The sequence below is a fragment of the Lissotriton vulgaris genome, chromosome 5, assembly GCF_964263255.1.
Source record: "Lissotriton vulgaris chromosome 5, aLisVul1.2, whole genome shotgun sequence".
In the NCBI taxonomy this organism is placed as follows: Eukaryota; Metazoa; Chordata; class Amphibia; order Caudata; family Salamandridae; genus Lissotriton; species Lissotriton vulgaris.
In genome coordinates, this window is record NC_141693.1 from 1,643,904,545 (window position 1) to 1,644,048,723 (window position 144,179).

The following is a 144,179-nucleotide window of genomic DNA, read 5'->3' on the forward strand; positions in this document are numbered from 1 at the left end:
GAAGTGGCACTGATAGACCCAGGCTTTCTTGAATTAATTGTATCTTATGAATAAAGAATACTGACAGCTCCTCACACCATCCTGAGGAGGCTGGAGTGGCCCTATGCTCCGCACAGGGTGACATAAAGCTTTTAACAATAGAGAAAATCTCTTTACCGTTGTTGTTGGCTATCATTATTCTATCAGTATAAAAATCACTTTTAGCTTTCCTGACAGCTGTATAATAAAATCTCTGTGCTGAACGCAAATTGGACTTAGCTACTGGGCAAGAGGCAACCCTCCACTGACGTTCCAACTTCTTGCGGCCCAGTTTCATCTCCTTTAAAATAAGGGAGTACCAGGGCTGAGAGGGAGAAGGCCGGTGAGCCTTGGTAGATAGAGGTTTGCCTGAGGATTCGACCCCCCGGCTAACCCAGGTGTTAAACCAGTCAACCGCCCCCTCCAGGTCAGCAGCAGGGTCAACCTGAGAGTGACTAAGGGCCTCTATTAACCCCGAAATATTAATCTTACGGGTAGGGGGGCCAGATGGCAAAGAAGGCCTGCGAGAAGATATCCCCATATCCCAAGAGAAGATAATCAGGGAACGGTAAGACCAGGAAACAGGCAATGGATCTTCCGTATGCAATTCGAAATTAGAACATACCGGATCAATCAGATGACCCCTAGAATGGGTAGGCTTGGAGACCCACTGGGTCAGCTGTGTCATGGACAGAAGGTCCAGTAAAGCCGTGGTGTCAGGGGCCTCCGGGTTATCTAAGTGGATGTTGAAATATGTAAATATGTAAATGGTATTGTGGTGTTCCATGTGAAAGATTTAAAAGTCCTTCCAGAAGAAAGAGTTGCTCAAAATAGGGTAAATAAATAACCCAATCACTGAAAGAAAATAGTGTGGTTATTGTAAAAACAATGTATAACTAATTAGGATACCAGGTTTTTTCCTTCTTCCAAGTATAATAAGGCCCTACCTGGATCCTGTTCATTGGGCCTACCCCCCCTTTTTCAATCACTTTTAGAAAGTAGGCATTTTCTTTTTTAACCATTCTGTGTGTCTCTGCCTGTTTTAGTGTTGACTGTCTGGTTTTGGAGTGTCAGGGTGTTGGACCTGGGGTTACCAGACCACAAAGGTAGCTTGACACCGAGTAGAAAGGTCCTTCCAAAAGCCAAAGTGTTAGGCTTGCGTCACACTCTCACAGAAACCCAGCGTCTATCCACTCAAAAATGACACTACACCGTAATTTTATAAAAGTAGGAAAAGCTTTATCTTTCCTTAAATTAGTTTAGTTGTTGCACGCAATTTATTAAATTAACATCTAGACTGTTTTACTGTTATATTTGTATTGGTAAACACATGTTGTAGCGTAGGAACACAATTCAAGAACACTTCTACCTTTGCATTTAGATTATCATGACGTAGATTACTCATAAATTCATTACATTTCCTAACAGGAAGGAAATACGCTCTGGTGCTATTCTGCACACTGGCACCATGTTAAAGGAATTAATCAGCTGACTGCTTAGTATGCTAACTGTAGGTGAAAACAGTACATCATTGTCCTTACATTACATTCATTTCACATTTGTTTAAGAACACAGTTCAGATTTTCTTTACATACAGGCTTTGGAATTTCTGGAAGGAATTACCCGCCTAATGTAGGCCACTCCTGAATTAAATCAATCACTGGGGGGCTTATTTCCTCAATGAATTCTGGCATCTCCTTTATCTCAACATAAACTTGTGTTCCCCTTGATTGTCTTTTTCAGTACCAGACTCAGATTTGCCCAGGTTTAATTGGTGTGACTCCTGAGCTCTTAGTTCGATCAGTTGCTCTCCCTGGCCTTCCTGTCACTCCTCCTATTTAAGTCAAAGGGACTGATCCCCTCACGTTCCAACCGGGGACCTAGGAGCACTGCCTGGCCTCCCACAAGCCCAATTCCCCACCTTACTTGTCGTGGTGAGCGTTAACCGAGGACCTCGTGAACTCTAGCAATCAGAGGTACAAGGTCCCCACATCCGATGTTTTCTTTAGTTGGGAGGGCCCTTAGCGGCTGGCGCACGGAGGGGAATTTCCGCTGACTCCGACTGCCAGAAGCCGTCTCCTGGTGTCTCCTGCCTTCCGCTCTCCGAGAAGAGAGGAACCTCCCGGGGTCTGGCTTCCTACGAGACCATCCCGCCTCCCTGCGCTCTTCTCTGTCAGCGCTGGGCGGGACTCCACTCGCTCCCGATCTCCTCACCGAAAACAGGGCACCTCTCCTTGCCGCAACGATCCACCCTGATTACCGAAGCTCCGGGGCTCACCAGACCGGAAACCCGGGCATCAGTGGGTCCGAATCCCAGACAGCACCAACTCCACAACCGTGGCTCCAAGCGGCCTGCAGCAGCCCATTCAGGTACGCTCCGACACAGTCAGGGTCTGCGACAAACTTGGAACCCGCACCGAGGTGGGGGGCAGATTCCGAGAAGTTCTGACAGTTTATTACAGAGTCTGTAAACCGGAAACCTCCAGGCAATTCAGCGAGGGCAGGAGGGGGATTAATTAAAGCAAATCCAGTCCCCTATAGGAGGAGGCTGATCTCTCCTTCCGGCTTGTATGCCCACTCACCCCAGAATGAGTCCAGGACTTCTCTCACAGGAGCGTTAAAAGAAAAGGGGTAGATGTGATTTTCCGATCTAAAAACAGCAGGGCCAGGTCCACACGCAGGGGAAGTGTCAACAGTGAGGGGTAGCAGCCCCGGGGGACAATCAACCCTCCTTCAGTGCACTAGCCTCCCTGCCCAGCAGCCTAGACTCCTAACTGGATTCTCCATTTCCACACTTCTAAAATGGCCGCCCTGGTACTGACCCTTTTATAGGCTAACCTCAGGCTTCCAGAACCAGCTGGAAGGTTCTGGAGTTTTCCTATATTGTCCTATGGGTCCATTCCCTGAGGTAAACATTTATAGCAGTTACTAGCCACCATTTTGTGTGACTGGGTTTCCACCATTTTAGGAGTCACCTAGGCCTAAAAAAACTAGGAGTACCTAACCCCTAGGACAACACCTAAAAATTACAGTGGACATAAAAAAACAAAGGTTAGGAGGCAGAAAGGGAACAAAAATAAATAACTAATAGGAGGGACCACCCAAAGGGCTGACAGGTCTAACACGCGTCTCCCCCAGCTGAAAGTGGGGAGAGCTACCCAACCCCTTGGGAGTTCTCATCACTAAGGCGGAAATACCTGGAGAGACCGTCTGCATTGGCGTGGTCCACTCCAGGTCGATGTTCCACCCGGAAGTCCATTCCCTGTAGGGAGATGGACCATATCAACAGCTTGGGATTCTCCCCCTTCTTTTGCATCAGCCAATGAAGGGGTTGATGGTCGGTCTGAACCAGGAAGCGCGAGCCAAACAGGTATGGCCGCAACTTCTTCAGAGCCCATACCACTGCAAAGGCTTCCCGCTCAATTGCACTCCACTTCTGTTCCCGGGGAAGCAGTCTCCTAGACAGGAAGACAGCAGGTTGATCCAGACCCTCTTCATTGAGTTGCGATAACACTGCCCCAATGCCATGCTCTGATGCGTCTGTCTGGACAATGAATTCCTTGGAAAAATCCGGGGCCCTGAGGACTGGAGTTGCACACATTGCTTGTTTCGACTTTTCAAAGGCTTGCTGGCAAGCCTCCGTCCAGACTACCCGTCGAGGTTGCTTCTTGGATGTGAGCTCAGTCAGGGGTGCCACAATAGTGCCATACCCCTTCACAAAGCGACGGTAGTAACCTGTGAGGCCCATGAAGCTCGAACCTCAGTTTGGGTCTTGGGGGGCTCCTAGGCCATGATAGCCTCAATCTTTGCCTGGAGGGGCTGCACCGTTCACCTGCCCACCAAGTGGCCTAGGTACACAACCGACCCCTGCCCGATCTGACATTTACTGGCCTTGATTGTCAAGCCAGCCTGTTTCAGGGCCTGGAGAACAGCTTGTAAGTGACACAAATGGTCCTCCCAACTGCTGCTGAAGACGGCAATGTCATCCAGGTAAGCAGCGGAGAAAGCCTCCATCCCAGAGAGGACCTGGTTCACCGGTCGCTGAAAGGTGGCAGGGGCGTTCTTGAGCCCAAAGGGCATTACGCAGAACTGGTAGTGGCCATCAGGCGTGGAGAAGGCTGACTTTTCCTTTGCTCCATCTGTAAGGGAGATCTGCCAGTACCCTGAAGTGAGGTCAAAGGTACTCAAGTATTGGGCAGCTCCCAGCCGGTCAATAAGTTCATCCGCCCTAGGGATCGGATGTGCATCAGTTTTGGTCACTGAATTCAGTCCCGGGTAATCCACACAGAACCTTAGTTCTGGAGTGGTGCCCGGTGGGGCAGCTTTTGGTACCAGAACCACCGGGCTGGACCCGGGGCTACTAGAAGGTTCAATTACTCCTAGCTCCAGCATCTTTGTAACTTCACTGTGGATGCTGGCCTTTACCTTGTCGGACAGCTGGTAGGTCTTAGACTTCACAGGTGGGCTGTCTCCTGTGTCCACGTCATGGGTGAACAGGTGGGTCCTTCCCGGGACAAGGGAGAACAGCGAGGAATATTGCTCCAGGACCTGGTGGCAGTCCCTCCGCTGTTCAGGAGTAAGGGATGGTGAGAGGATCACTCCCTCCACCGACCCATTCTTTTCCTGAGATAAAAAGAGATCCGGGAGAGGCTCGCTTTCCGCTTCCTCTGCTCCATCAGTCACCATCATTAAGATGACCTCGGGCCTCTCATGGTGGGGTTTGAGACGATTGGCATGTAGCACCCGTAGGGGCTGTCTGGGGGTTTTCAGATCCACTAAGTAAGTGGCCTTACCCTTTTTCTCCATCACCTCAAAGGGGCCTGTCCAGCGATCCTGGAGGGCACTAAGCTCTCCAGGTTCCATCACCCACACTTTCTGGCCAGGCTCCAATTCCACCGGGTGAGTATTGTGGTCATACCACTCCTTCATCACTGCTTGGCTGGCTTCCAAGTTGTCAGAAGCTTGCTTCCACAACTTAGCCATTTGGCTCCGGAAGGCCAGCATATAGCTCACCACATCCTGGGGAAGTTTCCTGGGAGTCTTTTCCCATCCGTCTTTCACCAGGCTGAGAGGTCCGCGCACAGTGTGCCCATACAAAAGATCGAAGGGACTGAAGTCCACTCCCTTCTGTGGAACTTCCCTGTAGGAAAATAACAAACAGGGTAGGAGGACGTCCCATTTCCTCTGCAGGCTCTCAGGCAGACTTCTTATCCTGCCTTTCAAGGTCTTGTTGAACCTTTCCACCAGACCATTGGTCTGTGGGTGGTAAGGAGTGGTGAACCGGTAGGTAACCCCACACTCCTTCCACATAGCCCGCATGTAAGCTGCCATGAAGTTGGTCCCCCTGTCGGACACAACCTCTTTGGGGAAACCCACTCGGGTAAAGATCCCCATCAGGGCCCTAGCTACTGCAGGTGCAGTAATGGTCCTCAGAAGAATTTCCTCTGGGTACCGTGTGGCGTGATCGACCAGAACCAGGATAAACCTGTGACCAGCTTTTGTTGGTGGATCCAATGGCCCCACAATGTCGATGCCCACCCTTTCAAAGAGGTGCTAACGACAGGAAGTGGTTCCAGGGGAGCTTTCAGCTTCACCCCTGTTTTCCCAATGGCTTGGCAAGACACACATGTCCGACAGTACGTGTCGGATGCCACCCTCATCTGAGGCCAATAAAAGTGGGGGACAAGCCGGGCAAAGATCTTGTCATGCCCTAAGTGTCCTGCCAAGGGTATCTCATGAGCCAACTCTAAAAGAAAGGCTTGATAATGTTGAGGGACAACCAAGGCCCATGATGAACCGTTCACAGGTGCCTTAGGTTCACTGTAGAGGAGTCCATCCTCCCAGTAAATATGGTAATTCCCAATAACGTTCCCTGCTGCCTGGGCTTCAGCCTGTCGCCTCAGTCCCTCAAGGGTAGGGCACTCCTTCTGGCCCTTACAAAACTCCTCCATGGTAGGCCCTCCCTCCACATGCCACTCGGCAGGGATAGGTAGGTTCTCCAAGGAGATAACATCCCCCTCCACGGACTCCTGGTCCACCACCACAGGTGGCCTATCCGTCTCATGGGGTGTGGATGCCGAGGCAGGCTTCTCCTGTCCCCGAATCTTTCCCTTGCTGGCAGCTGGCTGGGCCTTTGTTCCAGGCTCCAACCCAAGCGAACTCCCCCTCCGGGTAGTCGCGGACCTTGTGCTAGCACAGGCCCAGTCAGGTGTACCCAGCATCTCAGTATTCCACCTCCTTCCAAGCATTGTGCTCCATATCATTTCCCAACAGACAATCAACTGGCACGACAGGGCTTACGGCAACTCGAAGTGAACCTGCAACCCCTTCCCACTCAAATGGAACCTCGGCCACAGGGTAGTGGCCCAATCTGCCGTCAGCCATCGCGGCGGGTGGAGTACATGTGGAATCACCTGCTCTGGAGACGCCAGTTGACTCCTTACCATAGTCATACTGGCTCCTGTGTCTCTCAGAGCCTCACCTCTTTGGCCATTGATGGTGATCCATTGCCCATACTTAGTAGTATTTGAGGGCACCTGGATCTTAGGAACCATCTCCCGATCTCCCAGGGACACTAAGGTGACACCCGCCCACTCCCCCCATATCTAAGGGCAACTCCTCCCCAAGCACTACACTAGCTACTCCCGGGGCTTTTCCTCCAGTGGGAGGGGATGGTCTCTTTGGGCACTTGACATCTCCCTTATAGTGTCTAACGCCACCACACTCAAAGCAATGGACAACCCTTGGCTGCTGACTTTGGCCAGGATGAGGGTTTCTGGGCGGGTTAGCCTTAGGGGTGAATCCTGTTCCCTTTCCCTGGAAACTGTTTTGGGGGCCTCTTGAAAACTCCCTCTTTTTATCTGCCCCCTCTTTCTTCTAGGGGGAGCCCTGTCCGGTCCTTTGGGAATCCCCTCCAGTCCCCTTTGAGGACACCCGGGTACTAGCTCAGATATCCGCCTCCTCAGCAAGCTTCCGGGGGCTGGTCAGCTTGCTGTCCACCAGGTGTTGTCGCAGCTCGGGAAAACATTTCTCGAGTAGGTGCTCCTTGAGGATAAGGTCATACAACCCCTCGTAGTCCCCCACCTCACTGCCCTGTACCCAACCCTCTAATGCCTTCTTTGCGTAGTCCAAGAAATCCACCCAATTCTGTGTGCCTAGTTTGTGACTACCCCTGAACTTCTGTCTGTATTTTTCTGGAGTCAGCCCAAACTTTCTTATCAGCGCCACTTTCATGATGGGGTAGTGGGTCTGCTCTCCCTGCTCTTGGGCCAATAGTGTATCCTTTCCTGCAGGAGGCATGTATTTATGCAAGCCACCCCCGAGTGTTTCTCCAGTATCCCATGGGCTCTTAAGGAGACCTCATAGGCAGCCAGCCACTTGGCAATGTCATCCCCGGCGCTGTAGCTAGCGACTACGTCCTTTGGCAAATAAGGTCTGGGTTCCCTGGTTATCTCTTTGGATTCGCTGCCACCATTAGGAGTGCTGGAAGTCCCTACTTGTAGGGCCTTGAGGTCTAGCTCCCTGAGACACAGTTCATGGGCTAACCTCTTCTCCTCCCTCTCCTTCTCCAATCTCGCTAACTCCCACTTTAGTTGTCTTTCCTCTCTCCGGTCTGTTAGTTCAGCTTCAGTTAAGCTCCTCACAGAGACACTGCTGCCCTCCCTTGAGAGTGTTCTGGGACCTGTCAGTAGGTTCTCCCCCTCAGGTCGGTACAATACATCTACCCCGATGACAGTGTCCCGGTCGGCCTCTTCCTCCTCCTTCCCATCTGGCTGAGCTGCCACCCACGCTCTAAACCTGGTCTGGAGTTCCCCCTTTTTAGCACCATGCTTGTAAAACACTCTCTTACTCTGACAAAATTCCCCAAGTTGGGCCGCAGTGTAGGTCTCCAACTCCTCCAAATCAAATTCCATCTTGTCAGTAGGGACTCAAACAACCACTTGGAAATTAAAAGGAAGGGCGTTAAGTAAGGGCTACCTCCACCCACCACCAGGAGTAAATTTGGAAATTCAAAAGTTTAATTTGGGAGTCCTCTTGGAGAAAACTCCAGGTGTAGGTCTGTGGAGTACACTAGGCTACTGCTAAGTGGACGCAAGCACAAGCTCTATCCCACCGCTAGACACCAATTATGTTGGACCTGGGGTTACCAGACCACTAAGGTAGCTTGACACCGAGTAGAAAGGTCCTTCCAAAGGCCAAAGTGTTAGGCTTGCGTCACACTCTCACAGAAACCCAGCGTCCATCCACTCAAAAATGACACTACACCGTAATTTTATAAAAGTAGGAAAAGCTTTATCTTTCCTTAAATTAGTTTAGTAGTCGCACGCAATATATTAAATCAACATCTAGACTGTTTTCCTGTTATATTTGTATTGGTAAACACATGTTGTAGCATAGGAACACAATTCAAGAACACTTCTACCTTTGCATTTAGATTATCATGACGTAGATTACTCATAAATTCATTACGTTTCCTAACAGGAAGGAAATAAGCTCTGGTGTTAATTCTGCACACTGGTACCATGTTAAAGGAATTAATCAGCAGACTGCTTAGTATGCTAACTGTAGGTGAAAACAGTACATCATTGTCCTTACATTACATTCATTTCACATTCGTTTAAGAACACAGTTCAGATTTTCTTTACATACAGGCTTTGGAATTTCTGGAAGGAATTACCCACTTAATGAAGGCCACTCCTGAATTAAATCAATCACTGGGGGGCTTATTTCCTCAATGAATTCTGGTATCTCCTTTATCTCAACATACAATTTTGTTCCCCTTGATTGTCTTATACAGTACCAGACTCAGATTTGCCCAGGTCTAATTGGTGTGGCTCCTGAGCTCTTAGTTCGATCAGGTACTCTCCCTGGCCTTCCTGTCACTCCTCCTATTTAGGTCAAAGGGACCGATCCCCTCACGTTCCAACCGGGGACCTAGGAGCACTGCCTGCCCCTCCCACAAGCCCAATTCCCCACCTTACTTGTCTTGGTGAGCGGTAACCGAGGAACTCGTGAACTCTAGCAATCAGAGGTACAAGGTCCCCACATCCGACGTTTTCTTTAGTTGGGAGGGCCCTTAGCGGCTGGCGCACGGAGGGGAATTTCCGCTGACTCTGACTGCCAGAAGCCGGCTCCTGGTGTCTCTGCCTTTCCGCTCTCTGAGAAGAGAGGAACCTCCCGGGGTCTGGCTTCCTACGAGACCGTCCCGCCTCCCTGCGCTCTTCTCTGTCAGCGCTGGGCGGGACACCACTCGCTCCCGATCTCCTCACAGAAAACAGGGCACCTCTCCTTGCCGCACCGATCCACCCTAATGACAGAAGCTCCGGCGCTCACCAGACCGGAAACCCAGGCATCAGTGGGTCCGAATCCCAGACAGCACCAACTCCACAACTGGGGCTCCAAGCGGCCTGCAGCTGCCCATTCAGGTACGCTCCGACACAGTCAGTGTCTGCGACAAACTTGGAACCCGCACCGGGCGGGGGGGGGGGCAGATTCCGAGAAGTTCTGACAGTTTATTACAGAGTCTGTAAACTGGAAACCTCCAGGCAATTCAGCGAGGGCAGAAGGGGAAGTAATTAAAGCAAATCCAGTCCCCTATAGGAGGAGGCTGATCTCTCCTTATCTCCTACCGGCTTGTATGCCCACTCACCCCAGAATGAGTCCAGGACTTCTCTCACAGGGGCGTTAAAAGAAAAGGGGTAGATGTGATTTTCCGATCTAAAAACAGCAGGGCCAGGTCCACACGCAGGGGAAGTGTCAACAGTGAGGGGTAGCAGCCCCGGGGGACAATCAACCCTCCTTCAGTGCACTAGCCTCCCTGCCCAGCAGCCTAGACTCCTAACTGGACTCTCCGTTTCCACACTTCTAAAATGGCCGCCCTGGTACTGACCCTTTTATAGGCTAACCTCAGGCTTCCAGAACCAGCTGGAAGGTTCTGGAGTTTTCCTATATTGTCCTATGGGTCCATTCCCTGAGGTAAACAGTTATGGCAGTTACTAGCTACCATTTTGTGTGACTGGGTTTCCACCATTTTAGGAGTCACCTAGGCCTAAAAAAACGATAGGGTCAAGGAGTGCCTAACCCCTAGGACAACACCTAAAAATTCCAGTGGACATAAAAAAAACAAAGGTTAGGAGGCAGAAAGGGAACAAAAATAAATAACTAATAGGAGGGACCACCCAAAGGGCTGACAGGTCTAACACAGGGGCTGGGGATTTGCATTCACTGTAGACAGCCACTGGGGGGTGAGGTGTGCCTGGCCCTTCCTGGATGACTCAGAGCTAGGCTGAATAGATCTTCGCTGAATTTAGAGTAGTGGGAAGAGATTTCCTTGTACCTGAATAGGGCCTGCCTCCATTGCACAATGCTGTCTCAACCCCCTGTGGTCATACTGCACCAGTGAGGACAGAACTGGTTCAGACTGAGCTCTGAGACACTTGCACAATGAGAACAAAGACATTTTGGGGTATAAGTATTACTCCTGAAACCCCAGAACTTTAGATTACTTCTGCACTCAAGAAGAACCTTTGCAAAGGAGAAGAGCTGAAGAACTGTGAGGAGGAGTACTGCCCCTTTGCTGTGTGCTGTGTAGGGTTGGCCTGATTCTGCCAAGGAAAGGATAAGGACTGGAACTTTGCTTTGAACCTGCTTGAAGAAGATTTCCAAGGGCCTGTGTGTGCTGGCCTCATGTTCTAAAGTCTCAGGGACACAAAGACTTCACCTCCAGCTCCCCTGAACTCTGCTGCTAAGAGTTCTGAGCTTCCAGGAGGTACCTGTTCTAGTTCTGGGTCTCTGAAGGTCGTGCTTGCTGCTGGGAGCTGGAAGGAACCCAAGAACTGAAGAAAGCAATGCATTATTGTTCCTGCGGCAGTTTTTCTCATGCAGCACTGCTGTGCAAGTAGAATCTCCATGCATCGCCGCGTCGCTGCCAAAGCCAACACAGAGTCTGTCACTGCTGCAAGAACCGACGCATCGAGGGATCGCAGCTGAACAAACTGATGCAGCACTGCTCGAAGCTGCCGGATCGATTGCCGACACATTCTGGATTTCAATGCATCATACCTGTACTGCAAGTTATCACTGCGCATCACACGCATACCAGAACCGTTTTGGAGTCGATACATCACTTCCTCCTACAGACCGGATTCGGCACATCACTCCTCCCCTGTGCAGCAGAACTGCTGCATCGCCTCCCTATGGTTCCCATCTCTGAGGCTGCTTGGCCTTGTGAATTTTGATGCACCGAAAGTAAGTTTGTGAGAAATCACGTAGCCATAGTTTTCTATGGACCCAGTTGTTTGAAACCTTTGAAAAGTCATATTCTTATTACATGTATGTTCGATTTTTGTCATTTTGGTCTTAATGAGTTTAGATAAAGATAAGTTATTTTTCCTCAACTGGTGTGGTGTCCATTTGTTGTGTTATCACTGTATTACTGTGTGTTTTGAGTATAAATACTATACACATTGCCTTTGGGATAAGTCTGCCTGCTTGTGCCAAATTACCTAGGGAATGAGCAGGGGTTATCTAAAGTGTGTATCCCCCTTACCCTGACTAGAACCAAGGGTCCCTATTTGGACAACGGTACCTACCTCTGCCAACTAGAGACCCCCATTCCTAACACCAGTTTTCGGACTTCAATTAATATTCTGGAAAACTGTGATCTTGGGAGGTGGTTGGCTTTATGTTGCATTTGTTGATTTGCACTCTGCATTTGACCTCGTTCCGCCGCTACACTTTGGCAGGTCTTTGCAGACATGGGTGTTCCAAATTCTCTCCTGGACATCATAATAAAGCTCCATATCCATAACTACGTCCAAGTCCTTTGTTGACAACTGGGAGAGATAATGGATCCATTCCCTGTGAATATAGGGGTAAGGCAGGGCTGTGTCTTCGCCCCTAATCTCTTCATGCTCTATGTAAATTACCTGATTCAATACTTGCACCACTTAAATGGTGATCCCCAAGTTTGGCAAGCATCAGGGCTCCGGCCCCAATGTTTGCCGATAATACACTTTTAATGTCAAAATCACCAATGGGCTTCAAAAAAGATTACAGCATTTTGGAAATTTTTACAGATAGAGGGGTCTAGAAATTAATGTGGGGAAAAACAAATATATGGTTTTAAATCCCTGCCATTCACAAGACCCAACCTGAAACTCATATGGTGTCACCTGGATTGTGTACATACGTTTGAATACCTAGGGCTGACACTTACAGAACAGCTAGATTGGCAGCTTCAGATTGAAAGTGCAGGTTCAAATTAGTGAAATGCATTGGGGGGCTGGCTAGAGCACAACAAGGATCCCACTTCCGCCCAATTTCACCAGCAATCCAAATATACCCTGACTGACTCTTTTCTTTTGACAAAGGATGAATTCAATTTTGATCCGTTTCTTGGTGGAATTGAGCCCCCATTATCCAGGAAGTTGTACCTCCAGTTTAGGTATGGTACATTACCACTTGCCACTTTTACTGTAAAATGGGTCAACGTGTTAGAACCAGCTAGGTCAGTTTGTCACCACTGCGGAAATACCAGGGAAACAGAAGAGTACGTTTTTTTTTCTGTCCAGTCTACCTGGTTGGAACGAGTAAATGGATAGTACCTGTCTATTGGAATTTAGGCATCAGGCATCATACTGATGTCCTTCGAATTCTAAAAATTGATGGAAAGCAAAGCCTGTTTTTTTGCTGTTTCTGTCAATTTGTTATCTATGTGGCAGTTGCGTAACACAGGCCCCTGCGGTTTTTGGGGGCCCTGAGCTGTAGGGTGGCCCCTCAGCCCAGTAGTCTGGCCTAAGTGATCCGGATTAAATCTGGAGCAAGGGCCCCTCCATGTACCTTGCAGGGGACCCCCTCAAGTTTCGTTATGCATGTGCTATGTGGAGGATTAGGCAAAAGGTAACCCTGCACTCAAACTCCCCAGCCGTATAAGGCTTTTCCTGCTCCATGCTGTACGTTAAGGACAAATGTATATGGTGCATACTTATTTTTCAGATGTGATGAATTTTGTAATATTAAGAAAGTTATGAATTTTAGCTAATTTAATGAATTGTGTATTTGTCTATTGAGTACTGTTTTAACAATACATTTGGACTTTTATTTTAAATGTACTTTTATGACAGATTGACGATTTTTTTTTATTCAAATCATTTTTATTGAGAATTTTGGAAAAAAGAAAGAAAAGACAATACAATAAATCTTCCATTACATAGATTGATTCAACCGTAAAAGTAAGTGACGTTTACACAAAATCAAAGAAAAATAAGGACAAGTGTGCCGATACATCAAGTCTAAGCAGTCAGCGTGAACATTAATCACAGTGCTTACAGAGGGTAGAATATACAATCAGTGGAGCATACGGAGGTAGAGTATACAGTCAGTGGAGCACACATAGATAACAAACATTTGCAAGTCTACATCATGGGGGATCAAAGTGGGAGGACGATGCGTCTAGAGAGGACCATAACTTTTTGTTGGAAGGTTTCCATGTAGCCGATTGCAGCGCTGGGTTATCTGCCCCTCTCAAGAAAGAGAGCCACTCCAGCCAGATTTTAAAGTTGACCTCTGCAAAATTTTTCCACTTACAGAGGATGACCTTGCATGCCAACGTTAACATTACATCTAAAAGTTGTTGGTCATGTATGTCTGGCAATTGTGTGTCAAGTGCACCTAGTATGATATAGATAAATTCCTTCACAGGTTCAATTCCAAATATCTGGTGGATATAAGCAAAGATCTTCTCCCAAAATGTTTGTAATAAGGGGCAGTCGAAAAGCATGTGCGCTAGATCCCCGGTTGTTGACTGGCAATTCCAGCAATTGGGCGTGCCTTTCAGGTGGCATTTATGCAGCCTCTGAGGAGTCCAGAATGCTCTGTTCAGCAGCATGTATTTCGTCTGGCAGAGGATTGGGGAAACCTTATTGGACAATGCAGTATTATGTATTACATCCCAGTCTATCGCTATTCCTGTCGAGTTAGGTTCCGATTCCCATTTACCTTCCATTAGCCTATGAGATTTCTTGGGCATGGGAAGGAGTAGCTTATAGACTCTGGACACAAAATGGCTTGCATGGGTCAGAATTGGCAAGCGCGTCATAAGCCAAGGTGATTCGGTAGTAAGGGCACGTTTAGAGATGGTGGATTTCAGTTTCAGGAACTGGTAAAATTCTATGGGTGGCGAGTTATAAGTCGTCTGCAATTTCGAGAAAGGGATGGGTTGTGTACCATCGTAGAGGTCTTTAACCATGTTAATGCCTTTTTCGGCCCACAGATCCCAATATAGGGTTATGCCATCTATCTTAAACATATGGTTCCTCCACAATGACACCAAGGTAGGTTTTTTGACTACGGAGTTAGTTTTATGGGATTGGTCAAGCCTTAGTAGGGCTCATCTAGTATTTAACAGGATGTATTTGGAGTGAGGTAAGTGTGTTAAATCCATGGTAAGGAGGGCTGGAAGGGGTGCATGTGATATGATGGAGTTTTCAATAGTTAGCCACACTGGAACATAGGATGGGGAGTCTACCAGCCAAAGAGCACCCTGTTTGCAGAGGAAAGCCGCCTGGTAGTTCCTGAACGAGGGGAGGCACAGACAGCTTTTCTCTTTTGCTAGTTGCAACTTTTTTAATGATATCCTGCCTCTTTTCCCTCGCCACAGAAACTCCCCAAACAGCTTATCCACTTTCCTGATAAAGTCGTCCGTAAAAGTAATTGGGAGCATGCTAGCTAAGTAATTAACCAGTGGTGTGCACATCATTTTAACAGTGGCGGTGCGTCCATTGGGGGCGTTGGGGCGTTGCCCCACTAGCCATGGACGCACCTGCCAACAAGAACATGCCATGCATAATTTATTTTAAAAAAAGTCAGACCGGTACGGCCGGGATTCGAACTGAGCAGCGCGCTATCGTCCCCGGCCGGGAGAAGCCCGACAGAATCGGGCAGCTCATAAGGCAGTGGGCCAGTGGGCCGTACGGGGGCGGTGCAAGGAGAATAGCTTGGCCAGTGACTGCGCGCGGCGCGGGCCTGTCAAAATATTGAGGACTCGTGGGTTTCACATGCGCAGTGTGTACTACAGTAACTGTACAGTGTACACATTGCGCAAGTGAAATCCAGGAGGCCTCGATATTTTGACTGGCCTGCGCATGCGTACTGAGGTCCGTCCACCCCCCCCCCCCCCCCCCCACTTAGCAAGACAGAGACTAACCAGGCAAGGGATCCGGCCCCGGTCTCATTAGGGGCAAATAGCAGTCTGCTCGTAAGCCAATCCTGGCGCAGTGGCGCTGTTAACGCTGCGCCAGGATTGGCTGCTGCAGCAGGATGGTGCCACGCGTGGGTGTTGGCTGCTCTGCTGCGGCCCGCACTGCTTGGCCAATCACCTGTGGCTATTATCAAGCAACTTCGAGGTGATTGGCCATTAGCACGCGTGGCGCTGGTGGCTCACCAAAATAACTGGTAATAGTGAAACTAACAACAAGTTGTTGTTAGTTTCAGTCTACTAAGTGAAAGTATAAGTAGTAGACTCATATAGACTGGTCACTGCAGTACCAGAGAGTCACTCACAACTCGGTCGTCGTCGTGACTCGTCGTCGTCCTGCTGCTGGCTGCTGCCCTGGGCCTGGCTTGGTTAACTTAAAGTGTGTGTGTGCGCACAGTGCGTGCCCCTACGGTCCGGACCTCACCACCACCGCAACACGGTCGGCACCGCGTCCACCGTCCACCGGTCCACGTAAGTTACTGTGCATACTGTTTTAGAGGCTTCCTTCCCCCACCCAAGCAGTAGTACTGCATGTTACAGCCGCCCCCTGGCCTGCGCTTGCCTACAGTTAGCTGCATTAGCATCAGCAGCATGTGTTGTTGTGTTGTGCATGTTACAGCCGCCCCCTGGCCTGCGCTTGCCTACAGTTAGCTGCATTAGCATCAGCAGCATGTGTTGTTGTGTTGTGCATGTTACAGCCGCCCCCTGGCCTGCGCTTGCCTACAGTTAGCTGCATTAGCATCAGCAGCATGTGTTGTTGTGTTGTGCAATCACATCGGTGACCTTACTACTGCCGGCCCGTCGGTTTCATCATCTCTGGTTTTACACATATTGTTTAGTGTATGTGTTACTTACACTAAACAGTATGTGTAAACCAGAGATGAAACCGACGGGCCGGCAGTAGTAAGGTCACCGTCTGGGTCGGGATCTGTCGAGAGAGTCAGTGCGCCGTGACTGGTGGCCGCCGGTCTTAAGTTCTGGAATCTGTTCACAATTTCGATACTGCCTTTGCCCGCTTTCCCAATTTCTACTCCCGTTTCTTCCAACTTCTTTCTGCCCCCGCCTACTTACTACTCCCTCTGTAACTACGTGACACGTGAAGCACTGAAACCATTCCCGAATCCCGCAATACGGATGTGTGGCCTACCCGCTAGAGCGCTCGACCTCAAGGCTGGTAACTCCGGGTTCGAGTCCCGGTGATACCTTTTTTATAACTACCGTGCTTTATTTAGACTGTCCTTGCACTTACATCCTGCTGTATTGTTTTTCTTACACGTGGTAAAAGAGCAGTACTATGATACTTCGCAATTTTTTTTTATGTAAAAAAGTTGCCGAAAACGACTACATTTATTTTTTTGCGGACAATGTACACAGATGTAAAATGTATAAATTTCATTTCTTTGCCTGAACTACACATTTGAGCCTTCTTCAGCAAAGTAATTCCACTTATTCTGAGAACTATACCTGTGTGAGAGAAAGTCAGTTTTCCAAATATGCTTATATTTCAAACAGAAACTGAGTCTGGGGGAATCGGATGCACGTTCCTTGCGACGGCACTGATTTCATTTTTACTGTAAGTCCCACAGTTGCCGGGACTAACAAGTTTCAGAATTTGCAGCATGGTTCGAGGACAAAAAAATATCGTTTTTTACAACTTTCCCTGGTATTCAATACTTTCAGATCACGCACATCTATATACTTGTTTTATAACTACATGCTCTGTGAATTAAAAAGGGAATTTCGCTTTCGGCAATGCACTAAATCATGGATAACCACACAAGTCTTGTTGATATCTAGCAGGGCTGGGCTATGCATAGTTAAACTTAAAAGTGCTGTTCTCTGACAAACCAGCTTGAGATATTCAGAGTAAAATATGTTCCCATCATCCATGATCTATCTGAATGGTGTTGCTTAGTGAGGCTTTGCTCTATTTCATTCTGGGCTTTTGTATTTCGACGGTGTGTACTGTGTACTGTTGTCATCTGCTGTGTACACACTTATAAGCAAGCTTGGTACTGATGTAGGCAACAAATGGTCCTGGGTTGAGCCCAGCATTAGTGACATGCATTGTACAGGGCCAGTTCTTGGTCAAGATGGGGTTCTTTCGCGGTGGACTTTTTTTGTGTCCCTCGGTGTGTTTTTGTGGAATGTGTTTGGAATGTATAACATTGTTTGCAAGTGTATCGTTTCCTTATATGTGACAGTGGATGGTCTTATGAAAAATACTATTTCTAAACACTTTCATTTCTCTGCTCAGTTTTCCATTAAGAAGTTTAAAAAGCCACATTTGATCACTGTGAGCAGAGTCACATTCAGACAAGCTAGTTCAGCCGACTAATGTAGTCACCCACTCTTCTATGGGTGATATAATGGGAAAACTGAGAATATCAAGTTTGTAAAATGAATTATTTTAGCGTGCTGAAACTGATAGGTGGCAACTTTTGAATATCCCTGGGGAGCAAGGTTACTGAGCTGTAAGGCACAGCATTCGACCAATGTGACATCAGACCTGAAGTGAAGCCTAGGGTGTCCTCTGAAGGAGATGAGGGGTGAGGAAACTGTGAGAGAGAAGGGTTAGTAGAGGCACTGCCAGGACAGGATGGCTAGAGAAAGAAGTTCATGTTGGAGAGGCCGGGGGTTAGTGCTTTGAGGGAGTTTGCCATCACACGTGTATGCTCTGGACTGGAGTATTCAGACTGTGCTGCAGCTGAGACATGTCTCAGTCATTGCTACCTACTTCATGCACAATTGGGTTGTTGTCTTTACTAATACTTCCCAGATGCTCGAGAACTGTTCATGTTACGGGTGAAAAACAGGGTTTATTTAGCTCTAACGAATAAAGGATATTACTCGGCGCTCAGTCATTTCCTTCTTAATTTGACCCACGATGATTCATTTACTGCAGAGATAATGTAATGGCGCCTCCGTTCTTTGGTAACCAATGACTTTCCCTACAGGAGCGTGATCTGCCTGTGCTCTGCAAGTAACGCGTCTTAGCCCGAGTGCAGTTGTAACTCAACCCCTGCAATGTGTTCGCCCACATCAGCACTGCCTGCCTCTTGTGTGCAGCTGTCTCGTATTTGTACTTGGACTTGCAGCCTGAGCTCTTCCGGGCAATAACAATGGGGCCTTTCTGTCAGGCTTACCAGATAGTTACTGCGCACCGCATTCCGCTACAGACCACAATTGTTATGTACAAATTTAAAATTCAGTTTAGCGCAACTATCTCAAGCGGAAGTCGAGTTAAATCTGCATTGTTCAGATGCCATCCACGTTGAGAAACTACGGAAGCTCATTTGTACATGGCGAATCCTAATGAGGCTGTTCAAGCTGACACCCTCGCCCTGCCATCAGTTATCACTTCTCTCTGCCTTCTGAGCAAACATACGTAGAGCACATGCACTGGCCATTGAAATATCAAATGCACATTATTGTCTGTCTGAGAGTGAGAGCTGAATTTGCTTTTAAGACAGTCGTGCTCAGTTCTGTATTTTGAATAGTCAGATGTGTAAATAGGGCTAGGTGTGTGTAGTTAACAGTGTGTAAGTGTTCCCCAGTGCACAGAGTAATGGAGATGTGGGCATGATCTGACGATTAGCTAAAGCCCACATTGTCTAATAGGGGGGGGGGGGGGGAGTCGAAGTCAGTCTTATATCCTGGGTCTTCTCCACCAGTCATGGGCAGCTCTAGGCTCATGGTGGCCCTGGGCAGGGAGCGTAGGTAGGGGGGCCCCGGAGGAACAGGTAGGGGGCCCCCCAGAGGAACACAGGCGCGGAGACCAGTGAAGAGGGGGGTCAGGGTGTTTGAAAGTGGAACAGAGCGGGAGGCCGCCAAATCCCTGCCGGGGACCACCACGCTAATATGTATCCATCCTCAGAGGATTATTATATTAAGGATATATATCGGCGTGGTGACCCCTGGGGATTGGTGGCCCTGTGCAGGTGCACAGCTTGCACATGCCTAAGGCCGCCCCTGCACCAGACGAGATTTGGGTTGTAAAGTCTGATGAGCCCTACAGAATTTTTAATTGTTTGACTTGGTTGCACTAGTCCTAATAGGAATCATATGTCAAAAGCATTACTGCCTTTGAATAGCCCATTCTCTAAAGTAGGTAAATCCTGTAAAAAAATATGCATTTCGTTTTGGGACATCAAGGAATAAACAAATTGTTTGTGTACTTTATTTTTGTAGACAAATGCATTCTGAATTAAGGGAACCAGCTCTAGCCTCTTACAAGCCAATTTCAAATCCTTGCCCTTTCCCCAGTCCTTAAGGCATTCTCATACTCAGAACAAGCAACCAGTCTACGTATGTGGCAAACGTATATCGCTCATAAAATCCCCAATAGGAGGATTGGTATACTTTTATTTTCCCACTATTATTTCTTGAAATACGATTTACAAATTCTCCTGACAGTGTATTTACTATAGCGCCAAGAGACCGCTGAACGTGAGCTCTACACATGTACTTTAACGCAACATAGGCTATGGTCCTGTAGAAGGAGCCCTGGTCCTGTAATATACACATTGACTCCACGGAGAAGTCATAAGGGACTTCCTAAAGAGGACAAGAAGTATAATGGAAGGCTGCAGCGAGGAGTATGTCATCGGATCGTAACTACCTCGTCATTCTTTGTTGTCATCGTCCTTACTCTCAACAATGAGCCATGATCCTTCCAAACGGCTGTGCCGCCGAGATAGACTAAAATCAGAAAGCTGCATAAATAGACACTGCTTTTAGCACCTCTTCATTAAAATGTCCCATTCCCGTCATCTGGCAGAGATGTCACAAAATATTCCAGACTAGCAGAACAAATGCCTCATCTCTCCTTGATTTGTTTGCCTGCTCTGCACCGCGTGCCTCCGCGGTATGATTAATGTTTGTATTTTATGTCTTGTTTTGCAGAAACAGAAACTACCTCTTCGGGACAGGTTGTAGCTCGAGGACCTGTCGCTGATCCAGGTGCGTGCCGCTTGCGTCGCCATCTTTCCTCCTGTCTCCTCGTCTGTCTTCCTCTCGTACTTCTGATGTTTAATGTGGCGCAGGCAGATCTGTTTTGCGGCTTTTAATCAAGACGTTATGAGTCTTACACAGGCAGGCAGACGGCGCTCAGGCTTCCAGCCTGTTTGCTTCTGCTCATTATCTGTCACATCTGTAATTTGCTTCCGAATGCACTTTCGTCTCAGTCCACACAGATTTACTGTCTCATTGCCCCTTTGTGGCATGATAATGAAAGGTAAGGCCCCCAGTGCTTAACTGGAAGAGTCTACCTGACAGAGCAAAATACTTCAACCATCTAAAGAAACAAATGGGCTGATTTCAACTTCCTCGAAGAAATGTGATCCCTGCGTAAGCACCTGTTTGCACAAAGATTTCAGTTAGGCGTGGTGCAGTATTTATATAATTACTGGTTGTGATAAGGTTCTCATCCCATTAAACTTCAGCTGTTTAAATCTGCCCCAACGTAATAATTGAAAAATGCTTTCTAAGCACCGGAACATTTAGATTTAATGTGGTAAGCACCGCAATCCTCATGCTATGCCACATTTTCAGGGCAAAATTCACGCAAGGCCAAACTTATCGCACCCAATAAACTGCTTCCAGCCGATCATATTTATTTTAATGCGATACATTATGCATACCTGTCTGGGTAACTCGTAATCAGGCCCAAATTAGTCGGGTGATGAGGGAGCAGCACTGACTCACATCAAAAGGCAAAATGTGGGTTTTTAATGGGGCAGCACAGTGCAAATTATCACTAGTTTGCCTCCTCTTCTCCAACATTCAAATGCTTCCCTTTTTTACCTATTTTTTACATTTGCCGTCACTGGGTGAACATTTCTAGAAGTGTTAAAGTTCTCTGCCAATCTCTTTGCTGTTTATTAAATCTTTCTCAGTCGTTACAGACTAGTGCCTGAGGAATAAGGCCTGTGACTAAGCGGGTGGCCATATCATGGACTAAGCTCTGTTCCATTAACGATATTGACATGGCAAAGTTAAAATAATGGCTACTCTGGGACCCTTACCCCAATATTTCTAATCTTTCTTTCTCTGATTCTTGCTTATGTTTTATATTTTTTCATACATTGCAAAAAAGCACTTCTGCTGAGGTATTTACAGGCCATTTTGTGCCTTTTCTTTATTGTTGCAGTCCCCCCCACTTGTGCTGCAGGCCTTTAATTAAGATAGAGATAATTTAACTGCGATAGTTCAATGCAGTGGGCTCTAAGAGGATTTCTGTAAAGGTTACAAGCTTTGTATGGTTGTAAACAATCACCATAAAAAGTTGCTGCCATTTTAGATAAAACTCTGTCATATTTTGAATGCAACAGCTAGACTGTTTGTTTTATCATTCGTGAGTGCTTTGTAGGTTTAGCTAACTGTGTTTCATTCTGTCACTACTGACAGACACCTTCTTGTGTTTGATTTAACCATGTTTAGCTACTATAATTTCAACTTTTTGGGGTTGTTGTTCGCTAAGTAGAGGTTTCATGAGAGTGGAATTCAGAAGAATGCAAGACCAGCTGTTGAAATCTTCATGAATCTTTTTGCATAGTGACAGCTCCTGAAATGTGTACTGTTTAGGGATAGCAGTTGTTGTAGCACCACTGGGCAGGTTTACTTTTTCTCACCTTGTCTACTAACACTACACTTCAGGTTTCATATACCTGGTTTTCCAATGGATCTTGATTGTGCTGAGAGGAGTCAGATATAGGGGACCCAATGTAGTTATCCAGTGAGGACCAGGAATTGGAAAATTGACCTACAAACTAGTAATTAGATTCATATATATAATCCTCAACACTAGGAAATACAGATACAGAATTATCACATCTAGACCAAATCTCTTTAAGAAATTCAGTCGGTCTAAAATCATACAAACCAATAACTCACTTAGAGCTATGCAGAATATTTAACATTAGAATTTGCTATTCAGAGATCTCTCTATTCAGATTCCCGGCTCTCATTAATACTAAGTTGGAATGCACAATCAATAATTGAAGATGAGACATGGAAAGGCAGAAACATGATTTGAGGATGGTTTAGTTTTATCAGTACCTTTTAAAAGAGTAAATACATAAATATCAGGCCTTTATTTTTCCTAGGAGTGCAGAGTAATCAAATTTAGTCTTTTCCTGTTGTCCAAAGGGGAGCGTTATGTAGGAGAGTAGGGTCTGCTTTCCTATGGTCACCCCATTTTTTTGCTTTTTGCTTTACTGGTTTACAACTTAGAAAGGCTGTGGTCCTTCTAATCAGACCCACAGCCCAGCTGTTCTCTCTCTAAATTCACACAATGTACTTTAGGTGCATTGCCAATTGGGTATTGGGTCACTCTTGTGAGTCCCTGTATAGTTTACCATAGGTACCCAGGGCATAGGTGCACCCAAGGCCTACCAGGGGCTGCAGCATGTATTATGTGCCACCCCTGGCTGGCCATTCAAATGAGCTGTTGCAGCTATATTTCTGTCTTGCACAAGATATATGTATTTGTACTGACATTTGATATTATTGCACCAAATCTTATACGTTGTACTTTGACTATTGACAGGCTTCTTTCATATTGGTAAAGACAGCATCGGCAAGATGAATACGGTACAAGAATTAATGACACGGTCATTCCAAGCACGCCCACTGGAAGATAAACTACAGATAAAGAGGTTAGGACCTGATCGACCTGACCTACAACTCCAACAAGTTACCCAGGACAGAGGAAAATCTTACAATCGTACATTCTCAAACACCTGGTACACAAAAGCTGATTGGCTTACAGGGTGCCCTTCAAGAAACAAACTGTTCTGCTTCCCCTGCTTGCTGTTTAATGGTGACTTTCCTTGGACAAGAGAAGGCGTGATCGACTTGAAGCATCTGTCTGAAAAAATAAAGAAGCATGCACACACAAGAAAGCATATGGAAAACGTTACAAGACTGGGAATGTTGGGAGACGCACCGATTGAGCAGCACATAAGCGATGCATATCGCAAAACAATACAGAAACACAATGAAACAGTTGATAGGAATAGACACATACTATCAAAAATAATTGATTGCATTCGTTTCTGTGGTGCTTTCGAACTGGCATTGCGAGGCCATGATGAATCGGAAGGTTCCACAAATCCTGGAATATTCATGGGTCTTGTAGATTTAGTTGCAAGCATAGACAAGGAAATGGAAGCACATTTAGCAAGTGCTACTGTCTTTAAGGGCACCTCTAAAACGATTCAAAATGAACTCCTGGAGTGTATGCTAGAAATAATGAGAAGCCATATTGTCCAAGAGTTGCAAAACACAGACTTTGTGGCTATTGAGGCTGATGACACCACTGATGTGGCCACACAAACGCAGTCCGTATTAGTCTTTCGGTACCTGGACAAGGGCTATAATGTTGTGGAGAGGTTCTATGGCTTCACTCATTTAAAAAACTCCACTGCAGAAACCATTACTGCAGCTATACTGCGTCAACTCAACTTCATTTTTCCAGAGCTGCAGCAAAGAAAAAAACTTATTGCACAAAGCTATGATGGTGCGTCCGTAATGAGTGGAAGCCATGGTGGCGTGCAGAAAAGAATTCGAGATGTCTACCCGAATGCTCATTATGTGCACTGTCACGCCCACCAACTTAATCTTATTATGCAACAGGCAGTTTCAAAGATCTCTGAAACACGAATTTTCTTTCAGGATGTAGGAGGCATGGCAGCATTCTTCTCACGTTCCCCAAAAAGAATGGAAGCACTTCAGGAGATTGTGGACAAAAGGGTTCCGAGGGGAGCCTCAACTCGTTGGAACTATAACATACGTACAGTCCAACTAATATTTCAATATAGGGAGGACCTTGTGCAATGTTTTGAAGCCATAGAAGCCGATCAAACCTTTGATTTCAAAAGTCACAGTGAAGCCCGTGGCTTTGCTAGAACACTAAAAGATAGAGAGTTTCAGTTCTTTCTGTTTTTATTTGAAAAGATAATGTCAAAGGTGAAGAATTTATACAATCAGTTGCAAGGACGAGACGTAGATACTGTCTCTGTGAAAAGATATACCACGGAGTTTGTCGCAAGCATAAACACAGTGAGAGATGAGGTTGACAATTTAGACAGCCAACTGCCAGCGGCTTCAACTTTTTCAAACCACAGGAAAAACATCACCACTCTGGTCCGAAGTGCAAAAGAGATCTGTGACATTGTAATTGTGCAGGCACAAGACCGTTTTGCATTCACAAAACATTTGGGGAGTGCTGCATTATTGGAAAGTAAATACTTTGACAAATATAATGAATCCTTCCCTGAGCATGCTCTGCATGAGGCTGTGGAAGCTTATCCGATGCTCAACCAAGAGGACCTGAAAAGTGAGTTGACAGTAATGTACTCAATGCCTGTGTACCGGAAAGCCAAAGATGGCAGGTCTTTGCTGTCTTTAATTCATGAACTTAATATGGAAAAGACATTTACAGAGACAGTAGCTTTACTCAAAATCGTCATTACAACTCCTATGACAACCTCAGAGGCAGAACGATCTTTTTCCGCCTTAAAGAGGATTAAGACATTCCTGAGGAACACCATGCTTCAGGAAAGACTCAATGCTTTGGCAATGCTCTCTATAGAGAGCAAGCTTGTTCAAAATATTGCTGACTTTAACGTTCAAGTAATTGAAAAATTTGCTGCGCTTAAAGACAGGCGTGCTGAATTTAGATACAAAAAGTAAATATGTTGAATGGTGATAGTTTGTGACCTGTTTAGTTGGTTCTTTTGTTGTTTGCAGTTTAAATCAAAAAAGTTTTTTATTTTTTGTTGTTGTTTGCAGTGTAAATAAAAACAATCTGTGAGGTTCTCAGCATTGTATCTTGAAGTCTGTGATGAAGCTCTGTTGTTATACTGAATAAGCAGCTACCTAGTATGTTATATGACAGCTCTTTAATATTGTAATCCCTGCACTTTCACAATTGCTTTATTAACCTTCCTGCTTTCTCAGATTTGCTTGGAAATGCACCATTTTTCCACCATTTTTTCAAAATTTTCACGGGGGGAATTCCCCCCGAACCCTCCTTAGGGGGTCCGGGCTCGCTCGCTACGCTCGCTCGCTACGGTGCAGTATGAATAGCAGTTTCCGCCACACCTCTTTAAAATGTCACCAGCCGCCACTGCATTTTAAGAGTTTCAGCCCTACCCCACCAGGAGAGAAACTTGGGTGTTCCAAAACACAAGAGGAAGTAGAGAGTTACTGATAGAATCACCCTCCAATTAGATATGCATAAACAAATGGATTCTATCAATGTGAAGTGACAAAAAATATAATATTAATTTCTGTGAATTGTGGGAAGATTCACTCTCTCTTAAGGTGGTAAAGATGAGAGCACAATGTGCTTGTTAAAATACCCCTCACACACTAAAAAAATCCAATAGTGTCATGCTTCATCATTGGGGTCTTCCCGTCCCTCTACGGGGCGGGGCGTGCTACGACCTGGCGAACTACGCGGGAGCACTGATAATGTGACAAGGCTATGTGATGGTGCAAGGTGAGTTGTGTCAGTGAAGTGTAGGGACCTAATAATGTGTGGGAAAAACAAAAAGTTAAAAATCCTCTGGCTAGTGGAAAAAAACAATTTATTCACTTCCCTAGCTGGGGACGTTAAGAAGGGGGTTTTGGGGTAGAGAAAATAGCCACTACCTGGTCTACATGTTTCGTAAGCAGTCCCCTACTGCTTACTCATCAGGACCTTCTAGTGGCCCCTACTAAAAAATTGCTCAGTTGCTAAATATAGTAAGCCTGTCGTCCTAAAAACTAACAGTAAAAATAAACTGATAGTTTTATGCTTCAGGGCATGAGCTGGCCCAGGGAAGCTAAGATTCTCAAAAAGAACCTAAATAGGTCTCTGTAAGGAAAAGAGGAGGAAACAAAAAGGACAAATCTTTACCAATTGTCATTCAATTCGAGACACGACATATATGTAGCGCCACAATGCCCACGGGTCATTCAAGTTATGCCCAACTCATAAAGGTTATAATTAAAGCTTTATGGACAGAGTGATGATGCAATCTGCCATCCCCTGTGAGTCCGTTTGCTAAACGAACATATTGTTGCCCCACATAATTGAGGGCGGATTCATATTATCACACACATTCATTCATAACTCGATGCCCACATAGGCTCACACACAAGGTTAAAAAGAGGAATTCGTTTTTCAATTAGTCACCCGGCAAAATTATCTACCGTGCTGATATCATGACCCAGCAGTTCCTCACGTGGTTGAATTATCAGGACGAGTTCCTCAAATTCACCAGTGTCACCTCTAACACCAACTTGGTATTCCTGGACTTGAATATTTTCCCAAAGAATGGCAGACTCATGACGACCACACATTTTAAGAGCACCTCATAGAATTGCCTCTTAATGTATCAAAGTTTCCACCCAAGACATCTGAGGGACAATCTTCCCTATGGGCAGTTCCTGCGCCTCCGCAGGAACTGCACCGAAATTGACAACTTCAAATCTCAATCCGACGACCTAAGGATAAAGTTACAAAAAAGGAACTATCCACAAAGGATCATCAGTCAAGCGTACAAAAGAGCCAGAAACAATTGTAGGGAGAGCCTACTCGAGGACAAAGTAAAGAAGGCGGACATACAGAGACCAATATGTATCACAACATATAACACGAATTCTGATCAAGTCACCAAAATAATCAATAAGAATTGGAAAATTCTGAACAGTGGTGACCTCGATATTCCAAAACCCATGTTCTCTCACAAAAGGGCTCAAAGTGTCAGAGACATCCTGGTACATACTAGACCAAAAGAGGCCAAGATCTCTGGCAAGTCCAGCTTGGCACAAGGACACTACCCCTGCGGTGGATGCAAGGTATGCTGTCTCACCAAGAAAAGTAAGAAACTGACTTTCAAGAATGGAACTACATGGGAGCAGAGAAGCTTCAGTAACTGTAACAGTTCAAATGTCGTCTACATGATCACCTGCCCCTGCAATCTCGAGTACATCGGCATGACGAGCAGGGCGGTGAAAATAAGAATAGGCGAACATAAGAGCACTATCAAGTGCAAGTGCAAGAAGTCAAGCACGAAACTGACCAACCACTTTCTTGAAAGCGGGCATAAACCTGAAGATATAATGTGGACAGTGATTGAGCAGATCGACCACGAGAAATATCTACTGGAGAAGGAACAAAGATGGGTTTTCCGTGTCCAGTCAAACAAATATGGGCTCAACGATGACATTCCGTGGGCCCAGCTGTAGACTACCATAACCACTTTATCGTCCTACAGCAGTGCCAACATAACCATTGGGAAGTATCTCAAGTCTCGCACTCACAATCACCCTCGTTCCATCAAAGATTATGGGTGTATTTTTTTAACATGAAGCGCGACCTTCGGGCTTAAGATTGTAAATAATTGTGAATTATTTAATAATGCCACTGCAGATACAAAACGGAATAGACATAGTGAAGAGACTACCTAATTTGCACACCCCGCGTTCCACCAGGGGCGGCCATCTTAGGTGAGCGTTCTAGTCTTTCCACACGTGTCCGGCGCTCAGGGAAGTCATAAGCAGCACTGGGCTTCTAACGCGAGCACTCTCCAGAGCGGCAGGACGGATAGAAGTAAGGTATTAACCTTGCGCGGCTACTGTAAGTAAAAGACGCTACCAGACGTCGTTAAACCCTGGTCTTAAAAAACGGCAACATTGCAGTAAGGATGCGTGCTCTGACACTATGGGCGCGGCTCTTTTTCCTTACAGATTACCGCATCGAAACACCTATCGACTGCCAGCTCATGAGGCACATTCATTCCGCCTCAGCAGTATGTATGAATTTCCGTAATGACATCTTGTGTGTGTGTCATGGTTTTTAAACGAACATTGGTCATGATATCAGCACGGTAGATAATTTTGCCGGGTGACTAATTGAAAAACGAATTCCTCTTTTTAACCTTGTGTGTGAGCCTATGTGGGCATCGAGTTATGAATGAATGTGTGTGATAATATGAATCCGCCCTCAATTATGTGGGGCAACAATATGTTCGTTTAGCAAACGGACTCACAGGGGATGGCAGATTGCATCATCACTCTGTCCATAAAGCTTTAATTATAACCTTTATGAGTTGGGCATAACTTGAATGACCCGTGGGCATTGTGGCGCTACATATATGTCGTGTCTCGAATTGAATGACAATTGGTAAAGATTTGTCCTTTTTGTTTCCTCCTCTTTTCCTTACAGAGACCTATTTAGGTTCCTTTTTGAGAATCTTAGCTTCCCTGGGCCAGCTCATGCCCTGAAGCATAAAACTATCAGTTTATTTTTACTGTTAGTTTTTAGGACGACAGGCTTACTATATTTAGCAACTGAGCTATTTTTTAGTAGGGGCCACTAGAAGGTCCTGATGAGTAAGCAGTAGGGGACTGCTTACGAAACATGTAGACCAGGTAGTGGCTATTTGCTCTACCCCAAAACCCCCTTCTTAACGTCCCCAGCTAGGGAAGTGAATAAATTGTTTTTTTCCACTAGCCAGAGGATTTTTAACTTTTTAACAAGCACATTGTGCTCTCATCTTTACCACCTTAAGAGAGAGTGAATCTTCCCACAATTCACAGAAATTTATATTATATTTTTTGTCACTTCACATTGAGAGAAACTTGGGTGACCAGCCTTCCAACAATGTGGATATCTTTTTTAAGGTCAGCTCCTCATTCACTTTTAAGGTTGATATTAAGTCTTTCCAGAAATCCAGACCCAGGTATTTTAAATATTGTGGTTGCCAGGTGAGGCCAGAGGTTCCGAGTACGTCTTTATTTCCGACATTATTCAAGAGTTTGACCTCTGTTTTGTCCTTATTCAGTTTATAGCCTGAAACCCTAGAGTATTCATCGATAGTATTCATTAGTGCAGGAATAGCTTCATCAGCTCTTTCCGACATAATGAGCTCATCGTCCGGGTACGCAGTCAGTTTTACAGTACAGCCATTGAACGGCACGCCAGCAATGGCATCGTTATGCCTTATGTGATATGGGAACAGTTCAATTGTTAGCAAAAACAAGGATGTTGAGAGAGGACATCCTTGTCTCGTTCCCTGTTTTAGGCAGAAAGATGAGGAAAAGGAGCCACCTGCTCTAACCCTTGCAGTAGGACAGGCGTACAGGGACATTACAAGTTTCGTGAAAGTTGTGCCTAAATTGAATTTGTGTAATACTGCTTCGAGAAAAGCCCAGTCTACCTTGTTGAAGGCTTTTTCAGCATCCAACGTGATTGCCGCTGTGGGTGTATTTAGAAGTTTTGCTTTCTCCAACACATGTGCCAATACTCTGGTGTTATCGCTGGATAGTCTATGTTTTAAAAATCCAGCTTGAGATGGATGTATCAGATTAGGGAGAACTCGCTGGAGTCGGGCTGAGAGAATCATAGCTAGTAACTTACAATCGGGATTAATCAAGGAGATTGATCTGTAATTTTTTGGCAGGGATGGGTCTTTGCCCTCTTTAGGAAGTACCGCTATGATTGCCTCCGCTAAGGTACCCTTCACCTCACCCGTGTCAGTAATTTCTTGGAACAGGTGACGAAGAGAATCTATCAGATCTGATGCAAAACTTTTATAGAATTTAGCCGTAAAGCCATCAGGGCCATGTGCTTTTCCACACTTTAGGCCTTTGATCGCTTTCTCTACCTCAATCGCTGTGATCGGGTCATTTAGACTCCGTTGTTCCTCTGATGACAGATTTGGTAAGTCGCATTCGTTTAGATAGTCCTGAATCTTACCCTCTTCTACAGACGTATCCTTAGCGGGAAACATCACTTACAATGCAAGCATTACAACGCACTACCATTACATCGCAACCATTACAACGCAAACCATTACAACGCATTGCGCTGGGGGGCGCTCTAGGATAGGGAATATATTTAATTCACTATCCAACACCTTCCCTACTATCCACGGGGACTGGAGTTGGAATAGTAAATTAAATAATTCACTATCCAGGGCCTAAAAGCACTATGCGTTGTAATGGTATGTGATGTAAAAACCGCGTTGTAACAGCAGGCGTTGTAATAGCCTGCGTTGTAACGTCATAGATCCGTTCTTAGCATATAGGGTTTCATAGAAATATTTAAAGACTTCCGTTATTTTGTGTGGATCTGAATGGCCTACCCCTGCAGGGTCCTTAATAACATTGATTGAGTTCTTCTGAACCTTGAATTTTAGGTAGGCGGCCAGGCTTTTGCCTGCCTTATTAGATTCGCAAAGTTTAAATCTTTGCCTCCTGTCCAGCCATACGCCCGCCCTTTCACTCACCAATTTATTGTATTTGTATTTCTTATAAGTCATTTTGTTAAGTGTCTCGCTATCCCTATTTATCTGGTGTCTGTTTTCAAAGTCTGATATCTCACGTTCTAGGGTTTCCAATTTAGTGTTGTGTTCTTTATTCATTGCAGACCGAATCTTAATACATATCCCCCTGAGCGTGCTTTTCAAGGCCTCCCAACGTATAAGGTCTGAGGTGTCCCCTCTCTCATTCAACTCTAGATACGAACGGATGGCTGATTGAATAGTAATCCGATATTGGTCTTTATTTAAAATCTCCTCATTTAGTCTCCATGATGTTTGTCTTGCGGAGGGCTTAATGTTGCTGATGGAAAGGGAGATACATGAGTGGTTCGATAGAACTCTCGGCTCAATAGATGTATCCTCTATCCTCGGGACCCCATTCTGTGTAATAAAGATGTAATCAATACGAGAGTACGAATTATGTGGGGAGGAGTAGAATGTGTAGTCTCTATCCGTGGGATTCTGTATTCTCCATGTGTCAACCAAGTGAAAACGACGGCACAATTTAAGAAATGCATTATGTGATTTGTTTGGCTTGAAAGTACACCGTGAGTCTCTATCTAGGGCTGGGTCAAACGGGAGATTGAAATCTCCGGCCAGTAAGTGTACGGCCGAATCAGGGATAGTCTCGATCTGCTTCACTAGTCCCTCCCAAAAGCTTAGGTCGCTGGTATTAGGAGCATAGATATTGGTGACGTAGAATTCTGTGTTGTCTCTGGCAAGTTTGGCCATAACCCATCTACCTTTTTCATCAGCTGATGAAGACAATAGTTCCACCTTGGAATTTTTCGCTATTAGTATCAACACTCCGTTCTTTTTACCTACCGCCTCTGAACCCACCTCAGAATAGAACTTATTTCGTAGCGTGTAAAATTGTTTTGTGTCTAGTTTGGTTTCCTGTAATAGCACAATATCGCCTTTTTGTCTGCGTACATAGTCCAATATCTTCTGTCTTTTTATGGGTTGATTTAAACCTTTTACATTCAGGGACAAGATTTTTAATTTGTCCAAGGAAGCCGCCCCAAGTGGCGTGTCAAGTGTAGGATGTACCATTTCAAGTTATTATGGACATTATAAGAGCATTACAAACCTCGAAGAAAAGGGCTCCATGCACCACAAAACGGAGAGTGTCCCCCTTCTTGTTGTGTGTGGCACTCGGCTGACTAGGACCTCGAGCAAACGCGAAAGCACATAAGGATGGCATACAAACGACACATCTTGTCCAAACAGAGAGTAAGCATAAAAATGAAAGTAAAAATAAGAACCAGAGCATACAACACATACCCCCCTGTCACCCCATTCCCCCACCCCCCCCTACCGCAACTAGTAAGCATGGTGACTTGAGGAAAACCACAGTATTCACTCCCGTCAATGGCCAATTTCCAATTTAAAACATTTATAGAGCGCAACGTTCACCGTACGGTTTCTTGGCGCTAGTGAAGGGTCCGGCAACTGAGACGAAATAAACCTGTCATAGGGCAAGAATGGGCCAGTTACACGGAGAAGGCCTGTTTGAAAAGGAACGTTTTTAGGTCTTTGCGAAAAGAAACATAATGAGTGGCAGAACGAAGGTGGTCGGGGAGGGAGTTCCAGAATGTAGGAGCCAAGGTAGAGAAATTGGCTCCACCCCACTATTTGCGCTTGAAACGTGGGATTTGAAGGAGAGACTTGGAAGAGGAACGAAGCTCTCTGGTGGGGACGTATTCGTTTATCAGCGAGGAAATGAAGGCGGGGGCAGTGCCTTGGCGGGCCTGGAAAACCATGCAGCCGGTTTTAAAAAGAGAACGTTCCTTAACAGGAAGCCAATGGAGCTCCCTGAGGAGGGGTGTGGAGTGGTGGTAACGTGGGAGACCATAGACAAACCGGGCCGCCTGGTTCTGGACCATCTGGAGCCTCCGCAGGCTGTATGCCGGGATGCCGTTGTATAGGGCATTGGCATAATCCAGCCGCGATATCACCAGTGCGGCCATGATCAACTTGAGTGCCTGGGGGGAGAAAAAGCGGGAGACGGTGCGGATGGTTCGGAGGGTGAGGAAGCAGGAGGAGACCACAGAGCTAATTTGTGAATGGAGGGTGAGTTGGTTGTTCATTTTGACACCCAGTGTTTTGACCGTGGTTGAAGGAGTGGGGGCGGGACCAAGAGAGGAGGGCAATATTGCGTAAACATTGGAACAACTTTCTGAAGCATTGAACTTTATGCCATGCCTTTTTTAGAACCAAGAGCAGTGTAACTCAATTACGGAATCTCAGTTCCGGCTATTCTAACCAATTCTTATAGATTGAACCTCAAAAGAGACAGTCTTATGAATTAAAAACGAAAGGAAGCCATTGTGGATCAATTATGTCTTATGTCCCAGACTTGCTGTTCTTTGGGATTCCTAAACTCTAAAATGAAATGATGTATAAGCCGGAGTGACTTACTCTCAACAGTTGCGCCTTTCACCAACCATTTTAACACCTGAGAAAAGGCGACAATACCACACATTTTAGACAACCCAGTAACTGGTCACAACAATAGAGCAGAATAGTAATTTAAATCAATGAAACAATAAGCCAATTAGGCGCATACATAGGTGAGTATTACAAACAGAAGCAGCATCAAAAAGTCAAGAGCACAATGGTTTGCTGAAATTTTGACCAAGAGCAGTACGCTAGGACAAAACTCAAATTAGCAGGAGAGGCTCTCCAATGTAAGACCCTGGCCGCTCAATCACCAGAGCCACAGACCCATGGGTATGGTGAAACAGTGCGAACAATAGGATCAAATCATAGGTAGCATATTCCAAGAATGCTCATTTGTATCCAGAGGCGGAGGCCGCCATATTGTCGGGATTATTGGTGTCCATGTCGCGCTCCTCCAAATCGTCTAGCATACGTTTAAGTTTCATGGGATCCGAAAAGATGTGAGGAGACCCACGAACAATCACTCTATACTTTGCCGGACCCACAAAGCCAAATTGATAAACCCTCGATTTTAGTTGTGGGCGCAGGGCCAGAAACGCTTTCCTCACTTCTACTGTGTCTTTGCTATAGTCCTGTGAGATGTAGATCTTTGCATCCTTCCATAGAATATGGTTGTGTTTCAGGACAAAGGCGAGAATTTGTTCCACATGTTGATATCGTAGTGGCTTACAAACGATGGGTCTGGGACCTTTTTGCGTTTTAGTGATCCTTCTCGGTACTCTGTGTGCTCTGTCAAACTCCAGAGGATTGACGAAGGTCAAATTTGTGGCCTGAGCAAACCACGATTCCAAAAATTGAACACAGGATCCCTGCGAATCCTCGGATCCCACGGGAACCCCAAAAATGCGCAGGTTCCCTCTCCTATTTCTGTCCTCCAATTCGGCCAGCCTTCTTGTGGTTTGGTCTGAGGTTATGTTTAGGTGTTTCAGAGCCGCACATGTTTTCACTTCAATGTCCTCAAGTCGGCTAATCCTGGATTCTGTCTCTGCAAGACGCGCGTTAGTGTCCCTAATATCGTGCCGAATTGCTACTACTTCCTCTTTAGTTGCTTTGGCCAAGTCTTTAACCTCATTCAATCTGTTTAGGATCATGTCTATTGCGTCGGTGGTAACTTTCTTGGTTTTGATAGGCGATCCCGGGTTTGAGTGGTCGGATTTGACCCTTTTCAGGGTATTTTGCTCTTTGGTGTCCATTATGTTCACTCTGGATCCTAAGCGTTGCCTCGTGGGAGTCGTCGTTACAAGCACGTGGAACAGACTTGATCGACGTCTGTGTTTGGCCCGTGCAGTCGTCACGCACAACTACTTATTGTGATATTATCAAGAACTTGGAAAGTCTCTCACCGCAGTTGGGAGCTCCCTGTCATAGATCCTGTAACAAAGCTCACAGCGTAGAAAAGCATAGAAAGGCGTCCCCCGTTTTTGTGAATTGAAGGTTAGATATGTTGATTAGAGCTGAGACGCCATTCCTTGTAGACAAAGAAAGTGAGAGCCGATCTATTGAAACGCTGAGTGGGACTTAGCATCTGTTGATATTTGATAGGACCTGTTCTCCAGGTTGCAATCTTTTCGCTTCTGTGTCATACGTGGAGAGCAGTTACACGTGAGGGGCTACACATAATCTCTACGGGCATAGTTGGTCCGGTCACAAAACGCGAAGCCTCAAAGAAACACCTTCGGCGTTGATTTTGGGCGCGCCACAGGGTGCTACAGGAGATCACTTCTGGCCGAGAGAACACGTGGCGTCAAGAGGGCAAGCACTGCATTACAAAAGTTCATGTGCGCTACTTATTCGATACTCGTTCGTCAGACCCTCGTCGCTGGTTGAAAGCTACAGTTGAGCTGTAGTACAATTGTCCTCTCATCATTAACTGGTGTCAGTACTGCCCATTAACTGATTAGCCGGTGTTAGAGGTGTTAGAGGATCATGTTAGGCAGTTACAGAGATGACGGCCGCCATCTTGGTAAAGGTGTTGAGTGCCGGGAGCGCTAGCATGGCGGACTGGTCAAAAATTGAAAGTACTCACGTGTCCGGAGTTACGACAGCGCTGCAGCCCCAGAACAGGTATGAGCCCTCAAACTTTAGCCCTTCATTGTGCCTCAGCCCTTCATCGACACTCCGTGCATTTGGTCCGCCTCATCGTCGGCGCGTCACACCGCGCTCACTTCAACGCTGGCTTTACGGCTGGGGCGGTCCAGATTCTCGGTCGAGGTTTTGCCGTTTCTTGAGCAGCCCCGCTCTTGAAAAACAGCTCACTGCATTCCGCTTGTTCTCCGATATGCGAATCAGCTCTCACATCTCGGGTTCAGCCGGGATGAAGCGTTCCAAATTTTGATGTTTGGTCGCTTCGCGGGAGGAGAGACGCTCTACACCACCATCTTCCTCGGCGTCCAAACCACGCCCCCAGATTGACGATTTTTAAAGTATTCCCAGAGACTTTCCCTCACTGAACCTAACCAAGAATGTCTCAATGGTCCCAGACTTTTGATGTACAATGTATCAGTTTACATGCTCAAAAAAGCTATGAGAATGACCAAAATTCAATGTAGCACTACCACGAGACAATCTTTGAATGTATTCTGTAGCAAAATGTTTTTTCTTGCTTGTTCCACATTGGTGCATATCCTGAAAGTCATGTGCCTGTGCAGAATGTATGAAAGCCTTTGTCTAAGGTCATATAAAAGACGTGTAGTTTTCTTTACCCCGGAACTCCTTATTCCCCACCTTTAGAAGGGCGACTATATACCGGATTTCATATAAAATTGTAGTAAGTTCATTGTACTAATGATCTGTACGCTTTGCAGCTAAACTTATTGGTGGCATATTTCATGTATATTGCATATTAGTTTCTCTATATCAAATTTTAAATCAAAACTCTTTTCTGTCATTTTTATGAGAATGTTCTAGCATTGATTATTGAATTTGACCATAATTGTAGCAGTGGCGGGTCCAATCGGGAGCACCAAAGTCTGTAGCACGATTATACTGCTCCTGGTCCTAGCAGCTGGTGTGCCTCATGAGCAGCATCATTTAGGACAAGATTGCATGCCAACAGTAGCTGTAAAATAAAATACTTCTTTTTCTAAAAAGTGTGTCTGCTTATTTGGCTGGACAATAATTTATTGCTGTTTCTGCTCGCGTATTTTGAGTTGTGAGCCTGATTTTGCTGCTAGTATCTACCTTCTGCCTTGAAGGAGTCTTGAACTGCTCGACCCATGCTATTACTGAGAGTCAAGTGCTGAAGGGGAACTGGCCCAGTTGCTCAGGATCCAGAGTAGGTTGGCACCAGAACACCAATAAAATGCCTCAAATCCCACGGTTGTGCCCAGTGACCCCAGCTTGCCCTGTGGCCGTCTGAATGGAGATCTGACAGTCAACATGACAAGTCATATCACTGAAATAATAAGAACATTTAATTTAAGATTAACACTTCAATACAGTAGCCATGTATGCAACTGTTTAAATCACCCTCATTTGGTTGGTGTGACACTTTTTTCCACAAACAAAAACCTCTTTGGATTTCACTCAGGAGCCCTCTTTTCAGATCTACCAAAAAAAAAACTCACCCTCAAACAACTGATCGTTCTCCTTTCACTTTAATGGGATAATCCTACTAAAAGTCAGATTTAGCCCCTTCACTAGATGTTGACGAGGTGGTCAACCCTCTGTGTCTACAGCGGCTATCTAGTTAAAATGAAGGCATCCGTGAAAGGGCTCTCCCTGAGGAGCTCCCTGGAGAATGAGATGCTCTGTACACATCGCTCTGAACAGAGGCGTTCTCACCATTTTTGACATTTAGCCTATTATAACGGGAGCTCAACCCAATAATAGCATCTAAATGTAAACGTCTCAGTAGGAGGATTTGAGACTTAAGGACCATCTTTTATTTATCTTAATAATCGGCGTCACTCATTTCTTTCCCGAACAAAATGACAATAGGATAAAAACGCAATCTAAAACAAAACTAAATGTTTCCCAACCTGACATGGCCGCCTCTTACAAGATGCGTATAGTCAAATTCCTCTCGGTTCCGCTTGTATTTATCTAATCGTTATTATTTGACCCAATTTCAGTCTAAAATGTACCGACTTCGTTACACCATTTGGAATCACAATTACGGGCTGTGTATCACATCTTATGCTAAATTTACGAAATTACATTATAAATGTCAGAAATTTGTTTTACAATCTTAAAAAAAAATCTAAGCAAGGTTACGGTTGAATTACGAAGCAGTCGACTGCAAGAAAAAAAATAAGCGCTCGCCGAGCAAATTAACTAGATAAAATGAGTAAAACGTCTAAATTGTTGATTTCTTAAATATGTATCCTACTTTTCCTTTAATTTCAGGTATACCCCATCTTAAAAGTAAGAAAGCCGCCTTCAAAAAAATTGTCGCTTGGGTCAATCCATGCCAGATGCACATAGCGGAATTCCAGACTGTCTGTTTTCCAAAACCATTACATTTAGGCAAGTCTGCCGTCTATGCCTATGATTAAACGGATAGTGTCCCGGCATGCAGCGCGCCGAACATGCGCGGTGGGAGGAATTGTTAATTCTATTGTGGGGCTCCGGGCGTCGTTCTAACGGTGCGGTGGCGGCTACAGGGAGGTGTGCGCGCACCGGGCCCACGTCACCCGCGAAGGCAAGGAGCGTCCGCGGGGGAAGAAGCGCAACCAAGACTGTTACCTGTTCGCGGGATGGTGCGCAAGGGCCCACAAGCGCGCTCCCGCCAGGCGCCCCATTGTGTCTGCTCATCTCAACGCTAGGGGCTGGAGCAAGGTGAGGGGGGGCTAAGGTAGCGCGGGCTATGGAGCCCGCCTTCCCCCCCGGCATGCTGATGTTCAGCCACCTGCCCCCGGTCACCAGCTTCGGCCGCCTCCCGGGGGGGTCCGCTCTACTTTGCGATGAGATGACCCTGAAGAAGGAGCCCAGTTCCCCGCCTCGCCGCAGCCCCCCTGGGGGCTATATGCACATCAAGCAAGAGGGCGACGCGGGTGGCGGGCTGCAACAGCTCCGCCAGCAGCTGGCCCGGGAGCAGGAGCAGCAGGCCCGGCAGCTGGCCCACGAGCACCGGGAGCAGCTTGCCCAGGCCCGTGAGGACCAGCGCGCTCGGGAGCAACGGGTCCAGGAGCAGCAAGAGCAGCGCGCCCGGGAACAGCTGAGCTTGCAGGAGCAACACTACCGGCTGTTCAGCGGCGGGGCACCGCAGGAGGAGGTGGAGGAAGGTGGCATCGTGCAGGTGACGGTGGGAAACCACAACATGGCACAAGATCTGAGTTTGGACAAGGAGGTGAGTCCACTGATGTTTGATGATGCGGACGCTCCATACTCTTGTCTGCAATAGGAACGCTTACAATTTTTTTGAGATGCCTTTCCTAACCTTCGTTTCGAGTCCTCCACGGTAGCTAAGTATAATGACTCTTGCTCCCTACCCCCACCCCTCTGCAAATGTCAGCTCGGTCTTTGTAGGGAAAATACCTCATTCTGCACAGTGACTCTTTCTTCTGTAGCAAGTACACCAGGACCAGTAGGTATTCATTACGCGACGTATAGGGAGTAGCTCAATACGGAGACCGAAGGGGCGTCTCTGTCTGCCCTAATCATATCAGCGCAGTCCCATCAAATCTGTCGGGTAACAAAAATAAAGCAACTCTCTCCTATAACTGGTTCTGAAGAGCTCTCAAGGAGCAGTTTTCTGTCCATTGTTAAACATCTTGCGTTCTTCCATGCCGAAAATGTCAAGAACGCGAAATGCCTGTGTCGTCAGGTGACCTATTAACTTTGAAAGCATGAAGCTCAAAATAGATTGTACACAGCTTCTCCATTCGGGGAAAGAGGTAAAGTGATGTAATCAATAAGAAGCTGGGTCTTCCTTGTTGATTAAGCAAGTTACTTTATTGAATTAAGATGATAGATTATAAGATGTAATGTTAACCCAATCAGGAGCAGCTGTCCTGCTGCTCAGCCCTCACCCAACTGACATTCACAACACACTAACATTCCAATCATCCAACATTCTACATCCCATGCAATCAAGCTGAGCAGCAGGAAGATATAAGATACAACATATCTCCCTTCGTTGAGAAATCAAAAGAATCAAATAGAACATTGACAACAAGTCAAGAACAATAGGTCAGTAGATTCAATAAATTTAAACACAGCACAAGTAAGATAAAAAGTGCAATGCAATCAACAAACGATAAGTACCCACAAACCTCACTTCACAACCAATGACACAAACATCAAACTGACGCAAGAAGACACATCCTGTCTCTTTCTATACTGACACACACACACGACAGTCTGAACAAGCATCACATTCCTTCCTGAAATAAACAAGAAACCAACATCCTACACCCATAAGCCACAAGTCATACTAGTTGGCCAGACCAGTACATCAAGAAAGACACACAGAAACAAACCATAACACCAATATAAGCATCAGGAAGAACAAGCACACCCATAACTCATTCATAACAGACAACCCAAACGCAAGCCTGACGTGCGAGGCAACAGACATTCCCCATCGCAAGCCTGACGTGCGAGGCAACAGACATTCCCCATCGCAAGCCTGACGTGCGAGGCAACAGACATTCCCCATCGCAAGCCTGACGTGCGAGGCAACAGACATTCCCCATCCTGACGTGCGAGGCAACAGACATTCCCCATCGCAAGCCTGACGTGCGAGGCAACAGACATTCCCCATCGCAAGCCTGACGTGCGAGGCAACAGACATTCCCCATCGCAAGCCTGACGTGCGAGGCAACAAACATCCATATCGCAACCCTGGCGTGCGACGGACACTCCCAACACAAACACACCACTCATGCACAACACACACAGTGGGACAGCTCTTGGAGAAAACATCACCAACAACCAAACAACAACGATGAAGAAAGTTGTCCCCAACGCATGCTCTAAACATGGTCACTCAGATCAGCCACAATTACAGGAAGCATAGTCCCGTTACAGCGATCAAAAATGTTCCACAGTTCCCTTTGTGTACGCCGACTCGCTTCAATTCTCGAGACCTTTTGAGCAATTCCTGTAACAGCCAGGCTCTGAATTTCGCCAAAATTTGTATAAATGAGTTAACACCATATGTAAAAACGAACCGAAACAGTACCTGGTTCACGCAAACAAGCTCCTTGTAATAACCATGGCAATACCTTTCCGTCACAATGAATGCCAAGCAATGCCACAATCAAAATGGAAGCACGTATTACAACGTCGAGACGGGTGGCACGCACATGCGCCAAAACATTTTCCCAGAAGAAAAGACGTCACAGAAGATGACACCGATGCTTGCTGCGACGTTAAACCAGTCTCAAGGAGATTTCAAAACAAAAACGGTAACCGTTATTTCCCCAAGTTCATGAAAACGGTCATAAAAATAAAGTGTACTTTTCCAAGGTAACTTTCCAAAAATGACGACAATGTCTTATATATGTTCGCACCTCAAGTTCACAATAATCTGTCACAGAAGAGGCTCGATTTCCGCCTCCGATCCCAACCAGACCAGGCGGCTGTTGCTCTGTATGGCTCAATTTTTACCACAGTACTCAGCTGCTTATGTACCAGCCACACCGAGGCTCGAAATTCAGCCCCCGAACCACAATCCAATTACAGATCAGCTGTAAATAAACCCTAGGAAACACTGGAAAGTCTTACGCCCCTGGGTTATCTGAAAAAGGCTCGATCTTTGCTCCTGAACATCCGTGCACAGACTTCTCACTGAGGCCCGATTTTTGCCCATGTGTACAAATAAACGGCAGAGCGGCAGTCATTAATCCTCCTCTCTCCAAATGCTCACACTTCCCTCTGAGGCCCGATTTTCGCCCCCGATTACAAATAAACAGAGCTGCAGTTATTGTCACTCTCCACCGAGGCTTGATTTGACTGCCCCCGATCCACATACAAATGACATAGCAGCTGTTAAAGTGTAAGTGCTTTACACAGAGGCTCGATTTACTGCCCCCGAACACAAATAACAACACGTGATAGATCTGGCAAACCTAGGTTTCAGGGCGGCCGATGTACGGGTCACTGATGGGGTTAGTTTACCAGACAGCGTTACACACACACTTAAAATCTTTAAGAATCATTTACCTCGAGATTTCCTGGTTTCGATTTTCTTTACTTTTCATGTACCTTTTCTCTTCAAGCTTGAATTTCTTTGCCTGTTTCTTATCAGTACTCCTTAGCTTTTCGTTTTCTTTTATGTTGCACGCGTAGATTCTCCAAAGATGTCGCCAAATGATGTAATCAATAAGAAGCTGGGTCTTCCTTGTTGATTAAGCAAGTTACTTTATTGAATTAAGATGCTAGATTATACGATGTAATGTTAACCCCATCAGGAGCAGCTGTCCTGCTGCTCAGCCCTCACCAAACTGACATTCACAACACACTAACATTCCAATCATCCAACATTCTACATCACATGCAATCAAGCTGAGCAGCAGGAAGATGTAAGATACAACATAAAGCTTAAGTTGTCACATATTATGTTGAGGTCACCAAAAAGTGTTCGATCGTAGACCTTCCACTTCACCAGTAACCGAATGCTATAAAGAACGCATCCTTGATGTTTTTGACTTCGAGGTGTAAATGTGTACACAATTGCTGCTCATTTACTATAGATAAACCATTCTTACTTTTTGGGGCTTTCCCCGTACAGGAGAGGACCAACCATTTATCAGCCCAACTGCATGCCAGGGAAGAAGCAGTCTGTTCCAGTCTGGGAGGTCATCAGTGCACAATAGATGGACTCAGCATCTAAGGGGTTTTATTCCTTGCTGCTTACATGGCAAAGTGGTTCTCGTTTACATGACAGCTTTTGGATTTTAACGATTTGTAAATAATTGTAGAGTTTTGACAGTATCAACTTATTTGGTTTTCACTTACTGGACACTATAGTGGCACTGCAAAATTACACTGACACTGTCCAGACCAGATAAAGAGAAAGAACACATCAGCAATGAAGGATCTAAAAAGAATGCAGATGTTAAAGTAACAGAGCGAAGAATAAGAGATATAACTAAAACAAGATACAACAGTAACATTGTGGTTAAGAACCATTTTTAAAATGTAATTCTTTCCTGATTTCCCCGTCAGTAAAGGAGAACATTTAACACTTGTGCTGAATGTATAAGCATTGCTAATAAGCATTGCTAATAATGCCACAGAAGCACAGTACTACTATCTCCTGCACAATTAGATCTGCTATGAGACTTGTATCTCTACAGAATTCATCAAGCGCCACATTTTTGGAAGACCTTTTTAGTGTGATCTAAGAGTTTTAGAAATTGATGTACATTGTGTAACTCTAACACTTGCAAATACTATAGGTGCTCTTCAAATCTTCAGTCGTTCTTTAGCAGCTATAGCAAGATCTGCGTATATACACACCTCTTGCTTTTTTGCTTGTGAGCTGCTTTTTTTCATGGTCCTTAATTTTTGTTCATAAGCTGTGTCTCGAACAAGTGTGTTCCACAATTCTTACTCGCCCATATATCCCCAGATCAATGTGAAATCGCTTCCAAAGGAAATCAATTTCTTAGTATGCTATCACTGTTCTCCTCATCATTATGCTCTTAATTTCACCCCCTATTCCTTCCCATCTTTCTAATTCTTGTGCTTTTCCATTTCCTTCTCATGCTCTTTTCTCTCACACTAGTGTCTCGCTTCCCTCTGCCATCCTCTTATGTTTCCTAGTCGCTAATTTTTTTGTGCCGCTAGTCATCAGACGAGCGGATCCTGGATATTCATGTGAGGTTGGGACCTCTAGTCAGAGGCTGAGCAGTGAAGACTCACGAGTGAACTGAACACAGCACCCTAAGCATAACGTCAACGCTAAATTTTATTCACCTGTAGCCAGTTGAGTCAAATCAAAAGCAAGACACTTTTCAGAGCTGTAAACAGAGCATTAAAACAGTGTTTCTTCCCACATTCAGTCCACTGAAATTAACGAATATTCAATGAGCAAAATCCCTAGAATAAGGCACACCAGAGTTGCCGCCAGCAACCATATAGGCTCTCCCAATGCCACCTTACTGCACACCACAGTATCGTAGGTTCCTTTCCATTCCCCATAAAAACGGGCTGAATCCCTGCCCTCCTCAAAACAATCATCTTCTGTACCTAAGATTCCACTTTTCACTTTCATTGAAAAATAGTTGATTAAACAGTCTCCCTCCAGCCACAACAAAACTTTATTAGGCACAATCTCCAGACATTTAAGGCTGCCGTCAGGTGAGTTGTGAACAATGTTCTTAGTTTAACAGCATCCTCTGCCTCATCATGTTCTGGCCAGTGTGAATCTTGCATTACCATTGATGAACAGTCAACTAGACACTCCATTCCTACACTGAGATTAGCATGAAAAGCCTCGCCACCTTTCCTGACAAAGTAGTATATCCTAGTGGGCTCTCAAAGATCTTTGTCCCTTCCAGTCATTTGCAGCATGTGATAGGACTCCGTGTGTACCCCCATCTTTTCACCCTGCGTAACCCCTCCAGGTATACTGTATAATACAAAATGATTTACAAAAAGGGTCTAGGATATAATACCGCACTTGTATATATTATGGGAATTTTTGTTAACATATGGTGTGTTGATCAAAGGAAACCGGACCCTTTTAGTTTCCTATGATGTGAAAGAACGTTCCACAACAGACCTTTGCAAAGATGATTTGATCCGCACACATTACACACAAGAAATCAGTTCCACCAAGCGAAGTAGTTCACACAATTCTTTATTCTTTGAATCTTTATTTTCTTCTCTTCACAGTATCCAAAGCGTTTTGTCCTTGTGAAGGACTTCTTCAGGGCTCATTAATTATCCGTTCTATTGCCTGAGTGTTCCCTCTGCTCAAATTGAGCTGATCTTATGGTCCTTCTTCTGTGTCATGCATGGCACTTTAAGGTATTGCTTTGAGTATGGGAGTGCTCTTTGTGAAAGGGCAGAATGCCACCTCTCACAGTGAAGTTAGCCAGTGGATGAAGGCTTACTCATCACCCCATGCTGTTAGCTGTAGCAGGTAAAAGAACAATGTGAGTGACTCCATACCAGACCAATGGATGCTGAGGGCTGGCTGATAGTCTGTATATTTTTCATGTAATGTTATTAAAACGAAGCATCTTGTATAATGCCAGACTTTAAAAAAAACACTCACTTGTCTGGCATATTAGCAACTCTTGTGCTCAAATTATTGTCTTGTAACCACTTATTTACACCGTGGCTAGGGCGACTGACTCCAGAATCTGGGGATCATGGTTCGATCCCTGGCACAGGCGTCAGATTAGCCCAGCACCATGTGACTCTGGGCAATAGCTTGCTTAATCTTCCTGACGGCCCCCAGCTCCTAGAGACCGTCGAGGGTGATTGTGCGCTTTACAAATGTGGATTATTATTACAACCGTTTCAAACAAGAAAAGATCCGGGATCCGGTCATTGAGGGCGATAGCAGGTTTACCAGTGGGTGCCTTGCGACGAGGTCGGTGTGCCGATTTCGACACCACCACCAACCCCCCCCCCCCCCCCCCCCCCCCCCCCCTCCTCCTGTGATCCATTGTGTGATTTATTTATTTTTCACCCTACAAATGCATAACAATTTTTTCGGTTCCTCAAAATTTGAGGTTACCAAGGAAGGAATTTTCCTTCCCATGCACTTTTTACACTATAATTTCACTTTCACGTCCCTAGGTCAGGGTGGGCCTGAGAGGGGCCATACCGCCGGGGTTTACTCCACTTATGGTCCTGACGAATGCCTGGTAAAATGACACCACACACGGCAGAAACATGTTGGCCCACTTCTAAGCTAATGAAATAGCCAAACAATTTATTTGGCCTGTTTTCATACACATCGTTTTAATATGTCCAATTGATCAACTAATAAATAATTTTTGATACAACTTAGAGACATTTTGAAATCTCACTATCACTTAGCACTTACCATTTCACAAAACCTGCTCCGCAGTAAATCTGGCGATGTAGCACACTGGGGAGGCATTCAGCCACTCCCAGTGGTGCCCAATGATGAAGCATGTCACCAACCAGGGTGGTGAGTGAGGGCCTTCTATACAAACCTAAATGGGCTTTGTATTCCTGCATTCCTTGCTCTTGTTGTTAAAATTAGACTTCTTTTACACTCTTTTCTTGTTTGAAACAGTATTGTTGGGGACTAAGTGTATGATTACATTTTCCCTATCTCTCCTTTTATTGAATAATATTATTATTACAACCACCATTAACACCACTTCACTACTCGGACCATACTGTAACAGTTTTGTCTCTCTAGCAGTACCATTCCTTGCACTCCCCAGGATTTCATTACTAAGTGCATAGGCCCCCAAATGCTCTACCTTCACTCCGAAATCAAATTCCTAATGACCTTTAGACCCTTCCGAGCTCCATGTCCGTGTAGTTCAGCTATCTCAAGGAGTCCTTGAAAATATTTGTTGTCACTGAATTTCATCCCTCCTGTTCCTCACCTACTACAATTGACTTACTCCTTCCTCTCCATACACACCCATCACACTCAGATCTTGGCTGAAAACGTTTCTTCTTCAAGACTTCAGACATCAAAACTGTCTTCATAGCACGTATCTCTTGCCCTCTTACCCATTTAGCTTCACTTGTGTATTTGTGAAACGCATGGTAATCCCCACAGAGCTCTTGGCACTATTGACATTTAATTGATGTTTCTCATTAACCCCTCCCCTGCTGATGACTGAACCGCTTCGTCATCAGCTGCGGTGGCGCTGTGCTGATGACTGAGCGGTTCCGTCATGGCCCGCCCAACGCTCCTGCGCGGCGCGAATTCCACGCCTGCGCTGAGCGTTCTATTAAGCGGGCGGGGCCATGACGGAACCGCTCCGTCATAAGCACAGCGCAACCGACGCTGGTGACGGATCGGTTCCGTCACCAGCATGCGCCCGCCGCATTTCCGCCCTGCCCCCATAGCACTGCGGCGGAATACCTGCCGCAGTGAAGGGGTTAAACCAAATCTCAAGGATAATAATTGTATCGAACTTGAAAGGATGAGTTGGCTCTCTTTGATATGAATTTCAGATCACAATAAAAATCCCTGCTATTGGTACATTAGCCCACTGAGCAACCTTTTATATGCACTATCTGACACCTAGAACATAACTATTAAACCACTGACCCTTTCATCTTGGGACCTACCACACTTGACATTTCTCTTTAATCATTCATTTAACACAGGCACCTATCCATCTGCTCAGAATCTCATTTTCTTTGACTCCGCTACAGCAGCTAATTGCTGTCCTCTGTTTCAGTGCTCAAAATCTCTAGTAATTTGTATCAATTGCCTTGCTACATATTTGAATGTTAATTTCCTGCTTTTATATTTATAGCTCTAACTTTTGCCCATCATAGTTGCCTCTCTTTTTACTCCTATACTTATACACTTCAACAGGCTTTCATACCATTGATTGCCCTACAATACTTTCCACTTTAATTTCGGTATCCCAGAGTTATCACTGAAATGTATGATGTTATGCAGATTTGTGGGGTGCACCATAAACCTGAAGGGTATCCTGGCGCTGAGCATGTATGAGTCTAGCCAAACATAGGGCCTAATGGGACTACTAGAAAAGCCATGTTGTTCAGCTTCTTGTGGAATTCATAGAGTGAGTAGGGAGGCTCTTCTGTGTAGCTGCAGGTCGTTCCATGCTTAAGAAGAAATGAAGACTTGATCGACAGATGTAGTTTTCAGTATGCCTGTGATTTAAGTAGTCAGCACCTGGAAGGTATATGAAAGCAGATGGGGTCCTTCAGCGCAGCCCTGCGCTATATAAGTATTCCTGGATTAGGATGCGGTTGTTGAGGTATGCTGTGCCAGTTTTATGTGGTGCTTTGCAGGTGTGGTAGAGGATTTGAATTGTGCTGGTTTGTGAATACATAGCTTGTGATGCTCCTTGGTGATGTGAGTGCAGCATGGGAGGTTGAGTGATTCTGGTTGGCAAGTTCGGAATGATTATAAAGAAAGCAATGGTCCCTAAAAAGGGAGGGGGGGGGGGGGGGGGGGGGGGGAACTGTCAGCCTCAACTTCCTTGGCAACCATATAAAACCACAAAGATCGGTTTTTAGCAACAACAAAAACAAGCATTTGCAATGCAATAGGGCACTCATTTACGCAAGTTTAAGCTATTGGTATTATAAATGACAATGCTTTGTATTTATGTTTTAAAAACGAAAACAAAAATAGGCATTATTTGCAATGTCAATAGCTACAACTCGCGTAAATGCGAGACCTTTTGCATTGCAAATGCTTGTTATTAATTGTATTCATGGAATGTCTTGCACATGCTTGAAAAAAATCGTACCACATACATCATCTTGAACCTGTGGTTTTTGCCAGTGCTTGTTCATATTGCATTAAAATTAGCATATCTCTGTATACCATATGTTGCTATGCATAGGTTAACAAACATATACAGTGCAATTGCATCGCACGGTCCTGTATGTATGGAATAAATTGCACATGTGTATGTATAGATTTGAAGTACCCTTCTGAGTGTGCAGGGGCGGTATGAATGAATGTGGAGACTTGCATAATACACTCCAGTAGTGTGCATGAGTAAATGCACTCCGTGGATAGAACACCCCGAACATGTGAATGCACTGGGATTACCCAATTGTTTGCATGAATGTATTAATGCACACCTGAGTGTATGTATGTATGAATAAAGCAATGCGCAAACTTGAATAACACTCCTGAGTGTGAGTATGAAAGCACACATTAGAATTACACACCTCGAATGTGTATGTATGTTGGTACTAAAACACAGTATTATTAGTACACATACTGAAAATGCACCTTTACAGGTGAGCTTGAATGCTGTGTTAAGACGCTTTCCGGGAACAGAATGATTCATGCCTGGCTACCTCTGCGCTGCCCTCCCTTTCACAAGAAACTTCATTAGGGAGCTCCAAGTTTTCCCATTCATCGCAGCCCTTGCAGCGAAGTGTGTGTTTTTTCTTGTTTTTTTGATGTATCCTCCGGTTCCTCGCTGCTGGTCGCTGTCTCTGTGCAACACAGCTCTTGGCCACCTGTTTTACGTTAGCCACAGGCGTTTACACATCCCAGCTTTAGCTGCTGGTGGTCTGACCACTGACTGCAGAAGATAACTGGGCGCTGCGGGAGCTGGGCCCACCCTGCCCCGTCCCTATTTAGTGCCAGGCACTGCGTGCCCGGACCCTCGCCTCCAGCTCCAAGCGGAGACCCGCTGCCTCGAGTACACATGTGGGTACTTGCAGTTTACACACCGCTTCCCCTTTAGAGACCTTGTTATACTCCCACAGTTTAACGGTTCTCTTGTTTTTCTTGCATCTTCCTCTTTGTAATCGAGTATACACCCCCCCCCAGCCATTTTTTGTTGGCTTTGTGTTGCCCCTTGTAATTGCATCAGTTTTATAGCGCACACAGAATCGCGTTTAGGCTCGTTGGGCAAGCTTTTTTTTTATTACCCATCTCTGATAGTCATTCCGTTGGCTTGGGAAGGGTCCAATCCCAAACTGCCACTCGCAGGAGATCTGAAATATAGACCTGCACCATGGGTTGCACTAAATCGATGCCTTTTCAGGAAGTCAGACTTCAGTCGATGTACCCAGCTGATAAACAGTTTTCCTTTCTTGTTGAGAGACTTGAACAGGAATGGGTTTGATTATAGGGTCCGTTTACAGCCCCATAAGTACAATCAAATAAAGCTCCCCTGGTCCTGTGAGTGTGGGAGCCTTGTGCCCACGTGCAGGCCTCTTTGTTATGTTATGTTATCAGGAGTTTTATTGAGCGCTCAGCTACTCAGGCAGAGTGTCCCGGCGCTAACAGACCTAACACAGCATAACCCAGGCGGCAGAAGAGGAGTTAGAGACAAAACAGCCACGTTTTAAGCTCTTTCCTGGAAGATGCTAAATTCTCGCTCTTTCTCAGAGCGAGTGGCAGCGCATTTCAGGCCCGCAGCGCCAGATATTTAAAGGATCGGCCCCCGGTTCGCGCGCGCCTCATTGCCGGGACCCTGGCCAATGACAAGGCAGCCGATCGTAAGGCTCTGGATGGATGGTGGAAGACAGCTTTCTTCTGCAGATAGAGCCCCAATACCATGAAGGGCTTTAAACGCAATGGTAAGGGCTTTGAACTTAATGCGTTTCCTGATTGGGAGCCAGTGAAGGGACTTCAAAAGGCTGGTGGCATGAGAACTGCGGCCACGGCCGAAAATTGCCCTTGCCGCCGCGTTCTGCACTACCTGTAGACAAGACAAAAGATATTCAGGCAGGCCGAGGTAGAGTACGTTCGCATAATCCAACATTGATCCGATCAGGGCTTGCACAGTTATTTTCCTACGGCCAGTAGAAAGGAGACAACCCAGTCCTCGGAATACCTAGTCGCCATGGGGTGACTGTGCGAAGGGAAGTAAGTCATTAAAAGAGAACTATGTCAAAGTTTAAAATCTCATCTCACTGCTTGTCCAGGTTGCACGTTCGTATCCATTACATGTGGCACAAGAACATGACTAACATTAACAAGAGGAAAGAGTGCAGACGAGAAGTGTGGCATCTGAGAGGCATTATATATCGGACAATGCTGACAGCACCCCCACGCCCAGGATACACGCCTCGGAGAGTCAGAATACTGTATTGTGTCAGTCTGTCAAAGACAGGCATACGATATACAATACAAAACATACAGGGTTTCATATTTAATGACATACCCCCATAAGAGACAAGCTAAAATTATTCACAATAAACTAAAAACTAGCAGATTTGTGAGCTGCCCGCGAGTGGTGCGCACGCACCACAGCGAGCAATCTGTTTTCCATTATCGCGCCCGTGTCTGGGCACGATAATTGAAAACGGATTTCGGGGTGCGGGTAACAGACACCAATAGGCCATGGCCATACCAACACGACCGCCTATGGCCTATTGCGTGCTGTCTTTCTGAAAAAGACGACTGCAAACGCCAATACCGTGGCCCAAAATGAATCGCGCATGCACAAGCAAGTGCGATTCCAGGGTCCGTTTTGGAACCCTCCACAAAAGGGCTCTTGCCCTGCGCGAGCACTGCTGTGCTGTGCAACGCAGGGCGCGAGCCCTAAAAGGTCTGTTTTTATTATTATTTTTTTGTTAACCCCTTCCATGCTGGGCCGTTTCCGTCGCTGTGCGGTAAACAAAAGAACAGGGCGGGGCCGTGACGAACCCCAGCCGTCATCAGCACACGAGCGCTGCAGAGCGTGACGGCTGGGGTTCGTCACCAGCATGGAAGGGGTTAAAGAAAAAAAAAGTTTACCATCCCTATTTAGACATTTTACGGTAAAGTGCTGCTCCCAACAGTGCAACAAGAGTGAGGTGAGTTTCAAGTGCTATAGAACACTTGTGAATGTGGATACACTGGTTGTTAAATTACACTCTGAAACAGGGTAACACATTCCAAATCTAATTAAAAGCAGCACACCAGTATCTTGTCTACGCTTCAAACCCGAAACATTAATTATAACGGGTTATCAGGACGAAGGGAGTTATTTGGAAGCACCCAAGTGTAGCGGTACTCCTGTGGTGGGTATTAAATGTAATGATGTGGGAGTGAATCAAGATCGAAGTGAGCGTCAGCAAGAGTTGTGGTGTGCACTCAGATTGTTTTCTAAATGATGTGAGTAACTCCAGATTGGTTACTGGGTTACCCATGTGAGTCCCTAATATATGGTACCTTAGGTACTAAGGGCATAGGTACCCCAGAGGTCTACCAGGATCTGAAGCATGTATTATGGCTCCCTTGGGAAGCCTTCCAAAATGGCACCACAGGTCTACTACTGCAGACTAGGTAAAGTGGTGCATGCACCTCTCACTAAGATATAGGCTACCTATATCTACCGTATATCACTGACACGTATAAACCTATAGGTCACTCCTATGGCAGGCTTTGACAATCCTGAAGGCATAGTGCTTGGTTTTGTGTGAGAGGGTGCCCATGCATGAGCAGGACCCTCAGGATACATGGCTCAGGATAAATGCATTTGCATGACTCATTAGATATAGCTTGCTTGCTTCATGAGCACTCTAGAACGTCTGGGGGTTGATTGCTATTTGTGCAATAAACTCGGGATGAGTTGTCCTCCGTCTTTCCCCATACGCTGCTCTGCTGGAATCAGCGGAGCAGCGTGTGGGGTAAGACGGTGCTCATGAAGCAAGCAAGCTATATCTAATGAGTCATGGAAATGCATGTATCCTGAGCCAAAAACCGCTGTAGGCACACTGTAGCCTATATTTTTAAACACTTATAATATATTTTTCACTTTGTTATTTATACAAACTTTAACAAACTAGTGAAACGTGAGTAAGGTGGGGAAGTTGTGCCCCCATCCTGAAGAAGGAGCACATGCTCCGAAACATGTCGACGCACACGAGGTACTGTCCATAAACACGACAGATAACCTCGCACTTCACTTCTTTTAGTAGTACCAGCCCGGGGTTGTGAATAAAGTTTTTTCCTATACACCCACGAGCCAGGTACTTTTTAACCCTTCACTAAATCCCACCACTCACATAAATATCCCCATCACTTACACCACACGCACCATACATAGTCATTACCATCAGTGCTCCCGCGTAGTCGTAGGTCGCAGCACGCCGCATCCCGTTAGAGGGGTGCGAAGACCCCTATGATGAAGCATGACACCAAGGGGCCTTTTAGTGTGTGAGGGGTATTTTACAAAACACAAAGTGCTCCCACACTCTTGTGGGTAACACTTCTCTCAGTCATTGTTAGTAGGATTCCTCTTGTCTATAAAAGTAGAGTGTGCCATACAGCGATTGCTACAATAGTTAATTGTGGACACGTAAACCATTGATGTGTGAACTGAGGCTGGTGCTGTGTGTGCCTGTAGAAATTGTGCACTGATGGCTGGTGGTGTGTGTGCCTGGTGGAAGTGTGCACTGCCGGCTGGTGGTGTGTGCCTGGTGAAAGCGTGCACTGACGGCTGGTGGTGTGTGCCTGGTGAAAGCGTGCACTGACTGCTGGTGGTGTGTGCCTGGTAAAAGCGTGCACTAACGGCTGGTGGTGTGTGCCTGGTGAAAGCGTGCACTGACGGCTGGTGGTGTGTGTGTGCCTGGTGAAAGCGTGCACTGATGGCTGTTGGTGTTTGTGCCCGGTGAAAGCGTGCACTGACTGTGTGGTTGTGTGTGTGTGGTTGTGTGTGCGCCACAGGAGACCTGTACTTTACTTTCTGAGGTTTTTTCCTTTCACTTCTCTGGAGAGGAGCAATAAATGAATAGTGCATTGATATTTATTTAAAATACACGCGGACAGAGTATCTTTAAGTGCACTTTTGGTGATGGGAATTGTACGAATTATTCCGCTCAGAGAAGCGTGCTGGCACGCGGGACACTGCCTTCGAAGGGTTGTGGTGGCCGGTGTGGTGTTGATGCAGCTCGTGATTGGGGGTAGGGGCTGCCTTGGGACAAGATGGGTGCTGCTGGTAGTGTGGCGCCGTGGGGGGGGGGGGGTCACTGCTCTGCGAGGCGCTTCGGAGAGCGAGGCTGACCGGGAGGGGGGAAGAAAGGGGTTACGGCAAGCAGAGGATCCTGATTACGGACAGCTGAAGAGTCTGGCGATGGAGAGTCACCCGGCCCTCTGTTCCTAAAATGCATTATCGAAGAGTCACACAGTCACCAATGCCGAATCCAGGAAAAACAAGCTCTTGGTATTGCTGTGGGGAGGCGGGGCGGGAGCGCATTGGCGGGGGAGCAGCAGCCTTTGATGTGCGAGCAAGTAGGATGGAACACCATATGGGGTGTGACGAAGTGAGGCCAAGTGCGCGCTGGGGAAGCGTCGCGGTTGAGTACCTCACATGCATTGGGGACAATCCTCGCTGGTTTCAAGAGTTGTTTTGCCTACAATACTCTCGAAGAACAATGCATGCGCGTTGGTTCTACAAGACCTAAAAAGGATGTCAAATCGATCCTCTTGGCTAAATTCACTTGAATATAAACTTTTGAAATATTGTTTTGACTATCTATCTCTCCACTGTATTACATTGTTCTGCCACGTCGTATTTTTCTTTTGTAAAGCGCTCTGTTATCTGTAAGGATCTTGTTCGCGCTAGATAAAACTTTGAAAATAAAATAAACTGGACCCATCCAAAACGGACATTATCTGGTTTCCATCTGCTTTCTCGTCACCTGACTGACCTGCGCCAATGTGGGCAAAACTGACCTTGGATCTCCTGTGTTCCAGTTCAGGAAGGACTCGGGATGGCAGTTTGGGCTGAAATGTTTATATTGGAACAGGGCATAGAGTGATTTGCATATGGCTGGGTATAAACTGAGGTGGCATGGTGGGCAAAAGATCGAGGTTGTAATTCTACCCCGAGCAATTGTCACGGGTTAGACTTAATGTAATCATTCCTCCCATTAGCTTTTGCGTGTCTGACCTCTAAGTATAGGTGTTAAATTATCAATTTTTGTGTTCCTTGATTGGAAATGTATTTGTTTAAAATCTTTAGATTACTTTCAGATTCATAGGAGTGCAGGTCTTACACTTACAGAGCCATTTTTGTGTTTCCCAGTTAGGTGGTTGAGTATCTGAACGACAGTCGAAACCAAAAGAACATTAAAAAGTTTGTTGGTTTACTCACCATTTGTATTAGATTTTCTTTGAAATAGTTTTTAAAAAGGGTCTTGGACATGCCTTGAGGCCAGTTTGCGTATTTCTCTCCTTATACTGTTCCGAATATAGAGGAGGAAGACAAAGAAATCGGGGTTGTGTTTTTTCAGTGCACTTTTGGTGTTCTGAACACAGCGCACTTTTGGCAAAGCTACAGTCAAAGAAAAGGTTTGCATTGTGATTTTCCTCACACAGAAGAATATGTTGCAAATAATTTACAAAATATAGAGAAGAAAGGAAGGTGCAACCACGGAAATGGTCAGGCCAGTTGAAAGCATACTCTCTGCAGTCTAGATCGATGGAAGAATGAAGTCCTTTTTTTTTTTTTTTTTTTTTTTTTTTTTTTTTTTTTAGTACAATTTTTTTAATTTTGTTTAACGGGTAGAAGAACAAATTAATGTTACATTTAGTCTGAAGGACAAGGCTTATCAAGCTAATGCACCTGTAATCGAGCTTCATACAAAGAGATACGATGGTAGAAAACAAACATATGAAACTCATAGGATAGAACACATTATTTCCCCCCCCCTTCCCAAATGTTTTGAAATGTCATTAGCGCCCTTACATTTAAAGCATATCGTTTTCCCTTGCTTTCACCCGTTACATTTTGTAAACCCGAGAGTTTTATGATGGAACTTTCCCTTTTTTTCTACTTATGGAGAATGAGAGATTTTGCATTAAGGAGGCTATCAAATGCAGTTGTCTTTGCCATAAAGATGAGCTTCAGGAATTACAAATCTCAAAAAGGGCACCCCGAGGACCAGGTGCTAAAGAACCCTGGAGCTTCGTGCCAGACCACTGGAAAATCTTTTTCGTAAACTCGAATAGTACTGGGCCGGTCATGCATACATAGTCGGTCTCCTCCTGTCAAGCCCACCTTTAAAGCTCATCTCGTATACTGAGGAAAACATTTTATGTAAGCGATATGGCGTATAAGAGAGCATCCTTTTGAAAGGAAAGCCATCCTTTAAAGTTCGCCCCTCTGGTTGCTTTATGAGCCTATTGATTACATTGTTTCCATTGATTGCATCATTTCCAGGTAGAAAGCTCTAACCTACACTCTGTAGAGAGCTCATTCTTGTTTAACCCGGTACCAATTTAAACTGCAGTTGTTGCACTTAAATACAATACCAGTTGTCAACTCCATTTTGTACACTAATGTAATAGACTTGATTACTAGTGGAGGAGGAAAGAGTCCCTCGGTGGCTGGATTCCTTGCAAGAAATGGTGAAATTGGAGATATGAAAAAAACGAAACTGGAAATTGACGGATTACTCATTTGTATCTGCCTCTAGGACATCACAGCTCCAGCTTTTTAGGTCTCGCAGAGAGACCTAATAACGCTGATCCAGAAATCTAACTTTTATGATCCGGATTTGTAGAAGTGCTCGTGACCGCGCTTCTATCCCCCTGCCTTGCTCTTCAAAGACTCCCCTTACCATTTGCTCCTGCCTCCCCGCCCACTGGTTCATTCAGACTTCACGGCCACAGGCTGTGACTTGCATCTCGCCCACTGGTTCCCACTTCACGGCCCCAGGCCGTGACTCGCATCTCTACTCCCCCCTGGTCTCGCATCGAAGGCAGCAAGCTGTTTACGTTTCTCGGGATGGCGTCCGTTTCCCTTGTAAATTGTCGTCCGAGATTTCGGGTGTCAGCAGCTGCTCCTTTGAAACATAGGTTCACTTGTAAACCCCTCATGGATCCTTGATCAGTTTATCTTGGACCCACAGCTAAAGGCTTTCCATTTTGGCGCGCAATTGCTCAACAGCTAGCCTCCTTACAGCTAGCTGCATTTAGATTGCCTGCCGCCCAAACTTCTTTTTGGGAATATCCCGTACAGTAATCGCCGCTCTCCTGTAGCATTTACCCAAACAAATACGACAAGGCTTCATCATATTTAAGGTGGAAACTGTCTCATTCAGCCCATTGGAAGTATGACGGAGCGTGTCTACAAACATAAAACGTGTTGCCAACGTTGGCCTGCTTTGGTGTTAATCCCCCCACCCCTCCTCTCCATTCCTCCACCCTCCCCCCCTCCTCTCCATCCCTCCACCCCACCCCCGCGTTTGAAACTCTGAAAATACTAGCTACGTTTATTTTCATCTTCTGGAGAGAAACTTTCATCCTAACTGCCTGCTTGTGACCTTGAGTAGAATTGTAACATGGAACCTTGAACGCTCCACCCTCTCTCACCCTTGTGAATTCATTTCGCATTTAATGTTTTCCAGAACTCTTGGCAGGCAGCATCAAATTACTCTCCCTGGTGATGCATTCAGTTTGTGTAAGGTGAGCGATGTCGTAGAATATCTATCGCGAAAAAACAGTTGATGGACAGAATGCAGGACAATAACACAACAGGTGATGGACCGAATGTGGATCAATGTCACACACTCACCCCAGTCCGAAGATCTGGGCCCAAATCCATCGTTATTTTGCACTCCACACCACCCCGGGTTAGACAATGGCGATATGCAAATCAGCTCTGACCCTGTGCCCCATGGGAACAGTCCAGTCCGAACTACAAAAGCCATGTCCTTCCCAGAACGGAATCAAGCATCCGAGGACCGGACCGGTTTCGAGGTAACACCTCTCATCAGCCCGGCTAGCTTGACTCAATGTCATACATTCACCCCAGTACAGAGATCTGGGCATAAATCCATCTTTTTAGGTCTCGGCCTAACCAGGCAGCCCACCCCCTCCCTCTCCAGCGCGCGCCCCATTCTCTGTTGCCACACGCATTAGTAGGCAGCCCACCCCCCTCCCTCTCCATATGGTAGCTCGAGTTGCAGGCAGCCCTCCCTCTACAGCGCCTGCCTCCTCTCTGCCCAATGCATCCCACAATTCACTCACTTTCTTTTGCCACAAAGCCCTCACAAGCGCACACTCACATTTGGCTTTAAAAAAATGCATTATTGGAGGCGTTTTGCTTTTCCCACTTTATTCCTGCGATACGTTACATTTTTTAGGTCTCGCCTGTCGATGCGCATGCGCATCGAGCTTGCGAGACTATGGGGGCTTAAACAGTCTTTAACCAACTTGCAAGGAATCTTGGCGATTCCTTGCAGTGCCCGTGAAATTTAAGCTCAATGCGCATGCGCATTGAGCTTAAAAGCGCGTGCACATGCCCCCAGCCGCCTGCTTGCATGTATTTTCCCTCAGGCGCACTCCTCCCACACCCCCGCTCCGCCCCCTCCCCTGCCTGCCGTGTCGCATTTCTTAAGTTCCCTCAGCCGCACTCCAGGCCCCTGCTGCTTTCACACCCTCTCCCCGCTCCGCCCCCTCCCCTGCCCGCCGTGTCGCATTTCTCCTCCCCCCTCCCCTTCTCTGCCTTCCTTCCGTCTTGTTTTTTTTTTTTACCCGCTCCGCCCCCTCCCTTTTCCCCGGAGTCACTTATTCCTCTGAAGAAATGACACAATGCTTTTAACAATCTCACAATTTGCACTCGTGTACCACTACCCACTCTCTTCTCACCCTTCCTCTCCCTCACTACCCCTCCCTTCTTTGTGTGCGCACGCACCACGTGAAATCCCAGCGAAAAGTTAGCAGCGCTGAAACCCTCCCAATCTCAGCCCGCCAGAATCGCTCTGGATGAAGGCAAAGCTTCTAGTGGCTCCCTAAGCTGTTTTCCTCTTACATACTCGGCTCAATCAGCGCTGCCGCACGGAAGCATTTTTTTCCATTTATTCCTCTGAAGGAATGACACAATGCATTTCCCGATCTCACAATTTGCACGTGTGTAGTTGAAGTTGATCCCAAAACATGCCCTTTCACGTGAAAACCGTTTCTTCTCCCTTTTTCACAAGCGAGGGATCATCCCAGGTAGGAGGGACCAGAGGGAGAAAGAGAACTGCAACGCCTCATTCTTTTCTCGAACCCTCACTCTCTCTCTGCCTGCATTGCTCAGGTTTCCCTCTCGTCTTTTGTCTAGATCATTTCCATCTGCCCCTTTGCAAAGCTGGTTCCGTCTCTTTTTTGCTTTCCTTTTCACCCGTCTCTTTTCTGTCATTCTGTATTTTCTGTTTGCCTCTCTGAACTACAAAGAATTTGACAACTATAAAATTCACACACAAACATATAAGCCCCTTCATACAGACTCATGAACTTTTTAACAGAACAGATGCACCCCCCTCCCCCACCACAAAGCGCGTCCGCTTCATTACTTCATGCGCGGCCTCTCCTTAACCTAATCTACCTCACCATCTATTCTGTGTTGTCAGACTGGAAGGCACCTTCGATGCATCTGCTACTATTTGCTTAACGTCCTGCGCGCTCCTTTCATCCTGTGTCCTACAAGTCCCTTCTTTTATTTTAATTAAATACCGGACCATTTACTTGCAAAAAAAAAAAAATACAGACTGCAAGGCGCCTTCAGTGCATCTGCTACTATTTGCTTTAACACAAACTAACACTTTACCATACTGCACTTCCTGCTTTCTCCCTCCCTACCTCCCTTTTTCTTGAGTCCCTTCTGCTTTAGCTACATGCCACTACTATTTGCTTGCCATCTTCCGTGCTCTTAACCCTCCCTTTCTCCATTAAGCCCTTATTGTTTTTTTATAATACATCATACCATTTGCACACAATACTACCTTACTCTTACGCAACTGCTACTATCTTCTTCTCTCCCTCCCTGTCTCTACCTACTACATCATCCATTTTAATATAACAATTTGGAGCTGTACTGCAACTTTTGTATTTCTACTACTTCTCATTATTGTTTACTTGTTTTTATATGTTATTACAATGCTACAATTGTTAGTTATTTCTGTTAAATAACACGACAACACACAAAAACAATTTAGTTCGCCTCTACAAATATGCTCACATTCCTTTTGCCTTCCATAACTTTACTATCAACAAGTTGCTGCTCTTATATCTTTTGCCCCCCACTCTTCCTTATCCATACTCTGCCATTCACCCATACAATCTTCCTTCACACACACAATACTTTTGAAATAACTTTCTCGCATATTACCTTTTAGCACTCCATACTAACAAGCATTTTTGCTGCCTACTCCCACAGTCCCCCGCAGCCCAAACTCAACCGTTGCACAAAACTCCATATTGTATTAAAATAGCGTGCCACTTGCCAGCCGCAATTAACCTCCTGGTCCAAGTACGCCCACCCCTCCCCTGGATGGTTTGAATGCGCATTGTTTGTGTTGAGGAAGGTCACGTGAGCACTCTCTGCAACAGCCCACCCCCAAAAGGCACGTGCTCCTCTCCCAGCTGGCTGCTGCTTTGACACAGGCCGACACTTCCTGCCGTGCGTTCCTTGCCCCCACCCCGAAAGAATTTGAGATGGCATGTTTGACCTCTGACCTTGCTTATCCATCCCAGTCCTCTTCTGTTCTTAATTTCAGCTTCTATACCCCTGCACACCAATGTTTGAAAACCACGTAGGGTATACTTATACTGGGTTAGACTTTGGCACGTCAGTAATGGGTTTATGTGGTCAGCTGAATCTTTTTGGGGAGGGAAATCGGGGAAGAGGGTGTTATGCCAGGCACCCTTTGAGGCCTTATTGCCTCCTTGTGCTTTCACCAACACATCCACCATCACCTCCACATCCACCATGACATCCACCACCACATCCACCACCACCACTACATCCACCACCACCGCATCCACCACCACCACCACAACCACCACCACCACACCCACCACCACTACATCCACCACATCCACTACAACCACCACCCCATCCACCACTACCACCACCACCGCATCCACCACCACCGCCGCATCCACCACATCCGCCACCACATCCACCATCAAATCCACCACCACATCCACCGCCACATCCACCACTTCACCACCGCATCCACCACCGCATCCATCACCACATCCACCACCACCACTTCCACCACCATCACTTCCACCACCATCACTTCCACCACCATCACTTCCACCACATCCACCACCACCACATCCACCACCACCACATCCACCACCCCCACATCCACCACCCCCACATCCACCACCACCGCATCCACCACCACCGCATCCACCACCACCGCATCCACCACCACCACCGCATCCACCACCACCACCGCATCCACCACCACCACCGCATCCACCACCACCACCGCATCCACCACCACCACCGCATCCACCACCACCACCGCATCCACCACCACCGCATCCACCACCACCGCATCCACCACATCCACCACCACCACAACCACCACCACCACATCCACCACCACCACCACCACATCCACCACCACCGCATCCACCACCATCACTTCCACCACCACTTTCACCACATCGACCACCTCCACCCCCACCACCACCCCCACATCCACCCCCACATCCACCCCCACATCCACCCCCACATCCACCACCACATCCACCACCATCACCACCACATCCACCACCATCACCACCACATCCACCACCATCACCACCACATCCACCACCATCACCACCACATCCACCACCACCACATCCACCACCACCACACCCACCACCACCACCACATCCACCACCACCACCACATCCACCACCACCACATCCACCACCACCACCACATCCACCACCACATCCACCACCACCATATCCCCCTGATCCACCACCACCACATCTACATGTGTGTGGATGTGTGTGTGTAGGTGCAAATGCAATGTTCTTGGATTGTCGTCACAATAAAATACACTGAACATAATCTTCACAAAAGTTATTTACAAACGTTTAAGCTATTGCCATTATAAATTACAATAACTTTTATTTAAGTATTAATTATTTACAAAATTAAAAGCCATTGTTATTTGTAATATCAATACATCTAAGTCACGTAAATACAACACACATTGCATTACAAATGCTATAGGTGTCACATTTGCAAAAGTTAAAACTATTGACATTGTAACTGACAAAGCTATTAATTTTGCTACTTTCAAAACCAACACATAAATAAAAAAAGTCATTTACAATACCAATAGATCAAACGTTCCTAATGCGAGACCTATTGCATTTCCAATGCTTGTTTAACTTGTTGTCCCAGTTTCTGTCTCTTGTTTATATGCAGAGTATTACTCTGTTCCTTCTCCTGCCTTAGCATTCCCATTGTTTACAAAACATGGAATTGACGCTCAGGGTGATAAAATGACCTGCCGAGTATCATACATTTTAGCCAAGTTGGTTAGCCGAATTTAACACTGTAGCGCCTAAGTCAACACTGTAGCGCCAAACCTCAGGTCCTTCCACACATGTTCACCGTATGGAAGGAAATATTGATTCCATTTTTTTCCAGTCATATTTTTTGTTTTTTTGTGTGGTAAAGACTCGACCCCACTTTCCCCCCCCAAAAAAATTGCCAATGGGCTTGTTTATAGCTAGCAGGTTGGCTCAGTGAGTTGAACTTTAGCTGCTAAACAAGGAGTTCAAACCCGTCAAGACCAGATCTGCATTAATTCCTTCTGAGGTAGATAAAACTTAGTGCTTTTACATTTGCTAAGTAACACCTGTGATTTCAAAACGCTTCTATCCCCCTGCCTTGCCCTTCAAATGCTCCCCTTACCCGCCCACTGCTTCACACTTCACGCCAGGCCGTGACTTGCATTTCTGCCCAGCCCCCCTCCCAGCGCTGCCTTGTTCTTCAAAGGGATCCGCTCCCCCCCCCCCCCCCCCCCCCCCTGTAATATGCGCCTTTAAGTTGTGCTTTACCCTTGCTCGCTCATGATCAGAAATGCATTTAGACAAATGTTTTGTTTGTATTTTAATCACGTGATAAGATGCAATGTCTGGTTTAGGAAGCATTGGCAAGCCTTCCTTTTTGAAGGTCTGCTGATCCATATCGTTAATGGCATTAATACCTCTTGCACTTTAACTGTGGAGTATATAGGACAAGAGCCCTTTCTTTTTACTCGCTCTGATACGCACTTGCACTTTTATTCATAGTACTCGTCTTAGCCTGCCCTGACCCTGTTCTTTATCCGCTGCTAGTATGAATTCATGTTTATTTTAATCATGTAATAACGTGTATGGTACAGTCTTATCGTACTGTTGTGTTTTTTTTCCCTTCTAAATTGTCTGCTATGCTTTTAATTAATCATGCAATTCGAATGAACTTTGAACTTTAGTTTTAGCTGACCCAGAACTGCTCTTGACGTTTCTCTATGGCGTGCGTGCACTGCAAATCAAGCATAGTGTTGTGGGATTGCACGTATGGCCAAGAACTCTCATACAGTTTATCTTGGACCCACAGCTAAAGGCTTTCCATTTTGGCGCGCAATTGCTCAACAGCTAGCCTCCTTACAGCTAGCTGCATTTAAATTGCCTGCCGCCCAAACTTCTTTTTGGGAATATCCCGTACAGTAATCGCCGCTCTCCCGTAGCATTTACCCAAACAAATGCGACACGGCTTCATCATATTTAAGGTGAAAACTGGCTCATTCAGCCCATTGGAAGTATGACGGAGCGTGTCTGCAAACCTAAAACGTGTTGCCGCGTTGGTCTGCTTTGGTGTTAATCCCCCCCCCTCCTCTCCATCCCTCCACCCCATCCCTCCACCCCCGCATTTGAAACTCTGAAAATACTAGCTATGTTTATTTGCATCTTCTGGAGAGAAACTTCCATCCTAACTGCCTGCTTGTAACCTTGAGTAGAATTGTAACATGGAACCTTGAACGCTCCACTCTCTCTCACCCTTGTGAATTGATTTTGCATTTAATGTTTTCCAGAACTCTTGGCAGGCAGCATCCATTTACTCTCCCTGGTGATACATTCAGTTTGTGTAAGGTGAGCGATGTCGTAGAATATCTATCGCGAAAAGAACAGTTGTTGGACAGAATGCAGGACAATGTCATACATTCACCCCAGTACAGAGATCTGGGCATAAATCCATCTTTTTAGGTCTCGGCCTAACCAGGCAGCCCACCCCCTCCCTCTCCAGCGCGCGCCCCATTCTCTCTCTGTTGCCACACGCATTAGTAGGCAGCCCACCCCCCTCCCTCTCCATAACAATTGGTTCAAATACGCTCTCTCAATGTTTCAAGCTTTATTACAAATGTCACAAAAATATGTTAATATTTCACTTCTGTTCTTAGATTTACGTCACAATAAAATACACTGAACATAATCTTCACAAGTCATTTACAAAAGTTTAAGCTATTGCCATTATAAATTACAATAACTTTCATTTAAGTATTATTTAAAAAAAATTAAGCCATTGTTATTTGTAATATCAATATATCTAAGTGACGTAAATACAACACATATTGCAGTACAAATGCTATAGGTGTCACATTTGCGAAAGTTAAAACTATTGTCATTGTCAATGACAAAGCTATTTCGCTATTTTTAAAAACCAACACATTAATACAAAAATTGTCATTTACAAGACCAATAGCTCAAACTTTCCTAATGCGAGACCTATTGCATTGGAAATTCTTGTTTCTTTCCCTTCCTTAATGCGTAGGACTTCAGCTTTTCCCCAGTCCTGAGACCTTGAGACCTAAAAGATCACAATCCTTGACTTGACAGCCTAGAAAGCGCAAGAAAAGGGAATTAGAAAGCACAAGAAAAGGGAATTGATATCAAACGTTTTGGGAGCTTAGGAATTTTTAAAAAAAGGGGAAAGCTGCATTCCGATTTCCCAACTCATATGCTCAAGATTGAAATGATCAGAGGTTCAGTGGTTTTACTGCAGGAAGACTCCAATCTAAAACGTGGCCTATTAGTTCTTTTCGAAATTGGGAAGTGCTAGCCTACATCCTCAATAGAGATTTGTAGAATTTCCAATTGAATCTATGGGGCACATTAGTCATCATATTAGAAAAAAAATGAAATAGAATGGGAGGCTCATCATCTTAATTAAAGCTACTTGCCCAATAATAGTTTAAGGATAAGACTGACGCTATAGGTTTTGGGTATTGACTGAAGTGGGAAGATAGTTGAGCTGATAAAATTCTGAGAGATCATGGGAAGTGCAAATGCACCAGTATCTAATGGATTTTGCCGCCTGAAATTGTGTCCGCATTTCAGTTGTTAGTATAAGGTCTGAACAACTGGATAAAATGTCTGATGATTAAAGCCTCTAAATAACCCCAGGATTTTATTTCATTAACAGTTTAACCAAGAATACTACGATCTGAGCCATAAAGATTTTGTACATCTCGGCTGGCAGCCCGTCATTCCCACATGCTTTACCATTAGGGCAAGTCTGGATGGTATCCGGAATTTCAGTGAGTGCAATTTTGGCCAGTACTATAGTCTGCTGTTCTGTACTAAGAGAAGGGAGATTGATAGCCTCTAGATATTTGTTAATTGCATCTGAGGAGATTGTAGAGGAGAATGCATAAAGATTAGTGTAGTGAGTTAAAAAGAACCTATCTATATTGTTGAACAGATCAACCATTCTTCTCCTGACCTCATCGTAAACTCTTTTGATGGTTGCGTTACTATGCCTTTTTTGGCTGGCTATGCCCAGAATCGAACGTGTGCTTACTTTTCATAATCGCGCTGAGAGCTCGAGTGCTTGATCTCGTTTTTGACCCCCTTTGGACCCCCGATACAAATCAGAGGGTAGGTCGATTACTCTTTGTTGGGGGATTGCGTATAAATTATGGGTGCAGGTTAACCTGGTGATTGTGCTGCTATTATTGATTGAGTAGATTCCATGTCGTCAGGACTTAAGCTTGTCAGTTTGAGAACTCATTTGAAGTGGTGTTTGTTAGATTAATGTACAGGCAGCATCAAATTACAGGTTTTAATTTCTGTTTTTGTTTAGACTTTTAAATGTACCTTTTAAATTAACCGCGGCCGCAATACCGCTGCGGTTTAGCGCAGTGGGTGGGGCCGCGTCTGGCAATGGACGTGCTCAGCACTACGGAGGGAGAGCGCACGTTGGCTGACGCAAGTAGTGAAGGGTTTAAGCAGTGTTATTAGCACTTTTTAACATTTAGTTTATCAAATAGCAGTGTACTTTAACATATGTACATTTGCTGAATATTTTTCTAGGTATGTAGCTCTTCCTAATATTTTGGTTGTCAATATTCTGGCTGCGATAATTTGTGTAAAACATTTTTGTGCTTGATATTCTGACAACCCCAAACTTGAGCGAAAACCCCAACTATGCGTGGTTCATGAAATATTTGAAAATACAACTTTGCACGCTTTTAACTAAATTCAATAAAGAACAGGGGTAATGATTGGAATTTCAGTCACTGTTAATTCTGAATTCCTCCGAACTCCATAACTCATGCCAAAATGTTGTATTTCTCCATACCTCAGTCTAGTGCCCTAAAGTAACTGGACACAGGTTGGCGCTGTATAAATCCATTTAGATATATTTCTTCAAGATGTTCTGCCTTTTGACTGCCATGGAAAAATAAGTAAAATCCTGGTTGAACTATCGTGACCGCTTGTTGTGCTGTTTTAAAGTTTGTTCCATGCATACTCTTCCTTTGGGCTTGCAGAAACCCTTTTGGCATATTTGAAGAATATACAGAGTACTTGCTGCCTACAATTGTTTTGCAAATTAATATGTGGAAGATGCTTTTTTTGTCATATAGCAAGCAGACTGGCCCGTCTTAAATTCAGTGTTTGTGTTGGGAGTAAGTCAGAGGGCAACACAGTATGGAACGTATCTCTTTTCTTTATGGAATAAAGGTAGACTCTTTGTTAGACCTGTCTGGCTTTTTGGCGAAGTCCCTCCTAATTATTATTTATTTTGTCCCCTTTTTGCCCCTCATAACTTTAATAATTTTTGTCTACTGACTTTTTGTAGGTGTTGGCCAGGGGGATAGGTGTTCTTTCTCCCCCTCATAATCTTTTACCTCAGGCCCAGAGGCCTGTTCTGACAGGAAAGTTGGCACCACCTAAAATGGTGGCCACCAACTGCCCTAACTGTCACACACAGAACTGGGCCATAGCCTAGCATAGGGCATTCTAGAACCTTCTGGTCCATTCTGGACCACTGAAGGGCAGCCTATATAAGGCGGAATGCGGGGAAGCCATTTTGTGCTGACCAGAGAGTGGAGGAGTGAGGCAGCGGTGAGCGGAGGAGGACGCACTGGGAGCAGTTAGTTTGTCCTTGTGACAGACAACCACTACAGGGAGACGTTCCCCCTTCAACCCCTGACCAATCCCTCCCAATCACCTTCCACTGGAGAGTGTAATCCTCTGCCCAGTTTAGGATCCCCAGAGACTGTTCCAGAAGAAGGATCCCAGTGAAATTATAGCAGTAAGGGTTCCAACCGAAGTGGGACTAATCCTGGTTCCCCTTGTCCAGTTCATCGTCTGGTTGCTGGCCGACTGCTGGATACCCTCCTCCCACCTAGCGCTACATCACCACTGTGCCCATCTTCCTACCTGTGGGGGTGAAGGCAGGGAAGTGACAGGCTGTGTTGCCCTCTGACCGGCGCGGGTTAAATCGGCGCCGTGCGGAGCCTTGGCTGGATCTTACGGGCGGTGTCGTCCTGCAGTGGATTCCCCGGTCCCCGGAGGTGAGGAGAGTAAGGGGCGGCGCTGATGCGAGTGCGCGATCTCTAAGGAGACGCTGCACCTTCGCGCATGCCTGAGCACTGTAGTGTCACAGGCGCAGGAGGGGCCTAAGATCGAGCAGGCCTGGGTGGGCGTGTCCTTCCTGAGGGCGAGGGCGGTGTGCAGCGGAATCAGAGCAGGCGCTACTGCGCAGGTCTACGAGGATAGTGACCCCGCCGAGCGTTAAGGAGAAGCGCCGGCTGCCTCAGGAGACCCGGAGAGAGTCCCGCCTTCTGCCGGTTACTGCCGTAATTGTGAGGTAATCGTCCCCTCGCTCGAGCACCACACAGGGGGACCGGCGCGAGCGAGAGGGGAGAAGTAAAGAAGCCGATTGCTGACAGGGAAAGCGGGCAAAGTCCTTCCTCCGCTCGGGCACCGCCAGAGGAGCTGGCTTGAGCGGGAGAGAGGAGCGGAGGTGCCCTGAGGGCCGGTGAGCCTCGCCAGGACTGGGCATAATTAATCTGTGTGTGGTCTTCACCACTCGTTTCCCGGTAAGGCCGGCTCATCAAAATACAAGTAAGGAGTGTGGCAAGAGGGCAGGCTTGGCTGACAGCTACGTTACTGAGACTGGGAAATTCTCCTAAAGTACTTGGGCATTGCAGCAGAAAGCCTCATTGGTCATTGGGGCAGGGCAAAGTGACCAAGTCAGTAATTCTAGCCATATTGTTGAAAATGATGTCTGCTTCCTTTACAGAGGGGGTCGAGTGAAAAAGCTAATCAACAGTGGTTATAAGGAGGAGTTTACTAACGTGGTGTTGTAGTACTCTTTTTGGGTTGAGGGAAGTTTAAGCTCCTCATGCAGCACACAGAGGGTTTCATACAGCTTGTGTGATTTCTACACTTCTCATTGAGTGTGCGCCCTTGATGTGATTAAAGGTTTAGAGTCCTACTTCATAACCACACCTAATTAAATGTTAGAATCTAAGTGAATGTGCTAGTGATGTGAAATTGATGATTTGAGTTAGCATTTTTCTTTGCAGGGACTGCTAATTTGAAGACTACTAAATATATAGTACTGGAAATACTGTTTGCTAAATTGTGATGTAATTTGGAATCTAAATGATAATTGGCTAGTAATCTAAAAAGTGACCTGAAATGTTCTAAGCTATTTATATTTTGAGAACAAAGAGAATATTATTTTTATAAAGCAGTACGTATTTTCCCACATTTTTGGTGTAGTGTTTTCTTTTGAGTGTTATTGCGTGGTTTTACTTTTGGGTGGTCTGCAACCTTTACACTGTGCCTCTGAATTGTTAGTCTTGCCCTAGGCCAGGCTACCCCAGTTCCAACATATTGGTTCCTAGCGGTGGGATTCTGACTTGGTTGCAGCTACTCACTAGTAATTCAACGTAATACACTAAACCTACACCAGGAGTTTTCTCCTTGCGGCCCTCCCAATTTGTCTTTTTGATTTTTCCAAATTTATTCCTGGTGGTGGGTGGAGTTGGCTTGAGGTTGCCCTTGCAACTCTGAAATTTCTGGTGTGTATCTAGGTTTGCCTGACTCACAATGGAGTTCGCTGTGGAAAACCTAGAGGTCTATTCCGTGTCGCAATTGAAAATGTTCTGCCAACAAATAAGGGTATTTTTCAAACATGGTGCCCGGAAGAGGGAGCTCCAGACCAGTCTCAGGGCTTGGGTGGAGGCACACCAAGAAACGAAGGAGGAGGATGAAGGGGCCGACCAGGACACGGTGGGGGGGGGGGGGTAGAAGAGTTATTCCACACTGAAGGGGAAAACTTACTCCCAGGACCAGTGTCCTACTCCAGAAGGGGCAGTAGCATCTCTGGGGGAAGCCTAACGGAAGCCGAGCTCACCGATAGGAGGGAGAAAAGACAGTTGAGGTGGGAGTTGGCCAAGTTGGAGCAGGAGAAAGAGGAGAGGAGGATGGCCCACGAATTCAGACTGAAGGAACTGGAGCTCCAAAGTCTGCGACGGGGGTCCTCTCCTAGTAGGAATGGTGGCGGCGAACCAAAGGAGTCAGCCAGGGAGACCAAACCCCATTTACCAAAAGACCTGATAGCGAGCTTCAGTCAGGGGGACGATATAGCAAAGTGGCTGGCTGCTTATGAGGTTTCTCTGAGGGTTCATGGGGTGCAGGAGAAGCACTGGGGGGGTGGTTTGTACAGGTACATGCCTCCTGCTGGTCGGGACACCTTGCTGGCCCTGGAACCAGAGGAACAAACTAACTACCCCACCATGAAGCTGGCGTTGTTAAGGAAGTTCGGGCTTACCCCAGAAAGGTACCGACAGAAGTTCAGGGGGAGCCACAAGTTGAGCACTCAGAACTGGGTGGACTTCCTTGACTACGCCAGAAAGGCCTTGGAGGGTTGGGTCCAGGGCAGTGAGGTGAAAGATTATGAGGGGCTGTACGATCTATTTTTGAGAGAACACCTCCTCGAGAAATGTTTTCCCGAGCTGCGCCAACACCTGGTGGACAGCAAGCTGACCAATCCCCGGAAGCTTGCAGAGGAGGCGGACATCTGGACAAGTACCCGGGTGTCCTCCAAGGGGACTGGAGGGGAATCTCAAAAAGCCGGACAGGGCGCCCCCCAGAAGAAGGAGGGGGGAGAGAAAAAGAAAGAGTTCTCTAAAGGTCCCCAAAATAACTTCCAGGGGAAGGGAGCAGGTTTCACCCCTAGGGCAAACCCGCCCAGAAACCCTAATCCTGGCCAAAGCCAGCAGCCCAGGGTTCTCCACTGTTTTGAATGTGGTGGTGTTGGACATTATAAGGGGGATGTCAGATGCCCAAAGAGACCACCCCCTCCCACCGGAGGAAAGTCACCGGGAGTAGCTAGTGTAGCGCTCGGGGAGGAGTTGCCCTTAGATAAGGGGGGTGAGTGGGCGGGTGTCACCTTAGTGTCCCTGGGAGAGCGGGAGATGGTGCCAAAGATCCAGGTGCCCCCAAATACTACAAAGTATGGGCAATGGGTTACCATCAATGGCCAGAGAGGGGAGGCTCTGAGGGATACTGGAGCCAGTATGACTATGGTGAGAAGTCAGCTGGTGTCCCCAGAGCAGGTTGTTCCTAATGTACTCCACCCCGCCGCGATGGCTGACGGCAGAATGGGCCACTATCCAGTGGCTGAGGTTCCCTTTGAGTGGGAGGGGGTTGCAGGTTCACTTCGAGTTGCCGTAAGCCCTGCCGTGCCAGTCGATTGTCTGTTGGGGAATGACATGGAACACAACACTTGGAGAGAGGTGGAATACCGGATGCATTCTGCGATGCTGGGTACACCTGACTGGGCCTGTGTCAGCACACGGTCTGCGACTGCCCGGAGAGGGAGTTTGCCTGGGTTGGAGCCTGGAACAATGGCCCAACCCGCTGCTAAGAAGGGACAGACCCGGAGACAGAGAAAGCCTGCTCCGGCTTCCACACCCCATGAGACAGATCGGCCACCTGCGGTGGTGGACCAGAAGTCCGTGGCGGGGGAAGTAGACTCTCTGGAGGATTTACCCATCCCTGCGGAGTGGCATGTGGAGGGAGGTCCTACCAGAGAGGAATTCTGTAAGGGGCAGAGGGAGTGCCCCACCCTTGAGGGACTGAGCCGACAGGCTGAAGCCCAAGCAGCAGGTGATGTTACGGGACATTACCATATTTACTGGGAGGATGGACTCCTCTACAGTGAACCCAAGGTACCCTTGCCTGGTTCATCAAGGGCCTTGGTAGTCCCGCAACAGTACCGAGCCTTTCTTTTGGAATTGGCTCATGCCATACCCCTGGCAGGACACTTAGGCCAGGACAAGACCTTTGCACAGCTTGTCCTCCACTTTTACTGGCCTCAGATGAAAGTGGCGTCCAACACATACTGTCGGACATGTGTAACCTGCCAGGCCAGTGGGAAAACAGGGGTGAAGCTAAAGGCTCCCCTGGAACCACTTCCAGTCGTTAGCACACCCTTTGAGAGGGTGGGCATCGACATTGTAGGGCCTTTAGATCCACCAACCACAGCTGGTCACAGGTTTATCCTGGTGCTGGTGGATCATGCCACACGGTACCCAGAGGCAATACCTCTGAGGACAGTCACTGCACCTGTAGTGGCAAGAGCCCTGATGGGAATCTTTACCCGAGTGGGATTTCCCAAGGAAGTTGTGTCTGACAGGGGGACCAACTTCATGTCAGCTTACATGCGGGCCATGTGGAAGGAGTGTGGAGTGACCTACCGGTTCACCACTCCTTATCACCCCCAGTCGAATGGACTGGTTGAGAGGTTTAATAAGACCTTGAAGGGCATGATCAGAAGTCTGCCCGAGAGCCTGCGGAGGAAATGGGACGTCCTCCTACCCTGTTTACTCTTTTCCTACAGGGAAGTGCCCCAGAAGGGAGTGGGCTTCAGCCCCTTTGAGCTTCTGTATGGGCACCCTGTACGCGGTCCTCTCAGCCTGGTGAAGGATGGTTGGGAGAAGTCTCCCAGGAAACCCCCCCAGGATGTGGTGAGCTACATGCTGGCCTTCAGGAGCCAAATGGCAAAGTTGTGGAAGCAAGCTTCTGACAACTTGGAGGCCAGCCAGGCAGTCATGAAGGAGTGGTATGACCACAATGCTCACCAGGTGGAATTGGAGCCTGGACAGAAAGTGTGGGTGATGGAGCCTGGAGAGCTTAGCGCCCTCCAGGATCGCTGGACAGGCCCCTTTGAGGTGTTGGAGAAGGATAAGGCCACATACCTGGTGGACCTTAAGACCCCTCGACAGCCCCTGCGGGTGCTGCATGCCAACCGTCTCAAGCCCCACCATGAGAGGCCCGAAGTCATGTTGATGATGGTGACTGACGAGGAAGCGGAAAGCGAACCTCTCCCAGATCTCTTTTCGTCTCAAGAGAAGGATGGGTCAGTGGAGGGAGTGATTCTCTCTCCTACTCTAACTCCTGAGCAACGGGAGGACTGCCGCCAGATCCTGGAGCAGTACTCTTCGTTGTTCTCCCTTGTCCCGGGAAGGACCCACCTGTGTACCCATGACGTGGACATAGGAGACAGCCCACCAGTGAAGTCGAAGACCTACCGGCTGTCTGACAAGGTGAAGGCTAGCATCCATGGAGAGGTTGCCAAGATGCTAGAGCTGGGAGTTATTGAACCTTCCAACAGCCCTTGGTCCAGTCCGGTGGTGCTCGTGCCAAAAGCTGCACCACCAGGCACCACACCTGAACTGAGGTTCTGTGTGGATTACCGAGGACTGAATTCAGTGACAAGGACTGATGCTCATCCGATCCCTAGGGCGGATGAATTGATTGACCGGCTAGGAGCTGCCCAATATCTGAGTACCTTTGACCTCACTTCAGGGTACTGGCAGATCTCCTTGACAGATGGAGCAAGGGAAAGGTCAGCCTTCTCCACGCCTGAGGGACACTACCAGTTCTGTGTGATGCCCTTTGGGCTCAAGAACGTCCCTGCCACATTTCAGCGGCTGGTGAACCATGTCCTCTCTGGATTGGAGAGTTTCTCTGCTGCTTACTTGGATGACATTGCTGTCTTCAGTAGCAGTTGGGAGGACCATCTGCAGCATTTGCAGGCAGTTCTCCAGGCCCTGAAACAAGCTGGATTGACCATCAAAGCCAGCAAATGCCAGATTGGGCAGGGGTCGGTTGTGTACCTTGGACACTTGGTGGGTAGGGGGACTGTGCAGCCCCTGCAGGCGAAGATTGAGGCAATCATGGCCTGGGAACCCCCCAAGACACAGACTGAGGTCCGAGCTTTCCTGGGCCTCACAGGCTACTACCGTCGCTTTGTGAAGGGGTATGGCACTATTGTAGCGCCCCTCACAGAGCTCACCTCCAAGAAACAACCTTGACGGGTAGTTTGGACGGGAGCTTGTCAGCAAGCTTTCGAGAAATTGAAACAGGCAATGTGTGCGGCACCGGTCCTGAAGGCCCCAGACTTCTCCAAGGAGTTCATTGTCCAAACAGATGCATCAGAACATGGCATTGGGGCAGTGTTATCGCAAATGAATGAAGAGGGCCTGGATCAACCTGTAGTCTTCTTATCCAAGAGACTGCTTCCCCGGGAACAGAAGTGGAGTGCCATTGAGAGGGAAGCTTTTGCGGTGGTGTGGGCTCTGAAGAAGCTGCGGCCATACCTCTTTGGCTCGCACTTCCTGGTTCAGACTGACCACCGACCCCTTTGTTGGCTGATGCAAATAAAGGGGGAAAATCCCAAGTTGTTGAGGTGGTCCATCTCCCTACAGGGAATGGACTTCCGGGTGGAACATCGGCCTGGAGTGGACCACGCCAATGCAGACGGTCTCTCCAGGTATTTCCGCCTTAGTGATGAGGACTCCCAAGGGGTTGGGTAGTTCTCCCCACTTTCAGCTGGGGGGGACGCGTGTTAGACCTGTCTGGCTTTTTGGCGAAGTCCCTCCTAATTATTATTTATTTTGTCCCCTTTTTGCCCCTCATAACTTTAATAATTTTTGTCTACTGACTTTTTGTAGGTGTTGGCCAGGGGGATAGGTGTTCTTTCTCCCCCTCATAATCTTTTACCTCAGGCCCAGAGGCCTGTTCTGACAGGAAAGTTGGCACCACCTAAAATGGTGGCCACCAACTGCCCTAACTGTCACACACAGAACTGGGCCATAGCCTAGCATAGGGCATTCTAGAACCTTCTGGTCCATTCTGGACCACTGAAGGGCAGCCTATATAAGGCGGAAAGCGGGGAAGCCATTTTGTGCTGACCAGAGAGTGGAGGAGTGAGGCAGCGGTGAGAGGAGGAGGACGCACTGGGAGCAGTTAGTTTGTCCTTGTGACAGACAACCACTACAGGGAGACGTTCCCCCTTCAACCCCTGACCAATCCCTCCCAATCACCTTCTTCCACTGGAGAGTGTAATCCTCTGCCCAGTTTAGGATCCCCAGAGACTGTTCCAGAAGAAGGATCCCAGTGAAATTATAGCAGTAAGGGTTCCAACCGAAGTGGGACTAATCCTGGTTCCCCTTGTCCAGTTCATCGTCTGGTTGCTGGCCGACTGCTGGATACCCTCCTCCCACCTAGCGCTACATCACCACTGTGCCCATCTTCCTACCTGTGGGGGTGAAGGCAGGGAAGTGACAGGCTGTGTTGCCCTCTGACCGGCGCGGGTTAAATCGGCGCCGTGCGGAGCCTTGGCTGGATCTTAGGGGAGGTGTCGTGCTGCAGTGGATTCCCCGGTCCCCGGAGGTGAGGAGAGTGAGGGGCGGCGCTGACGCGAGTGCGCGATCTCTAAGAAGGAGACGCTGCACCTTCGCGTATGCCTGAGCACTGTAGTGTCACAGGCGCAGGAGGGGCCTAAGATCGAGCAGGCCTGGGTGGGCGCGTCCTTCCTGAGGGCGAGGGCGGTGTGCAGCGGAATCAGAGCAGGCGCTACTGCGCAGGTCTACGAGGATAGTGACCCCGCCGAGCGTTAAGGAGAAGCGCCGGCTGCCTCAGGAGACCCGGAGAGAGTCCCGCCTTCTGCCGGTTACTGCCGTAATTGTGAGGTAATCTTCCCCTCGCTCGAGCGCCACACAGGGGGACCGGCGCGAGCGAGAGGGGAGAAGTAAAGAAGCCGATTGCTGACAGGGAAAGCGGGCAAAGTCCTTCCTCCGCTTGGGCACCGCCAGAGGAGCTGGCTTGAGCGGGAGAGAGGAGCGGAGGTGCCCTGAGGGCCGGTGAGCCTCGCCAGGACTGGGCATAATTAATCTGTGTGTGGTCTTCACCACTCGTTTCCCGGTAAGGCCGGCTCATCAAAATACAAGTAAGGAGTGTGGCAAGAGGGCAGGCTTGGCTGACAGCTACGTTACTGAGACTGGGAAATTCTCCTAAAGTACTTGGGCATTGCAGCAGAAAGCCTCATTGGTCATTGGGGCAGGGCAAAGTGACCAAGTCAGTAATTCTAGCCATATTGTTGAAAATGATGTCTGCTTCCTTTACAGAGGGGGTCGAGTGAAAAAGCTAATCAACAGTGGTTATAAGGAGGAGTTTACTAACGTGGTGTTGTAGTACTCTTTTTGGGTTGAGGGAAGTTTAAGCTCCTCATGCAGCACACAGAGGGTTTCATACAGCTTGTGTGATTTCTACACTTCTCATTGAGTGTGCGCCCTTGATGTGATTAAAGGTTTAGAGTCCTACTTCATAACCACACCTAATTAAATGTTAGAATCTAAGTGAATGTGCTAGTGATGTGAAATTGATGATTTGAGTTAGCATTTTTCTTTGCAGGGACTGCTAATTTGAAGACTACTAAATATATAGTACTGGAAATACTGTTTGCTAAATTGTGATGTAATTTGGAATCTAAATGATAATTGGCTAGTAATCTAAAAAGTGACCTGAAATGTTCTAAGCTATTTATATTTTGAGAACAAAGAGAATATTATTTTTATAAAGCAGTACGTATTTTCCCACATTTTTGGTGTAGTGTTTTCTTTTGAGTGTTATTGCGTGGTTTTACTTTTGGGTGGTCTGCAACCTTTACACTGTGCCTCTGAATTGTTAGTCTTGCCCTAGGCCAGGCTACCCCAGTTCCAACATATTGGTTCCTAGCGGTGGGATTCTGACTTGGTTGCAGCTACTCACTAGTAATTCAACGTAATACACTAAACCTACACCAGGAGTTTTCTCCTTGCGGCCCTCCCAATTTGTCTTTTTGATTTTTCCAAATTTATTCCTGGTGGTGGGTGGAGTTGGCTTGAGGTTGCCCTTGCAACTCTGAAATTTCTGGTGTGTATCTAGGTTTGCCTGACTCACAATGGAGTTCGCTGTGGAAAACCTAGAGGTCTATTCCGTGTCGCAATTGAAAATGTTCTGCCAACAAATGGGGGTATTTTTCAAACATGGTGCCCGGAAGAGGGAGCTCCAGACCAGTCTCAGGGCTTGGGTGGAGGCACACCAAGAAACGAAGGAGGAGGATGAAGGGGCCGACCAGGACACGGTGGGGTGGGGGGGGGTAGAAGAGTTATTCCACACTGAAGGGGAAAACTTACTCCCAGGACCAGTGTCCTACTCCAGAAGGGGCAGTAGCATCTCTGGGGGAAGCCTAACGGAAGCCGAGCTCACCGATAGGAGGGAGAAAAGACAGTTGAGGTGGGAGTTGGCCAAGTTGGAGCAGGAGAAAGAGGAGAGGAGGATGGCCCACGAATTCAGACTGAAGGAACTGGAGCTCCAAAGTCTGCGACGGGGGTCCTCTCCTAGTAGGAATGGTGGCGGCGAACCAAAGGAGTCAGCCAGGGAGACCAAACCCCATTTACCAAAAGACCTGATAGCGAGCTTCAGTCAGGGGGACGATATAGCAAAGTGGCTGGCTGCTTATGAGGTTTCTCTGAGGGTTCATGGGGTGCAGGAGAAGCACTGGGGGGGTGGTTTGTACAGGTACATGCCTCCTGCTGGTCGGGACACCTTGCTGGCCCTGGAACCAGAGGAACAAACTAACTACCCCACCATGAAGCTGGCGTTGTTAAGGAAGTTCGGGCTTACCCCAGAAAGGTACCGACAGAAGTTCAGGGGGAGCCACAAGTTGAGCACTCAGAACTGGGTGGACTTCCTTGACTACGCCAGAAAGGCCTTGGAGGGTTTGGTCCAGGGCAGTGAGGTGAAAGATTATGAGGGGCTGTACGATCTATTTTTGAGAGAACACCTCCTCGAGAAATGTTTTCCCGAGCTGCGCCAACACCTGGTGGACAGCAAGCTGACCAATCCCCGGAAGCTTGCAGAGGAGGCGGACATCTGGACAAGTACCCGGGTGTCCTCCAAGGGGACTGGAGGGGAATCTCAAAAAGCCGGACAGGGCGCCCCCCAGAAGAAGGAGGGGGGAGAGAAAAAGAAAGAGTTCTCTAAAGGTCCCCAAAATAACTTCCAGGGGAAGGGAGCAGGTTTCACCCCTAGGGCAAACCCGCCCAGAAACCCTAATCCTGGCCAAAGCCAGCAGCCCAGGGTTCTCCACTGTTTTGAATGTGGTGGTGTTGGACATTATAAGGGGGATGTCAGATGCCCAAAGAGACCACCCCCTCCCACCGGAGGAAAGTCACCGGGAGTAGCTAGTGTAGCGCTCGGGGAGGAGTTGCCCTTAGATAAGGGGGGTGAGTGGGCGGGTGTCACCTTAGTGTCCCTGGGAGAGCGGGAGATGGTGCCAAAGATCCAGGTGCCCCCAAATACTACAAAGTATGGGCAATGGGTTACCATCAATGGCCAGAGAGGGGAGGCTCTGAGGGATACTGGAGCCAGTATGACTATGGTGAGAAGTCAGCTGGTGTCCCCAGAGCAGGTTGTTCCTAATGTACTCCACCCCGCCGCGATGGCTGACGGCAGAATGGGCCACTATCCAGTGGCTGAGGTTCCCTTTGAGTGGGAGGGGGTTGCAGGTTCACTTCGAGTTGCCGTAAGCCCTGCCGTGCCAGTCGATTGTCTGTTGGGGAATGACATGGAACACAACACTTGGAGAGAGGTGGAATACCGGATGCATTCTGCGATGCTGGGTACACCTGACTGGGCCTGTGTCAGCACACGGTCTGCGACTGCCCGGAGAGGGAGTTTGCCTGGGTTGGAGCCTGGAACAATGGCCCAACCCGCTGCTAAGAAGGGACAGACCCGGAGACAGAGAAAGCCTGCTCCGGCTTCCACACCCCATGAGACAGATCGGCCACCTGCGGTGGTGGACCAGAAGTCCGTGGCGGGGGAAGTAGACTCTCTGGAGGATTTACCCATCCCTGCGGAGTGGCATGTGGAGGGAGGTCCTACCAGAGAGGAATTCTGTAAGGGGCAGAGGGAGTGCCCCACCCTTGAGGGACTGAGCCGACAGGCTGAAGCCCAAGCAGCAGGTGATGTTACGGGACATTACCATATTTACTGGGAGGATGGACTCCTCTACAGTGAACCCAAGGTACCCTTGCCTGGTTCATCAAGGGCCTTGGTAGTCCCGCAACAGTACCGAGCCTTTCTTTTGGAATTGGCTCATGCCATACCCCTGGCAGGACACTTAGGCCAGGACAAGACCTTTGCACAGCTTGTCCTCCACTTTTACTGGCCTCAGATGAAAGTGGCGTCCAACACATACTGTCGGACATGTGTAACCTGCCAGGCCAGTGGGAAAACAGGGGTGAAGCTAAAGGCTCCCCTGGAACCACTTCCAGTCGTTAGCACACCCTTTGAGAGGGTGGGCATCGACATTGTAGGGCCTTTAGATCCACCAACCACAGCTGGTCACAGGTTTATCCTGGTGCTGGTGGATCATGCCACACGGTACCCAGAGGCAATACCTCTGAGGACAGTCACTGCACCTGTAGTGGCAAGAGCCCTGATGGGAATCTTTACCCGAGTGGGATTTCCCAAGGAAGTTGTGTCTGACAGGGGGACCAACTTCATGTCAGCTTACATGCGGGCCATGTGGAAGGAGTGTGGAGTGACCTACCGGTTCACCACTCCTTATCACCCCCAGTCGAATGGACTGGTTGAGAGGTTTAATAAGACCTTGAAGGGCATGATCAGAAGTCTGCCCGAGAGCCTGCGGAGGAAATGGGACGTCCTCCTACCCTGTTTACTCTTTTCCTACAGGGAAGTGCCCCAGAAGGGAGTGGGCTTCAGCCCCTTTGAGCTTCTGTATGGGCACCCTGTACGCGGTCCTCTCAGCCTGGTGAAGGATGGTTGGGAGAAGTCTCCCAGGAAACCCCCCCAGGATGTGGTGAGCTACATGCTGGCCTTCAGGAGCCAAATGGCAAAGTTGTGGAAGCAAGCTTCTGACAACTTGGAGGCCAGCCAGGCAGTCATGAAGGAGTGGTATGACCACAATGCTCACCAGGTGGAATTGGAGCCTGGACAGAAAGTGTGGGTGATGGAGCCTGGAGAGCTTAGCGCCCTCCAGGATCGCTGGACAGGCCCCTTTGAGGTGTTGGAGAAGGATAAGGCCACATACCTGGTGGACCTTAAGACCCCTCGACAGCCCCTGCGGGTGCTGCATGCCAACCGTCTCAAGCCCCACCATGAGAGGCCCGAAGTCATGTTGATGATGGTGACTGACGAGGAAGCGGAAAGCGAACCTCTCCCAGATCTCTTTTCGTCTCAAGAGAAGGATGGGTCAGTGGAGGGAGTGATTCTCTCTCCTACTCTAACTCCTGAGCAACGGGAGGACTGCCGCCAGATCCTGGAGCAGTACTCTTCGTTGTTCTCCCTTGTCCCGGGAAGGACCCACCTGTGTACCCATGACGTGGACATAGGAGACAGCCCACCAGTGAAGTCGAAGACCTACCGGCTGTCTGACAAGGTGAAGGCTAGCATCCATGGAGAGGTTGCCAAGATGCTAGAGCTGGGAGTTATTGAACCTTCCAACAGCCCTTGGTCCAGTCCGGTGGTGCTCGTGCCAAAAGCTGCACCACCAGGCACCACACCTGAACTGAGGTTCTGTGTGGATTACCGAGGGCTGAATTCAGTGACAAGGACTGATGCTCATCCGATCCCTAGGGCGGATGAATTGATTGACCGGCTAGGAGCTGCCCAATATCTGAGTACCTTTGACCTCACTTCAGGGTACTGGCAGATCTCCTTGACAGATGGAGCAAGGGAAAGGTCAGCCTTCTCCACGCCTGAGGGACACTACCAGTTCTGTGTGATGCCCTTTGGGCTCAAGAACGTCCCTGCCACATTTCAGCGGCTGGTGAACCATGTCCTCTCTGGATTGGAGAGTTTCTCTGCTGCTTACTTGGATGACATTGCTGTCTTCAGTAGCAGTTGGGAGGACCATCTGCAGCATTTGCAGGCAGTTCTCCAGGCCCTGAAACAAGCTGGATTGACCATCAAAGCCAGCAAATGCCAGATTGGGCAGGGGTCGGTTGTGTACCTTGGACACTTGGTGGGTAGGGGGACTGTGCAGCCCCTGCAGGCGAAGATTGAGGCAATCATGGCCTGGGAACCCCCCAAGACACAGACTGAGGTCCGAGCTTTCCTGGGCCTCACAGGCTACTACCGTCGCTTTGTGAAGGGGTATGGCACTATTGTAGCGCCCCTCACAGAGCTCACCTCCAAGAAACAACCTTGACGGGTAGTTTGGACGGGAGCTTGTCAGCAAGCTTTCGAGAAATTGAAACAGGCAATGTGTGCGGCACCGGTCCTGAAGGCCCCAGACTTCTCCAAGGAGTTCATTGTCCAAACAGATGCATCAGAACATGGCATTGGGGCAGTGTTATCGCAAATGAATGAAGAGGGCCTGGATCAACCTGTAGTCTTCTTATCCAAGAGACTGCTTCCCCGGGAACAGAAGTGGAGTGCCATTGAGAGGGAAGCTTTTGCGGTGGTGTGGGCTCTGAAGAAGCTGCGGCCATACCTCTTTGGCTCGCACTTCCTGGTTCAGACTGACCACCGACCCCTTTGTTGGCTGATGCAAATAAAGGGGGAAAATCCCAAGTTGTTGAGGTGGTCCATCTCCCTACAGGGAATGGACTTCCGGGTGGAACATCGGCCTGGAGTGGACCACGCCAATGCAGACGGTCTCTCCAGGTATTTCCGCCTTAGTGATGAGGACTCCCAAGGGGTTGGGTAGTTCTCCCCACTTTCAGCTGGGGGGGACGCGTGTTAGACCTGTCTGGCTTTTTGGCGAAGTCCCTCCTAATTATTATTTATTTTGTCCCCTTTTTGCCCCTCATAACTTTAATAATTTTTGTCTACTGACTTTTTGTAGGTGTTGGCCAGGGGGATAGGTGTTCTTTCTCCCCCTCATAATCTTTTACCTCAGGCCCAGAGGCCTGTTCTGACAGGAAAGTTGGCACCACCTAAAATGGTGGCCACCAACTGCCCTAACTGTCACACACAGAACTGGGCCATAGCCTAGCATAGGGCATTCTAGAACCTTCTGGTCCATTCTGGACCACTGAAGGGCAGCCTATATAAGGCGGAAAGCGGGGAAGCCATTTTGTGCTGACCAGAGAGTGGAGGAGTGAGGCAGCGGTGAGAGGAGGAGGACGCACTGGGAGCAGTTAGTTTGTCCTTGTGACAGACAACCACTACAGGGAGACGTTCCCCCTTCAACCCCTGACCAATCCCTCCCAATCACCTTCTTCCACTGGAGAGTGTAATCCTCTGCCCAGTTTAGGATCCCCAGAGACTGTTCCAGAAGAAGGATCCCAGTGAAATTATAGCAGTAAGGGTTCCAACCGAAGTGGGACTAATCCTGGTTCCCCTTTTCCAGTTCATCGTCTGGTTGCTGGCCGACTGCTGGATACCCTCCTCCCACCTAGCGCTACATCACCACTGTGCCCATCTTCCTACCTGTGGGGGTGAAGGCAGGGAAGTGACAGGCTGTGTTGCCCTCTGACCGGCGCGGGTTAAATCGGCGCCGTGCGGAGCCTTGGCTGGATCTTAGGGGAGGTGTCGTGCTGCAGTGGATTCCCCGGTCCCCGGAGGTGAGGAGAGTGAGGGGCGGCGCTGACGCGAGTGCGCGATCTCTAAGAAGGAGACGCTGCACCTTCGCGTATGCCTGAGCACTGTAGTGTCACAGGCGCAGGAGGGGCCTAAGATCGAGCAGGCCTGGGTGGGCGCGTCCTTCCTGAGGGCGAGGGCGGTGTGCAGCGGAATCAGAGCAGGCGCTACTGCGCAGGTCTACGAGGATAGTGACCCCGCCGAGCGTTAAGGAGAAGCGCCGGCTGCCTCAGGAGACCCGGAGAGAGTCCCGCCTTCTGCCGGTTACTGCCGTAATTGTGAGGTAATCTTCCCCTCGCTCGAGCGCCCCACAGGGGGACCGGCGCGAGCGAGAGGGGAGAAGTAAAGAAGCCGATTGCTGACAGGGAAAGCGGGCAAAGTCCTTCCTCCGCTCGGGCACCGCCAGAGGAGCTGGCTTGAGCGGGAGAGAGGAGCGGAGGTGCCCTGAGGGCCGGTGAGCCTCGCCAGGACTGGGCATAATTAATCTGTGTGTGGTCTTCACCACTCGTTTCCCGGTAAGGCCGGCTCATCAAAATACAAGTAAGGAGTGTGGCAAGAGGGCAGGCTTGGCTGAAAGCTACGTTACTGAGACTGGGAAATTCTCCTAAAGTACTTGGGCATTGCAGCAGAAAGCCTCATTGGTCATTGGGGCAGGGCAAAGTGACCAAGTCAGTAATTCTAGCCATATTGTTGAAAATGATGTCTGCTTCCTTTACAGAGGGGGTCGAGTGAAAAAGCTAATCAACAGTGGTTATAAGGAGGAGTTTACTAACGTGGTGTTGTAGTACTCTTTTTGGGTTGAGGGAAGTTTAAGCTCCTCATGCAGCACACAGAGGGTTTCATACAGCTTGTGTGATTTCTACACTTCTCATTGAGTGTGCGCCCTTGATGTGATTAAAGGTTTAGAGTCCTACTTCATAACCACACCTAATTAAATGTTAGAATCTAAGTGAATGTGCTAGTGATGTGAAATTGATGATTTGAGTTAGCATTTTTCTTTGCAGGGACTGCTAATTTGAAGACTACTAAATATATAGTACTGGAAATACTGTTTGCTAAATTGTGATGTAATTTGGAATCTAAATGATAATTGGCTAGTAATCTAAAAAGTGACCTGAAATGTTCTAAGCTATTTATATTTTGAGAACAAAGAGAATATTATTTTTATAAAGCAGTACGTATTTTCCCACATTTTTGGTGTAGTGTTTTCTTTTGAGTGTTATTGCGTGGTTTTACTTTTGGGTGGTCTGCAACCTTTACACTGTGCCTCTGAATTGTTAGTCTTGCCCTAGGCCAGGCTACCCCAGTTCCAACACTCTTCCAATTTCTTCCGAGTTTTGGTTTTATCGATCATAACCCCGACCCTTTTCTTGGTACCTGGATCCAACTGGTATTTGCTATTAGTTCTGCTCTTTGTAAAGTTCTGATAGTTGTTATTCTTAAATATTTACAGAGGTATGTAATTGTAATACTGATTGCAAGTTGACCCGGAAGAATGTCATTTGCCAGTATTGACCGCTTATTGATGCATCCTGTTGTGACCTGTTTTTGTAAGATTCTCATTTTAAAAACTGCCAAATTTGTTATCAGTTGTGAATGATCATTTGAACTTCGCCAGGTTTATAAAATACCAATTATATCTTTTTACAGTTATTTAGCAGAACTGAGCGAAGTTACGTTGCTGACCTGAAGCTTGGCACTTCAGTGAAAAAAGTACGAAGGTCGGACTCTCAGGAAGTAAAAGCCAAGCGCAAACAAAGCAATTCCTCAAAGGTGAGAATTATAATTAGGTTGTCTTCAGATTTTTCATGAGGGTTTTAATTTATTATCCTTTTCGTTATGCAGTTTTACCGAATGAAGCTCTTTGAGCAGCTTGTATAAATTTACAAAAGAAATGAGCTGACATTTGATGGATTTCTTTTTTTTAACAGAGTTTTATATAGCATGAACTGGACCCCAATCGGGTATCGGAGCGCTTTACCTAGCACCGATTGCATTACATGAGGTCACATTCAAAGGCACATTAAGTGATTTGTTCAGAATCACAGGATGTTCAGCATCATTGCCGAGACTCGAACCCAGTTCAGCAGTCTCGAAGTTGACCGCCCTAGCCGTTAGGCCAACTCCTCTCCCCATGACGTGTAACAGTATTTTTTTAAAGAAAACATACTTCAAATTGTTACATCTTTTTAATATATAGTGTGACATGATATTTGTTTGATGGATAGGTAGGTCAAGATTATCAAAGTACATATAACCTGAAGTGATCGTTCTTTTGGTTTAAGATCTTTACTTATGTCCCATTTAGAAAACAAAGCAATATAAGAGGCACTGCTAAAGGCTGGACTTCATGCAGCAGAGAAAACTTATGAGTGATCACCAATCTATATAAAAATTGTACTTGAAAACACCTAGTAGATTTGTAATAGACTTGGTGACTTCCGTTCACTGTTTTAGAATGTGTATGACGTATTGTGGGGGCAAAAGTTCTTGAATAGCTTAAGATGTGCCACACTGCCCCATTCAACCTTCTAGTCACAGAAGGTGAAAGAAAGTGTAGTGCACAGTTACAGACCTAAGCATCTTGACAAATTGATCGAGGTGGAGATAGCCAGAAGATCAAAATGGGGGCGGGAGCATTTAATACTAGCAATTTCTACAGATATCTTTACATCATATGACTAGACCTAAGCCTGGACATTGAAACTGCCTATTTATGGGGCATTATGAAGCTTTAAATGTCTAATTGGGAGAATCGCTGGATCTCAATCGATCCTAATTTCTATAGTCCAGCTCCTGCTTAAAGAATTGCCAGGCAGATTGAATTAAAGCTGATCCTTTCCCGGCAATCCATTAGCCAGGTCTCTGCTGCACCTAAACTTCTATTTTCGGTTTCATCCAAGCTGCAGCGTTGATTAGACAGTTGACTTCTTTTCAAGGTGGTAGTGTTCTAGAATAAGTTAGGATCCTATAGATATACAAGATGAGAGAAATCTAGGGGTTTCTGAACAAACCCCCCTCCAGATCTATCCAATAAAGAGAATCGTAACCATTCAACCGTTATGTGGAGCAATCCCCCCTCACCCCCCTTTAGTAAATAATAAATGTGGTTGAGGCCCCCAAAAAGCGTGGCTTTATTTTACCATCATACAATGTCCTGATAGAACAACTCTTCAGTGATGTGTTTCCTCCTCAGACAGTGGCAGTGCAAGCATCACACTAATGCAGTAATCGCTTCCCTAACAAACCAAAAACAAGTAACAACATTAGCATCAGCAGTATATTTTTTTTCACTAAAAGGACCAATTTTACTGAGGTAGCAGAAGTATGTTTACTCACTGGAAGTGCTACAGCACAGGCTTCAGCTGTGCAAGCTTACTGCACCAGCATCACACCTATAGCATGTGGGGCCAACAGCAGTGCATGCAGGCAGGTTGTGAGAGAGGAGCCAACAATGCAGTAACACTACCACCCCTGAACAGCATATGCTGCTGGAATTTTGGGCTCATGGTCTTGCTTTGAATGTTTGGGTAAGGGGCTACTTCTTGAATCTGTCGTCCCACGTTAATCTTGGTGACAAGTGTTAAAAGGGCTCCTTCATCCCCAGTTTGAGAGTCTGGGGTACGGAGGCATTGGGATACCAAAGGTGAAAGACCCTTATTAACACAATTGTGGCAACTAACTTCCAGCTACCCTAGGACCTCCTGAGCTGGATTTCTTATACACTAGGAAGAGGATTTACATTGTTAGCTCCGAGACAATTGCAGTAGGAAGAGATTTTTCTTTGCCAACTAAACCTCCTAGGAAGAGCCATAACCTAGTGAACCCCCTGACAAATGCAGTAAGAATGGGTTTTACATTGTGAACGTCGTGACAAGCACTATAAGAAAGGGCTTTACATTCTGAACTGTGTGACTGAGGAGAAAGGTGCTCTTGACTAATGCAGGGTTTAGTGCCCTTTTTATGACTGGATACAGTAGTGCTTTGGTTTTAGATGAGTCACTACTTTATGTTCATGCTAATGAATATGTAACAACAACTGCTTCACTTCCTCGCCACAATCGACCAAAGGGTACTTCACCTGCAGACACTACCACTTCTTCTGTAAGACAACCAATGAAGGACACAGCGCCACTCCTGCCCAGAAGACCACGAACAACCTGGAACCGCTCCAGTGTATCCTCCTCAACGCCAAGCACGCCGCAGAAATCTGGGACACCATCACCACCCTCTCCACTGACGCCAAGCACGCCGCAGAAATCTGGGACACCATCACCACCCTCTCCACTGACGTTGCCTTCATTACCGCAAAGTGGTACAACCCCCGATATCACCATCGCTTCTCCCGCAGGCTACAAAATGATACACCGAGAACGCACCAACAAACAAGGGGGGGAGGCAACATCACCATTATTCAAGGAAACCATCAGATGCACCATTAACAACGAGGACCCAACGCCTCTTAAGGAACACATCAACTTACAACTACAGACCGACTTGAAGACCACAGTCAGAGGCACTCTCGCCTTCCAACCACTGGACCCCTACCAACTTTCTCCAATGCCATTTCCAACCTCATCGCTCCCCCGGTCCTACTCGGTGACCTCGACCCCAACGTTGCCAACTCAGTCGCCCTCATGGAGAACCTGAACAACATTGGCATCACCCAACTGCTCCCCGAATCCACACAAACGGCAGATACAAACTCATTCCCCACTTTCACCTCCAACAACTCAATCAAATTCAGCCACACCACAGAACTCGCATGGACTGACCGCTCAGTCATACACTTCACCATCTCTAACGCCCATGACTATGCATCACACCTCTTCATACCGTAGTTGAAACAGGGTCGCCAACTTTCTTTGGACATAGGCCCTCACCCACACCCAACCTGAGGTCTCTGCAGACCTCAACCAGGCCATCCAGAACTTGTTAAGAGTAGCCCCACTGAAACCAACACAACCTCAAAACATGCCAACTGGTACCCCCCGCCCCCTCCAGCTCAGGACCATCAAGAGCAATTGCAACCAACTGGAGAAGTGATGGCTGGTCACAAAGAACCCAGCTGACACAGTCGCTCACAAATCAGTCCTTAGAAACTACAACCAGCACGTCAAGGAAGCAGCCATCACCGAATAGTCAAGGAATTCTCCAACCCAATAGCCACAGAGGGCCCTCATCACCAGCCGCCTCAACTATGGAAAAGCTCTCTACACCAGCATCTCCACCCAGCTCCACAGAAGACTCCTTACCATACAGAACATGGCACAAAGTCTCATCCTGGACCTTCTCAAATGGTCACACATCACCCCCTACTCCAGAAACTTCCACTGACTCCCCATCCAGAAGAGATGCCAGTTCAAGATTGTCACGCAAGCCTACAAAGCCCTCCACAATCAAAGATCATCCTACTTCATTGACTGAAATTCCAACAACCCTCCAGACACCTGGACTCCTCCTCACTCACCCTTGCCCCCACATCTGTCGCAGCCATATCGGGGGATGCTCTTTCTCCTACATTCCGTCAAGAGTTGGAACGACCTGCCCCTCCACCTCTGAACATCACCGTCCCTGGCTAAATGTAAAAAGAGACTCCGACCTGGCCTTTCGACGGAGACACTGCATCCTCAGCGCCAATATATCCTAGGGGTGACAGTACAGCGGTTAACAAATGTTGATTGATTAAATGACCTGACAGTCTGTATGCCTGATCTTGCTAGCATTTGTGGATACCTCACCTCACTACAGTGGATCCACCCCATAGGCTACAGGTTTCAAACCATGCCGTCAGATGCCAGTGTTAGACCTGTTCAAGGCATGCCTCTGGTGTTTGGGTCTGGGCACGACTCCAAGACATGTAAAGAATGTGCCCTCATGCACCCAAAGACGACCTGGGGCTGTGAAGCAATGCTGTATGTTGCAGCACACAGTAGAAGTCACAGACCGGGTCTGCTTTCATGACTTGGTGTGCCATGTCTTTTTCATGGGCAAGTTGTCTGGTAATTGGATGCAGCACTTGACCCTCCCCCACTCTATCCTAAGAGAGGCTACAAGGGGGTCAATGTGTAAATATATCCCACTTCCGATTGAGTAGCCGATTCCACAACTGGTCTCACTGCAGCCCTAATTTCCCATAGGATCGGCAATGCTGCATATTTTTGGCCTCCCTCGGGCACGCATTTTGGCCCCAAGGATCTACAGGGGCCTCCAGTCTGCTTACTGCCAACAGGTACGCCTTCTGAGCCTCTCGGTTCTGCCTCTGTACCTGCTTCTGTGCGGACTTCCAACCAGTCTCCAAGATCTACACTGATTACATCTTCATTCACACTGGTCCCAACTGTGACAGAGATTGAATCCCTGCTGATTCGGGTGTGTAACACCCCTCCCCCACCCTGACCTGAATCGGCCTCGCCCTGCTCATGGTCGCACTGACTCCACTCTAGCACATCCAGTGCCTGTACGTTCTTAGTCAGGCAAAACAATTCCTCTACCACAGAATCATCCTCAGAGGTTTCACCATCTTTTTGGCTCTATACCTGACCAGAGTTTGCCACAGCCTGAAAAGAAAAGATGGCCAGTGGGACAATTTACCCCAACGTTACGATAACAACACTATAAATGGATTGCTGCATGCCAGTAGGCTTGATACTTGGTAGATGTTGCCACTAGGGCCTCCAAAAGAAGTGGGTAATTTGCTCTGCAAAACCCGCAGTAGCTAGCCCTGTCCTTTTATGGCTGAAGACATTGATCAGACATAGCACAGTACTTCAGGGTCAGCACACTTCTCTGTCCACTTCCCTTGTGGCTTAAGCCTACACACTGCTTTCTTCCCCCCCCAAACACCCCCCTGTGGGAGGTAGAATCTGACATTGTCTCACAGAGTGGCAGTTCATCATGCCCGACCATCCTGTCCTCCAGGTTGTCCAGCAGGGTATCTCTTCTGCTTCTCTATAACCCACCATAACTTCCTCTGAAAGCAGCTCTGATTTGGGAGGAACACTCGTGTCTGGAACATGAGCAATGAAGAGGGTGCTGGCCTTTGAAACCGGTTTGTTACGGTTGCTATTTCCTCACACTGAAGAAGAATGAAGGTCTTCATCGCGTTTTAGATTTTCACCCTTTAAATGACTTCCTGTGGGTGGAAAAGTTAGCATTGCTCCCTCTGGCTCATGGTCTGTCAATCATTGATCTGGACAGCAGTGCCCTCTGCCCATCTTTGGAGGTTGGGGATACCGGTTACCCCCACCTTGACTGGATGTTGAAGGTGGGTCCGCTACAGTCAGTCGTAGACCACCTCCAAATGACTGAACCTCATGACATTATTGGGTTTCTTGTTCAATGAGCCAGAATCACACCAAGCTCTTTCACAGAACCACACATGCAGACACCTACAAAATGCATGGTGCATTTTATGATCTGGATTGACAGCGGTGCTGTCGTCAGACAATTAGGTGCTTATCCCTAGAGATGTGCTTTGGCTCCACATGTGTTGGAAGCCAGGAGTACATGTTTTGATTGGGTAGATGTATGCTTCTACAAAAAGGTACCTGAATTTGTACTTTCAAGGGCACACACAAAATATTGTAGTTTTTTGTCTTATTTTTTGTTTTTGTAAATTCTCTTTATTTGATGTTTATTGCGCACAACTAATAGGCAACTTCATTAGATGTTAAAGTTCACATAAGAGTTTATACATGCATTTTAGCACAGTATCATTTCAGCTGTAGGCATTGTCACCGTTTATCACTGTACTGTTACACTTCATGTTCAAAACAAGTTCTAATAAAGATCTAACTTAATTGTGTGCATCATAGCGGTATTTATCGCCTCTCATTGGTACAAGTAGATGCATCACATTGCGCCGCAGTGGGGGACATAAAGTAAAACGGAGGTGAAATCATCTGGGATACACTGTTTCGAAGGATATACTTAGTACTGGATGTAGGTGAGCCTTGTAGTGAGTTTTAGTTTCTAGCTACTTTAGGTCAGGTCTCAAGAGGAATGCCTTAGCTGGGCTTGAGGTCTGATATTTGTGTTGGGCCCATATCCATACCGTGCGGGTTAGGCGCCATGAGCAGGTTGCCCAGTGTACTGCATGAGTAAGATTCTTCCTGGGCGGCTTGAGAGCTGGGTGGAGTTATCTGTGGAGATTGTGCAAGTGGTGCAGCAAGCTTGAAGGTGTGGCGTAGTGTTGTCCACTGCATGGAAATGTGATATTTCTGAGTGCCTCTTACTACTTCAAGTTTTAGCGTGTCTTCCTCTGTTGCTCCCCATTTAATGACTGCTCCTCTCCAAGCTGCCAGTGGTGGCCCCGTCCGGGTCCTCCAGTGCATAGCTATGCATTGTTTGGATAGTAGGAGGCCTAGGTTGAGCCAGTGAGCTGCATTAGGTGTGTCACTGGTTCCGCTGGGTGCGATTTGTCGGCAGGTGGTAACTTGGCTGATAAGAGTGGTGGTGGGTGTAGGTGATTGATGTTTGGCAGCTGGTGGTGGTGGTTCGGGTGGTGGTGGTGGTGGTTTAGCGGCTAGTGGTGGATTGTGTGTGTGTAGGTGGTGGTTGTTTGGTGTACCTGCGCAATATGGGTGTTTCTGATACCCCTATTTCCTTAAACAAATATCAGCATAATTTTTCCAAAAGCCTACTTGAAATATAATTTTTAACCAGCAACAGGATAGTTCAGACTACGAATTCCCTTGTTAATTTTGAACAATGACACATGAAGCTCTGCAAGGCCCAGTTAATGACAGATGTGCTATATGGATGCATAAATAATATACAAAGTAGTTATATTTAAATGGATATGTATGTGACTTCTCTCCCTAAACACATTGTGCCACCAGAAACGGGGTACTGCTCTTTAGCCTCCCCATTGACACCAGGAAGTATTTGTTGCATACCATATTGGCCTTCCAACCCTCAGCATTGCATGCATCAGCAGCACTTTGCGGCTTGCAGTATTGTTGTACCGTTTAAATGTCCACCTTAACATTTGGGAAGTTATAAAAGGCAATTGTGTCTCAAGGGTACACACCTGTTATACATCCACTTGGCAGGGGCAGAAAAATGTTTTGGGTTGTGAAATCGTACCTGTGGGTTAGTAGAGAGTGAGCTACTTTAGGTGTGTCACTGGTTCCTCGGGGGTCACATAATGACTGTAAATGTTCCTGACCCTGACAATCACAGTTACATTATGGACTAGCTTGGTTGCCACAAACTTCGCATGATGTGAATGTTTTATTTAAAATAGAATTAGCCTTGGTATTGTCAATTCTATGACTTTAACTTCACAACCCTTTTCATACAACATGAAGGGGGGGTGCAAGCGACCACGCTGACCAAGACAGAAGTGTGAGACAGCCTGCAAACACATGCACTATTATGGAGTGCTACAACTAAAATGTAAAAATGTACATCTGAAAGTGTGTAACCAGAGGAGGGACACTTGGCGCCACAAGGAAGCAGTATTGGGCTATGCTCCAGGGGAGGGACACACTAAGTGATGCTGGAATGGGCTGAGCAAAAATGAGTCAACGAAAGATTGATTATGAAGCCATGCAAGTGGTAATCAACAGGCGGGCTTTAATCCTCTCCTAAGCAATGTTACCTCTAATTTTTTTCCTCTGTGTGCGGCAGTGGAGGGTCTCTGTGCGCTGCAACCATGGTTATGTGCGCCAGGAACCAAACCGTGCATGTCTGCGGCGCCAAATGGCACTCAAAACGTTTACTTTAAAAAGTGAAAGGATGGTGCATTTTCACGAATACAGAGCCACAATAAGTATCTTAAGGGCAGTTTGCAAATGTATTGTATTGCCTGTATTTTCATTGTTGTGTCTCTGACTGCTGTTGTCTGTATTCCCCGCTGCCTGTACGTGGTCTGTGCCCCTTTTTCTTCCCTCTGTTCCCCTCGCTGTCCCCGTGCTCTCTCTGCCTGGTCTTTCCTTCTGTACCCCTCGCTGCCCATGTCTCTGCCCAGTTTTCCCTTCTGTTCCCCTCGCTGCCACCGTGCCTCTCTGCCCGTTCTGCCTTCTGTTCTTAGCTGCCCCTATATTTCTGTATTTTGCCTCTGTGCCATAAGTTTTTTGTGCCAGTCTGTCCTCTGTGCCACTCGTTTTTGTGCCCCTTTTGCCTTCTGTCCCACTCGTATTTCCCTAATTTTTTGTGCTTTTCTGCCCTCTGTTCACCTCGCATTTTGTGCCTTTTAGCCCTCTGTTCCACTCGTTTTTTAGGTCTCGACTATTCTATCCCTCGGGGATAAATAGACGAGAGTATAGTAGGCAAAACAAGCTCTGAAACAATTGTGGATTTAGTACAGTTCATCTGGTGCACTTGTGTGAAACGCGCATCCACATCAAACCAATCAGCCTCGCTCCCACGGGCATCTGAAGCTTCCCCAGCAAGCGCTCGGCCTCAGGCATTCACCCCAGCGCACGGCCTCACTTCTCCTCCACCCTAATTTACCCCTGCTGTTTCACTTTCATGGCTGCGAGGCCGTGCTCCAGCTCACTATGCCGAGAGCTTCACTTCAAAGGGATCCGCTCCCCCGCCCCCTGATTCACACTTCAAAGGAATGCGCCCCCGCAATGCCGAGAGCATTTCCCGACCGCTTTTCGTTTCATTTCGCAGACGCTTTTCATTTCATTTCGCGGCCACGGTTTAATCGTTTTTTTTTCCTCTTATTTTGTTTCTTTTTTTCTCCAATTCCTCAGTTTGGTCTATTTCCTCAAGTTAATAATATTTATCGCTGTCCTGTGAGCCCATTCCCCAGTCGATACAATGTATCACTGTGGTATGTAGTTCTTGCACATTTTTATTCTCGCTGTACACATTATTGATGACAGGCAGTGGACGCCCCATTCCACGCTAGTTTATTGATACTAGTGAGCTGATTTTGGTCGTGCAATAGGTGTCATTACAATGGCACGTCACGCCCTTTCACTGTGCTTCATAGCGCTTTCACCTGTTGTATCGGGATCCACAGTGACCTGCGCTGTCACACGCATCTTCCTTGATAAGATTAATGACAGTTCCTGTATTTCCAAAATCAGACTAGCACACTAGGGGGGAAGAGCAAACCCTACCCAGCCCATTCACATCTCTGCCTCGCTCACAGGTACGTGTTCAGGGGGCGCAGCATGTCAAACACCGAAGTAAACTTCAGCCTTGAACACCACACGGCACCGATCCTTCAAGCGCCTGGAGAGAACTCTCCGTGGGGTGTGCGCTATAAAAGCTGATATTCGTTATTTTGTAACACTTTTTATGTTTTTTAATTTACTTTTCCACACAGGGAATGCTAAATAAAAGCAAACAACAAAATGGTACCACATTGCGATGCATATGGGTACATGTGACGTTGCAGCAGTTGTAGTGTTATGATGTATGTGGGCATGTATCTGATTAGGCAAGGAAGCACGTTCACAGGATTTTGCTTTTTTCCAATGCCAATTAACTCTGGAAAAAAAGCACTGGCAAAACCAACAGGTGAGAGAAGAGACCTAAAGGATTTTCCAATGGTGGGTTTAAATTGGGGCCCACATCATCTGTAAGTGTCCTTGCAGTTTGACTTTTATCAACTTCACGCAATTATTAATAATTCTTTCTATTATTGTGTGATTTGAATACTTCTGTCCATTTTTGGAGACGTGTATCCTCGTTAAACATAGCCTGTACATCGGCTGGCATTTTTAATTTGTGAGCTGTGTGTAAATTGTGCAATTTAATCAACTGGGGAATTCGCGTTACTAACTAGTGCCCACCAATTCCTCTTCGTTGACAGCAGTACCACCACAGCATCACTCGGCACCACCACAGCATCACTCGGCACCACCACAGCATCACTCAGCACTACCACAGCACCACTCAGCACCACCACAGCATCACTCCGCACTACCACAGCACCACCACTACAGCACCTCCACAGCCTCACTCGGGGCCTCCACAGCCTCACTCGGGGCCTCCACAGCCTCACTCGGGGGGCCTCCACAACCTCACTCGGGGGGCCTCCACAACCTCACTCGGGGGGCCTCCACAGCCTCACTCGGGGGGCCTCCACAGCCTCACTCGGGGGGCCTCCACAGCCTCACTCGGGGGGCCTCCACAGCCTCACTCGGGGGGCCTCCACAGCCTCACTCGGGGGGCCTCCACAGCCTCACTCGGGGGGCCTCCACAGCCTCACTCGGGGGGCCTCCACAGCCTCACTCGGGGGGCCTCCACAGCCTCACTCGGGGGGCCTCCACAGCCTCACTCGGGGGGCCTCCACAGCCTCACTTCACGGTTTCTAAACACAGCGTGTACTGTCGCTATGCTTTTGTTATTAAAGCGCGGTGCAGCCTGTGGCCTTTTGTTCAAGTATTGCTGTTAATCGGAGCCCGTGAAGGCCTGCCTCGCGCTCCCACATAGCCCAAGCCCACCAGCCCCCTGCTTCCTTACCGGCACTCCTCACGCCCGCTCCGCTGCCACCGCCACAAAAAGTGCCTCATATTGGCACCGCTCGCCTCTTTAAAGTGCCCGGTGGCGCGACTCTCTCTCTAGCGACGTCCTTTGTGCGCACTCCACTCGAGGTGGTGCGCGCTGACGTCAGGGGAGGTGTGCGCACGCCCTAGAGGGAACAGTGCTCATAAGTGAACAAAATGTCTTGCACACAACCGTGCATGCACGCGCTCATGTGAGAGCTAAAAAGCAGATGCTGCCTAATGTGTATGGGGACTGCTTATAGTTCTTTTCCCTGTTGCACGTAAAGCACAATGGAAAAAACTGCAATTGTATATATCTCAAGCGTGCTTTGATGTGCTGTGATGGTTTAGAATCAGTATAAAGTGCCCAGATGGGCCCTCCTTTAAAGTTTACACCGTGCCAATGTTGTATGCTTGGTAAATTAATCATTTATTGAAACAATTGTAAAATTCTTGTTTGGGAGGATATTTTTTTAACCAATAATTCGGGCATCTTACACATGGGTGAGCATATCTAGTATGTGTAGATTTAGTCAAGATACTTCTTATCAAGATCTAAGCTTACAGGTAAGTAAAGAACTTGTTTTCATAGATGATGTATTCATGATCTGAGGAAAAAATAAGCATATTTACTGTATCTATAGCTTTCTTTAATCATTTTTTTTTTTTAGCTTTCTTTACTGGGAGAAGTGGAAAGTGCCAGTTTATCCCCAAGTCAGAAGCCTCATATCTGTGAACATTGTAATGCTGCTTTTCGAAGTTCCTATCATCTGCGTAGACATGTGCTGATTCATACTGGTAGGAATTCTTGTTTTTTTTTTTTTTTTCATTGTTGAAGAACCTTGTGCGAGAACTAAAGGGTTATTTTTGGACTCAGATATTTTTTAATATATTCTTCCCAAAGCCCTTCATCTTTCACCAGGTCTTTTTAAACTGTTATGGATTTTACACAGAAATGCATCTTAGTCATATTCTATGACCTTTCTTTTTAGCACAAAAAAGTTGTAGATGTAGCAAACTAACTTTATAAAAATTAGATGGTACTAGCTTGTAGACCCCTGTCTTTGTGCCTTATGGCTGACCAAGTCTTGAACTGTAGAGAACCTAAGCTGCTTCTTAACCCAAACTATTTAGAATTACCTTTTGCTACATTGCCTATATGACGTTCGTTTTTGAGATGTATGATTTATAAGCAGAATAGACATGTTTTTTTCCAGAAAGTCTGTATCAATGTGCGTAATGGCTGGATAACTACTGAGTTTGTAAATATAGTTCTTGCATGGTGCTCCTGGCCCTCTTGTCCACCCTACGGCAATAGGAAGGTGAATATGCTAGAATCCACTACCTGCATCTTGAGGTGCAGGTATATTATCAGCTGTAAAATACTGTTCTAGCCATAGAGCGATGGCAAACCAGGATAATTTGTGGCTGAGAAACCTGTTGAAAACAATTTGGTGTTACTTTAAAAAAATGGCTTGGAATAAAGCAGGATTGGTTCAGGCTCTACCTAACTGTTTTCACGCAGTGTATAAAGGACTCAAGCAGACAGACGTCCAAGATTCTTATTAGAGCAGTGTGTATATATTTTTCATCATGGGTGCACAGTTTCCTGTTGTTTTTTGCATGTGTTTTTATTGTTTCAAGTCAATTGTACTGTTTTTAGGTATGGGGTTTGACAATGCAGCTGTCAAATTAACGTCCCCTTGTTTATCGTGTTTTTACACACCCCAATGGACTGTTATAATCTCGCCTAACATAGTTGGGTGTATGGATGTATCTTTTTGCCTCCACTCAAATGCTTGCATTGGACTACTTTACAACCATAGGCCTCACCATACTTCTGTGGTTTGCAACTTTGTCTCACTCTAATGGGCTGTGATTGGTGTCTGTGCAAGCAAATTAAACCAAGATGTATTGGCATTGTCAGTGCTTTGCTTGTGTTGTGGCTTTTTGATTAAAAAAAAAAAGGGGGGGGCTATTGCGTGTTTTGCATGTTTTGTTTCTTAGTTTGATTGGAAAACATGACCAATTATTTATTAAAAATGTTGTTCTGGGATCTCCACCTACGTAAAGAGATTAAACCATTTTATTAACCCAGGAACAATACTCATGGTGAGGAACTAGGTTTATAAAAAAGTAACTTTCTTATCCCATCACCTGCCATCATTGCCTGCTGGATTTTGTAGTCTTATACATCAAAGGGAAATGACTTGCCTTTCATTAAGTTTCACTGAAAGTTGTTCATAATTGCTCAGAATAAATGTTTGGGTGGACATCTGCAGTCTGTCATCCAGTTTTGGTAATATGGTGGAATTATTTTTAAATGTGAAAGCATCCAGACTTAAATCCCAACAGAGATTGTAATTGTGTAGTTGGACTGGTCTTTAATATGATATGGGAGCTAGTTTAAAAGTCATGAGTGAAATTTCTACACCCTTTATAACATTACGAGCGGTTGAATTGTGAGAATGTCTTCAATTTGTGGATTACTAAACTTCCATTCTATTCTTTCTGCAAGTAGAGGATAGCAGCTTCCTCTTCTCCGCTCCTTTATTGATCCATCCAATTACTTAGCAATCGCATAAGGGTAAATGCCAAGAAATAACTCTGTTTCACAGAATTAGGTGTTTTTCGGTAATGTCTGCTCTGTTCTGGTGGACTATTGATGTTGCCGTTTGGCTTTTCAGTGCTTAACCCAGAACAAACTATGGAAAAAGGCATTGCCTAGTGATCACTAAGAGATGGTGGAAAATGTCCACACTAGATCTACTCACTGATCACCATTACTGCCCGAAAAACATATGGCTCTTGCTATGTGGTTAGGAAGAGTGTGGTTAAGAAGTTCGTTGGTACTTTTGTTGAAGTAGGTCACTGCTGCTGGATGTTGTGTAGGAAGGTGGGAAGAGTTCTGTCCTAGAATGGAAAAGAAATGCGTTCTTATCGGTGGCAAGAATACATGTTGTTGCTAAACAACAATTTTCTTAGATTGATCCACATTCCTTTAGTAGCATAGGTTGGATCATTTGATATCTTACAGTTTACTTGTGTGATTTGTCTGTGTAGCACCGTGATGATGCTTAATGTTGAGTGGCAGTTCATTGCTAGGGATTTGCTCTGTTCCCTCGGGGAATAATTAACAGAGCTCTTACTGGGAGGGTGTATGGGTTACAGTGCCATTTGTTCCTGAAGTTTATTCCTTACCATCTTCTTTTTAGGTGAAAGGCCTTTTCAGTGCAGCCAATGTAACATGAGTTTTATTCAGAAGTATTTACTTCAGCGACATGAAAAAATACATAGTGGTGAGTACCAATAATTAATATTTTTGAAAACCATGAAAGCTTCCACCTAGCTTTGTAGATTTCCTTATTTCTCCTCTTTCAGTATTCAGACACACAACTTTTATAGTGTCTTGGGTTTCCTATTCAGTTCACTTTAGAGTTTCGATGTGTTGGGTGTTTGTGTTTTGACCATACCTTGTTTGATTTGTACTTGTTGTAGTCCTTGGACCTTCGAAAAAAATATATGCATACCCATTTTGTCAGTCCTATCCACTTAGTCAGATCCTCTTTATCCACCTTGATGGTATTGATGTAGCTTAACTTATCTATGGCTAATTGGCGACGTGTCAAACAAAGCTGATTATATGTTTGCCTCGTGAATTTCACTGTATACTAGTCATCTGTTTTAACTTGATTTCAAGAGTCAGTCTTCTATGTAATTTCGTAAGTAATTCTTCATGTACAGTCTTTACGCCTTGTGCTCTACTTATAGTTACTGTAATGTCTACGCTAACCAAATAACCCTGGAAGTGCATTGGGCTTAGTCCCTTAAATTAATGTGTATTGATAAGGAAATGACCTGCACACCAATATTCTTGTAGATACAGTTTCACACTCAATGTCTAAAAGAAATGCTCACCGTTTAGTTCACCTTTTTGTATGGCTTGAAGTCATTATTACCATGTCCCGTAGTCACAGTAATCTCTGCGGGTCACACCCAATACCCACATGGCTCTGTGTAGGATTGTGATATTAATTAATTTTAACTAACTAATTCATGACCTTATTCTATTGTCTAGTATTTTATGATTAGTCATTTATGTTTATCTTTTCAAGGGGAAAAGCCTTTTTGTTGTGATCAATGTGATATGAAATTTATCCAGAAGTATCACATGGAGAGGCATAAGAGGACACACAGTGGAGAAAAGCCATATAAATGTGATACTTGTCAACAGGTGAGGAAATAAAATAAACATTAGCTACAAATTATGTTCTTATATTATTCATTTCTAAGAAACCCCCACACTGTTTTGCATCATCTAGCCTATGCCAAGTAGCAAGCTATGGCCCGACACAAAGCTTTTGCTTTTTGAATAAACACACATTATCCATACTTTTTTAAAGTATTTTAAAGAAGTATTATTCTAGTGTGTGTGGGTTTCTGTTCACATACTTCAGCCTTTGGCATCATGGGGGTTTCCCTTTGTTTTTCATTTGTTGCATGGGCTGATCATCAGTGCCATGGTGTTTTGTATATGGACATATTGTTTTATTAAGTTCTCCTTGGGTTTTTGGTGATGGGCTCAAGTGGTCCTTTTGCTAGATTGCAGAAGCAACATGGTGTGTTTTTGCCTTTCGGAGTCTGTATGTCCTTTGATGTATTTACTGGCATGACAATTACAGGCATATGTTTTTGTTTAGGTAGTGCATCCTATTTAGTTTTTAGAAAGCCAAGGCTTTTCTCTAATCACCATTCATGTTTGCATTACTGTATTGTCATGGTAACATGTTGGTTTTGCAGCTTTCATTTGATCACGAAGTGATGTCCACCGTTGGGTTTATTAGTGCAGACATTGGAAAAATATACATCGGCAAGCGGACAGCTTGAATGAGTATTGCTTACACTTTCAACATGACTGCTTGCCACAATATGGTGACCACCTTGACAGTATAGAAAAATTGTTTTATACTTTCAAGATGGCTGCCATGATGCAAGAAGTAGTTATCAAGGTCAATGGGTTACTCATTGTTACATGGATGACTGCTGTGACTACTTTCCGCAGACCCAGGCAATGACATGATTAAACGGTTGGAGTTGTGATGTACAGAACTTTTTTTGTTGCCCTTCAAATACTTGCTCTGTCTGGTAATTTCATGCAGTCTACTTTGACTGGAACCTATCTTTCCCTAAGTAGTGCTATGTGCAGAGCGAATAAGGAGTACACGAGTGCTTTAGGGTGAATCCCAGGATTGGGGGGAGAGGGTAGTGGGGGGCCGTGGCCCCACTCACCCCACCTTCCCCCTATTTACACCTCCCACCCCAAAGGTGCATTGCTCTGGTGTCCGGCGGCTCTGGAGCTGCGGGCGATTCGGCTTGCACTGAAGCCATTCCTCCTCTCTGTCCGGGGGAGTGTAGTGCAGATGTTCACGGACAACACCACCGCCATGTGGTACTCCAACAAACGGGGTGGGGTCGTGAACCCTATGCCAGGAGGCTATGCGCCTCTGGCAGTGGCTGGAACATCATGGCGTCTGAACGTGGACGTGGCGCAAGGTCTCGTTCAGTAGTGGGGAGAGCCTTGGTTAGATCTATTTGCCACAGAAGAGAACGCGCAATGTCATCCGTTCTGCTTGTTGGAATTTCCAAGGCGGCACTCGCTCAGAGACCCTTTTCAACGGGAGTGGAGTTGCGGTCTGTTGTACGCCTTTCCGCCTATACCACTTCTGCCCAGAGTGCTGAAGAAGATCAGACGCCACCGGGCCCAAGTCATCCTTGTGGCTCCGGACTGGGCACGAAGATACTGGTATCCCGAGCTACTCCGCATGTTGGTCGATCCCCCGATTCGTCTGCCTCTTCAGGAGGACCTTCTGTCGCAGCAGTAGGGGACGGTCCTCCACCCGAACCTGTCCAGCCTCCACCTCCATGCGTGGAGATTGAGCGGCGACAGTTGGGGCAATTTGACTTGCCTCCTGAAGTCTGTGATGTTGTTCTGGCAGCCAGGCGTCCCTCCACAAAATCGGAATATGCCTGCAGGTGGACAGCAAAGGCTGTGGATCCACTTTCTGCCCCTCTTTCTGAGGTTCTCCTCTTTCTTCTTTCTCTTGCCCAGCAGGGCTCTGCTCTGGGCACTATCAAGGGCTACCTCTCTGCCATTTCCGCCTTCTTAAGGCTCCCTGATCAGCCCTCTTTGTTCAAGTCCCCAGTTGCAAATAGGTTCTTGAAGGGCATCACTCATATGTTTCCCCCCCCCCCCCTGTTCCTTTCGTGATGCCTCAGTGGGACTTGAACCTTGTTTTGATTTATCTGATGTGCGCTCCCTTCGGGCCACTTCATAACTGTCCTCTTCGTCTTCTTACCCTTGAGACTGCATTCCTGGTTGCCATCACCTCTGCCAGGAGAGTGAGTGAGCTCCAGGCCCTTTCTTCACAAACTCCTTTCCTTTCTGTTCATCCGGACAAAGTTGTGTTGCGGAAGCGACCTGCTTTCCTGCCCAAGGAAGTCACAGCCTTCCACATCGTGCAGTCCATCACCATGCCCACCTTCTTTCCGCATCCCTCGGAAGAGGGGCTCCACCGCTGGACCCAAAACGTGCGCTCTCATACTATATTGATCTCACACGCCAGTTCCAGGTGGATGACCAACACGTGGGCGCTAAGAAGGGTCGGGCGGTGCACAAACGGACCATTTCCCGAGGGGTCGTCTTCTACATAAAGGCTTGTTATTTACTGGCTAAAAGGGAGCCTCCTGTGAGGCTACGTGCCCATTCCACTCGGGCCACGGCAGCTACTACTGCCCTTGGTCGGGGAGTCCCCTTGCATGACATCTCAGGCAGCTACGTGGGCCTCGCTGCACACATTTGCAAGACACTACTGCCTGGACAGCCAGGTCCAGAGAGATGGCTTTTTCGGCCTTTCCGTTCTCCAGGACTTTCTGGTGTGATGATTGGTTCGCAGGCCCACCACCGGGGTTGGTATTGCTGGGATATCTATTCTAAGGTAAGGAATCTAATACTAACCTATTTCTTTCAGATGCACAAGTTACTTACCTTCGGTAACGATATATCTGTAAGAAACAGTAGTTAGTATTAGATTCCTTACCGCCCCACCCATCCTCCCCGTTCTGCGAACCGATATCTAGGCTTAAGGTCCCTAGTTTCATGGCACCAGTGTTGGTTTTTATCATGGCTCTGCGTTTCTGGCGCGGAAAAAGCTGTGTATACGACGTCATCCCGGCACCGACGATGGCCGCGGAGCCGCACAGTGGTACTGCTATGCAAAAATTTCCGGATCCAGACTGACGCCTGGGGATATTCTAAGGTAAGGAATCTAATACTAACTACTTTGTTTCTTACAGATATATCGTTACCGAAGGTAAGGAACTTGTGTTTTAGGTCGAGCCTGAGTCGGCGCGCATGTGCTGCTCTGGCGTTCTGCTGTAGTAGAGTATGGAAGAGAAGCCCTGCCCACATTTTTGGTTGGCTTCTGTTTTGTCCTTAAATGAAGGCTTCTGATTCAGTAATCTGTTTTAGTTCCTCCTTTTCCTCATTTGTACCCTCCCATGGCTACTGGCCCCTTTTCTTCACCTTCTTGCAACATGGAGCAGTCGAAATAACTATTGCTTGTCTGAGGACTGCTCATCGTGATTGTGGTGTTCCTGACCAGCAACCAACTTCTTAACATGTTTACGCTTGGTGTGTCTGCCTTCTATCCAACATGAAACTTTAGAGAGAACGCCTACCACACGTCCAACACAGTGCAGATACACCCTATGTGTGAACCACACTCCTCTCCTACTAACACCAAACACTGAACAGACCACATCAGCAGCACTCGATGCCTACCAAAAACCAGCTCATTTATTACTCAACACCCACCCAACACCGCTTAGATATCACCTACCCAATACCAGGTCCGATAATACTCAACACTGACCCAACACCGACCCAACACCAGGTCAGATATTACTCCACAACCGCCCAACACCAGCTCAGATATAACTCTACACCCACCCAACACCAGCTCAAATAGAACTCGACACCCACCCAACACCAGCTCAGATATTACTCGACAACCATCCAACACCAGCTCAGATATTACTCTACACCCACCACCAGCTCAGTTATTACTAGACACCCACCCAACACCAGCTCAGATATTACTCAACACCCACCACCAGCTCTCAGCTATAACTCGACCTCAACCCCACACCAGGTCCGATATCCCCTAACACCAGGTCAGATATTACTCTACAACCAACCAACACCAATTCAGGTATTTAAAAGAATCTGATACAAGCAAGCTTGAAGCAGTTATAACACGTACACACATTTAGCACAGTTCAGAGTAGTCATATGGTTGAACCACACAAAGCTCAGAACAGAACTTCACTGTTCAGGAAACCTACCTCTCCAAGACAACAAGTAGCACACTAAACCGGCACGCCACTAGTAAACCGATTTATAGGTGTGCTGTAGTCTCACACTCAGACGCAGTCTCAAACCTAACAGTGCGGCGACCACTCACTCGTGGCCTCTACCCCCATTGGTAAAGATGTTTCACTTCGCAGAACGCTGCAGATTGTGATGTGTTCTGCATTTCTCATACCAGACAAGGTCTGTAGAACACACGCTGCCTGTCCTCATAGCCCTTGTCAGTCCTTCCCAACATGTTGTCACGAAGAACCTTGAGCAGCAAGAAACTGACGGCGCTAGCAGTTTGGCACACACCTAGCCATGCAGCATAGAATGAGATTCAGAAAATCGAACTTCCTAGTCATGCCCTTGACTGCCTGCCTCACAACAAAATATCGAAATGTGTGAAATATTAAGAAATGGGGCGTCATAGCATGTTCATTAAATGATCTTTAAATTTACATTAAAAGCTTTAAAATACTTTAGTAGCTGATGACAAATCAGATTGCTGAAAATATCCACTTGCTACCAGGAAAGTGCTGCCAAGCACAAAAGACTGCGATCTGTGCTTCATTTGAACCTGCTGCAGATGTGATCCAACACCTTACGAATTGATGAATTTAGAGGTGTGCAAATCATTGAAATGTTTGACTTGAAATTTTTGTATGGCGTGAACTCGACCCGAAGATACTGGAGTGCTGTACATGAGCACCAGTTAAGTATGCAAGAACACATTAATTGTTGTCCTAGTCAGTTACATCACATTAAGTGACATCACAGCCTTTATCCCAAATAATGGGCTCTATGCAATTTTAAGTCTGCCGCTAGCCAAACCTTTTTATTTTAGTAAAAGTATGAATATTTTTAATTTCAGGAACTTTCGGCCCCTTGGTCTGTTGTCGTTTATATTTTTCTTCCGCGGATTACAGCGTACAAAAAGGGTTAATGAGTCTGCACATTCTGGTAATTTCCTAAATTCACTGCCAGTGAGGACATTCTACTCTTTCACAAGGAGCACGTCCGTACACAAAGTAGTTCTTTTCATTGCCAGGGGCTACAATGGCAATGTTTTTAAGACCCTAAAATAGTTTATTCATCCCAATTTCAAAACAAAGAAGTATTGCGAAGCCTAAAGGCTGACTACCAATGCCTGAGCAATTGACTTTGCCAATGCTTGTTTGGCAAATTAATTTGTAACTTATATTGAACCTATCAATAGTTTTTTTTTTCTCAAATGCCCATTTGCTTTCGTGTGCAATTACCAAACTTAAACAAATCTAAAAATATACGTAGGTACTGCCACGTCCTCTTCCTTCAAATGTTGTCTTTACAGAAGGTCCTCTGTCTCCTTCCATGGTTTTCTTGCTGTCCTTCAATACCAGCAACCAGCTATATTGCTTTCATGTATTAAGTCGAGTCAACCATATAGCACAAGTTGTCTGATTGTAAACGACTTATTGTGGGCCTACCAAGAACTTACAAGGCGTAGACCTGCCCATAGCTTATCATTGGTTGCCTTTGTCAGTCTCAATTGCCAATTTCTCCTGTTAGCACTGCCTAACACAGCTCCAACATACCCTACAAGTGGGGAGGGGATGTTCCATAATGGCTAGAGCTGCTGACTTCAGAGTTGGGGAACTAGATTTGAGTCTCAACACCGGCTCAACATCCTGTGTTTCTGGGCGAATCCCTTTACCTCCTTGTGCCCACAAAAAATTAATGTGTACTTAACTGGTGCTCCAGGACTGGTGTTGATGCTGAGCACCGGAAACCACTGAATCAAATTAAGCGCTGCATGCCACATAATTCCACTACACAAATCCAATCCAACACACAATTCCACTACACACCACATACATACATTCCATAACATAGGTAAAAGACATTGTCATTTACAATGCCAATAGGTCTAACCCAAACAAATGCGAGACCGATTGCAATTTCAATGCATGTTGTCCTTGATAAGAGTCACCTGAGAACTATTTTGTTTATTCTTAAGATACCGGGCTAAGATTTTTCCTGCAGTGTTACCTGCACATATTTTTAGCAAGTTGAACTTCTTCACCCATTAACCTGCTCTGGAACTCCGGAGTTTGTTTTACTGGTACTTGTTATTGTTTATGAAATTTAATAAGAGTTGTACCCTTTTCTGAATGATGTCTGATTTCAAGTCGTTTTATCTCAGTTTATCTGCCAGCAGTTTCCCAGGGACTGCTTAATGTTAGAACTCATGCCTGCAACATCTTGTTGCATTATGTGCACCCTAAGCTTTGTGGTTTGACAAGCTTCAAGACAGCAGAGTTTTTTTTTAGGATGGAGTCCATCATGTTGTTGAGTTTGGTTTTGCTTTTGATGGGTGAATCTGGAGTGGGTGGTTTTGATTTTGTTCTATTTGTTGCAGGTTTGGAGTCTTTTTCACCCATCCTGAGGATTTGTGTTCTCGGTTTGTTGTAAAGGGATATGGCAGCGATTACTGCTACGGCTTACCACACATAGTTTATGGGGTGGGATGGACCGATTTGTCAGAACTGACAGACTTGTGTCTTGATGTTAAGACTCTGTTGTACTTAGCTAACCAGGTTGGCTGCTAGACTTAACTGTTGTACTTGCTGGTATTTAGTATACTTGCTGGTAATCACTTTGGCACATTTAGGTCAAAGGGCCTAGTTGTCAGAATGAATTAATTGAAGACCCAGTGCTTTAAAGTCGTTTTATCAGTGGTTTCACCTGGTGAATTAATCTGGTGGCGATGACTGGAGCGCAGGCGGGTGGGGAGCAGGGATTCTTCTGCTCCTGAACGAGTATCTGCTCTCGCATTCAGTACTAGAGTTGCACTTGTAGTCACTTTGTTTAATAGAGCCGGGTGACCTTCCCAGAGACTGAATTCAGAGCATCAGCTCCCCAGTGATGCAACATAAGGGCTTCCTGCCTGGTGAGTGTGCGATGTACTCATCGTTGAGCATACTGCTTTTCAGGGAGATTGGTAGGGTTGAAATTATTCACAGGCCACAGTTATGTTGGAAAGACCCCGTACCAGGCCCAAACATCTTGATGGCCTTGCACTCACGGTGGGCATGAAGATGTTGGTATGCACAGCCAGGGCAGGGTGATGATTGTAGCGGTGGTAATGGTGGCACACGTTTGGGGGAGTTCCTTGTACCTATGGCACAGTCACACACAGTGCCCGCATGCCAGCGTTAAAACTGTAATATCCACAGACACAAACCTTGTTTCGTGCAGATCGGAGCTGGTAGATAATGCAGGATGGGCCCTGGTATCCTGGGTTACGGCGATCACACTGGATTCTTAATTATAGGCCACGTTGTATTGCAGGGAATGAGAGCCCCTTCAGATTCTAGTGCCCTTCCCCGGTGTTTCGGCAGTCTTATGTGGTCCACTCTTTCTACAGAAGAGAATGCAGCGACAACAGGATTGAGCTCCGACTCAAGAGGCCATTTTCCTCCGCATCAGGCCACGCCCCTCCATTTATAACTTAATGTTTAAGGTAAATTTTGCGTGCATAAAGATAAGCAATTAAGATTGATTCAGGGGTGTGGAATTCCTATAGTGCGATGCCCGGGACATATAGTTTGGGGTAAAAGGGCAACAAGTTTTCATGTGTATTTTGTCTTTGGGACAAGTAGGCCCAACCCCCTACAGCTCAAACCCGTTGGTCTGCCAGTTTACAGTATCACTTATGTCTACAATTAAGGTAATGTGTGTCCATGTGTTAATGCTGTCCACATTTATATTTATGGTTCATTAACCCCTTCCACACTCATGACGAGCTGGGCTCGTCATGGTGTAGCCTCCTCGTACACTCATGACGAGCCCAGCTCGTCATGAAACAATGTAAAACAACAAATTCCAGCACAGATGGGGAAAACGCATAGCAGCCATGGAGTTAATGCAACACCTTTATTATTAGGGTGAGCACTAAAAGTAAATGTTGTAAGCGCTGCCTGCACCACTGACAGTGGTTCCAGTTTAAATGTGTACACACGTTTTCAAAGTTAATTAATATGCGTATTTTTATCATTCTCCCAGAATGCTCTCTGATTATATATGCAAATATTTGCAGGAACGTGAAAGCAAGAGTGATGATTCTCTGCTTTAAAAATAAAATGTTCACAAAAAAATACAAGTAGGAAAAAAACTAGTTTGCTAAACTACTGTAAGATTTTAGGTACCATATCTTTGCAGCTTCATTTAGTAACATGTTGATGTATGCTAGTATTTCCCAAACATATTCATAATGAAAACCATTGTAAATACGATTGTGAAACAAAAATAAACAACAGGGGTGTGGAATTTAATAAAATATCTACTTGTCCATGGGGCAGGTTGCTTCATAAATCTACTTGCCCTGTAACAAAATCCACTTGTCCCTTTTGTGCCTTGTAATGTGGCGACAAATTACGGCAGGAATCTCATTATATAAGAGTTCTGATATAACCTCTCTAATTATACCAGGGCTCGTACCATAGTAGGGTTGCATACTAGCATTTCCCTTATGCTGCCATGTTTCTGCAGGTCTACATACTGAGCTAATGTATTGGTAAGAAATAGTTCAAGGGTTGGAATGCCCTTTTGAGTCTGTGCAAACCTACTAACGTGCGTGTTGGGTTTGCACCAACTCTTTTCAAATCTTTTCCCGTACTGAAAAAGATTGGAAATTTACTCCTGACAGTCACAGACGTAAAACTTCTTTCAGGGTTGGGAAAAAAGTGGTTAGAGGAAAAGTGAACTTGAAACTTAAGATTTTCACATGAGCCAATCTACACATGTGCTCATGCTAAAATGCAGTTCACAAATAATTTCTCGGAGTACTATTTCTTGGCCTACTTCTGTAAATTCTTGTGAATTCATGGAAACTGTATATATGCACTTAATGCAAGGATATATACCATGGATGCACTTTTGAGACTTTCATTAATAATTGGGCTTCTTATTAGGCCTGGCGTTAACCATGACCTATTGTGTTTAATAAAATTCTGTCTCGCTCTCTTTTTCTCTCCGTCTATCAGATGGCTTCACTGTCAGTGACAGTATTCTTCTCTTTGACAAGGAGCATATTGGCACACAAAGTAGTTTTGTTCAGTGCCCGGAACTGCTGTGGCAATGTGTGCTTTTTGAGACCAAAAACAATTTTTGCTTTTGCCAATGCTTGTTAGAATGGTGAGGGCCCAGCAGCTCCCACACGGATACGGTTTTACAAAAACCATGCCTGAACAAGTCCCGCATTGACAAAACCAAAATGCTGACCACCAATTTCAGACCTACTGGCTTTGCCAATGCATGTTTATTTTTGTTTCCGGTAATCATATTTAAACTGGTTACTCTGATTTTCCATTATGAATATTTTGGGGGAAATACAAGCATATATCAACATGCTGCTAAATGATGCTGCAAAGATATGGTACCTAAAATCTTACAGTAGCAAAATGGGTTTTTTCCTACTTGCATTTTTTTTTAAACATTTTATTTTGAAAGCAAAGAATCATCACTCTTGCTTTGAAGCTTCGGCAAATATTTGCATTTAATCAGAGAGCATGCTGGGAGCATTATACATAGCCTCATATTACTAAACTTTGAAAACGTGTATACACATTTATACTGAAACCAATGTCAGTAGTGCAGGCCGAGCTTACAGTCTTTACTTTTAGTGCTAACCCTAATAATAAAGGCTTTGCATTAATAAACCATAAATACAAGCTTGAACAGCATTTAACACATGGACACAAATATTACCTTAACTGCAGACATTGCCCTTTCCTGATCCATAAAGTGATAATGTAAACTGGCAGCCAAAGGGTTTGTGCTGTAGGGGGTTGGGCCTACTTGTCCCAAGGACAAAATACACTTGAAAACTTGTTGCCCTTGACCCCAAACAATATGTCCTGGGAGTCGGGCTATAGGAATTCCACATCCCTGAAACAAGCATTGGTAAAGCCAGGTGGTCTGAAATTGGTGGTCATCCTTTTGGTTTTGTCAATGTGTGACTTGGTTAGGCATGGTTTTTGTAAAACCTTATTGGTGTGAGGACCTGCTGGGCCCTCACCATTCTAACAAGCGTTTGCAAAAGCAAAACATTGTTTTTGGTCCCAAAAAGTACACATTGCCACAGCAGTTTTCGGCATTGGACAAAAACTACTTTGTGTATCAATATGCTCCTTGTAAAAAAGAGGAATACTGTCATTCACAGTGAAGCCAGCTATTAGAGCGAGGATTTTAATAAACATAAAAGGTCATGGTTAACACCAGGCCTAATTTGAGGCCTAATTATTAGTCTCAAATTTGCATCCATGGTATATATCCTTGCATTTAGTTAATATATACTGTGTCCAAGAATTTACAGAAGAAGGCCAAGAAATAGTACTCCTTGAAAATATTTGTGAACTGCATTTTAGCATGAGCAAATATGCATGTGTAGATTTGCTCATGTAAAAATCTGAATGTTTCCTAGTTCACTTTTCCTCGACCCATTTTTTTCCCCAACCCTGGAAGAAATTTTTCCTCTGCCACAGTCAGGAGTACATTTCCAACCTTTCTTAATATGGGAAAAGATTAGAGAAGAGTTGGTGAAAACCCTTAAAATATGCCAGTTAGTAGGTTTGAAAAAAGTAGATTGTGTAGCGCACTCCAATTTGTTCCAAAATTTTACTGGTAATCAGTTTTTACTCATTGTTCTTTCAGGCGTGCTGGAAGGGATGGAGGGAGCTACCCTCTAATATGAACAATGAACCATTCTGGTGACCAAAATCACCAGACCCTTTCCGAACAGCTAAATAGCAGAGATCCTTCTGTCTAAATTTAAATCATGCACTCCATGCATTTACTATTTGAATATTTTAATTTACATTCAGTCTGATTATGAAACTCCATCAATTCATTAGGCTCATTTCACATAAATAATCAACAAATGAATTCCATTGTTCAATGCCATAGGGCATTGAAAAATTGAATTAATTTGTTGATTTATTAAAGAAATACTTTATCTGTAGTATCCAGTGCCTGCCAACAGATACCCTTTTGCATGAGTTCAGGCACAACAACATGGCTAACTTACAGAAAAGCTCTTTCTGAGAAAGTTATTTGTTGCGTTTCCTTGTTAAGAATGTTGTTCACATTACAGAGGACTGAATCCTTTGGTCCTGAAGGAACGGAAAGATTTGTCGCTTATCAATTCCCATATTAAAGTATTCTCCCCAGGTAGAGCACTTTCGATCGAAGGATGCCCTGCTGAAATAGTTAAGAATAAAGGTGTTTACTGATCTTTAAGCCAAGCCCTTAGATTAAGACAACATCTGACCCTACGGGACCCAGGTCTCTCTGGAGGCACCAGCCCAGCCACTTCAACCAGGCATAAAGGTATCTTTTCATTGTGCCCTCTGCCCATGCCTTTGATAAGAGGCATTGAGCTTCTTGCAAAAAAAACTGTGACTTACTATCCCTTTTTTAGTTGAGAAGAATGGAGAACACTTACTAGATCCATCTCAGAGTGAATTTCCTCACGATCCTCCTCTGCCTCCTCAGTGGCATGGTCCTCTGCAAGGGTAGAACTCTAAACCTGGTCTGGATACTGATGGCATAGAGAGACCTGGCCCCTGGAGTGGGATGTTGCAAGTTTGTGGCTGGCCAAGCGCCCCCTGCCGTTACCAGCCCAGAGAAATTCTTGGGGGTAAAACCACCCTGAGCAACAGGACCCAACTCCAAAGATGTCATGCCTCCCAACTGGGGATCCACCTTCATCAGAAGAGATCTCCGGGGCTCAGTGTACAGGGCACAGCTGGCGTTCCCTAAAAAGAGAAGTGCCAGTTGTCCCCAACCAGATAGATTGTCTGGGGAAATAAGGGAACCAGATTGTTAAGCTTCCTAAGCCATATCAAGGATTTTTGGCGGCCGCCCTGTAATGTCTGGCAGTTTATCATAGCAGGACCACAATGAGCGAGCTATGCCTTAGTTTCGGGATCTCGTGTATATGTCCCTAGGAATGTAGCAGTCTTGGCATCTATTTCTAAAGGTTAAGGCCACCTTGCCCTCATGCAAGGGGTAAGGACATTCCGCTTTTTCACTAGCCAGAATTTCCATTTCAAGGGGTTTCCTCAACCTGCCTGCAATATGCGTGCTACCTCGTCTGCTGGAGACCATTTCGAAGAACTGGGATGCATTAGGTTATCTGGGTCCAGCATATCAGAGGTATCGAAGTGATGATATTTGATAGGGGAGGAGGGGAGGGGTTAACCTCAGCGTCCGGAGACTGATACCACTGCCTCGAAGTGCCCGCGTCTCCATCTGAATCCCTGTGAGAATCATCCACATGGGAATCATCTGCCTCCCGGAAGGAATTATGCATTGAGGTCGGTCTGGGCGCAGTTTCTCCTGGTGAATCACCCAATGGATTGGGGCACAGGGTTCTTGGAAGCCAGAGACTGAAATAGACGCCTTCGTGAGGTGATTGAAAGTGTCAATTTCCATGCCTTGGACGTGTTCATGTTTGGCCCCTACCTTCCAAGGGTGTTTTTTCAGGGACTCCCACCTGCTGCGAGGGATTGCAAGGAGTTAGAGGACCTATCGAGAGAAGGGGTTCCGGATTACAATAGTCTAGTTGAAGGAGTTTTCGTTCTAGAGGAACGATGGCCAAGTTGACCGCTTATATATCGACTCATCACAGAACTTCTCCTCCCTATAATCTTCCTCTCCCTGTTGCATTTTTGACTTTCTAAGGTTCGGGTGTAAATGGACCAATGGAGGCTGAAGTATGGTGCTGGTGTACAGCAGGTAAAAAACTTTTGCTCTGGTCTGTGCCTGTGGACCACTGCACCCTATTATTTCTCTAGGCTATGCACATGCGCTGTACCTGCGGTGTGAGCAGGTATTGTACTGTGCTGCCAAATTACAGACGCCATCCGGGGCTTCTGAGAAAATCAATGGGTTTGAGTATCCAAATCAACAATACTGACCCTCAAGGGCATCCACACTTGAGAGGCTGAGCTAACACGGCCAATACAGACCCCGCAGCCAGTATTCCTATTGGTTGCTGACTTCTTATCCTTTCCATAGCTTTGATGGGAAAGGTAGTTTATTGTGATGTTTTAAAGCAGCTGTTGTAAAAGAGTAAAGTGAAGAAAGAAAGCATAAGCCTCGCCTCCGTTCCTGACTAATTTGATATTTGCGTTATTCTCCCATGTTTTGAGATGGCTAGAAACAAATGTTTTGGCATACGATGTGACAGCAGCTCACACTTCACAGCTGGCATTGGAAGTGAGGGGATTTCAAAAATGTTAGCGTCTGTTTAAAAAAGAAAGAGAAAAGTGGAGCAATGCCTCTGCTGGCATTTTCACTTTAAGAGGGGTTTTAGCAGGCAGTGGTTTTAAAATATGAATAGTTTTTGCCCTCCCAATAAGTTGGGATTTTAACAAAAATATCTTTGTGTTGCACTTTACAAACGCATGATGACTTTTTCTTTTCAGTTTCTCCTCCTTGAATCACACTTTTAAAAATAGCACCAAATTCCTCAATCGCAGTGATCAATTTCTCACTTGGTTTAGTGGGTTTGCATTGATGAAGAACCTTTTGTTTGGGGTGTCGGGGCATGATGCCTATCTCAGTCAGTACTGTCTGGCATCTGGGCCTCATTGTTCCAGAACCTAAACGATAGGTGCCACCCAACACAAACTCATTTCCCCAAATCACTTTTTAAAATAGTATTATAATTTTTCTATAAATATTCCAAGAAGATATCAGAAGGAGAACCACAAGCTAAATAGAAGTGAGAAATAAATATACAGGACAGCTGCTGAAAGGACAGACCAGCAGGACTGTGACTTGGCAACGCTATCTTCCAGTCTCTGGTCCAGAAGCACAGAGGAACAAAATCAAGCATGGTACCATAAGAAAGAAACCATTACTCAGTGGCCTTTCTCTCGAATCTAGGCCCCAAGATTGCTATAGTTTCAATGAAATATTCTGCTAGTTGGATTTAGTATGCACTTCAAAGGTACGATCCAACGGTGAACCCACAAAAACAGATGTCATCTTTATAAAAAGACCAGGAACAATTTATGCACACAGTAGTACAAAATCGGCTTTAATGCCATTTCAAAATTAGTAGAAGACTAAGTTAATCCACGAGGGAGAAGAGTTAATGGCAGCCTAAGATGGTATTCCATTGATCAAGGAATTTGTGGTGTTGATTCTACAAAGACAGTTAAAGCCCCTCAGACCTTCTAAAAGGCCACACGGAAAATCCAGAGCACAGTAATACCAGGTTTCTCTCCTAGTTTAGGGCAATAGTTTGTAAAAGACCAAATGTAAGTAGATAGTCTGGCAGTATCCTCTACGTACATAATGCCGAAACTGATATTTTAGTATTGGGTGAGATCGCTCCAAATTCCTCCATGATTGAGTAGGTGAGGATTAAGTTTGAGTTCACTTCCAACCACGCTCTGAAATGTAAAAAGAAAATTGCAATGTTATTTTGTTGATACAGAACTCGCCTTTACTCCAAAGATCAGTTTTATTTTTTTAAAGGTGAAATCTTCCAATTAGATCCCAGTGAACTCATAGATTCTGTTCAAGATTCTTTCCACTGTGTACTAAACTTGATGGTTCAAAGTTCTAGTACCATCAAATTGACTTTTAGCTAGAGCTCATTGAGTCTGCCGTGCTTCATCAGATTTCTGAAACCTTGGCTGAGAACAGAAGTTATCCATCCCTACTTCAGAAAACCTTGTTCAGGCTGCCACTTGACTGATAGCATATCTCAAAAAGCCTAGCGATTGAAGAATACTATAACTCAACTTTCATACATTTGATTACATTATTAACTACTTTTGCTGCATAAGATGTGCTCCTTGATAACTATACTTTTAATGTTTCACTTAAGTAAAATTTAAACTTTAAAGGGTGATGATAGATATTGTATAGCATATAGTGTATCCTCTTGACATATGCTGCTTTAGCAGTCTGTTATGTAGGTTTGCATTTGTATATGTATATATAACAATACAATAATTCTAATGTAAAAAAAGTCCAGGATTTGGAATTCTAAAATTCGGCTAGTGCACAAGATCCCAAAAATGTGTTTTTATCCCCAAAAAAAATTCTGCCACCGTTCCCTTTTACTTCAAGCTAATTTCTTTCATTTTTAGAAACTCAATCATATGGGTATGCAAGTTTGAAATACAGCAAGTTTCCACTTATAGGGCTTGTTCACTGGTATAATGACAGGACTTTGCATTGCATCTTTCCCTTTGTTATACAACAGTTGACTTGATCAGTCAATTAAAACATGAAGCTGGCATGAGAATGTGTTATTACAAGCACTAAAATCACAATTCATGGAAAAATACCTTGAAAAGGCAAACATAGTAACCCTTCAAATGCTTGTTTTTTGTAATCTGCATGTCCGAATGTCAGTGCTTTAGAAAACTTTAATATATGCATTTGTAAAGGAAATCCGATGATGAAATATAAACACTTAACTGTTCTCTTTGTCATCAGTATTTTTCAAGAACAGATAGATTGCTGAAGCATAAGCGAACTTGTGGTGAAACCGTATGTAAAGGAGGAGCCGGTGCAGACATGGAACCCGGATCATCGAACAGTATAGACAATTTATCCAGTAACTTTGAGTTATCTCAGGGAAATGCTAGTTCTTCTGGAAGGAGAAAAAGTAAATGTAAAAGTCAATCTACTGAAAACAAAGAACACAAATCTGGCATCAAAATGAATGAACCACAATTGCCAATTAATTCAAGCATGCAAAATTATGCAGTTGAGATTCCTGTAGTGTCTTCCAGTAGTGATTTGGTTGAAATGGGTGTAGAAGAAACACACGCAAGAGTGCCAAAGTTGGTTTTCAAAAAAGTAAATCGAAAAAATGCTGAAAAAAGTGAACTTAATTTGATGTCTGCCATGCCAGACATGGTTAGGCAAAAACATTCTACAAAACCCAGTAGTACTCTTGAGCTGACAACGAGTTCGGGAGAAGAAAGTATCAGTCTTCTTCAGAATGCAAATACTAAACAAGGCCAAAATAGTAGCAACTATGATGACGCCATGCAGTTTTTGAAGAAAAGAAGATATTTACAAGCTGCAAATTGTAATAGTGCCTATTCAGTAAACGTAGGACACATGGTCTCCCAACAGTCGGTCATTCAGTCTGCAGTTTCAGGTGTTATGGACAGTGAAACCCCATTGGCGCTGATAGATTCTTCTACTCTGAGTACTGAAATAAAGGCCTGCCAGGACAAATCATCAGGAATTCCTGATGAAGTGCTGCAGTCTCTGTTGGACCACTACACTCACAAGTCAGAAAGCCACAATGAGGTTCCATTTACTATAAGTGAACATGTGGATTTAACACCCTCAGGAGAACATTCACATTTGGTTCAAGAAGAAAATGTTTGCTCAGACTCTCAGTCAAATCAAAATGATAAAGCAACTATGTTATATGAGTACTCCAAATACCTCCAACAAGCTTTAGAACGAACGAGCCATAGCACTAGTTTTCCTTTAGGACATGGTTTACAATTTGTTAGTCTTTCTTCAACTTTGTCTAATCATTCTTTGTTTTCAGACAAGCAGATCTACACTACATCCCCTCTAGAGTGTGGTTTCACCCCATCCATTGCTTCTGTACTACCTTCGACTTTGCCAAAGTCTCATTTTGGAATGCTGGTAGGCGCACAGCCTAGTTTTTCTTTATCACCTTTGGAGTCCTCGCATCAACAGTTGACGCCTTCACAAGAGCTTGCAGATCAGATAGACCCACAGAAAAACTTAGAGACATCTTCAGGCTACCAAATCTCATCTCAGGAATTAAACAATCAGAAGGAACCACAAAAACATCTAGAATCATCTTCAAATTTTCATCTTAATTCCTCAGAGTTGGACAACCAGATTGATCATCAGAAAAACATTGGATCTAGAGAAACTTACCAGATTGAAAACTTTGCACAAGCATTTGGTTCTCAGTTTAAATCGGGCAATAGAGTACCACTGGCCTTTAACACTAACTCTAACTCAGAGGTAGACCATCGAATACGGACTTCAGTAGCTGAATTCTCAGGGTACACAAATATCTTGTCTGATGTAAGTGAGTCAGGTAATTCAAGAGTAAAGACATCAACCAGCCAAAGTTACAGGTAAAATCCCGGAGCTGAATGTCTTTTAATATAATTGTTTATTTTAATTTGAGGACACTGCCATTAGAACATTTCTTCACAATCGTGTTAAGATTAATGTAACTGATGCCCTTTCAATGCAATTTTTGTATTTAGTTAGGTTAAAATATTAGTGTGATGTTAGGTCAATTTGTATTATGAATTTTAATCAAATAGTGGTTAATAAAAAGGCTGACATTTTTCATTTTATTGATAAATGTGAAGCAGTCTACGGTGTGCATGTAGATTGCCAGGGAATAGCCCACAAACTAAAAAGAAAAGTACTGCTCGCTCCCCTTTGTTCCTTGGATTAAGGTTTACCACAATTTGTTTACTCTCAGGAATGCATATTAAAATAAGGTATTTTCTTAAATATCTTCACTTTAATGGATTTACATATGTGTAGGTGAATGGAATACTTATTTAAGTAACATTTATAAGAGCTAAGAGTCCCTGGATAACTAAAGTACTCTTAAGACTCTAACAAATTTAAAGGCTCTTGATTAATTTTCTTTTGTCTTCCAAGCACCACCAGTGTTCATATGTAAAGGCTATATTCTATTGGATCCTACATCCAGCGATAGAAAAATAGCTTTAATACTGCATATTGACATGTTAGTAGCACACTTGTTCAAATAATGTATGTACAGATTTACTTTGATATACCTCATGTTACTGTCTAAACAAGCCAGGGACGTCAATCCAACTGTAGTTGAATAAAGTAATTGGCATTGTGCAAATGTATTACACTTTTGTTATAAAAACAGTGTTTAAAATTATTACTTTGAAATGAAATGACAACTTAAAACTCATTAGCTGGTTCATGTATGTGTTTTACCATAGTGCTTATTCAACTAGTAATCCATTGTCAAGTATTGTTAGATGCCATTGCTATTAATTTTGAAGATGATGCCTATTTGTAGCATGGAGTCTGCTTACATTCCGTACTTCCGTTTCTTTAATGTTGGGAAAGTGTTAAAAATAAACTTTGTTTAAAAGGTCATTTGATTTAATTAAGCACATTGTGTTGGCACAATGTGTTCGAGTAAGTGCAAAAAGAGACTCCTTTTATTCTGAACTGATAATGCAATTAATAGACTGTAACACTATTCAAATATGACTGAAATTAATGTTGTGCAGGTTTTCATTTTTTTATAAAGTCATCCATGCAATATTTTACAATGACGCAAAGTACTTTGGTAAATAAGTTATAATAAAAGTTTTAAGGGAAATATTTTACACACTTTACCTGTTTCGAAAACAAATTTTACTCATTTTGGTTGTTTGAACAATAAAACATTCATAGTCTTTGGTCAAATGTTGTGTTGGGCAGGACATGTGGTACATCCTAAGTGATACATGTGTGTAATTAACTTTACTTGTTTTTTTGACCTGTCTCCTTTAGAGCATTGAATTTGGATTTCATACAATAGAGCAGGTGTTCAGATTATACAGTAAAAATAGATTTTCTTAGTACATTTCCACGTTGAACTTAAAGGACCTGCAAAATATATATATCTATATATATATATATATATATATATATATATATATATATCCTTGCAGCTTCTGTAAACGACGTTTTAGGACCACAGAATAACGGACCACCAAGCAGCAGGTAAGTATTCAGGAAGATTTATTATCTCTTCACACTGTTCTTTCTGGCATGACTCGTTTCGGTTAGCAAGTAACCTTGATCACATTTTATTTATTTATATATATATATATATATATATATATATATATATATATATATATATATATATATATATATAGCACAAGGAGGGCGGCACAACCGGATACTTTTTAAGAAGCCTTTATTAGCACTTCACAACACTCCACCGATGCGTTTCAGCCTCACGGCTTTTCTCGCGGTCAGCAAGTCCTTTTTTACTTTATTTATATACTGCCCCATTTTAGCCTCAATGTGGCATTATGGGATACGTAGTTTATGAAACAAACATTAAAAGAAAACAATTATGACAGACAAAGGACTGGTGTGTTCTACTTGTTAAAGTACAGTACCATGCGTCCAAAGTTAGTTTCACTTGGGGCATATGTTATCAAGTATTTCCTACATATAAGTCATTATTTCCAAGTGTTGGGTATAGTACCCTTTACATTGATTGGTGTTCAGCTGAGTTCATTTTTACTCCAGATGTATGTGGAGATCTTCTCCAAAGTTCATGCCTCTGGGATGCTTTGTTCGGAATCGAACAATGAAACGTGATTTCATTTGTCGAAGAAGACGGACAGTGTCCCCTCCTCTTTCCAGTTTGGTGAGCATTTTCAGTCCATAAAAGTTCATAGCTCGCCAATCCCCATTTTGACAAGTGCTTAGGTGTTTCGCTGTGGCATACAACATATTTGCATTCTTTACAGCCCGGATGTGCTCCAGTATTCTCTTCTTCAACATGCACGTAGTGCATCCTATGTACTTCATTCCACATTTGCATTCGATGACATACACCACGTTTTTAGATGTACATGTGATGTATTGTTTTATTGGCATACATTTTCCATCTGGTTCTGTTACACTTTTCATTCTTCTACCTATTTTGCATGCTTTGCATGAGGTGCATGGTTTAAAGCCTACATTTTGTTCTGTCCACCATTTAGGTTGTTGTTTGATCTGAAAGTGGCTTTTGACTAGTAGGTCCTGAAGAGAAGTGTTTTTTCTGTACATGATGGAAGGATGTTTGCCAGCCAATGACCCTATGTCTGGATCACTGGTTATTAGGTGCCAATATTTTTTCAGTTTTTTTGCAATATTCCACTTTCCTTGTTATATGTGGTTACGAATCTTGGTGGATCTTTGTCTTGTGGGGTTTTTGGCTTTTCAATCAGAGTCTCTGCTCTGCTGATCTTATCCACTTTAATTTTACATTCTTTTAGCACATAGTCCTTATATCCTCTTGACTGGAATCTTATTTTACTTTCATGTATTTTGTTTTCGGCATCCTCTGGTTTCGAACAGTTTCTTTTTAATCGTACACATTCTCCATATGGGATGCTTTTCAGTAGAGCTTTCGGGTGGAAACTGGTGCCATGGAGCACACTATTAGTTGCAGTTTTTTTGCGGAACAGTGTGGTTTCTAATTTGCCCTTGGAGATGTAGACCTTAGTATCTAGAAAGTCTATTTCTCTCTTGTTTGTTGAGCAAGTGAATTGTAGTCCAACCTCATTACGATTCAGTGTGGCAAAATATTTTTGGAATTGATCATTTGTGCCATTCCATATTAGAAAGAGGCTGTCAATATATCTGACCCAAAGAATTATTCGATCTAATTCTTCCTGGTTGATATTGTTCCATGCTATTGTCTTTTCCCCCCATCCCATGGTGATATTAGCATAATTTGGAGAAAAAGATATCCCCATGGCAGTGCCACATTCTTGTTTGTACAGGTCATTATTGAAAAGAAACACATTGTTCGTTAGACACAGTTCTATCATTTTTAGGAGCATTGATGTGTGGTCCATTTCCTTGATGCTACGTTGTTGCAGAAAATGTTTGCACGCTTTCAAGCCTACATACGTGGTGTATGTCATCGAATGCAAATGTGGAATGAAGTACATAGGATGCAGTACGTGCATGCTGAAGAAGAGAATACTGGAACACATCCGGGCTGTAAAGAATGCAAATATGTTGTATGCCACAGCGAAACACCTACGCACTTGTCAAAATGGAGATTGGCAAGCTATGAACTTTTATGGAATGAAAAGGCTCACCCAACTGGAAAGAGATGGGGACACTGTCCGTCTTCTTCGACAAATGGAATCACGTTTTATTGTTCGATTCCGAACAAAGCATCCCAGAGGCATGACCTTTGGAGAAGATCTCTACATACATCTGGAGTATGAACTCAGCTGAACACCAATTAATGTATAGGGTACTATACCCAACACTTGGAAATAATGACTTATATGTAGGAAATATTTGATAACATATGCCCCAAGTGAAACTAACTTTGGACGCATGGTACTGTACTTGAACAAGTAGAACACACCAGTCCTTTGTCTGTCATAATTGTTTTCTTTTAATGTTTGTTTCATAAACTACGTATCCCATAATGCCACATTGAGGCTAAAATGGGGCAGTATATAAATAAAGTAAAAAAGGACTTGCTGACCGTGAGAAAAGCTGTGAGGCTGAAAAGCGTCGGTGGAGTGTTGTGAAGTGCTAATAAAGGCTTCTTAAAAAGTATCCGGTTGTGCCGCCCTCCTTGTGTTCTAAATTGAAATTCGGGCTTTGATCCGGCCCTTGGGCCGAGCACACACTGTGGAGCGCTCTCATTGCATGAAAGGATCGTTTTGTGGAAATATATATATATATATATATATATATATATATATACACACAGACATATACATAGTTCCTTAATCCTGCTAGTAGACTTGCAAAGCAAAATATGTTGGAGACCCTGGACTCGTGTATTTCCATAATAACATCTTTATTGAAAGTCCTAAACACTCAATGGTCTTGCAGAGTTGCAGGACGCTAGCACACTTTTTTTATAATAGATCTTTTTGCAATATGAATCCTTTTCTGGATACGCATGCTATACATTATTCTGCCATCTAGTGTTTGAGTCTGCAAACAAGTGTATTTTTCATTGTTTTTTGTGGCTAGTAGTTGCCTGCAATAGTGTTTAGTCTACCCCTTGTGTGACGTCAGATCACACCCAGGAAGTTCCTGTGCCTGGTCGGCATCTTCCTATTAGTTTTTCCACTGTTGGGGTATGCGAAGACTGCATCGTGTTTGTACTGAAAACACTTAAGGTACAGCGCCGAACACTGTGCCATGACTAGCACTCATAAGATACAGAAATCCCTGAGAGATCATGGTTTATCAAGTGACAAAGAGGAAAACGTAGAGGATGGTAAACCTGCATGAGAAATGAGTTGTTCATCAAAGACTGCAGTTGACTGAAAAAAAGCCAAGAGGCGAAGAAAATTGTGAAGGATACTGAGAAGAAACTGCTAAAAGGTAATAAACGCTGAAAGGCGTGGATGCTAAGTCTTCTGAGTCAAGGTCTGACATCACACAAGGGATGAACTTATCAACGAATGGTGGTTAACAACGCCCACCCCAAACAAAAATAAGTTTTCAGACCCAACTACTAGATGGCAAATAATGCACAGCATGTGGGTCCAGAAAATTCTTTAACCTGCAAAACTACTCCTTCTGGTAAGTAACCACATTTTCTTTTCTCACAAGACTAAATAGGATTGTGATCCCTTTGCACTCGTGTAATCCAAGTATCTAAGGTTAATCTTTCTTGGGTTGGCGCTACGTCTGACACACGGTGCCTGTCTGTGCCTTTTTCGTACTGGAAACTTGTGTGTGAAGGGGGGGAGAAACCCTCTCACAAAGACGTGTGCTCTTTCAACTAGAAACTGCTAGGTTTCTTCACTTCTTTATTATTGAGTTCCTTATCAATTAATCCATGAGGCTTCATTCATAGGACATCAAATATTTATTGTGTGTTTATTTTTTCCTTATTGCGTTTTATAAGAAAATATTCTTCAATATTTACAATCTTGACATTTTATCCATTGCCCAAAGCATTTCGGGTCGGGTAGAGTGACCCTTCTTCAGGGGCCTAAAAATGAAATAATACAGGACCTTAGCATTCACAATTTGTGAAACGACTGTTGTGTACATGCTCTGTGAATACTAACGTACCCAGTGTGTAAGTTTGGAAAACAGAACGTGTGCTCAGTGACTCGAAAGAGAACAACATCGAGATGGAAGTGGTGAAAAACACCGTCGGGGTAAATTACGTCTGCTTAACAAAAACGGAGGTGCAGCAATAATAATTGTGCTCAATATAGAAACGATACAAAAGAGGGTGGTGATGGACGGAGCATCTGAATCAATCAAACACTCGCAAGATCTGGGTTTAATCCATCACCGTTCTTTAGCCCACTCTGCCACCCCAGTTCAGACATGGCTATATGCAAATCAGTCTGACCCTGTGCCTCATGGGAACAGTTTAGCCCGAACTGCCAAGCCATGTCTTCCCTGGACCAGAAACAAACTTCCGAGGAACGGTTTCTGGCATTCCAGCCGTCTTCAGCCTGGCTTGCTTGAATCCAGTGGCAAAGTGAGCAAGGGACTCACGTCTGAGCATAGCCTGCCACACTTATGGTGGCCAAAAGCAGTACAAAAGTGGGTGGTGATGGACGGAGCATCTGAATCAAACACACCCAGTCAAAAGATCTGGGTTTAATATTTGCATATAGCCATGTCTGAACTGGGGTGGCAGAGTGGGCTAAAGAACGGTGATGGATTAAACCCAGATCTTTTGACTGGGTGTGAGTGTTTTGATTGATTCAGATTCTCCGTCCATCACCACCCCCTTTTGTACCGTAATATAGAAACGGAGTGAGGAAACAGTACTGTGTGAAGTGAAAATAAAGCAAGAGGCAGGCGGCTGAACTCCTGATCGGGTGAGGTAGGGTTGCCAAAGAGGTAAGCTTACTCAGGATAACGAAAGCGGAGTAGCGTCCGATGCACAATCCAAAGTGTGAGAGCGGGATGCTAACGGTGCGGAAAGTTAGCACAGTTGATCTGAACCATCCTATCATTCAGTAATCAAGGGGGCCGCCTCAGGTCCTAGTATTAAAATGTGGAAACAGACAATTATAATTTTGTGCCACAAAAATATAATTTATCACCTCTCAATGTTCTAATGTCTACTGAAGACGCTCAAGCGCATGACGCAAACAATTAGCATAGAGCAGAATTTCAAGGATGTCCCACAGAGTGTAATAGGGAACATTTGTCTAGTTTCGATGATAGTTCACATAGCTCGTAGTTGAGTATTTAGGCAGAGTACGGCCCTCCTAGCAAGGAGAGCAGGCATATCAATGCAAGCAGTTGGGAAGACTGGCAGTGGGCCCCCTGTTAACTGATGTGCTGCAAACCGCAAGCACTGTGTTCTGATAGTGGGATGAAATAAAATAAGAAATCCTGCAATCTCATTCTACAGCCATATTTTGAGAAAATAGAAAATCATGAGAGGACTGTATTTTTATGCTGGAACATACTGTACACTATTCAGCACATACTCTCTACTATAGGCAGATGCATACCAATTTGTTACTCATGAATCGGGGCTTGTGGCTTTCATAGACCTCAACTATTTCAATGCCTATATGTAGCCCTAGACATGCACGCTAGTAATAAGGCAAAAATGGTGCCAAGAAACAGGCCTTTATTGCAATTAGCAACAATAAATAAGGCTACCTCGGAGATTCCCCAGTGATAATTTACAAGGCAGTTGTGGCTAGTTAACTGACATCCAATGCGGTTGTGTGTACCTTTACACTCCAGTTCTCAGTTTATAGATACCTTGGAACCTGTTGAAAGAAACTAAGCTGTCTCCTGTAGCTTCATTCAAACTCTGTGGGCTGGTATTGTATTTTAATTGTGCTTCTGCTTGTTGGCTGTGGCTCTTCTGTGAAGGGAGACAGATGTGGATGTTATTCTGTGCAACTACATTTGAGGATATGTCCGGATCCTCTGGACTATGCAAATTGGTTAAAGTCTGTAATTTAGAGGATCTGAAAGAGACCTGTTAGTGATAGATTCCTCACCTTAGAATAATCCCTGCACGTCTGTAGGTGGTGTTGTGCGGCTTCGCGTCCGTCAATGGTATGAGCGCCGAGATGACGCCACAGAGACTACTTAGGCGCCACCCATGCACGTTCGTTCTTTCTTTCACATAGGTGTTAGACCCAGCAGTTTCTGGCTGGCTGGGACGCATCAAAGACAGGCAGAATCCTAGATAGGATGTGCACAATTCACTCATCCGGTAATCTGTGCTCACCCATGGGTAACTTGCCACAGAGCAGTCGGACTTATCCCCAGGTTCAAGGTGTAAAGTATTAGCACAACACCGCCCTCGCAACACACTGCATTTGCCTCAAATAGACTCCACACCACATGTATAAAGAACTGGCCTTTGTATTATACACACATTGAGTTCAAAACAACATGCACATTAGATATATTCTTTACAGTTATTTGCAATTGTCGAACTCTCCAGTTAGCAGCAGAACAGCATGAACATATATGTACTAGTAATAGGTATTCACTTCCCCTCTTAGCCTCGTAAGCGACAAAGACCTGTGTCCGTATAGTTTTAATGGTCAAAAAAATCACAGGTTTTGACTGTGCTTCATGACCCCGCCACTCAAACCACAACAGCCAACTATGCACGTTGCACCAGCTGACAATACTTTGATTAGATTGTCGGGACCACCTAAAGTGAAAGACTGACACTGGAAGCTGGCATGTTTTCAATTTGGAAAAATGTTTCACCTCAGGCGGGGATGCAAGCTGCAGTTGCTCAAGGCAGCCAGCCATGGGTGCACACAGGACACAGCAAAGTCCCTCTGGACCAGTTATGATATTCTCAATAACAGAGTACATTATGCGCAGGTCTGGGGAGAGGGAGCTGGCGACCTTGGACTAAGGCTGCGATGTCGGGCACGGTCATCGTCCGAGACAGTCTAGGCTCCCAACGTGTCTCGTGGACTCGGGGAAACTTCCCACAACACCATCAAAGTGCGAGCTAGCACAGGTTTCCGGTTGCAAGCTTGGGTACCTGGGACTCAGCAAATGACAGCCCTCACAGGTGGGCAGCTGATCATTACGAGCACACTCCTCTGCACAGTTTGATTACTGCATACGTTAGGATGGTGCTTGTCCCAACAGACGATCACTTCAACTATTTCAGCTGCACTCTGCGCGGTTCTTGCAATCTTATGGAATTGGGGAGATCCTTTCTGTCCTTCTGATCACGTGGACAGGAGGCCAGCCAACTGGCCCTTAAAGAGTGCTTAGGGACCCGGCCCATGACAGTTGGCAATAGGCTGCATGCCAGCAACATCCAGGCAAAATCCACCAAGTGAGAGTCCCCTTCCTGGAGCACAAACCGCCCCAGGCCACCACACGTCTGTGGATAATCCAGTTACCGTCCCTCTTGCCCCAATGATTCCTCATGTCGATGTTCTAGAGTTAAACCAGCGTAGTTTGGTTCCAATCCCAGAAGCATCTCTGACTTCGGAGGATAGAGCCCCAGTAGTTACACCCACCGTGACCTTTGAAGATAAAATCATTTCAAAAGGCCACCGCTGAAATGCACAGGCCCTCTCTAAATTTTGTTCTGTCTGCCATCTTACTCTTGGAGGTTTGATCCTAATCTTTGGTAGGGTTAGGACTGTGCCCCTTGGAATGCTGTTACCCATTCCACCCCATCTTAGCCCCTAGTTTATGCTCCTAGATGTGAATTGGAAAAAAGCACACAGTCACAAGCACAGAAATGCCCAGTTTCCCAAATTGAAATAAAGACGGAGGCAACCTAGATGCACTCAATTAGACCAAATGTTCAGTAATGGTACTGATGAGAATTCAAGTCTTCAAGTTTTTAACAGTTGCGTGCCACAAGGAAAAGGGTCCTGCAAACCCTTTGTCATATAATCTTGAGAGATACTGGACATGTGTCGAAGTAGCCTTGTGCACAGCGTGATCACTCAAAAGAGGGTAAAACAAAAAGCTTTAGAACAATGTTATTTTTATCGTAGCTTTAAGGTCAAAAAATACTCAACATGATGTGCAGTCAAAGGAAATAAGTTGAAACCACTGGTTTACGTTCTTCTTGAATGAGTATATTTGTTCAATAAACAAAATGTTTTTATCCCAGGAAAATGTTGGAATTCACAGAATCCAGGACATTATAACATCACAATCTTCAGATATGGTACCTAGGGGCTCCGGCCACTACAACGAAGAAGCTCCAGGTCACGCAAAACGCAGCAGCCCGCCTCCTGCTGGGCCTCAACAGGCGGGACTCGGGGACTGCTGCCCTAAAAAGACTCCACTGGCTGCCCATTAAGGCCAGAATACTGTTTAAATCATTGTGCTTTATGCATAAGGCCATGTGGAAGGAAGCACCAGCAATGATCTGCTCGCTGGCTACTCCATATCTCCCTCGCAGGTCGCTGCGCTCCAGTACAGCCTTTCTGGCCACTGAGAACAAAGTCAAGCGTGCCAGATGGGGGGGGCGTTCCTTTTCCTGGAATGCGGCCAAGGCATGGAACTCCCTGCCGGCCTCCCTGCGCAGCGAACCTAACCTCCTAAAGTTCCGGAAGGAATTAAAAACTATCCTTTTCACCTAAATCACACTGTCCTCACTTGCCCCCCAGGCATACTCAGCGCTACGAGGCTTCCGGGTAGTCTGCGCTTAATAAAACCCATTTAATAATAATAATAATATGGTGCAATAACAAATCCCTATGCATTTCGGGCTTGTGAATTAGCCCTTCGTCTAACCAAGAAGACCACAACTGAAAAAAGAGAAGTGTTTGTCTCCACCTACTCCACCCAATCCTCTCAGTTGAAAAACATTATAACTAACAGATGGTCTCTTCTACAATCAGAAGCTGATTTTAAAGACTTATTTCGTGAGACACCAATGTTTGCTTACAAAAGAGCAAGGAATCTAAAGGAGATCTTGAACATACAACCGACCTCTCCGGTCACATACAAAGGCATGTCAATTTGCATGAACTGTTCAAATTGCAGCAACATGGTAAAAGGCAACATCATTCACCACCCCAGGTCTGGTAAACCCATCTACCTTCGATTCAACGCCACTTGCACTAGTCACCATCTAGTGTATTTCATCAAATGCCCATGTGGCCTATTCTACATAGGCAAAACAGAGAGACCTCTACGAGTCCGGATCAATGAACATAAAAGTCGAATCAGGACACAGACCACTAGCTCTCCTATTGCCGAACATTGGCGTAATCTGAACCACAATATCTCGCAACTGAAATGTGGGGTACTTGAAACCGTTGACATACGACCAGACAGAGACTGTAACAAGTATTTGTCTCAACGCGAGACACATTGGATTTGGTTCGTGCAGACCTTGACCCCACTGGGTCTCAATGATAAATTCGAATTGGCATGTTTTCTTTAATATGTTTCTCTAATATGCTTCTGTATGAGATCTAATTGACTTGTTAGCATTGAGATGTACTCACTGACGTTATCTTATTTGTTATTCTTCATCTGGTGTGCAGAGCTTGCACATATATTGTTATATAGATACACTTTTGTTACATTGGTTGTGGTAAGTACTGTACTCAATTACATCTCTCCATTAATATGCAACTAATCTGTTGCAGTCTGGACCTCAGGTTATGTCCAACCCTTCATTGGTGTACCTCCTTGCTTGTTTTACACCGCACATCTCACACTCTATCATGGCCGATTTCCAGGACTTCACCCGCGTTGGTCCTCTCTTTATTTTCACTTCCTCCTGGCTCTTTTCACACGGAAATCACGGGCGCCCTTAGGACGCCCACGCTCACTTCTGTTACCACCGGGTTATTGACACGCTGTATCAAGCAGCCTATTCCGATAAGACTAAACGCGCGCACTATTCCAGATATACATTTTTTGGTATCACGCTCTTCTTGCAGTTCAGGTACTTAGAGCCTTTTTTATTGAATCTTTTTACAGTGACCACGAACTGCACTTTACCGGTAAGCTGCGCGCGCATGTTTCCTTAGCACCAGCCAGGTTACGTTAAGCATTTATTTGCTACTGCTACTTATGCTTAGCATTTGTTTATTTACAGCGCCGGCCTCGTGATTACTTAGGATTCACCCCCGGTTACTCGTTCTAGATTGTAAGCTTCACACGCATGTTTGACACATATTTATTTAACTTATTCACTTCTCTCGGGTGTGTTCACGTGCTCGTTTTATATTTTCACTACCTGGATCAGTGCACTTCGCGTATCGTATTCCTCGTCATCTGTGGGTATTGACAATGCCTTTACCAACTACGTGCACTTTGGTTCATTATTTTTTCACTCTTTGTGGCAACAATCAGTTTCCTCATTCACACTAGTTTCACACCACTTCTCTTTTCGGTGGGTTCGTTTCTTCACATTTAAGTCCTGAGTCTCCTCGCCTCCCTGTTTGAGTAGATATAAGCCTGTAGCTCTTTACAACTTTAGGATTATAATTGTATTATTATCATTTTCCTAGATCCCCTGACGAAGGGCTAATTCACAAGCCCGAAATGCATTGGGATTTGTTATTTCACCATATCTGAAGATTGTGATGTTATAGTGTCCTGGATTCTGTGAATTCCAACATTTTCCTGGGATAAAAACATTTTGTTTATTGAACAAATATACTCATTCAAGAAGAACGTAAACCAGTGGTTTCAACTTATTTCCTTTGACTGCACATCATGTTGAGTATTTTTTTGACCTTAAAGCTACGATAAAAATAACATTGTTCTAAAGCTTTTTGTTTTACACTCTTTTGAGTGATCACGCTGTGCACAAGGCTACTTCGACACATGTCCAGTATCTCTCAGTTTCCCAAATTGGCATTTTAACATTAGTAATGTCTAATCCACTCACACTACTAGAGAGGATTTGCCATCATTAACTCATCGCTATCAAACCCTATGCTGCCATTCTTCAGCACGTAGGAAATGCAGCTCAATAGCCTTTCCCCAGATCCCTCATGTCAATGTGAGAAGCAGGCCCCACTGTTCTGAACAATCAGTTAATCAAAGGGTTTGTAAAGCGCAGCTACTCACCCAATGGGTCTCATGGACCGGGGGTGGGGGGTGGTGGGGGGAGCAGCTCCCGTAAGTTCACGTAGCTCCGTTGACGAGTCCGGTCTTAAGGTCCCTCAAGTACTTGGGGAGTGATTGCATCTGTCAGAGGGGGAGAGGGAGGTAGTTCCATGCCTCAGTAGCGAGGAGGGAGAAGGAGCGTCCTGATATGGTTTTCTTGATGTGTTGTACTGTTGCAAGGGAGAGCTGGGCCGAGCCGAGGGAACGGGTGTGTGGAAAGTGAGACGGTGGTTCATGTAGGCCAGTGTAGTGTCTGTAGGTGATGGCTGATGTGGCAGTGGCGGGGTAGGTTGAGTACTAGTCTAGCGGCGTTCTGCAGTTTGCAGGTGAGGTTCTTGTTGATCCCGGTGTAGTGTGTGTTGCTGTAGTCCAGGCTGCTGCTGAAGAGGGAGTGTGTGACGGTTTTCCTATGTTTGAGGAGAATCCAGTTGAAGGTCTTTCGTAGTAGGCAGTGGGCGTGGTAGCAGTAATAGGTGACTGTTTTGAGTTCGGAGTCCAGGATGATTCTGAGGTGTCGTGCGTGGTCCATGAGGGGGAGAGGATTCCCGTGGGCCGGGCCCACCAGGTGTCATACGAGGCAACTGGGTGTGAGCCCATGATGAACACCTCGTGTTTATCCGTGTTGAGTTTTAGGCAACTGTTCTTCATTCACCTGGCAACTGCTTCCATTCCGTCTTGAAAGTTGTGTTTGGGGATTTTGGGTTTGTTGGCTAGGGAGAGGATGAGTTTGGTGTGCGTACGATACAATGTTGACTCAGTGTGATCTGGCGATGGATGTGATTGGGGCCATGTAGATGTTGAACAGGGTCGGGCTTATAGAGGATCCTTGTGTGACTACGCAGGTGGTTGGTGTGGTTTCTGAGAGGTAAGGAGGGAGTTTGACCTGTTGCGTTTTGCCACAGAGGAATGAGTGGATCCAGTTGAGGGCTTTGTTTCGGATTCCTGCATCGTGGAGTCTGCGGACTAGGGTGCGATGGGACGGTGTCAAAGCCAGCGGAGAGGTCCAGGAGGATGAGGACTGAATTTTCTCCTCTGTCGAGGAGGGCGTGGATGTCGTCTGTCACTTGGAGAAGGACAGTTTTGTTCCTGTGGGTGTTCCTGAAGCCTGATTGGGAGAAGTCCAGGATATTGTTTTCTTATACAAAGGCGGCGAGTTGACTGACGGCCTTTTCCATGACTTTTGCCAGATACAGGAGTAAGGAGATCGGTCTGAAGTTCTTGAGGTTAGTGGTGTCCACGGTGGTAGATGTGATGGGAGCAGGGGTCTGTGGGGGGCCCTGGAGTGGGTGGGCTTCATAATCTTTAGGGTGTCTTTGATGCTAAGGGCGGTCCAGCTGTCCAGTGTCCGCTGCATGGTTCTGGGATTGGTGGGAGAGGGTTCCTTGTGGGGTTGGATTCTCTTGATTTTGTGGTGGAAGAAGGCGCTGAGGTCCTGGGAGGGTGGGATACCGGTAGTCTCGCTGTTGAGCTGGGCAAATTCTTTGATGATGCAAGGAGTTCCTTGCTGTTGTGAGTGAGGCTGGGGATTCTGTCCTGAAGTGCTACCTTCCTTGAGTACCAGATGAGTTTGTGGTGGTGGCTGTTTTGTAGTTGTCGTGGTCTGCTATGGTTTTCGGAGTTACTACATAGATTTTTGAGGCGTCTGCAGGTGTGTCTGGATTTCCAGGGTTAGGTGGAGAACCAGCTGGCTTTCTTGGCGTGAGGGTTGGAGGCTTTCTTGAGTAGGGTGATGGTGTTGGTGCAGTCTCTGATCCAGTGATGGAGATCCCTGCTGTGAAGATGGGGTTGAGGGTTGGTCCTGTGGAGTACGCTGGTTCTGTGACTATCTGTTTGAGTCCGATGATGTGAAGGTTGTCCAGGAGGGAGGTGGAGTTGGGGGTCTTGGTGGTTGTTGTTGTGGTGGAATTTGAGGTCTCCCAGCAAGGTGTAGGTGGTGGAGGTGATGTCATGCGGCTTAATGATGTCAGTGATGGATTCGGCACCCGCTGCACACAGCCACACACCCACACACCGTCCACCATTAAGTAGGGGTGGGAGAGTTGAGAGGTGGGATCACGCAGGAGCGGCATGGGGACAGGGTTGGGTACGGCGCAAAAGAAGCAGGGAAATTGGAAAGTGAGGAAACGGAACAAAGAATGATGAAAAGAGAAAAAAGGCAAAAACGGAAAAGTAAAGAGAATAGAGACCTAGAGGAGAAATAGGACAAGGAGGGACAACAGAGCAAAGGCAGTAGCAGAGGGCATTGAACCAGGGGTACTAAGCAGGGAACTTGCAGTGAAACTGTGCGCTGAAACAGTCCTAACGAAAAGTTAGGGGTTTTGCTCAATCCTGCCATTAAGTGTGGGGTGGGGGGGGGAGTCCAATACTGCTGGGGGGGAGTGGGGACAGCAGCAGTGGGTTTGTAAACAGTGCAAAAGAAGCAGAAAAATTGGAAAGTGAGGAAACGGCAAAGAGCGATGAAAAGAAAAAAAGAAAGGCAAAATCGGAAAAATAAAGAACTAAAGGAGAAATAAAAGGACAAGGAGGGAAAACAGAACAAAGGCAGTTCAAGACAGTTGCTGAGGACCTTGGCTGGGGTCTGCGGCGTTGCTAAGCAGGGCCCTTACAGTGGAGATAGGCTCTGAGAGAGCAGAGCCCTGACCAGAAGTCAGGGGTCCTGCTCAATCCAGCGTCTGCCATCAATTAAGGGTCGGGAAGGGCAGGAGAGCTGAGAGGCGGGAGCAGTAACATGCGGGATGTGCCCCAGGGTTGGCGGGGTCTAAAACGGCACAAAAGAAGAAGGGAAATTGGAAAGTGGGGAAACTGAGCAAAGAGCGATGAAAAGAGAAAAAAAATGCAAAATAGGAAGAATAAAGAGCTAAAGGAGAAATGGGGCACAAGGAGGGAAAACGGTGTGCACCTGTTTCAACGCATTTTTTACAACGCACTACTGTTACAACGCATCCATTACAACGCGGATACTGTTACAACTCATGTTTTTACAACGCATTTTTTTTACAACGCAGGTACCTTTACAACGCATACCATTACAACGTAAGTATTGGTAAGTATATAGTTATTTTTTAAATGTTATATGTTTGGGGTAAAGGGGTATTTTTAGGGGTTAGGGTCAGTTTTGGGTTTTTGGGTAAAGGGGTATTTTTTAGGGTTCAGGGTCAGTTTTTAGTTTTTGGGTAAAGGGGTATTTTTAGGGTTCAGGGTCAGTTTTTAGTTTTTGGGTAAAGGGGTATTTTTAGGGTTCAGGGTCAGTTTTCAGTTTTTGGGTAAAGGGGTATTTTTAGGGTTCAGGGTCAGTTTTTAGTTTTTGGGTAAAGGGGTATTTTTAGGGTTCAGGGTCAGTTTTCAGTTTTTGGGTAAAGGGGTATTTTTAGGGTTCAGGGTCAGTTTTTAGTTTTTGGGTAAAGGGGTATTTTTAGGGTTCAGGGTCAGTTTTCAGTTTTTGGGTAAATGGGTATTTTTAGGGTTCAGGGTCAGTTTTTAGTTTTTGGGTAAAGGGGTATTTTTAGGGTTCAGGGTCAGTTTTCAGTTTTTGGGTAAAGGGGTATTTTTAGGGTTCAGGGTCAGTTTTCAGTTTTTGGGTAAAGGGGTATTTTTAGGGTTCAGGGTCAGTTTTTAGTTTTTGGGTAAAGGGGTATTTTTAGGGTTCAGGGTCAGTTTTTAGTTTTTGGGTAAAGGGGTATTTTTAGGGTTCAGGGTTAGTTTTCAGTTTTTGGGTAAAGGGGTATTTTTAGGGTTCAGGGTCAGTTTTTAGTTTTTGGGTAAAGGGGTATTTTTAGGGTTCAGGGTCAGTTTTTAGTTTTTGGGTAAAGGGGTATTTTTAGGGTTCAGGGTCAGTTTTCAGTTTTTGGGTAAAGGGGTATTTTTAGGGTTCAGGGTCAGTTTTCAGTTTTTGGGGTACAGGGTAAAAATAAATTAAATTTAATTTTAAATTAAATTATTTAATAGTAAACAAATTAAATTAAATTACATTGCATTATTTTTGGGGTTGAGGGTCAGTTTTGAGTTTTTGGGGTACAGGGGTACAGGGTAAAAATAAAGCTATATTTTTTTTAATTTTCATTAATTAATTTAAATTATATTTCATAAAATTACTTTAATTTATTTTTGGGGTTTAGGGTCAGTTTTCAGTTTCTGGGGTACAGGGGTACATGGTAAAAATAAAGTAATATTAATTTTATTTTAAAATAATTAACGGAAATTAAATTATTTAAAATTACAATAAATTACATTTTTAAAATTAAGTTACTATTATATTTTTAATAATAACATATACTTACCAATACTTACGTTGTAATGGTCTGCGTTGTAAAGGTACCTGCGTTGTAAAAAAATGCGTTGTAAATACATGCGTTGTTACAGTATCCGCGTTGTAAAAACCGCGTTGTAACGGTATGCGGAGTAAAAGTCCGCGTTGTAACATCATATATCCGAAAACAGCAAAGGCAGTAGCACAGGGCCTCGAACCTGAAGTCTGCTGGTGCTAAGCGGGGCACTTACGGTGGAGCTGTGCGCTGAGAAAGCGGAGTCCTGTCCAGAAGTCACACTATCCGGTGCCATTCACAAGCAGTGTATGTATCACACAGACACCCATGCCCTACCTTTTCCTGACACAGTTACCTGTGCCCCAGAAGTACTCTGGTGTAGCGAGAGACATGCAGGACCTTGGCAAGTAGGTTTTTAAATTCCAAGTCGAGTAACTGTTACCTGCACACACAAGCCCTGCCATGGTATACCTGTGGCACGTTGGAAGAGCCTGCTCCTTTGGTGGCACAGTCAGTGCTTCAGGCCCACGGAAGAGCATTTGAGTTACATGCCCTAGGTGAGTGTCTTACCCCATAGACAAAGGACTTGCAGCTAACTCAAATCAACCAATCCTGTATACACCAATCACCAGTAGGCGTATGAAAAGCACAGTGTTTTTGCCCTGCACAGCAGTGTCAAGTCGCTCAAAGTCCTACACCAGCAAAACAAGGTCCAAATAAAAGGTTGGAAGCCAATAAATCAGGTGAGGTGATGCCAGAAGATGCCCGGTCTAAACAATATGTAAGGCTAACATCTGTGTGGGAGTTTAGTTGAGGGACATGGCGTTTGGTCAGGGCCTGCTGTCAACTCCATGGTGTGGGGTCGATCACAGCCTGGCCTGTGGCCAGGTCCTTTGTCCAACCCCCTGACAGGTGAGGTGGGTCGCATAGCCCAATCCCCAAGCCACTATTGACCTCTGGGCTCTTTGTTTTTAGAAAGGGAGAGGATTGGGGAATATGCACCAGCCTCCTCCCCGAGCAACTATGGGCCTCCGGGACAAACTCAATGGGGTTAAGAGTCCCCATCCCCTGGGACCATATTTTATTTATAGGTGAGGAGGGCACTTGGCCCTCCTCCCTGAGCCTTGAGAGGCCTTGGCATCCTCATCCATGTGGCCAAAAGCAATAACAAGCATTTGCAATGCATCAGTCTCGCTTTTGGGACCTTGTATGTATTTAGCTATGCAGCAGATTAGCCTGGGTGCTGAAACCTCTACTGTTCTTTAATATGGAGGGAAAGTAAGCACCAAACTGTGACACGCAAGGTATGGGAAACATGGAGGGAAATATTACCTTTCAGCGAGAAAAGGTAAAGTCCAAAGAAGTGTTTTTAATATAGAATCATGGCCTTCCGTGGTCACATTACTTAAAATACAAGATTTGAAGACCATTTCTATGGACCAATGTCTGTACACATGGTAAAGGAACTAAGAACGTGTGGGATGTGCAGGACAGAATTAGCAAACTGAAATTACTGAATCGTTCAATAGAAAGGTGCTACTGTGTAAAAGCAGGCAACCCTTATGGGGATTTTATTGGTTTTCGACAATTATAGAAAGCTCTAAGTGGTAGCACACACAACGTCTGCCTGGGCTGAGAGTGTGGATTAGGCCCTGAAAGGGTTCGGAAAACTCTGAAAACCCTAAAGTTGGAGCTCATTATATTAAGTCGTATTCATAATCACTAGCACCCCAAACTGTAATGTTCACTTGGGGCCAGATGTAGGTAATCCAAGTTTACAGATTTTTAAATACCGAATCGGAATTTCAGAATCGTAAAACAGGATGTAGCTAATAAATCGGTAAAATTTTCCAATTCTGTAGCATTTGGATTTCGCAATCGGTATTTTCCGGATCGGGAAATACTGATTCGGAAAATCCCTTTCAAACCTATGGTCCTCCGTGCCCATAGGAATGAATGGATTTTTCCGAATCTGTATTTTCTGAACCGGTATTTTCCGATTAGGAAAATACCAATTCGGAAAAATAAAAAGAACCCATGTGAGCCAGTCAGCCAATCAGGAACACCCACCACACCCCACCCCACAACAAACCCAACAAAGGAACCAACCAATCAGATGCAACCACCCCTCCCCAGTACCTGGATGTGGCCACACCCATGCAGGTGCAGAGCAACTGAACAGTTTGGAGAGCAGGAAGAAACACAGAGGAGCAGGCTGCCCTGAGCATAGCTGTCCTGCATGATGGAGTCCCAGGAAGGCCAGAAAGATGGAGCTGAGCGTAAGAGGAAGATGAAATTCAGCCCAGCAGAACTCCAGGTGCTGGTGGAGGAGGTGGTCAAACACCACACCCAGCTCTTTGGCAAGCAGTCTCTGCATGTTGCAGAGTCTGTAAATCGGAACACCTGGCTGGAGATCCAGTCCAAGGTCAATACCATTGGGGTCATACACAGGGACATATATGACCTCCAACAAAGGTGGTATGATCTGCGGATCATTACCCAAAAAAACTTGTAACACAGAGGAAAGAAGTCGGAGCCACAGGTGGAGAGACAGACCTGGAGCATCTGGTGGAATCCACCCTGGAGCCAGACAGTATCCATGGGATCGGGGATGCTGAAAGCTCAGCCAGAGCTACAAGAAAACAAGGTAAGATGCATGGTCCTGAATCCCCACCCTTTTCCCTGAACCCCTTCCCCAATGTGTGTTTGCATCGCACTCCAGAACTGGTTTTAGCTCTAACCAGCAATGCATCATGGGAGACGTAGTAATAGGAACATACACCAATGCAGTCAACATAGAAATCAGCATGGCATGCCACAAACTACATCCATAAGCTTTTGTGGACTAGGCAATTGTGTGATATAAATGTGATTTAATAATGTCACACAGGTGAACAGCCCCACTGACCCACTGTCCATATCTGTCCACAGGAGAGTCATTGCACAGTACAGCGCAGGAAAGGGAGAAGAGGGCACCGGCGATGAGGGAAGAAACACCCGAAAGATCAGGTTCAAGCACTGTTCTGGAGAAAACACCCACAGCGCAGGCAGCCACTACACCGGAGCGACCCACCACAGCCACTGTCACCTCTGCTGTTTGAGTCACAACAGTTTGAACCACCAACACTTTCACCCACACCCACCTCAGTCATCTGTGCTGGGAAGGCCAAGAAGGCATGATGTGCCCCCTCTCAGGATCCTGAAGACATCAGATGAGGAAGATGTGGAGGCCCTCACACCAACTAATCCACCTCTGGCTGACAACGCTGGGCAGCAGACTGCATCTGGAGCTCTGCGTGCCGGTGTTCGAGGCCGTAGGGTATGGGAGAGAGGCGAAGGCCATGATGGAGAGGGGTCTTCTGTGGTCTTGAGGCCACCATGGTGAAAGTCCAGCACCTGCAGGCAAAGGGCATTTTAGCAGTGCATAGACCGGTGCCCACATTAAACAGCAGGATGTCGACAATTGACAGGGGGATTGGCTCCATGACAGAGAGCATGAGAGCATGCACTCCGTGGCAAAGGGCGTGAGTGAAATGACCGCAAAGGGCGTGAGTGAAATGACACCGTGCATGCGGGCACTCTGTGACAAACTAGAAAGTGACCACTCCGAGAGGCGCAGGGATCGTCAGTGCATGCGGCAACAGGCCAAAGCCATGAACCGGCTTGCCACAGCAACATCCCTGCTATGCCGGCGCTCTGTCGCCATGCAGGATGACATTGTGCACTGTTGCACCGATTTGTCAAGGGGGATGGGTAGAGTCACCTCTGCCATGGAGGTTTTGCTCACACACCAGGCAGCCACTGCTGGAGAGACAGGTGTCGGGGACACAGAAGACTCCACCAGCAGGAGTGGCTCTAGCAATCCTGTTCCTGACATTCGTAGGAGCGGCAGGCGCCAATCAGCTGACCCTGGCACCACTGCAACCGTTGCCACCCAGCCTTGTGCATCCCGCACTGTAGTGAGTGGGCGCAAACATTGACGATGCCCTCAAGACCTGGCTGTTCGATCAGTAATGATCCCCTTTTCCTTAAGTGGCTTGAGACCCTCTGGGTGAGTAGCGCGCTATACAAAGTTCTGACTTGACTTGACTTGTTATGTCTATGGAGGTGCGAAGATCTGACCTCACAACATCGTGTCTAGCTATCCTTGCAGCCTTCAGCACTCACTGTGCAGACAGTGTACCGAGCAAAACTGATTTCAGAGCAATAACATATTATTTCTCAAGTAAAGCATGAAGCTCTTCTGGGTCGAAAGCTAAAGCAACAATTATGTGTTGTGTGCAAATTAAGGCAGAAAGGTAAAATGGCGTTTAAACATTTAATAAGCTCATGCTAACTTAACACAGTATATAGAAAAGAATTAGCTATATGACAGGAAGCTGGCCCTAGGGGCCTCAAAACCAGGACTCTCTTGATAGAACTCTCCCTAAAACCTTTATTAAAAAAAAAAACAGGAAAAATGCAGCCCATGGTTTTGTTCCAAACTTAGGGTTTTAAAACAATCTCGCCGGAAACTAGAAAGGGTCTGGAGACAGGATCCCATACAGCATTGGAAGGAAGCCTATAGGAAGGCCATCAGGCTATATAAAACTGAAATCAAAGTCGAACAAGCCCATTTTTTATGAAATTAAAATAATTAGGGCCGCCAACTCTCCCAAGGAGATCTTTCGGATAGTGAAATCTCTAATTACCCCGCTTCAAATACATCCATCGAGGGAAGGGGCTTTGACACGCTATAACAATCTAGCGGTGTTCTTTCAACAAAAGATCCAAGCTATCTATACAGCTTTCCCCCTCAATCCGCCTGAGCTAGCGGGAACAGAGGTAACTGGTCCGGGCCCGGTGCTGGAACAATTTTGTCTTCTGGACACAGTTACGCTAGATCAGGTAATTGGCAAGGTGTCTTCAGGCTCCCCGTCGGACCCTGCCCCGCCTCAACAGCTCGTGGCGGCTCTTGATTCCGTCCGTGCAACAATCATTGAAGTAATAAACTCCTCAATTATAACTAGTATAGTCCCCTCCCAGTGGAAGTTCGCGATGGTCAGGGCCCTTTTGAAGAAGCCTAGTTTGGATCAATCAAACCTATCCAACTACCGTCCAATCTCGCTCCTGCCCTGGTTGAGTAAACTGTTGGAGAAACCCATTAATAATATCATGGTCAATCATCTAGAATCCAACAACCTGCTGGATGCTACACAAACCGGCTTCCGTCCTCACCATGGGACAGAGACCGCTCTGCTAATGGTAACAGAGGAGGCAAGGAAGCTGGTCGATGAGGGGGGAATGGCTGCCATCATTCTCTTAGACCTCAGTGCAACGTTTGATACGGTGAATCACACCATCTTGACTGACCGACTTAAGAGCGTGGAGTGACAGGCGCTGCACTGGCATGGTTCTCATCCTTCCTCAGCGACCGCTACTTCCAGGGAGATGTGGTCTCCTCCAGACTACCTCTGGGATGAGGGGTTCCACAGGGCTCGGCCTTTGTCCGACGCTCTTTAATATTTATATGAGGCCGTTGGCGGAGATTATCCATCCATTTGGCATCAAGATCGTTAGCTATGCAGACGATACCCAATTAGTGGTATCACTCCACCACGATAAGGGTTCGTCCAGTACTCTGGCTCCTTGCCTTGAAGTGGTGGCCAGATGGATGGAGCGCTCCTACCTTCGCCTCAATGGGGACAAGACCGAGATTATGCTGTAAGGGAATCCATCACCCGCTGTCTCCGTCCCCGTGTGGCCGCTATATCTAGGTCCTGCACCATCCTCAAAGCCACAAATAAAGAGCCTGGGCATCTGGCTCGACAGCTCCCTCAACTTTGTGCATCAGGCCACCACGCTCTCATCAATCTGCTATGGATTGATGAAAATGCTTCGCAAAATCATTCCCCTCCTTCCATTTCAGGCTAGAAGGATACAGGTCCAAGCCCTCATATTGTTCCGCCTGGACTATGGAAATATTCTGTACTTGGGAGCCCCTCAGGCCACAATAAATAAACTACAAGTAGTTCAGAACTGTGCAGTACGGATGCTTCTGCTGGTTCCATTTCGGCAATCAGCAAGGTCAGCACTGCGACAGTTACACTGGCTACCAATTGCTGCCAGGATACAATTCAAGTCTATATGCTTGGCACATAAAGCCATGTGGAAGACCGGCCCACCCATCCTACACCCACTATTAATACTTTATCTGCCGCCTAGGACTCTACACTCTAGCTCCATATATTTGGCCACCATTAAGAAAATAAGGAAGGTGAGATGGGGAGGATGCTCCTTTTCATTCACTGCGGCAAAGTTATGGAACTCCCTTCCCCAAGCTATGCGGGGGAACAACAATCTGCTGACCTTTCATAAGCTCTTAAAAACACACCTGTTTGGAATGCTTCCCTAGCTGTGTGGATTGATGTGATTCTGCTTTCTTTTCCATAAGCACTACGAGGCCTCCGGGTAGTTAGGCACTATAGAAATACTCTTCAATTCAAAGGTGGCATTGCAAGATGGATTGTAAAATGTATACAAATATGCTATCAAAAACCAAAACGCACATGAACAGTTCCTCCTAGAGCGCACTCCACACTCAAACTAGGAGCCTCTATGGCTTTCTTAGGAAACATCCCCCAAGAGTACATATGCAAGGTGGCAACATGGTCTACAACACACCTTCACTAGACATTACTGTGTTGATGTGCAAGCCAAGCAGAAAGCTGCAGTAGGCCAAGCTGTCCTTAAAACTCTTTCAAACTACTGCAACAGATACATGTGACCACCGCTAGTGGAGACACTGCTGCACAATCGATGCTAAGTGTAGTATCTGCAGCTCATATGCGTCGAACGGAAAATGCTACTTACCAGTATGTATCTGTTCTTGGCATGTAGAGCTGCAGATTACTACACGCCCTCACGCCTGCCGGGACCTGTATCTGTTCCAGTGTTATCCTACTTAGATGCACACGCATGGACATCCTTTTCTTTACTTCTACTAACTCCATCATTTCCCATCATGGCGAAAAACAATCTAAGGATGGAGCCGATGCCCATGCGCACTATCGTCCAAGGGAGGAGTCACCTATCTCGTGACTACAAAGACTTCTTCCAAGACAATAACAACATACAATCATCCGAGCCCAACACCAGGTGGCGATCTAATGCTAAGTGTAGAAATCTGCAGCTCTACATGCCAAGAGCAGATGCGTACTGGTAAGTAGCATTTTCCGTTCGACGCATAGCATTTCCTTTTGTTTACCTCTTCATAAAATTTTTCCCCAAAAATGTCAAGGTGGGTCCTATTGTAATGGCAAGTTTGGGGGTGAACTGTGCCGTGGGGTCCAAGAATTTGGGGCATGAAATAAGGTTGCATTTGTAATGTTAATTTCCATAGGAGAATTTTGCCACGCCTACAGCTGAACTGCTGAACATACTTAAACCAAATTTGGCAGGAAGGTAAATGTTGGTTCAAGGAAGTGCCTTTGGCTTATTTGGTGTAAATCAGTTCAGAAGTTGAGAAATTTAAGTTTAAAATTATAGTGATGTCTCTTCCCACCAATTTTTTTTGCGACTGTTTAACGATGAATCGCAAATGCATGCGCCAACGGAAATACTCTGATTGGCTGACTCAACCTGAACAGAAAGTTGCAGCCGCTATTTTATCTCTCGGGCACGGTTCCCGGGGCTGAACATTTTTGTGGAAGCCCACATAAGGGGTCAGAGTGGAAATACTCTGACCTCATGGTCCGAAATAGGGGTGTTACTGACAGGTATGTGTCCCAATTTTATTTTTTTATTTTTTATTGTGCCCGGTATTCACGACAACAGGACCGCCAGCGCGGCCCACCGTGTACCGTCGCAGGGACATTGCAACTATCAACGTTATTTAGATAGTGAGTTATCTACTGTTATATTGTTATCGTTTCTTAATTTGGTGGCTATTGAATTGCTGCTTTTGTTTTTGCGGCATGTCTATGTGGATCGTGATTACTGACGTCTTCGCGATCTCCGGAGTCACAGCGAAAATATAAAACAGGTTTTTAGAGATGGTTTTAATAGAAACTCCCTAGAAAAGCATGAGTTTAGAGAATACTGTAAGAAACCCCTCATATGTAAAATACTGTTGTATGTGTATATTTTAGACTTTATGGAAAAGTCATGATTGTCTCGGTTAACAACGCCAATGTGACGTTCCGAATAACCGCGAAAATGGAAAATAGCGCAATGTTCAAAACTGATTTTTTTTCTCCATATTATTTCTCGATGTGTTGGTGGACATTGAATGTCTGCTTTTGTTTTAGACTTTTTTGCCTCTCGGCACACATCACTACACAAATCTATGTTCTAGAGCAGTCGAACATTGCAAAAAACACAGTTGATGGACAGAATGCAGAACAAGGCCTTACATTCACCCCAGTACAAAGATCTGGGCCTAAATCCATCGTTTTTTTACACTCCATACCACCCTAGGTCAGACACTGGCTATATGCAAATCAGCCTTGACCCTGTGCCTCATGGGAACAGTCCAGCCCGAACTACCAAGCCATGTCTTTCCTAGACCGGAATCAAGCATCCAAGGACCGGTTTCTGGCTATCAGCCTTCTTCAGCCTGGATAGCTTGACTCCAGTGATGTGGAGAGCCTGAGACGCACGTCTGAGCATACCCAGCCCACTCGGGGTGAAAATTGCAAAAAAACACAGTTGATGGACAGAATGCAGAACAATTTCTTACATTCATCCCAGTACAAAGATCTGGGCCTAAATCCATCGTTTTTTTTGCACTCCACACCACCCTAGGTCAGACACAGGCTATATGCAAATCAGCCTTGATCCTGTGCCTCATGGGAACAGTCCAGCCCGAACTACCAAGCCATGTCTTTCCTAGACCGGAATCAAGCATCCAAGGACCGGTTTCTGGCTATCAGCCTTCTTCAGCTTGGATAGCTTGACTCCAGTGATGTGGAGAGCCTGGGACTCACGTCTGAGCATACCCAGCTCACTCGGGGTGAAAATTGCAAAAAACACAGTTGATGGACAGAATGCAGAACAATGTCTTACATTCACCCCAGTACAAAGATCTGGAGCAGTCGAACTCCAGAAATGTCAGGAGAAAACATACCAGTGAGTTTTGACATTATTGTAAGTGCTAATTATAAAGTGGTCCCCTTTGGAAACTGATTTGCACCACAGGATATAACGGATCAGTTCTTTTATGAAAATTGACCAAAACAAGAATCGTTTTTAAACAGAGCCCTGAAGAAGTCCATCAGGACAATACGCGTTGGCTACTGTGGTTATCAATTTTAAAAAGAAGAACATGAACATGATTAAGAATTATCTTCAAAACCTGTCTATTGGAGAATGAGTTATTGAAGTTGTGCATATATGTATTTTCACTTTATGGAAACTGGGCGATCGTCGTGGTTAACGGCGTCATCGCGCCATCCCAAATGACCGCGAAAACAAAAAATAGGTCTGAAAGATGTTTTTTCAAGAAACTTAGTAGAAAAATAAGAATTTAACAAAGCTTTGAAAGAAGTATGTTTATAGCATTATGTGTAGGGCAATGTTCATAATGGATTTTTTTGTAAAAATGTTTTGTATGTGTTGGTGGTCATTGAATGTCCGCTTTTGTTTTCTGTTTTCACGAAGTGTCCAAGTGGATCGCAACGTCGTCGTGAATATAAAAAATTTAAAGAAAAAAACCCTTATTAATCCACTCAAAAAAATACAAGCTTATAAAAATACCCCTTAAAGAGCCATTTTAGATAGAAAATACAATTTTAAACCTTAGAAATTCAATAAAAAATCATAGGTTACATGGACGTTCTAGTTTGGAAATAGAATTTGAAAAACCTTTGAAATTAACTGAAAAAACAGATATTAGAGTGACGCAATAGTGAGGATTTAGTATTTCAAAAACCTTCGAAATTCCCTGAAAAAAACAGGCTACAGGGTTGTTGTAGTTTAGGAAATAGAATTTAAAAAAACTTTAGAAATTCAGTGAAAAAACCAAAGGTTACAGGAATGTTATAGGTAGGCTGATATTTCATGTGTACAAAACCAGAGAAATTTAGCTGAGCTAATTATAACTCGCACCCTCACAATGCACTGCTTATGACCTCACATTTTACATCACTCATGACCTGGTCAGTGACATGACTGATGGCATCGTCCACAGAATCTCTGACGCACTCACTCGCATCCCCATATAACCTTTCATACACCCACCACCTTTCTCAAAACCATTGACACACCCATCTCAGTACTTACACACCCACTCTGATTCATAGGTAAACACACACACATATCCACTCATCACCCATACTGCCTCTCATACACCAACTCTCTCACTAATACAGGCACTGATATATCCTCTCATACAGCCACTCACACACTGTCAGTCCCTTACAGAGCTACTCGCACACCTACTCACTCACCTAGTTACTCACAGAGCCATTTACTCACCTTTACAGTTCTACACACTCACTTATTCATACAGATACTAACACATGCTTCTATACAGTCACTGACACAAGCACGCACTCACTCATACAGCCATTATCACAATCCCTCACTCACACAGTCACTCATATACTCCAACACTCACCTATACTTCCTTTCACATATCCAGTTACTCACCCATATGCTTCTGACACATTAATTCACTCACTGACACACTCATACACATACTCAGTCACCTATACAGTCCTTCACTGGTATACTCACTAACCCATACAGCCACTGACTCACCCACCCACTCACTGATCCAAGCAGGCAGTCAAACACCCTCTCACCCAGCCACTCATACAGATACACAGACACCCAATCAATCACCCATACAGCCACTTACAAACCCACTCACCAACCCATACACCCACTTGGAATACATCTGACAAACATACCGTCATTCTCAAAACCAAGTCACTCACCCATGCATTTACTCTGACACCTAATCACTCACTTATACAATCAGTCACACACCCACTGAATCATGCATACAGGTACTCATACACGATGTTATATATATATATGTGGTGCTCTTAAACATTTTAAAAACATGCAGTCACTGGATGATATCATTTGAGATATCATGAGTGATATCACTGACCATTTAATGAGTGATGTAATATGTGAGTTCAAAAGCAGTGCATTGCGTGTTCGCAAGATATTATTAGCTTAGCTAACTATAACTGCTGAAATTCTCTGGGTTTGTACGAGTGAAATATCAGCCTAACTGTAGCATCCGTGTAACCTTTGTTTTTTTCACTTAAAATATATATACACATACATACATTACCTTCAAAACTAGTTGTGGTAGCGTGCTTTTAAATTAAACTGTGAAGTCTGCTTACGAGTTTGTTGAGTGTGGAAGTATTTTTTTTTCTTATATTTTCTATTCTATTATAATTGTGCTGGAATGGAAGCATGTAAGCTGCTGTCTGTGCCGAAAAGCAATGCCGGTTCTTGCAAGAAGTGGGGAGCCGGCTGGGACCGTGGAGGCCTTGGGGCTCTTCCCACGGTCCGCAATGTTACATTTGAGCCCTGGGGGATGAGGTCCTCGGGGATTCTAAAAAATTTGTGATAAAGGCTATTTTTTTATGGTTGATTTATCGTACGAGTACAAAGCACGTATGGACGACGTACGGTGCAAAGATTGGACGTCGCCCCATAAGCGTACTGAAGGAAGAAAAAGAATATTTTTCAGATATTTATGTAGTGTATGTGTTTAGATGTTGGGTGGCTCTAAAAAGAGCCCTTGTGTTTATTGGGTTATTTTAGTACCTACAAGTAAGTACCAATGCAGAGTCTAAAGTTCAAGTGGAATACTCTGTTTCCCTCATTTGTAAAATGTACACCGTCACTCCTATAGATGCCATCCATATTGAAACGTTGATTGTTGTTGTAGATGGACCTCATTCTATAGTCTCAGAGAAAGGCAGAAACAGATTTATTCACATGTTTCCTAGCTTTTTCGATCTGTGGACAATAGTGGTTGGACCACTTCCATTTCTGCCTTTGGCATATATTCGAATATACAAAGGCAGTTTTGGGGAACAGTGTCATCAATTGTTGAAAGGTGTCCTTCATAAGCATTTCAAGACCTACCCCTGTCAAAGTGCCTAGGTCATTGCCACCACAGTGCATGATTATGAGGTCAGGGTGTTGGAGATATAAAAAGGATTACACCAATGGCATCAATTGATGCCACTTTAATCCTCTCTGTCCAATCCATTTAATGTCTACATTTGGTAACCGTAGGTCTTTGTGAATTCTTTTCTGTTGTGCGTACCTTTGGCTCCAGAAAATATAGCTGTGTCCCACAATGCACACTGTAAACATCTTGAAGAGCGATCTGGATGCACTCTGAAGGTCTCTGTAAATAAAATGGCAGTTTGAAAAGTAAGATTTTTCTAAAATGGTGGACAACATGCAGTTTTGAAAAACGAAAAGAAATGATTGGTTGTTTGACAATATTCTACACTAAGCTAGGATGCATGTTTCTGTTTTTTAAAAGCCTGATTTTTCTTGGTTAAGAAAAACTGATATAAAAGAACTTTACATAAGATAAGCTTGTATATTCTCAAGTCAAGCGCACTTGCTGTTTTAATTTGCAACAATGTGTGATGAACTTTTCACCTGTGTGCTGA

The 144,179-nt window shown here is 45.5% G+C and overlaps 1 protein-coding gene across 1 annotated transcript; it reads left to right on the top strand.

The window, feature by feature from the left end:
* The first annotated feature begins 37,571 nt into the window (after window positions 1-37,571).
* ZNF281 (zinc finger protein 281) lies at window positions 37,572-115,918 on the top strand. Its single transcript, XM_086923791.1, has 6 exons — window positions 37,572-38,344; window positions 82,217-82,339; window positions 93,693-93,819; window positions 96,237-96,320; window positions 97,137-97,255; window positions 112,937-115,918. Exons 1-6 carry the CDS (start codon window positions 37,862-37,864, stop codon window positions 114,584-114,586), a joined length of 2,586 nt encoding a protein of 861 aa, XP_086779917.1. The 5' UTR covers window positions 37,572-37,861; the 3' UTR covers window positions 114,587-115,918.
* The last annotated feature ends 28,261 nt before the right edge of the window (window positions 115,919-144,179 follow it).

Bases quoted from the DNA above. Each gene is read 5' to 3' on its own strand.
- ZNF281 (XM_086923791.1), top strand. From the start codon at position 37,862: ATGGAGCCCGCCTTCCCCCCCGGCATGCTGATGTTCAGCCACCTGCCC. The intron at 82,340-93,692 runs GTGAGAATTATA...TTTTTTTTTTAG, and splicing joins AACAAAGCAATTCCTCAAAG to CTTTCTTTACTGGGAGAAGT. The intron at 96,321-97,136 runs GTGAGTACCAAT...TATCTTTTCAAG, and splicing joins ACATGAAAAAATACATAGTG to GGGAAAAGCCTTTTTGTTGT.